The 134,152-nt window shown below is 37.6% G+C and overlaps 1 protein-coding gene across 2 annotated transcripts; it reads left to right on the forward strand.

Moving 5' to 3' along the window:
• The first annotated feature begins 43,276 nt into the window (after positions 1-43,276).
• LOC132151920 (serine/threonine-protein kinase N2-like) lies at positions 43,277-103,773 on the forward strand. Of its 2 annotated transcripts, none has more exons than XM_059560470.1 (22): positions 43,277-43,671; positions 69,344-69,644; positions 82,815-82,969; positions 85,329-85,452; positions 85,550-85,704; positions 86,664-86,877; positions 88,735-88,920; positions 89,542-89,651; positions 90,702-90,845; positions 90,947-91,022; positions 91,824-92,001; positions 92,291-92,417; positions 94,719-94,837; positions 94,940-95,015; positions 95,193-95,284; positions 99,393-99,569; positions 99,679-99,741; positions 99,831-99,907; positions 100,008-100,150; positions 102,092-102,199; positions 102,396-102,476; positions 102,560-103,773. In XM_059560470.1, exons 1-22 carry the CDS (start codon positions 43,651-43,653, stop codon positions 102,761-102,763), a joined length of 2,931 nt encoding a protein of 976 aa, XP_059416453.1. In that variant the 5' UTR covers positions 43,277-43,650; the 3' UTR covers positions 102,764-103,773. The 2 variants fall into 2 exon arrangements, with proteins under 2 accessions (XP_059416453.1, XP_059416454.1); XM_059560471.1 differs by having other exon boundaries at positions 92,291-92,411.
• The last annotated feature ends 30,379 nt before the right edge of the window (positions 103,774-134,152 follow it).

The raw sequence follows: 134,152 nt of genomic DNA on the forward strand, positions 1-134,152 counted from the left end.
ACCCTTCTGGCCTCACTAACACCTCTTCCAACAGCAACAGGTACTGACCAGGCTCAGCCCTGCTTAACTTCAATGAGCAACCAGTCTTGGGCTGCAGGGTGTTATGGTTGGTGATGAATTTGGGTGGAAATGTGGTCATTTTTTTTCCACAAATTATAGACTTTGGTGAAATAATAAACAGTTGGTGTGCTTCATGATGGTGCTTCATTGGACTTGATTAGGAAAGCCACACACCTGTCTATATAAGACCTTACAGCTCACAGTGCATGTCAGAGCAAATGAGAATCATGAGGTCAAAGGAACTGCCTGAAGAGCTCAGAGACATAATTGTGGCAAGGCACAGATCTGGCCAAGGTTACAAAAACATTTCTGCTGCACTTAAGGCTCCTAAGAGCACAGTGGCCTCCATAATCCTTAAATGGAAGACGTTTGGGATGACCAGAACCCTTCCTAGAGCTGGCCATTCGGCCAAACTGAGTTATCGGGGGAGAAGAGCCTTGGTGAGAGAGGTAAAGCTGAGCTCCACAGATGCAGTTGGGAGATTGGAGAAAGTTGTAGAAAGTCAACCATCACTGCGGCCTCCACCAGTCACGGCTTTATTGCAGAGTGGCCCGACGGAAGCCTCTCCTCAGTGCAAGACACATGAAAGCCCCCATGGAGTTTGCTAAAAAAACACCTGAAGGATTCTCTGGTCTGATGAGACCAAGATAGAACTTTTTGGCCTTGGTGTGTTGCAATCAAAGGAAATTGTACAGGGATATCCTGGACGAAAACCTTCTCCAGAGTGTTCAGGACCTCAGACTGGCCCAAAGGTTCACCTTCCAACAAGACAATGACCCTAAGCAGACAGCTAAAATAACGAAGGAGTGGCTTCACAACAACTCCGTTACTGTTCTTGAATGGCCCAGCCAGAGCCCTGACTTAAATCCAATTGAGCATCTCTGGAGAGACCTGAAAATGGCTGTCCACCAACGTTTACCATCCAACCTGACAGAACTGGAGAGGATCTGAAAGGAGGAATGGCAGAGCATCCCCAAATCCAGGTGTGAAAAAAAATGTTGCATCTTTCCCAAAAACACTCATGGCTGTATTAGATCAAAAGGATGCTTCTACTAAATAATGAGAAAGGGTCTGAATACTTAGGACCATGTCATATTTCAGTTTTTCTTTTTTAATAAATGTGCAAAAATGTCAACAATTCTGTGTTTTTCTGTCAATATGGGGTGCTGTGTGTTCATTAATGAGGAAAAAAAATGAACTTAAATGATTTTAGCAAATGGCTGCAATATAACAAAGAGTGAAAAATTTAAGGGGATCTGAATACTTTCTGAATACTTTCTGAATACTGAATACGTACCCACTGTATATAGATGTGTATGGACAACAATTTTATACATTTACTAAGGATACAGATTCCAAATGTTTGCATTAGGCCTATAAATTATGGGTAGCTGCTTAAAGGAACAGTCCACCTCAAAATAAAAACCATTTTGGTTCCCATTGATTTCAACTGTAATTTGGATGTCATTGGGAACCAAAATGGAATGGTTACCAACATTCTTAAAAATATTTTATTTTTATGTTTTAGGTTCTTTTAGGTTTGAAACAACAATAGGAGGAGAAAATTAAAGAATTGTAATTTTTTGTTGGACTATCCCTTCAAGACACTACACAGAAATGTAAAACTTGAAATCTAATCAATAACCAGTGGTGGACCGTCACGGCCAGCAGGGCTTTCTCTGCTTGCCCTATAAAAAAATACAATCATGTAAAAAATGTTTTTATTATTTAGGTATGATTTTCATTTGTGTAATGTCCACAAAATGGCCTATGATTAGTTTCGTTGAGGTTGAACTGGAATATCCTACATAAAAAAAGTCTGCAGCCAGCACATAGACTGTATAAAACTACAGATAGTGCTTCCCTTTTGTTCAAAGACATCGAATCTGATTTGTAATCAGCCAATCAAATTTTTACGTTCCACGACAGCACACCCTCTGGGACCAGCGACATGCCTAGTGCTTCCCCCAGCCAGGGTTGCAAGGTTTTCTTGACAAAACCCACCCAATCACGTTTTGAGGTGTCCCTTGTTAAAAATCGCGTTCCAGGAGTTAGCAAAGATGAAAAACAACCTGCTGCAACATTGTTAAAGGAGCCCAATTTGGCAACACTGTGTCCATCGTTTAGTTGGGAATTTCCAAGCCGCTGTTGCCAGCACCCCTTCACCCGGGGTCCATTTCTAAACATTGAGTACGCACAAAATATGCAAAGAAATTGTGTACGCAATTTTTAATGCACATATCAGGATTTATAAAAAATAAACTTGCCGTAAATATGTACGGACCGTACAGACATTATAAACCATGTGTACAAACTCTTTTTCATGGAGTGAGAAAATGTCGATATACACATTTAAATTAAATATTCCACTTGCATTTAAGGAGATTAACACTGAAATTACATAATTTGACAAATAACATAATTGCATAATTTCATTAACAATAAACATAATTTTCCTGTGACATGTTATTTTTGAATGACAGCGAGGAGTGCTATAGGTGCACAATAATTAATCTTTAAAATTTCAATTGAAAAAATTTACAATTTCAGGATGAAATCTACTGAGTGTTTTATAAATGAGACCCCAGATCTTGTTGCCGATCTGCCTTTTTCAAGGCACTCTTTTGCAGACAAACGAGGAATAACTGAAGGATAAACTACTTAAACTGAATTCGCTAATAACGTGTTTGTGCGCCATTTCAGAGATTGCATCTATGAGTACAGCTAGCACCAACCATAACAAGTTATTTGGCCATGTTTATTTTTTTTATACGAGTAAAGGGATATGGAATGACAGACGCACAGACTTTATTTACAAGTGACAGGTGAGTGCTTAATTATTTGAAGAGTATTGATTCATGCACATTGTTATGGAGGTGTACGTGTTGTTTGATAATAATGTAGTGTGTGGATTTCCAGCATTTGTACAGTTCTGCTGCTGTGGGTGCGTCGTCATTTTAGAGTGATGTGAATGTTCATAGTGAATTTTGTATTGGTGGATTACTTTTACTGATCCATGTTGGGAGGTTTACTCTGAATTTAACCCACCCCCATCTAGCCTACTGTTGAAATTGTTGATCAGCTGTCATTGTCACTGAGAGCCTGTGTGTGGCATAATATGCGAATTATATGCATATAGCTGTTACAGAGATGTGTATGATAGATGTGTAAGGGTATGTAGTTTACAGTTGCTTACTGAAGGCCCTGACTGAAACCCCATGGCACACTACTGTCAATAACTAAACCATATTTTAACATCACAAGATAATATTTTGTGTAATCACCCTGCCCACTTACTATGGATATAAAATCTGTAAATAATAATAACTTGTGCATTAAGGAAAGATAGATAGAGTATTGAGTATCCTTAACCACTCCCCTCCAACCGTTAATTTGCTGTGAGTGAAAGATGGTGAGGAGGAGCACTAAAATGAAACCCTGCCCTTCATTTAATATTCTGTTTCAGTTGGAAATATGTCATAATTGTCATGAACATGGACATTTGTTGTGTTTCTTTCATTTCCTGTCCTCCTGTTTAGTTTTGTTCCTTTGACCTAGTTTCTGTCTCGCCTTGTTTTATTTAGTTAGTTAACCTGTGTCTTGTTAATTATCCTCGTTTGTATTTAAGTTACTCCCTTTCTATTTATTGCAGTCAGATCGTAATAGACTTATTTTCTGATATACTGATTATTCCATCATCTTCTGAACTCTCTGCCTGTCCAGTTATGGCCAATAAGGCCATTTATGAACTGTCTGCTCTGAATCGTCTATCTGTCCTGTCACGACCATGGAGATCGGTAATGAACTTTTATCTGCCCTGAACTGTCTGCCTGCCCTGTCACAACCATGGAGGTTGTTCCCCTATCCGCTGCACTCCCTGTGTTAGGAGTGGCACTTTGGTGTGTGTGTGTGTGTGTGTGTGTCTCACAATCTCTGAACCTCCAGACTATCATGAACTCCAAACCAGCCTCCCTTTCCCCCCTCCTCTCAAGAGTAATCTGCTATCTTCTACACCACTACTGTTGCATTCTGCCAGCCCCTCAGCTCACCCTCAGCCCACAATTGGTGACGTGGGTTTGCAGCGGGTCTGCCAGTTTCTATCAATGTTGTGGCTTGAGGATCCCTTGTCATTGCCTCCAGCCTCTGAGCCTGCTCCCTCCCTTCACCTCCACCTTAGTCCTCTGTCGATCCAGGTCCAACATAGCCTTCGGGATCCCTGCCTATGCCTCGGTTGCCTAAGCCATCTGCACCGCCTTGGACCCCCTGGATCCTCCATCTCCGCCCCGGGCTCCCACCTGCTTCACCGCTGTCAGTAGGCCCCCTGGAGTTGTCAGTCTTTCCTCCACCATGGCTCCTCCTTTTTATGGCTCCACTGTGGACTGAATTTATGGCTGTGGTCTGGTTGCCGCCTGGATCCTACTGCTCCTGCTCCCTTCTGTCTCCATCTTGGTTCCTCCCTTCATTGTCACAGCCCTGGTCATCTGCCTGCCTAGCCATAACCTAGTTTCTGTCTCCCATTGATTTCATCAGTTAGTTCACCTGTCTCTTTCTAATTATCCTCATTTGGTTCATGTATTTAAGTTACTCCCTTTCTATTCATTGTTGTTGGGTCTTGAATGTCTATACCCAGTGTGTCACTACCTGCCATGTCTGGATTACCTTCCTGTGGATTATTAAAGCCTGTTTGTTGAATCTAGTCTTCGTGTCGATGCCTTCGACACAGTTGTGTGACAACAATACTAAAGTAAAGCAATTTAATGTTCATGCAGACTTAAAAATTTCACATTTATAACTTAGAAGCGGAGTTATAGCATACATTTGTTCAGGGTTAACTATGCATTGTGGTCACAGCCATGTGTGAATCAATGCGTTGTTAAATTGTTTCATCTAGATGCTTATTAACAGACAGTAATTCAAAAACCAAACAGAGCCTCGTATGACTTGATTTGTTTAGTCACATAAACACTGCATGTTGTAAAACAGCCAAGGCTTTGCATGGCAACATTTTATCATAAGACTAGCCATTATTTAAGACATAATTCAATTTTGAAATATAATTTATTCATGTGATGGCAAAGCTGAATTTTTAGCAACCATTACTCAAGACTTCAGTGTCACAAGCTCCTTTAGAACACATTCTAATATGCTGATTTGGTGCTTAAGTAACATTTCTTATCAATGTTGAACATATTTGTGCTGCTTAACATTTTGTGGGAACAAAATATTTTGTAAAATTATAATTATAATTGTACTATCACTTGCTGAATAAAAGTATGCAAGAAAGAAAAGAAAACTTTTGGACACAGAAAGCAAGTTTTTTTTCCCCTCTTAATTGATATTAATTTGTGCTTCATTATAAAAGATTCTAAATTTGAACAAAAACCTCACTTGGACCTAACATGAACCCTTCTGACTATAATACTAATAGTACCCTGCTACTGAACAGTATTTCTTTGCTCTGTGTACATGCTTTTAAAGAGGTGTTATCGAAGCCTTTCCTGATTAACAACTGTTTGATAGAGAGAAGTGGGGGTCCAAAATCATCAGTAAATAGAAATTGACCACCATCTGTGTCATATCATGTACCTCATTATGGAAGGCTGATGACCATTGATCAAACACACTCTGATCTACAGAAACAAGAGGGGAACAATCTCATTTCCTATCATAGGTCTGGGTCACAGTCAGATCATTTGGTAATGAAGAGAGCTAGAGTACGAAAAATAACATTACATTAAAAATCATCCTAAACCACCAAAAAAAAATAATAATAATAATAACTACTGCTAATATACATGTTTTAACATTTAAAAACATAATATTTGGGGATTTTTCGAATGAACCCCTTTTTCTGAATACCCTTTCATTTCATGATAATATAATGATGCCACACATTGTTTCTGTGGGATTAAAATTATCCATGGAAATAGGTCATCATTAGTGTGCTTGTGCAATTAGCAAAAAGGTATGAAATAGTGAAGAACAGCTGTGCCATGGCTTAGTGTGGGATGTGGCTGGCAAAAGATAAAGGATGTGTGATAAATAACCTCATTTCATAACACCCCATGTCAGCTGGGTTAATTTACAATCTACCATCCAATATGTCAGATATAGACTAGACATGCCTCTCTTTCATCAGAATGCATTATGCCAAAAACTATCTTATGATTCTAAGACTTCCTAGCACGCCACTGATTTGAATGGAAAGTAAGTTTGGTTTAATAAGACATTAATCGTCATGAGAATATGGCTTTGGAAATATTTGTGATTGCATCAGTCATTCATTTCATCACCTTTATTCCCAAAAAGGATTTGCTGTACATCTCCCTGTGTCCTTGATAACTGCAGCATCATTTATTTTCTATGATTCCGATTTTTCAAAAGTTCACCAAACCTATTCTGGAGTGCAGGGGATTTTAAAATAATTGACTGTACGGCACTCATTCTGGAGACAAAGAACTTCAAGCCAATTTATGTTGCCTAAAATAATGCACATTTTAAAAAGTTTAATTTTTTCTTGATATGGTACATAAGAAGCCCAATAATAAGATCGTTTGGGCCACATTTTCTTCAGACAGCATGAAAGACCTGCGTGTTTGCTTCTCACCCTCTCCACAGAGGCCTGTTGTTTAATTGTTGGCAATTTACCCTCAGGATCGTATTTTCAGCGAGAGACTTGAGTTTCACTGTGTCGATCATGTGTGGAGAGCATTTTCTTCACAGTAGACTGGAGTCCCAACATGTCGATCATGTTTGGAGACAAAGCAACTTGATATATTTGTGCAGAAAGTGAACATCCACAGGGTGCAGTTTGCTATTTCGCTTGTTCGGTCTCTCTCGCCTCCCAATTAGTAAGCATAACATACAAGAATAGTATTGGGGGATAAATAACTGCTCTGTAGATGGCAATAGTGCAGACAGATACCCAAACAGCCGATCACGCCGGCACCTTTCACGTCACATTTCCTCTCTCTGGGACCTTGGAAAGAAAAGAAGACACTGACAAATCTAAAATGAGAGTAAAAATTAGATTAGATAGATAAAAAATATGTGGCTGGTGTTTTGTTATTATGATGAGGTTGGCCAGTATCATATTTTCCACATTTGAAATAAGGCAGTCTTGTCTAGCGAATAGAAAGCTTAGAAAGAGTAGTCATTTGTCATTTTTTTTGTGCCACATAATTATTTTGGGTCGCTTCGATTGAATATCTGATTAATGAATTCGGAGGATTAATTTCACTGCAACAAGGCATCAATTGTTTCCAGTAAAGGGATGTTGAGTGCAGGAATGCCGCACAATGTTTTTTGTTCAGTAAACTGATCATATGCTGTGTGTACTAATGGTGTTTGCGGAGGGCTGCATTGATCTGCAGGCTCTAGACTTTGCATTGTCCAAACGATATCTGAGATGCCGATGAGTAATAGCAAAATACAATCCCGTCTCCCCACCACAACAATATGTTGTGGCCAGGTACTAATAATTCTGGATTTGCAAAGTAAGTTTTATGGGACACGGTTCCACTGTGGGTTGCTGGTCGGAAACCTCGGCGGTTGATGGTTGTGTTGTTTGTGTCACCTTCCATCACTAGCCTAGATGAGCGGCTTCATTGGCTATGACATAGCAGTTAAAAGGAAGGAGAGGAAAGTTCTCGACATTCACTGTGCAGAAGGAAGGTTACAGAAAGTACTGTATCCATCTGAATGAATAGTAAGTAAGCATCCAGGTTGCAACATACAATATTTAGCAAGAGCAGTTATTCAACTAAATACTAATATGCTTCAGCACAAGTTCATTGTTTATGTTATATATATACAAGGAAGTGGGGTAATATAATAAATGCAAAAGCTTATCCATGACTTTAATCGCATAAGTGTCACTGGTCATGTTTTTGCAATGAGATGAAATGAAAAGGCAAAGAGAGATAACACTTGATGTTGTGTATGAACTTAAGAAAATGTATCATTCATATACTTCGCAATAATTTTTGACTGGTCACTTGAACAGATGTGTGAAATTTGACATTGAAGCTTTAATTTCGAGTTGAAGTCAAACTAAACTTTTACAATCCATTATTTCATATTGCTCTTTAATGCTTTAATGCCAGGGTTTTAATGATTTGATGCCAAGGACCCCTTACTAAGATGACCTCCTTCCTAAAACACAATATAATTATTTAATTTAATAATAATATAATTCATTTTATTATAAAATATATTCATTATATTATATTGATATAAATGTATTAGATTTATTATGTATCATATATAATATTAAAATGTAAAATAATATTTTTATAACTGTATTTTATTTTTGGAACTATCATATTGCCATTTTACTAAAGCTAAAATAAATTACTTAATTAGAAAATATTCATTTCATTAAGTTAACAGCATTTGGTTTTAGCAGAATAAAATAAATGTGTTTAATCTCATGATTTCTGACAAGTCTTTAGAAAGCAGAAGTAATTAATATCGCACATTAACATATTAACTGACAAAATTTGTTCATTTGTTACCCATGTAGAACACACAAAAGTGTTCCCTTTTGGTTAGGAAAATTAGAAAAACACCTTTGCCTGGATTTCTTTTTTCATAATAATAAATAAATAAAGGCAAGAGCAAAAAGACAAATGAATAACAAAAGTGAACGTACTGGTTAACTTTTAGGGCCCTATTTTAATGATCTAAATTCAAAGTATAAAGCTCACAGCGCAGGTACACTCAGGGCATGTCCAAATCCACTTTTGCTATTTTAACGATGGAAAAACTGTCCGTGCGCCGTGGCACATTTTTGGAATGGGTTGTCCCTATTCTCTTAATAAGTAATGGGCGTAACGTTTAAAAAACCAATCAGAGTGTCATCTCCCATTCCCTTTAAGGGCCAGATGCGCGTGTACCATGGCGGATCGCTATTTACATGGCGGAATTTGTTGCCGGAAAAGCTGAACGCCTCTCAAGGGAAGAAACCGATCTGCTCGTGTGCGAAGTTAAAGTGCATGAGTAGATCATCTACGGCAGTGGTTTTCTTAGATATTTTTGCTGCATATGCTACAGAACAACAGCAGCCATGCAGTTATTTTCTGTTCATTGCCAGTTCATTCAATAAAGACAGTTAACAACTTTATCTAGCTTCTGAGTACTAAGTTATTAACCCAACAATAGCGGGGTCATTTCATTTTGTTGCAGTGGGCCAAGCAAACATATGTGTTTGGTTGTGTGGGCCAAGAGTTGAAAAAGGTTGGGAGCCACTGATCTGCGGGACAAGCAGGCATCCACCAAAGCTCCACGCCATGAGTCAGTTAATATATATGTATGTGTATTGACATGATTGTTCAATTATAATTAGCCAATTTCATTCATCATTATAAGTAGTAATAGGCTGAATTGCAAATAGGTAGCCTAATTCTAATACACGCAATGTATATCCATCATTAAATTTTTATATTTATGTAGCCTACACAATAATATTCTTTTACACTGTAATCCTTTTGTTTTTAATATTTGGCATGTTTGTGTGATGCGCATTCCTGTGTGTAATAAGCGAAGTGGACCCGCCCAGTGGTGCATTTTCTACCAACGCGCTCTTTAAATAACCAAAAAATATTCTGCCATTGACTTTAGACTTTAGACCAGATTTGAGTTGGTCTATGGCGCAGTCTTTTTTCAGCTCCTTAAAATAGCAATGTGCCAGCAATGCGCCTGAACACACCTCTTTTTTAGACCAGCTCGCCCATGGGTGCACAAATGGGCACAAATGCCTTTGCTAATTAAACAACGTGGCGCTGGACGGGAAAATGTGAAAGGCGCAGGACTGAAACTAGCATACACACTTGCGCTGCGCCTTGCATCGCATTGCGACAGGTAGGATAGACAGATAGGGCCCTTAAATTCAGTGCAATACATGTTTGCTTATATCTAGTTCTGTTCTATTTTGCAGTAAATTCAAATCAATATCTTTTAGAATTATCCCAGATATGCTGTATGCTCATATTTCCTGTATTAATTGATTAGCATTGCTATATTCAATAAACATTACAAACATCCTCAGTACTACTTCTGTGTGAATAGATCTTAATAAACAAGGGAACTAACAAAAACACTCAATTTTCGCTAAATTTTAAAGCTCTTTATGACCCTGAATGTGCATTCTCAGACAGACAGCCCACTGGGGAATCAGCTTCGCTGGTTAGAGTCCAGAATACAGGCCATATACACTCAAATATGGAGTGGAATCAGAGGAAGCCTGTTAGTAATGAGGAAAAGACTTGAATTCCTTTGGCATTGGCAAACTGATTCTACACTGGAAAAAAAAATTGAGGAAAGCAGAAAAAAATTACTATCCGTGTTTTGTTTTTTTGTTGTTTTTTTTTTTATCTACTGTATGTTGGATGTGGAAGATTAGATCTGGGTATATAGGTGATTAAAACCAGTGGAGTATCTGCAGATGTTCCTGTTAACTAAGGGATATTACACAAAAACAGTGGAAGCTCACTCGAGGGGCAACTCACCCTGTCTTCATTTAGCTTTGATTACAGTAAACAACTGTTATTCAGGTCAATAGTACAGTTAAGATTACTGACCATTAATGCCAATGGCAGATTCTAGATGCCAGAAGTATTATCTTTCCTAATTATGGCCAAAATAGGACTAAGTGCATGTTATGTCTGTGTCTTCATACTGGACACCAGATTGCACCCTCGCACAGAAACTCCAAATGTGCATTACAGAAGTTATAGAACACATGACGTTCCAGGAAATCCCTAATACGGACAAATGTGTCAAGCTATTGCTGTGAATGATTTAAAAGAAGCTAGAATTTATTGAACTGATTAAACATGAAGACAATAAACCTACAACGATACATGTTTTATCTGTGTTCTTCATGCCATCTTGGGTATTTTCATATAATAAACTATATGTATAATGCAATGCTATATAGAATATAGAATATAAATATATTTTATATAAATATATAAATATATATTATATTGTCATAAGAAGCCACATCAGATCAGAAAATGAAGTTATTTCAAAACACTCGACTGAAACTGAGTAAAATAATGTTTTTCAACAACAGGTTTATAAACGCTTATCATTAAGTTTGAGAGGATGTTTGGAGATGTGTTGCTTAATTACATGAACGGTTAGCCTTCTACACACTAAAAAATGTTTGGCTGTCCCAGATGAAATATTGACTTTGTGAAATAATTGTTGTGATTTCTGTGATTGTGGACCCTAAACGGTGGTCCTAGTTCATACAGTGTGAGAGGTTCAAAGACAGCTGTTGTCAAGGTATTGCGACCAAAGATTTTACTGACCAGCCAATAAAAATGCAACATGAAATCAACAAGACACGGTGCTAAAACTTAAAACTGCTTTCCTCAAGCTTTTATCCCTTCCTCCCCGCTTCCACACACACAACTGCCAAAGTATGATTCAGCATGCTCATTTTGTTTACCACTAGCGCATGCTGATGGCATTTTAATCTATAGTGATTTGTAGTAATGTAAGGCATAGCCTACGAGTCAAGCAGTGTTACCATTGTACAACAATAATAATATAAATTAATAATGCTTTATAAGTGACTCAAACACAGCACTTGCAGAACAGCATTTGCTACTGGTGCTGTGCATATATTTATTTAATAAAAAATCACAGTTTTTGTGATTCAATAATCGCATCAAGCCAAATCTCAATTTAGGTTTGATCTTGATTAATTGTTCAGCCCTAATGTACAACTAAACTATTGTAAATAATACTGTAAATAAATTGTTTATTTCCCACAGGGGTTTTCAGTCCTGATTAAACACAACTGAAAAAAATGATTAGCTAAAGGTCTTCGGTATTAATTGAAATGTCCATACTAGTTTGTTTTTGGCTGGCTGAAACCAAGATATGCAGGATGTTGGCTCCCCAAGAGCAGGATTGGACACCTCTGATCTGCTGTAAATAAAGGGAAAGGTGGAAGGGATTGGCCATGAAACTCAAGATAAACAAATGTCGGACGGAACATTATCGCAATTTCATACAAACTGTCCAGAAATAAAATGGTTTTAGATTTCAGATACTTAGCGTTTTTGCATTTTCATATCCTCCCGTCCCAATTTAGTTTATTGTCAACTGATTTCTACTTGTGGAGTTCATAAAATCCAAACAAGAATAAAGTTTTGGGCTTCCCATGAGAATACTGCATCAAATATTTCTTCAGAGCACTTACCAAAATTAGGCCAGCAAAGTGTAGAACTCGTAAAACGACATTGTTAAATCAATCATTAACATTCATGGCGACAGACTTGTTTACAGCCATCAACTCAACACTTTGGACGTTTCCCACTTGGTGATTCATCCTCTCGAAACAAGTAATATGATATTTCTAACTCACTTGCCACTTGTTTGAATCACTCCACTCTGTATTTGCATGTTCCAGGCCGGTGTTTTAGGTCATGTCTACATGTACACAAGTTTTTCCTTCTTTCATAAAAAAAAAAAATCACAGTCCACATGAAATTGAAAAAGCATGCTATGAAGCACTGTCAATATAAAAAACTGGATGACAAGTAATTTCTTACTGCTAAATTCTGAAAAAAACAGAGGTGTTAATTATATTACCTAAAAACTCTGCATGTAATAACCTAGAACACTGTCTAAGACTTGATGGCTGCTCTGTCGATTCTTCGTCATAAGTTAGGAACCCAGGTGTGCTATTTGATCGCAATCTTTCCTTAGAAAGCCACGTTTCTAGCATTTGTAAAACTGCATTTTTCCATCTCAAAAATATATCTAAATTACGGCCTATGCTCTCAATGTCAAATGCAGAAATGTTAATCCATGCATTTATGTCTTCAAGGTTAGATTACTGTAATGCTTTATTGGGTGGTTGTTCTGCACGCTTAGTAAACAAACTACAGCTAGTCCAAAATGCAGCAGCAAGAGTTCTTACTAGAACCAGGAAGTATGACCATATTAGCCCGGTCCTGTCAACACTACACTGGCTCCCTATCAAACATAGTATAGATTTTAAAATATTGCTTATTACTTATAAAGCCCTGAATGGTTTAGCACCTCAGTATTTGAACGAGCTACTTTTACATTATAATCCTCTTTGTCCGCTACGTTCTCAAAACTCAACTGCGGGCGGCAGATCCTTTTCCTATTTGGCGCCTAAATTCTGGAATAATCTACCTAACATTGTTCGGGAGGCAGACACACTCTTGCAGTTTAAATCTAGATTAAAGACCCATCTCTTTAACTTGGCTTACACATAGCATACTGATATGCTTTTAATATCCAAATCCGTTAAAGGATTTTTAGGCTGCATTAATTAGTTAAACCGGAACCGGGAACACTTCCCATAACAACCAATGTACTTGCTACATCATTAGAAGAATGGCATCTACGCTAATATTAGTCTATTTCTCTCTTATTCCGAGGTCACCGTAGCCACCAGATCCAGTCTGTATCCAGATCAGAGGGTCACTGCAGTCACCCGGATCCAGTACGTATCCAGACCAGATGGTGGATCAGCACCTAGAAAGGACCTCTACATCCCTGAAAGACAGCGGAGACCAGGACAACTAGAGCCCCAGATACAGATCCCCTGTAAAGACCTTTTCTCAGACGACCACCAGGACAAGACCACAAGAAACAGATGATTCCTCTGCACAATCTGACTTTGCTGCAGCCTGGAATTGACCTGCTGGTTTCGTCTGGTCAGAGGAGAACTGGCCCCCCAACTGAGCCTGGTTTCTCCCAAGGTCTTTTTTCTCCATTCTGTCACCGATGGAGTTTTGGTTCCTTGCCGCCGTCACCTCTGGCTTGCTTAGTTGGGGTCACTTCATCTACAGCGATATCATTGACTTGATTGTAAATAAATTCACAGACACAATTTAAACTGAACAGAGATGACATCACTGAATTCAATGATGAACTGCCATTTTGCATTATTGACACACTGTTTTCCTAATGAATGTTGTTCAGTTGCTTTGACGCAATGTATTTTGTTTAAAGCGCTATATAAATAAAGGTGACTTGACTTGACTTGTCAAGAGCATGCCAAACCAACAGATGGCGATATAATCCCAGCCGTAACGCCATGTTGGCCAATCAGAAGCCTGAAAAAGTTTCCAGTAGGCGGAGATAACAGACATGCTATCTTGTTTTTGAAGAACTTCACCCAGGCAGAAGTTTTAAAAAAAATTCGGTTTCAGGTCCTGTCCACACGATCGGGGTATTATTAAAACCGCAGCTTTTTCTACATGGTTTGGCCATTCGTCCACATGCAAGCATAGCACCAGTTCACTGAAACCAAACATTTTTAAAAAATCCCAGTTCAGTGAGTGGACTTATTCAGTCTGATTCACGAATGAATAGTTTAGACTAGGGGTCGGCAAGTAAGCTTGGCATCGAGCCAAAAAAAAACATTTAGTCAAAGGATAATTAAAAACATTAATTGCTGAAAAATGCAACTAGAATTGCCTGTGACAGACTGTGCTCTGACTTCGCTTCACATCTAAATTATTTCGGTTTGTTTGAAATATCACAGTTCTGTTCATAACATATTATATTTAAAAGAGTTTCAAAGTGGCTTTTTGGAACACTAGTGTGCAAACTTTTTTCCCACACCATGACAAGCTAATAACATGGTTGTTAGCATTAAAAGCTACTTTTTGCGGTGCAAATTTAGTTTGTGATGAAAATAACTACGTTTTCATCAGTTATTTTACCTACGGATTGATGCATTTCTTACAGATTTCTGTTCATTCGAAATCGGATACAGATGAAGTAGCACTGTAAGATTACATTTGTTTGAATGCATTGTTGGGAGAGCAATTGTATGTGAATAAGTAGTAGCTACTTGTTTAAATCATGCTTTCAGCTGAAAATATTCCGTATAGAAGGAACAAACTAATTCCTTGAGAACTATAACTTCCCGCTCATGTCCATTACCGTCATCATAGCTTTCACATTCTTTCTGATTCGAGTGATCCTTCTCTATCAACCTAACTAAATATGTTTAACGTGAATTTTTTCTAAATATGCAGTTATATTACAGGTTGTTGGCATGAATTGTAGACTGCTCGTGATGGAGCGGTGGTGGAGCGCTCTTGGAGCGAGTGAAAAACACGACGCTCTGACTTTTAAAAAATCTGCTCCTCACTCCTGTCAAAATCACACTGCTCCACTCCACGCTCCGCTCCAATGCTCTGATTGTGAGTAACTGTTGCTGTCATGACAGATCTATTTCAGAACCAGCCGCTATCAAAATAATCTGACTGCGGGCATAGGCCAGATATTATTGCTGGCAGCCAGTTTTGGCCCACGGGCCGCCTGTTGCCGACCACTGGTTTAGACGAATTCTTGAACAATTTAAATTTAACAATTAAAATATCTCCCTGTTAGTTTTATTATAACATGATCAGAGTGTAACAAGACATATTTAAATAAGAATGAATGGAATTGTGTGTCCATTCGAAAAACAACTGGCATACAGTATGATGCATTTTGACTTGCTCTCCCCTGTGAACCGTGCTTTAGTCTGCTGAGATGCATGAGCCACTGTGAGCATGGCAAACGTTATACCAAAACAAACAGCATTCAGGTTACAGGACAATCGATCTCCAGTCATTAGCCATGTGCGTGTGGCGCCACTGGATGACCAGCTGAGCTTAGGGGTAACCCAACCTGCCCCTAATGAGACAGCACCCCAGCAAGCCACAGATAACTGATTCTGGTCAAAAAGGCTTTGTGTCACAGGAAACGGGACAAAATCTGGGTGCCAAGATGGACACAAAGATTTAGAGCAAACTGATAAGAGCTCAGGACAGGACATTATCTGACATTCCTGGAATATTTTGCACAAAAATTCTTCTTTTTTATCTAAAATTACTGGACAGAAAACATTTTATGCATTGTGAAGTTGAAATACACTTCTCAGTAACAAAGGTAACACTTTAAATAGTCTTTCCGTATGACATACATCATTCATAAAGAAACTTGGCTAGTTCATATTGAATATATTCCCATTAGCGCTTTGCCTCACCCACACACAGACACACTGTCTACTATAAACCCCAAATGGCAATGAGGAGGCGAATAGAACAAACTGACAGACCAAATTGGAAATCGTAAAGTATTCTATAAATACAAGTTGTGTCTTGTCCTCACCTAGCCTAATTTATTCCATTTTCTTCATGGAGTGTGTTCTCCTCCACATTAGGGCAGTTCATTTACAGTAGGAGTCTAGTGAGGACTGGTACATTACCATGGTGCAGAAGCCGGGTCTCTAATAGATGGGAAGAGAACTGGAGGACAGTTCCCGCTTGTGGAATACTGATGATTAAGTCTGTCCTGGGTCCTGAGAGGAGAGAGTAAGTGCTGAACAGCCAGCCAGCGTTGGAGCACGCTTGTGCAAGCAGTCAATGCAGAAGACTCAGTGAGATAAGATAATGATGTACCTGTCCTCCACTATAACTCTAATCATGTCTCACCTCCAGATAAGGCCTTTATGAGGTCACAACTAATATACATCATGTATTGTTTAAATGAAGAGGGCTTTTTTTTTAAGAAAAAAGAAGAAGAAGATAAAAGGAGGAAGGAAAGTAACAAATTAGGCGGAGCACAATTATCTACCATAACATTTTTAATGTAAGCTAACAATACGGGAGGCAGTGACAAAGAAGAGTGACCATGATAAAGAAAAAAAAACTTTATAAATGCAGTGTTTTTAGAAATGTAGTCTTTGTTGTGTAACTAAGAAGTAAAATCAATATCAAATTTCCCATACACTTAATAAATTCTGATATTACAAACAGTGAAAAAATAGTAGGCCCATTCTGTCTGAATATGTTAGCCGATCCAATGTGGACAGGCCTTTTAATTACACTATTATTTTTTATTTTGGGGACGAGTAATGCTCTTTTCAAAATATGAGATCATTGGAGTCCTTACTCTATAAAAGCATTTGATGGATCCTCTAAGAGAAAATTTTTGGACATGACATCACCTTGCTCAGGTACTCCTAAAACTAAGCCTGATATACTTATGTATATGTATGCCTCAGACAACAGTATACAAGTGCTTCTCAATAAATTAGAATATCGAAGGAAAAGTTCATTTATTTCAGTAATTCAACTCAAATTGTGAAACTTGTGTATTAAATAAATTCAGTGCATAAGGACCGAAGTAGTTAAAGTCTATGGTTCTTTTAATTCTGATGAATTTGGCTCACATTTAACAAAAACCCACCAATTCACTATCTCAACAAATTAGAATACTTCATAAAATCAGTAAAAAAGGGAAAGTGTTCATTTACTGTACATTGACTCAGTACTTGGTAGGGGCTCCTTTTGCTTTATTTACTGCCTCAATTCAGCGTGGCATGGAGGTGATCAGTTTGTGGCACTGCTGAGGATGTATGGAAGGCCAGGTTTCATTGACAGTGGCCTTCAGCTCATCTGCATTTTCCGGTCTCTTGTTTCTCATTTTCCTCTTGACAATACCCCATAGATTCTCTTTAGCGTTCAGGTCTGGTCAGTTTGCTGGCCAGACAAGCACACCAACACCATAGTCATTTAACAAACTTTTGGAGCTTTTGGCAGTGTGGGCAGGTGCCAAATCCTGCTGGAAAATGAAATCAGCATCTTCAAAAAGCTGTTCAGCAGAAGGAAGCATGAAGTGCTCCAAAATATATTGGTAAATGGGTGCAGTGACTTTGGTTTTCAAAAAACACAATGGACCAACACCAGCAGATGACATTGCTCCCCAAATCATCACAGACTGTGGAAACTTAACACTGGACTTCAAGTAACTTGGGCTATGAACTTCTCCACCCTTCCTCTAGACTCGAGGAGCTTAGTTTCCAAATGAAATACAAAACTTGAAAAAAGGACTTTGGACCAATGGCAACAGTCCAGTTCTTCTCCTTAGCCCAGGGAAGATGCCTCTGACGTTGTCTGTGGTACAGGAGTGGCATAACAAGAGGAATACGACAACTGTAGCTAAATTCCTTGACACATCTGTGTGTGGTAGCTCTTGATGCCTTGATCCCAGCCTCAGTCCATTCCTTGTGAAGTTCACTAAAATTCTTGAATATTCTAAATATCTGAATTTTATTCTAAAATAAATCCAGTTTGCTTGACAATCCTCATAAGGCTGCAGTTATCTCGATTGGTTGTGCATCTTTTTCTTCCACACGTTTTCGTTCCACTCAACTTTCTGTTAACATGCTTGAATACAGCAATCTGTGAACAGCCAGCTTATTGGCAATTCATTTTTGTGACTTACGCTCCTTGTGAAGGATGTCTATGATTGTCAGAGACCATTTTGAAGGCTCAGGAAACCTTTGCAGGTGTTTTGAGTTGATTAGCTGATTGATCACATTCTAATTTGTTGAGATCATGAATTGGTGGGTTTTTGTTAAATGTGAGGCAAAATCATCACAATTAAAAGAACAAAAGACTTCAGTCTGTGTGCACTGGATTTATTTAATACATGAGTTTCACAGTTTGAGTTGATTTATTGAAATAAATGAACTTTTCCTTGACATTCTAATTTATTGAGAAGCTCCTGTAAATATAGTTGTACAGTGGTCAAACTGTCTGGGGCAAGTCTGTAGCAGAGCGACATCGTTCACATGTTTCAGCTACATTTGCATATATCTTGGACAACCTAACCTTGCTATGATAAGGTCTGTGGGGAACCTTGAATTGTATTAAACCTTAGTGACAGTGGTGTCAAAAGTATTGGCATTCATTACTCAAATAGAAGTATAGATACTAGGGTTTAAAAAGACTTTTGTAGAAGTTGAAGTATCAACTCAAGCTTTTTGCTCAAGTAAAAGTGTAAAAGTACTGGTTTAAAAACTACTTAAAGTATAAAAGTAAAAGTAATGTAAGGTAAAAAAATGCCATTAAGAACAAAAGCTTAGACCGCGCCACAGGATTGTGCACCACCCCACCTCCTCAAAAAAACATTTTTCTAAAGGCCATAGGCCATAATGACTATAATGTTATATTAAAATGTTCATGTTGAAAAATTTGGGATGCACTAGGCTACATGTTTCAGCCGCATATATGCCCATTGAAAATGAACGCACTTTAGTACAATGCAAATACATTAAAGAACTAGAGATATGATGAGAAGAAACAGTCGAGCTACAGAGAAGGACAGCAGCTTGTGAGTGTTTTGCCTTGTTTTCTCATCAGACTAGTGTGTGATCGTCATTGCTAGGAAAGTTTTTGGTTTAAATTGTGTGTGTCTTACCCTGGTTAATACATGCTGAAAGTGGCGCTTGGTTTTGCGTTTGCCTATCGCGGGACTGCCTGGTTTCGATCTGCTAAATAGTGAGGCGTGGCCAGCTGACTTCAATCACAGGTAATCAGGCTAATACAAAAGCGCTAAGTTTCACCGCGGCAGCGGTCGCGGCAGCCCTCGTGTGAAGACGGACGAGTGTAAAGACAATCGACTCTACCTGCGCGACTCCACCGAGCAAGGACACCAACAGGGCACTTGAGTATTGCTTTTCTCCTCTTTCGTTACTTTTTGTATACCTTGTTCTCAAATATCTTACACTTGTAGTCACTATGTGCTTTCAGATCTCTACTATCACTACTAACACTCGGAGAGCACGCTATGGACGTCGCAGGAAGGCCTGTCTGACAAACCTACGGCCTGTCCCTCTGACCTCTACTACTACGCTCTCTATTCCAGTTGGTCTCTGGAACTGCCAATCTGCAGTTAACAAAGCAGACTTCATTTCTTCTCTTGCTACTCATTCCGGTCTCAACCTCATGGCACTGACAGAGACTTGGATCAAACCTGAAGATACTGCCACCCCTGCAGCCCTCTCCACTAATTTCACTTGTTCCCACACTCCTCGTACCACTGGGAGGGGTGGAGGGACAGGTCTCCTTATATCAAAAGAATGGAAATTTGATCTTCAGCCATCACCTACAGGTACTGGTTCATTTGAATCACATGCCATTACTGTAACCCACCCTGTTAAAATCCACTTTGTGGTCATTTATCGTCCCCCAGGTCAATTGGGAAACTTCTTGGAGGAGTTGGATGTGCTGCTATCAAACTTTCCTGAAGATGGTACTCCTCTGGTACTGCTTGGTGACTTCAACATCCACCTAGATAAACCCCAGGCTGCTGACTTCAAAACTCTGCTCGCCTCATTTGATCTCAAGCTAGTGTCTACTACAGCGACTCACAAATCAGGCAACCAACTGGACCTCATCTACACGCGCTGTTGCTCTGTGGACAACTCTTCAGTTGCTCCACTGCACACCTCAGACCACTTCCTCATTACTGCTAACCTAGCACTTACTCCTGAAGTGCCTCACACTCCAACGCAGGTCACCTTTCGACGGAACCTATGCTCACTCTCTCCATCTCTCCTATCTTCTGTGGTTTCATCCTCGCTTCCTGCACTCTCTCAGTTCTCTGCTCTGGACACAAACAGCGCTACGGACACTCTTTGCTCCACTTTAACATCTTGCTTGGACAACTTTTGCCCACTGTTGTCTAGACCAGCACGCACCGCCCCATCTGCCCCCTGGCTGTCTGAGGTTCTCCGTGAACATCGCTCTAAACTCAGGGCTGCAGAGAGGAAATGGCAGAAATCAAGAAACTCTACAGACCTCAGTGTGTATCAGTCTCTCCTCTCTTCCTTCTCTGCAAATGTCTTCACGGCTAAAACATCCTACTACCACAACAAAATTAACAGCTGTTGTGACGCTCGGACACTCTTCAAGACTTTCTCTTCTTAATCCGCCGCCACCACCTCCTCCATTGACTCTTACAGCGGACGACTTTGCAGTTTTCTTCACAAATAAGACGAGATCCATCAGCGGCCAATTCTCCACACCGCAGACTGAGGACAACTTCACAATGACCGATGCACACTCTTTCTCCTCCTTCTCCCCACTCTCAGAGATGGACGTCTCCGAACTTCTCCTGTCCAATCATCCTACTACTTGTCCACTTGATCCGATCCCCACTCACCTCCTTCAAGCGATCTCTTCTTCAGTCATACCTTCGCTTACTCACGTTATCAACTCCTCTCTTCACTCTGGAACATTTCCCTCAGCATTCAAGCAGGCTCGGGTAAGCCCACTGCTCAAGAAACCATCTCTAAATCCAGCGCTTCTTGAAAACTACAGACCGGTATCCCTTCTTCCATTCATTGCAAAGACACTTGAGCAACCAGTTTTCTATGTTCTTTGTACAGAACAACCCTCCTGGACAGCAACCAATCTGGCTTCAAAAGTGGCCACTCAACTGAGACTGCTCTGCTCTCGGTTACTGAAGCCCTGCGACTAGCAAGAGCAGCTTCAAAATCCTCGGTACTCATCTTACTGGACCTTTCTGCTGCTTTTGACACTGTTAATCACCAGATTCTCCTGTCCACCCTCAGAAAGATGGGCATCTCTGGAACATCACTCCTGTGGGTTAAGTCCTAACTCTCTGACAGATCCTTCAGTGTGTCTTGGAGGGGTGATGTTTCAAAGTCACACAACCTTGCTACTGGGGTTCCTCAAGGCTCAGTACTTGGACCACTTCTCTTCTCAATCTACATGACATCATTAGGATCTGTCATTCAGAAGCATGGTTTGTCTTATCACTGCTACGCTGATGACACCCAACTCTACCTCTCATTCCAACCAGATGACCCGACGGTAGCTGCTCGCATTTCAGTCTGAGTGACATCTCTAGCTGGATGAATGACCATCACCTTCAGCTTAACCTTACGAAGACAGAACTCCTGGTGATTCCAGTTAACCCATTGCTTCATCACAACTTCTCTATACAGCTGGGCTCATCAACCATTACTCCTTCGAGGACAGCTAGAAACCTAGGAGTTGTGATGGATCATCAGTTAAGCTTCACAGACCACATTGCTACAACTACCCGGTCCTGCAGGTTTGCCTTATACAACATTAGGAAGATTAGACCCTTCCTGTCAGAGCAAGCAACCCAACTTCTTGTCCAAGCTCTTGTTCTCTCCAGACTGGACTATTGTAATGCTCTCCTGGCGGGCCTTCCTACATGTACTGTCAAGCCTCTGCAATTGATCCAGAATGCAGCAGCGAGGGTTGTCTTCAATGAGCCAAAAAAAGCTCACGTTACTCCGCTCCTCATCAGGTTACACTGGCTACCAGTAGCTGCTCGCATCAAATTCAAGGTACTGATGCTAGCCTACAAGACAACCACTGGCACGGCACCAACTTACCTAAACTCATTGGTTAAATCTTATGTGCCCTCCAGAAGTTTGCGCTCTGCAAGTGATCAACGCCTTGTGGTACCATCCCAAAGAAGTTCAAAATCACTCTCAAGGACCTTTTCCTGGACTGTGCCCAGCTGGTGGAATGACCTCCCAATCTCAATTCGTACAGCTGAGTCTTTACTCATTTTCAAGAAACAGCTAAAGACTCATCTTTTTCGCCTGCACTTAACCAACTAACACTAGCACTTTTCCTTTTCTTGTCTTTTTATTAAAAAAAAAAAAACCTACCTATGCATTCTATACTAGACTAACTGAGACTTGTCATGGCACTTGTACACTGTTGTTGTTCTCTTGTTGACCTAACTGCTTCTATTGTTCTCATTTGTAAGTCGCTTTGGATAAAAGCGTCTGCTAAATGATTAAATGTAAATGTAAATGACTAGTTGCCTATAAGTATTGTAATGGTGCAAAAAGTCAAACTTCAGAGGCATGTCATCAATAACCTTTAATGGAATGTAAATGTACATCCAAGCTTAGCTGAAGGAATCTGCGAGGGCAATGGACAAGAACATTGGTGCAGGCTTAGTAACAATTACTCTTGTATGGTTGTCTATATACAATAAACATTATAGTTCTGTCAAAATGAATGATTAATCCAAGTGAATAATCAAAAACTAAAAATGAAAAATAACTCATAATCCTGATACCTTCTTGATTGATAGCTTCCTGTATTCGCTACATATGTCTGCTATGTCCAGTGTTGGGGGGGTAAGGAGTTACAAAGTTGGTATAGCCTACTTATCACAGCATTGCAATCGCGTCATCAATCGCAAACGATAATTTATTAAAACGTCTCGCTACCGAACTACACAAACAAAAATGAGCATCACATCATTGACCCTTTTACAACCTAAACATTAGTCAAACAAACATTAGGCCTAAGAGATGGCACTGATGGGAATGGATGTCTATTTGTAATGAATGTGAAAGCCAGTCAGAGTGCAGAAGTAGGATTACACTGCCCAATACGGTCTGAAATTACAGCCTTTCCACTGTGCAAATTAATGAAATTGACAAACACTGGCCAAATGCATGTGACCAGCTTTAACGAACATCTGTGATGGTACAGGGCTCTGAGGAGAATTCCTCATAAAGGTGCTATATGACTAAATTTAATGTTTCTTCCTCCTATTACCAGACCTTTAAATAATAGAGTAAAATAAATAGCATCAATTAAACTGTTTGCATTGTGCTAATTCAAATTGTATTTATTATGCTAATGTTACATGAAATTAAGAAAAAGACCTTGATGTCAGGAGAGTTAATTAATGGAACTTCTGAGAAAGCGCCGAGATGTAATTCATTTCAGGGTAAGCGAGTCTCATTTGCAGTTGCATGGGTCCGAGCACTGCTGATTGCATGAGTTATTATTGCAGATGTGCCACTCACAGCAAATTCCCTTCATTAGAAATGAACACCTCATTATATAAAGCAGCTAATTAAACATAATATGCAATGACTCAATAATACACATGACTTTAGCATTTCAATGCATCTCTATATTTAGGCAAACAATGTTATTAAGGACACTAATAGGGAGCTCAACACCTTTTTCTCAATCCGTTTTATTGTTTTTTAAGCCACCTGCCATTTTTCTTCACCAGGTGCACCTGTTATGGTTTCAGTTCACATTCAGTGAATTTGTGCAGCCTTGGTTGTTAATGCACTACACATCTGTTCTTCAAGGGACTCATAATCAAATTCACTACATAGCATAGTTAGAATATTGTTATTATAATAATGTAGGACAAAACAGAAGAGATTGGATAACTGTCCAGGCCATGGTATTGAATCTCAATCACACAAGTTCCAATCTTCCCCTTCCTATACAAACGTGCACTTTATACCATCACTAAGCTCTAAGTGTTACACTTTATTCCAGTAGCTGTGTGTGTTTGTGAGCACAAGCATGTTGGAAAGACAGACAGTCATTATGCCACTAGATGACGACAAGTGTCTTTGTTAGTCACTGAACCATTGATTCAAACATATATACATATTGATTCATTATAAATGATGTGTTGCATGGAGATGCTGCCCAGTTCATGTTTTGAATTCATTTGCAATATTGTGTTACTCAATATTAAATTGTTTATAGTTGAAAAAAATTTATATCATACATGTCAGAAGTCAATATCATGCTTGTCTGAATACTTGTCTGATTCATGACTTTAAGTAAATACATATCACTTATTAAGACCCTATTGTTCATCAAAGGATTATTTTTTTGTTTTTGTTTTGTAATATCACCTATTCACATTGCACTGCAAAAATTACTTAATTACTTAATTTAGAAAGACAATTTTTTTAACTTTTACTTTTAAAATTAATAGTTTGCCCCCAAAAATCACACTTCTATCATAATTTACTGGCCCTTATGTCTTTTAATGACATTCATCAGACTTAAATTCATCTTTGAAAAGCAAATAAACATATATTTAATGACATCTGACACACTTTCTGTCTCTCCGTTTAAAGTCTACTTTGAACTTTTTTATGAAAAAGTTTGTAAAATTCAGTTAACCATGCTTCCGTTGACTAAATTAAATCTGTTTATCATATAAAGTGATCAACAAATATTGATTAGAAATACCTCCATTTGTGTTTTATGAGTTTGGAATGATATGAGGGTGAGTAATTGATGAACTTTTAAAAAAAAATAAAAAATGAGGAAAAATTGTTAGACATTTGTTGGATTGTTAGACTTTTTAACCATAAAACAAGACAAAAATACTAATGAAGAAAATGATTTAGCTGATGCTTCACATGCAACTGTCTTGTATACTACATTTATAGCAGTATAGTCTCCCTGGAGAAACCTTTTGTTCTCTTAATAACACTTGCCAACACCAACCGATGTAAGAGATATTACTGTGAAAACAGTAGTGAAATTCTCATTTTGCACTGCTGCGGTTTAACATACACATATACTTAACCTATGATTCATAGCTTTCATTACTCCTGCCACAATGCTAATTAAACAAATATAGCCAGTTTATAACAGCCTACAATGTACATGTCATATAATTAAAAATGTTCAATACACACTGTTCAAATAACACTTACTTCCAAGGCTATGTTATATGAGAAAACACTCATTGTCCTGCCTCAGTCAAGCAGGCAGTTCAAAAAAGGCCTTTCGGTGGAGGTTCAACTCTGTTTGCTTCTGTGTAATGGAAAACCTTCCTGAAAGTCTGGACATCTGACAGTCGCTTGATGCTGAGCTGTGTTAATTACTGTAATGGCACGCATTCTCATTAAGACATTGTTTACATGTCCCGGGGCCTTGTGGAGTCCAAGTGGCGGTCTTGCTCACTCATATTTTTCACGACAAAGATGGCCTTGTTAGTGTAGACAGCTGTTCCTCCCAGTCAAAGACAAGGCCGTGGCAGTGGGGGCAGGCTTCATTGGGTCAGGACAAGCAGTGGCACAACTCGGGAAAGGGGAGGGCATGAAAGCATGTGCACCCACTGCATCAGAAATAGCAGTGTGTCACAAGGCTGGAAGAGGAATAAGAAGAGGGTCCCCTAGGACACATCATTCGCACAACCCCCCACCCTTTTCCAGAGACACCCACTTCCTAAGTCCATGTGGCAGGCTCCCACAGACCCTTACCCTTTCCTAAAGCAAACATGCATGCAACCACAATTGAAAATTGATGCAAGAAGCATCATTGGTGGAATTTGTATCTCTCATGCAAATATGCATATACATTGCCTTCAGGTTTAGCCTGAAATATTGTATTCATAAGATCCGAGCACATGAATGATCCTGCAAAGTTTGCATTCTTAAAAATAAAGGTGCCAATCGGTGGTTTCCAGAGCAATGCCATAAAAGAACCATTTTGGGTTCCCCAAGAAATTTTTCTGTGACTTTCATAGACAATTCGTTTTCTTAGTGTGAACAACATTTTAAAATGCCCCTATTATGCCATTTCGTATATTGCCTTTCATGTATTATGGAATGTAGCTGTATTTCGATATGCAAATTTGTTAAGCCAAAAGTGCACACTAAATGAAGTTATTGTTTCCCAAAGGAAAGAATTGACTCTGAACAGCCTAAATGACTCGTCAGTTATTCGAGTATCCAGTTTATCTGAACCAGCTGACTCCACTGAATCACAACCTGTAAGTATGATAATAATAGATTTTTATATTTTCTATCGGAACTATTGCAATACAACTGCAGGCAGCAGTAACCCTAATCTTGAGCCTGATGAGGGAGAGACAGCAACAGTTGCTCCTGAGCCAATGGTTCTGGTGAGTCAGACATTGACAGTTGTAATATTGTGAGATAGTAGCATCTATGTAGTTGTGGTGGGGCCTATTTGGAGGAAAATCCAGGGCCGTTTTTTACTCCCAGTCTGTCCCTGGGCTCACAGAAAGGAGGAGTTTAGAGAGACTTAATTTTAGAGCTGCTTCGAATTAATTGTTTGAGAATCATTGTAAAATGAGGTATAAGATATTAGATATTAAATGCATATTTTGAGAAAACTAAAGTGTTTATTGTCCTTGCAAACATGTAAACCTATTGTAGGAGACTCCCAAAACAATATTAGGAATCTTAAAAATGTTATAATAGAGGTACTTTAACAGTCCGAAGAACCTTTTTTCCCCATATAAAATTGCAATGGAAAGGTTCCCTGGATGCTGACTATTCTTCATGGAACCATTAAGAACCTTTATTTTTAAGAGTGTGCATTTAATACTATTTAATACTTCCTAGATGATGCCTAACTAATGACTTGCAAAGTTGTTGTTTTTCTTCATGCTATATTTTAATAATATCAAGATGCTATGTTGATATGAGTTTACAGACAATACAATTAATAAAGTTAAAGGAATAGATCTGTCTAAACAGCTGATACAGTAAAAACATCACAATAATCCATGAGCAATCCACACGACTATTCCTTTAAACACTCAACTTTTTAAGCATGCACAAACAAGTAATAGAGAAATGACAATATTAATCTCTCTCTGTCGTGTGTGTGTGTGTGTGTGTGTGTGTGTGTGTGTGTGTGTGTGTGTGTGTGCGGGCATGTGCACGTGCATGTGTGTAAAATACAAAAATATAATTCAAATGATTGAAAAAAATGATTTAAACAATTACTTATTTTAATAGTAATATAGTTAACAACAACAAATGCCCATCTCGGAAGTAGCAGCTTCCTATGCACATACTCTTGATTAGCTCATGAGAGAAGTACCCTATGCCTACTCATTAACTTTTGCAATAACTTTAGGTGAGAACATACGTAGGTTTATCCTCTACTCCACTGCATACAGCAAAAGCATGGGATATTAGAAAGGAGTTGTTCCCTCGCCAAAATCCAACCAAATCTTGGAAGAACTCTCTTTCACTCCGTCTACTGCTCTGAATGCCAATCAGCTCATACCAACCTCCATTTATAGAAGCTGGTATAGTAATGAAACCAGATGATGGCATCTCTCTCTCTCTCTCTCTCTCTATCTCTCTCTCTCTCTCTCTCTCAGGAAGAACAGTAAGGGGGCAAAGCAACACCCCTCCCACAACCTTTGAATTGTACACACTTTTAAACTGTGAAATATAACGTTAGGTTCAATTAGGATTTTGTTCTTTTCTTAAAGGGTTAGTTCACCCAGATAGCAAATTTATGTAATTAATAACTTAGAGAGAACTGAAGATGAACACCTAGCCGAGCCAGATAGCGAACAATAGACTGACTCGTTCACAAGTGAAGAACCGGTTGCATCGGTTTTCGGATCACCAGTAGTTCTTTCGGACAGTTCGATTCAATAAACCGGTTGAAGAAAACGGTTCACCGGTTCTTTTGCGCTTGACGTATAATGGCGTCATTTGCGATGATTGCCCTTGATTCAAGCCTTCGGTTTACCCGCGCTCATAACACCAGCACAGAATCAGTTCAGAATCAATCACCAAAAGAATCAGTTCAGTTCAGACGCCCTGTGTGTCGGTCTGCTTCACACTGAATCACACATGCGCAGTATCATCAGCTCCTCGGTTCACGAATCGGATGCGTCTGACAGAAACGGTTCTTGACTCGTGAATGAGTCAATGTTTTGTTTGTTATCTGGCTCGGCTTGGTGTTAATCTTCAGTTATCTCTTCACAGCAGTTCAGTCAGTGTACTGTTTGAGTGCATGCTTTACTCCGGGATATTGGTTTGTTTGAACTCAGAGGGAGTGTCAGCCACATTAAAAAAGTTAACAGCTTAAGTCATTTGTGGATTAATGCGTATTAGAGATGCGAACCGTTTAAAACGATTCAGTTCGATTTGGTGAACTGAATGATTCGTTCGTGAACCGGATATCCAGACTGATTTGTTTTGAACTCTCTCTCACAACAGACACGGAAGAGAAGACAATGCTGAATAAAGTCGGCGTTTTTGCTATTTTTGGACCAAAATGTATTTTCGATGCTTCAAAAAATACTAACTGACCCTCTGATGTCACATGGACTACTTTGATGATGTTTTTCTTACCTTTCTGGACATGGACAGTATACCGTACAAACAGCTTCAATGGAGGGACTGAGAGCTCTCTGACTAAATCTAAAACATCTTAAACTGTGTTCCAAAGATAAAGGGAGGTCTTATGTGTTTGAAACAACATGAGGGTAAGTTATTAATTACATAAATTTGCTATCTGGGTGAACTAACCCTTTAATGTATTATCACTATCAGATGATGGTATTTCGATCAGTAGCTACAATTTGTCTGTGTCCATGGAAATGTGACAAAGGCACAAAAAACATGTCTGCTTATTTAATCGGAGCTAGCTCTAAAGCTTTAATTTCAATATCATCTAGCTGAAACTGATATTCTTTGTTGGGCACCCTTCTGTTGCTGCCACAGAAAGCCTTTTAAAAACAAATTTAAGTGAATTAAAGAGAAAAAGATTAATTTGTCATTAAGGCAGAGCCTAATTGCAGTCAATTCTGAGCAAACTTAAATTCAATTTATGCTCATTAAAATGAATATGCAGCGCGTTTCTCCCCATCATTGCTTTGAGCTCGCAGATGAGAACAAGGGAATAACTTCATCCTTATTAAATAGAGGGGAGTTTATTTGGACCTATTGTAAGCAAGCCACTTTGATTTTGGCACAGATCGAAGAGAAGAGCAGCTGGAGGAGAAATCAAGTTGAAACCAAGCCTCGGAAAATTGACGGAAACGTGAGCGTAATAATACTTAATAGTTAAATTCGCACATACAATGTCGAGTGAATAAAGTCATCTGCAAAGAAACATGCAAATGTAATTTGCATAATTGACACTGGTCCCCCTTCACCATACCGTTATCTCCATGCATCACGGCCTCCTCCCCCTCCCCTCATAAATGAATAATGAAGATAATAAAAGATGTTGCTAAAATTGGGCACAATAACAGCAAAATTTCATCAAGGCCCCCGCGCTCTGATTAATCTGCTCTTGCAAATCAGCACAGTGTGGAGAGAGAGGGCGGAAAGCGCGTGATTAACAACGCCGGGGACCGTTGCGCTGGGCACGCTGCCCTGCGCGCGGGCCGCCCCTCTGCGCGCAGCTGCTGCGCTCGCACTGTCTGGCGATGCCGCCGCCCGGAGGAACTCGACCAACTTTCCGCTGCCGTAATTTGTAATGTCGTTAACCCCTCGCGTACCGGTGCGTGGTTTAAAGCCTCATTAGGCTCTTTCCCGTTTCGTATTCCTCCTCGAGCGCACCTCTCGCTTAAATTAGCCTACCTTGGAAACAAATGAGAAAGCCCGAGGCTTTTTTTCTCTGTTTATGTGGGGGTTTGCGATAGATATTGTCCCCCAACTTAAGGCTGGTTCTTTAAATGATTCAGTGCGTGATGAAATGGAAACTAATTTAGTTTGTTAGAAACTTGATTACAGTTCTTATGATGTTTTGTTGGCATTAAAGATTATGTTATTACCGCGCTCTCGTTGATTTAAAGGTGCTTGCACAGGCTGGCGTGTCCTTTAAATCACGGAGACTATGTACACTGAGTGTAATAGAACATAATTGTACAATATCTCTGCCATTTAATATGATGAGTAAACACAGCATGAGGCCATAGGCTACACAGACCTCTGTGAATGCTTAAGAAAAATATGACTTAACAAGTGTTTCTCTCCGTCCCTCTCTTGGTCAAGAAGCTGACAGTACTGTCATCATTTAAATAATAACTGTGATCATTTAACATTGTTTACCAGGAATGAAAAGCAAGCAGAATCATATATTTTCCCTTTTCTAATTAAGTTTGTCTTTAATAGTCAAATAGCTTGCTTAAATTCATGACTGTGGACTATAGCTTAATGTCACTGAATTGAGACTCAACACGATTTCGCTTTATGTAAAGGTAGGAGCGTCATGTCCTTTTCTTAGTCATTGTCCATCATCTTTAAGACTTTTTGCATATTTCCCCATTTTTAATGTACAGTGGGTATAGAAAAGAATCACCCCCTTTAAAATAATCATATTTGGTTGCTTTGCAGCCTGAAATGAAGACAGACACAGTTTGTGTTTTATCCAACTCATTGCAACGTATACCATCCAAATGAAAGTTTCAAAGGCTTTATCAATGCCTAGAAGCACGGTGAAGCCTATTAATAAGAAGTGGAAGGTATTCGGTACAACACAGACCCTTCCTGGAGCAGGACGTTGTTCCAAAATTCTGCACAAATTTGGCTTTGTATGAAAGGGTTGCAAAAAGGGTTGCCACATGCAGTCAGGCCTGAGCTTTGCCAAAACGCACCTTGATGATTCTGAGGCTACATGGAAAAAGGTGTTATGGTCAGATGAATTATTTGGCCTCAACACAAACTATATGTCTGGCGGAAATCCAGTACAGCTCACTATCCAAATAACACCATTCCTACAGTAAAGCATGGAGCTGGTAATGTCCTGTTATGGGAGTGTTTCTATGCAGCATGGACTGGAGCACTTGTCGGGATAGAAGGAAAATCTAAAATTGCAGAACAATTCAAAACCTTCCAACATAACAATGACCAAAAGTACTCAGCAAAACTGACCAGACAGTGGTTGAAGGAGAAAAAGTGAATGTCCTTGCATGGCCTAAAGTCAAAGCCCAGGCTTAAACCCCATTGAAAATCTGTGGAGTAACTGCAGTCCACAAACGGTCAGCATCAAATTTAATTGAACTTGATCCATTCTGCAAAGAAGAGTGGGCAAATGTTGCAAAGTCTAGATGTGCAAAGTTAGCAGAGACAAATCCTAACAGGCTAAAGGCTGTAAATAAAGCAAAAGGTGCTTCAGCAAAATACTGACACAAGAGGGTGATCCTTTTTCCAACTCAGTGATTCTGTAATTTTGTTGTTTTTTTCCTGACATGGTGTTATATCTTGGATATTATAAGTTGCACTGAGTAAATACAGTTAGATAAAACAAAAACTGCATCTGTCTTCATTTCAGGCTGCAAAGCAGCAAAGTGTGATTATTTTAAAGGGGGGTGATTATTTTAAGTACGCACTGTATTTATTTTTAATTACCTCACTTTACAAGTACATTTTTATTCATCGTCATTTTAAATTAGTGGCATTTTTGTGATTAAGTGCTGAAATTACCGTTAATGGTTAGTTGGTAATTGCAGTAGCAATAAGGTTGAGTTATGCGTTTAGTATCAGATAGATACAAGCACCCCCCACCACACACACAACCCTCTACACCCCATAATCAAAAAGACAACAAATGAAAAAACAACAGATGGGAGAGAGAGCACTCTCAATGTGCGAGTTCTCAGTTGCCATTCGCCCAAGTGCTTAAACACATATTCTATGTGATGAACAGAGAACACACATTAAGAGCTCCTATATGAGTCAGATATGGGAATGAGACTTCAGAACAAAAATACAAAATAACTTTCACTGTTTCTCCCTCCCACTGATCGTCAGTCTGCGATTTGCTACGAAGCATTTCAGATGTTCAATAAGCCCACATCAGTTCCTTGAGATATTAATAAAGATATCGATGTAACAACTCACCTCTTTCTTTTGCACTTTAGAGATGAAATACTAATGGAAATGAATTGCTGAAATAGTTAAACAATCATTCAGTGCTAAATTCTGGAAAGATGAGTTATTCAGTTAACTTGATTGTGAACAGTCATGGTGTTAAGAAATATGAATTCCAACAAGTAAAAAGCTCTTGTCTGACAGAATTTATAGTCAGTTTTAAATCATTTGGACCATTTTATTCATTAAGAATGCATTAAATTAATCAAAGGTGACATTAACAATGTTACAAAATGTTTCAAATAAATGCTCTTCTTTTCATGATTCCTGAAAAATGTATCTCAGTTTTCACTTCTTTTTTTGAAAGCACAATTAGTACAAAATGTTTCTTGAGCAGCAAAAATCAGCTATTTTACATTGCAATAATATTTTATAATATTACTGTTTTTATTGTATCTTTTATCAATTAATGGAGCCTTGGTAAGCATAAAAGACATCTTTCAAAACCATTGATAACTCTTACCCCAAACGTTTGAACCGTAATGCATATTTACCAAATTATCTTTTTAATAATTACTACTTTAATATAAACGAATGCAAATGGACAGATTTTTTTAATGATATTTAAAAAAAAAAACATATGAACATACTGAAAGTAACTCATGAGCTGTGCAGGACAATCTCAGTGTCAGTAGCGGTTCGACCTCCGGGTGTTATTTCTGCAGGCGTAGCTGACCACGAGCCTGTCCATTGTGGCATTAACACCTTTGACATCATTAGCACTATAATCCCTTCACTCATTAGTGTATTAATAAAGGCTATGAACATCTGTGAGTTTCACCGGGACACAAAAAAGCACATGAATGAATGACACTTTCCCTTATTTAATGACAACAGTCTCCCTCAAGCACTCAGCAAAGATCACCCATGACTTAATATTCCCACAAGCCAGCCAGTCAGTGCCGTAGCCTTTCTTGTAAATTCTGTACAATTAGTGGCCTCTTGCATAGCCGGAGACTTAATTTTATTTTAACCTCCTCTGTCCAATTAACAAAATGTAGGTTGGGAAATAAATGGCAGACGCCGGGGCAAATTAATTATGTGTCCTGCAAGATGTTAGCCAGCGAGCACCATACCAAGCTGCCATTGGAGGCGAGGGTGTGTGTGTGTGTGTGTGTGTGTGTGTGTGTGTGTGTGTGTGCGCGCCATATGGCTTGTGTGAGAACGGACATCATTCGGGGTGCAACAGTGAACCCCCTGGATGTCTAGCAGATCTCACTTGGATTTCTCACTTTCGGTTGCACTACATGCAGAGTGACTTTGTCTCTTTAAAGAAGAACAACATTATATTTTGTTTGTTTGATGAGTCTGTGAAAGTTGCCAGCAATTATGAAAGCTTTTCAAAATCTGAGTACAATTATATTGTTTGCTCTCATATGTCCTTCCAAAATTCTCTCTCTGCAATATAAACATTTCAACAGAATCAGTTTGTGTGACTCATTGGGCAATATCGCCCTCTAGAGATTGAATTAAGAATTTTGCAAATCCGATTTCTTTGCAGCAGTGTGTGTGTGTGTGTGTGTGTGTGTGTGTGTGTGTGTGTGTGTGTGTGTGTGTGTGTGTGTGTGTGTGTGTGTGTGTGTGTGTGTGTGTGTGCTCTTGTTTTTGTGACATATCAGGACACAACTTTGTATAATGACATGGGTATGACACAGGTATTACAAGGAGAGGTTGACTTATGAGGACATAACCCATGTCCCCATTTTTCAAAACGCTTATAAGCCATACAGAATGAGTTTTTTTGAGAAAGTAAAAATGCACAAAGTTTCCTGTGAGGGTTAGGGTTAGGTGTAGGGTTGATGAAGGGCCATAGAATATACAGTTTGTACAGTATAAAAACCATTACGCCAATGGGATGAACCCACTTTTCACAAAAACAAATGTGTGAGTACGTTGAAAAACATTTGGCGCAGACACAATGTATTTTCACTCAGAAATTGCTAGTAAATTTCACGATTAATTACAAAGTAATCACAAGTAACACATTTAATTTAACAAGACATTTTGAAGTTGAAAAGTTAAAATAGAATTTTCTTGAAAAACACTCCAATAATCTCAACAATTCCAGTCATTTTGTTTAAACTTTAAAAAATAGCCAAGCCAAAGTTTGCATGAAAAGAAACTCTAAAGTATGAAACCATAAGGGTGGAGAGGGTGTTATATTTTTAATAATATAATCAATGTGCATCCACTGAGGCCAAATTAAACAGACCAAACATACATTTTTCAAGAGAGAAGGCCTTTCACGGATTTGCCTAAGCATGGAAAACATCAAAATACATTAATTCCCCTGGCAGCTGAATTCACTGAAACAGATCTGCTTTCGTCTAAATATTAGATGCAGTTTTTGGTGGTCTGAGTTGACTCGGTGTGTATAAACATGAGGTGTGTTCTGTGCGTCATGGCTTAGGTGGCGGATTTGTAAACTAGAACTCATGAATGTCACAACATCCTTGTTCGTACACTGGCCTGTACCGTGCTTGATAAACATAACTACTGCCATCTGTTTCAGACTGCAAAAAGAAACGGAAGAGAAATCTGTGATTACACATTGTGTTCTCGACCATTTAAAAATGTGACACATTCAAAACTGGAAAAAAGAGTTTTGAACAACAGAACAAAAGATCAGAACAACAATAGCTTAGTCAGCCCACCCAAGGAAATAATAATCCTGCCGAACAGCAGATGGGTCAGTGACAAACAAGAGTATGCACAAAACAGACAAGGAAAGGTCTTTTTAAACACATGTGGTAAGTAGAAATGTAATGTATTCATGTTGGGTTCATATGCTTTTGAACAAAACTTTGATTTTTCAAGAATCATTTAAACATTTAGGCTTGTTATGTTTATTTTTTTACAAATACCAAGCTTTTGGGAATTCACACCTCATAATATTTTACAACATGAACTAATCTTGACCTTTTTCCTATGTAATACTGTAAAGTGCTTTGACACAATCTGTATTGTTAAAAGCAATATATAAATAAAGGTGACCTGGCTTGACATGAGAGTGTCACGTACGGGAACACAGGAGACTGAAGATCCAAGTGCAGTGTAGGTTTAATAGGGTTATCCAAAATCAGAGTCAAAACAAGCTGGGGTCGTAATTAAACATCAGTCCAAAACAGAAAGAAACAAACCGACGGCAGGAATCCAGAGAGGAGCAAGGTGGAATTGGAGCCATGCGGTCGAGACAGAAGCCCCCCAGGGCGGCGCAGAAGACCACCGCATCCGTGCGGTGGAGACAGAAGCCCCCCAGGGCGGCGCAGAAGACCACCGCATCCGTGCGGTGGAGACAGAAGCCCACCAGGGCGGCGCAGAAGACCACCGCATCCGTGCGGTGGAGACAGAAGCCCCCCAGGGCGGCGCAGAAGACCACCGCATCCGTGCGGTCGAGACAGAAGCCCACCAGGGTGGCGCAGAAGACCACCACATCCGTGTGGTCGAGACAGAAGCCCACCAGGGCGGTGCAGAAGACCACCACATCCGTGTGGTCGAGACAGAAGCCCACCAGGGCGGTGCAGAAGACCACCACATCCGTGCGGTCAAGACAGAAGCCCACCAGGGCGGTGCAGAAGACCACCACATCCGTGCGGTCGAGACAGAAGCCCACCAGGGCGGTGCAGAAGACCACCACATCCGTGCGGTCGAGACAGAAGCCACCATATCCATGCGGTCGGAACAGAATCCCACCCGGTCGGTGCAGAAGACCACCACTTCCGTGCAGTCGAGACAGAAGCCAACCAGGGCGGCGCAGAAGACCACCATATCCATGCGGTCGAGGCAGAGGGCCACCCGGGCAGCGCAGAAGACCACCACAGTGGGATCGATGACACAGGAGAGTAAGTCTGGTTAGGTAAGTCTGAAACAGAGACCATGAAAAAGTTAAGGGTGGCCTCCGTGGCCACGACAGGATCATTCGAGCGCTCAGAGAGTTTGGCTGAGACGTGACGAGGCTCTGGAAGTTCCGCAGAGATGAGGATAGGCTCTGGTAGTTCAGCCGAGATGTGGAGAGGCTCTGGTAGTTCAGCCGAGATGTGGAGAGGCTCTGGTAGTTCAGCCGAGACGTGGAGAGGCTCTGGTAGTTCAGCAGAGACATGGAGAAGCTCCGGTAGTTCAGAAGAGACGTGGAGAGGCTCTGGTAGTTCAGCAGGGACGTGGAGAGACTCTGGTAGTTCTGCAGAGATGTGGAGAGACTCTGGTAAAACCGTGGTGTTTAAACTGGATTCATGAAGATCATTGGTGACTTGACTCTGCTCCTGAAGATCAATTGTGACTTGCATTTGTTCATGAAGATCAATGGTGACTTACAGTTTGCGCATGAAATGCATCGCCTTTGCCCATGAAAAACACTGGTGACTGGACTTTGCCCATGAAGATCAATGGTGACTTGCCTTTGCCCATGAAGAACACCGGTGACTTGACTTTGCCCATGAAGAACACCGGTGACTTGACTTTGCCCATGAAGAACACCGGTGACTTGACTTTGCCCATGAAGATCACCGGTGACTTGACTTTGCCCATGAAGATCACCGGTGACTTGACTTGACTCTGGAGTGTCAACGGTGACTTGACTTGACTCTGGAGAGTCAACTGTTACTAGCCCTGACTCTGGAGGGTCAACAGGAACCTGACCCGACTCTGGAGGGTCAACGGGAACCTGTCCCGACTCTGGAGGGTCAACGGGGACCTGGCTCAACTCTGGAGGGTCAACGGGGACCTGGCTCGACTCTGGAGGGTCAACGGGACCTGGCTCGACTCTGGAGGGTCAACGGGGACCTGGCTCGACTGTGGAGGGTCAACGGGAACCTGACTCGACTCTGGAGGGTCCACTGTGGCTGTCATCTTGTGCAGAGGCGCTGGGCCATCTTGTGCCATGACTCTGGGCCGGCGGCCATCTTGGGCAGTGGCGCCGGGCCGGCGGCCACCTTGTGCTGTGGCGCTGGGCCGGCGGCCACCTTGTGCTGTGGCGCTTGACTGGCGACCACCTTGTGCTGTGGCGCTGGGCTGGCGGCCATCTTGCACCGTGGCGCTGGGCTGGTGACCCTACTGTCTGTACACCCCGGTCTAGAGTCGGCCATCCCACCGAGAGAGACAGGTGTGGCTGAGTCATCCCACCGAGATCGATGCTGTAGGTAACTGGTGAACCCCCGAAAGTCCAGTATCTCCAGCCCCTTCATCTCCCTCCCAGGCAAAGGGTCATCCAGGCAGTCGTTGAATAGGTCCTTCAGGGCCTCATCATTACCCCATCCCCACTGCCATTGTCCTGAACATTTACGCCAAGCACCCCACCTCACTCCCCTTTTGACGGTTAGTGGTTAGGTTGGAAAGTCTCCCCATCCGCTCCTCTACGGTGGCTGGGGAACGTATACGAAATCCCACACCGCTGGATCTTGGCATGATGGATTCCTTCTGTCACGTACGGGAACACAGGAGACGGAAGATCCAAGTGCAGTGTAGGTTTAATAGGGTTATCCAAAATCAGAGTCAAAACAAGCTGGGGTCGTAATCAAACATCAGTCCAAAACAGAAACAAAAAAACAAACAAGAACAGGAACTCGAACTCGAACTCGAAGACTAGGAAAGTGAGGACTCCATGCAGACAAACAGAAAAGGACTGGTTAATATAGGGAGGATAATGACTAACAAGTGAAGACACCTGAGTGCAATTAACAGGAGTGCAATTACTGTGATGAAGGGACAAGGCTAGTGGGAATTGTAGTGCCTACGGTGAGGTGCCTATGGGGAAGTGAGACCACTAGTGGACACCCAGGGAAACAGAGACCAGACAGCGTGACAGAGAGTGAGTAAATCATAATAGAATTTTCATTTTTGGGGGGAATTATACATATTAGCCACAAAAAAATATACATATAAAATAAAATAAAGGAAAACAATACAGCAATAAACCTCTTTATTGTCTATTACATTAAATTGATTATTAAAACTAGCTTTAAGATAGTTGAGATAAATTATGTGTATAAAGATATAAATGTGAAAACATAAATATATAAATACAAATATGTATTTCTCTTAGTTTTTTTCTTTGTTAGTTTATAAACACATTGCAAAGTGACTGACAGATATTGCATGCTGTAATCATTTGTGGGATTTAATTAATGTTATTAACTCATTCAAATCAGAAATATCTCAACTTACAGGTAAAAAGCAACATGAACGGGGAGCTTTATCTGGTAAACCAGGGTTTGCTTACCTTATTTATAAGCATCCGAGGTGACACGGGTAATTATTTACATTTGTTATTTGCTCTGGTTAATATGGAGATTAAATTAGGTGCTGCTCCCTTTAACCCTGACATTGACAGCTGTGGTGTCTTAAAATTGATCTCTCACTCGCATTCAAAGGGGATTAAGGATTGAAAATGGAAACGTTTTTCATGTGTATAAAAAATTATATCTGGGATAAACTACGAATAAATGAGCTGGGGAAATGGTTATGAAAACCTCTGGATGAATGGTCAACACCTGCTGTGGTTTGAACTGCTTTTTGGTGGTTATTTTGCTTCAGCTCTTTGCCAGATGCAACATTAATCCGAATCGTATTAGAATCACTTTCATTTGCCACATGTAGAAGAATGTTAAAATAAACCTGAAAGGTATGCAAGGAGCTATTTTCAATAAAAGCTCAATTAAAACGGCATTTTGGATGTTTTATTAAATGACAGCCTTATATAACATGGTGTGAGTTCAAGTTTCAAAACATAAAAACAGATTGTACTTCATATGTGGTGTTTGCAGAAGGTCTGTCACATATGCAAAAAGCCTGCAAACTCTACAAAACAATGAAACATAACCAAATGTGATATATGATGTAACCCAAGAGACCAGAAATACATCTCATGCTCTTCTGTAATTGACCATGATGAATGCTTTTAATTGTTCGGTGCAGATAGTCATCATTCTATGCATACAGGCTGTGTTTACATCATTCGGGGCAGCTTTGTCTTAATTAAGTGTCTATGTGTGCATAGATTTCAAAAGGGGGAATGGAGTGGATTTTTCTCAGATTACATGTTTTTAAAGCAGAGTTTAGTAGAGTTGGTTCTTATATATCAGAAACATCTTACAGAGGAAATTATTTTATCCACTTATGATTATGCTTCTATTTTGTCCCTGCGAAGGCTATAATTTAATATTGTTACAATTTGGTTAATATAGTTTATTTTATTTCAAGTAAAGAAAATGTTTTGTAATGTGTATATATATATATATATATATATATATATATATATATATATACTTTTGGCTTTAGTTTAGGATAACCCTTGAAAACTGAATTTACAGTAGATAGAATCATCGTTGACATTAATATTATGAGAGAGGAGAAAAGGAGGAATCATCTAACCCTGAAGTCAGGTTGCCATTGCTTACAGGTAGAGCATCAAACACATTGTGTGCTTTATGTGTGATCTGCTCACAAATAGGTTTAAAGGAATATTTCACCCAACAGTGGAATTCCATTTAACAGAAGTCAAAGGTCGCTGAAAGAGTTTGTTTACCAACATTCTCTAAAAAAGTGAAAGTGACATTCAGCCAAGTATGGTGACCCATACTCAGAATTTGTGCTCTGCATTTAACCCATCCGAAGTGCACACACACAGAGCAGTGAACACACACCCGGAGCAGTGGGCAGCCATTTATGCTGCGGCGCCCGGGGAGCAGTTGGGGGTTCGATGCCTTGCTCAAGGGCACCTAAGTCGTGGTATTGAGGGTGGAGAGAGAACTGTACATGCACTCCCCCCACCACAATTCCTGCCGGCCCGAGACTCGAACTCACAACCCTTCGATTGTGAGTCCGATTCGCTAACCACTAGGCCACGACTTCCCCAAAGAATAGAATATAATCTATTGTGATCTATATAATCTATTGTGTTCTGTAGAAGAAAGAACGTCATACAGGTTTGGAACGGCATGAGGGGGACTATATGATGACAGAATTTTCATTTTTGGGTGAACTATGCCTGCTGCTTTAAATTTCACGGGCACAAACATGATAAATAATTTAACTATTAACGATTAAACAATTATATGTTGATAAATAATTCCACTCCTTATTGTTTGTCACATTCAACTGATTATTAATGTTAAACTAATAGTTTAATATTATAATTTAATAGAGTTCAATTTAATGTGCAACAGTATGAATACAAATTTGAGAATTATTGTTATTTTACACGCGTTCAAAACACTCGCGTTTCCACTTCCCCGTACCCTGAAAACTATTGCACTGGTTTCTTGAAACTTTGAAAGCTTTTTATACAATTGCTGTTTATATATCAAATAAATAATAATAAAATCAAATAATAATTTATATATCGAATAAATAATTTCACTCCTTATTGTTTGTTACATTCAACTGATTATTAATGCTAAATTAATACTTTAATATTATAATTTAATAGAGATCAATTTAATGTGTAACAGTATGAATACAAATTTGAGAATTATTGTTATTTTATTAATTTTATTATAAAAAAATTCTGTATATCATGTAATTTAAAACCATTTTAAAACTATAACCAACTAAATCTTAATTGTGATATTACAAATTACCACTAGATGGCGAAAAATACATAGTAATGGCCAAATACATGGCTTAGCTTTTGTTGTTGTTGTTGTTGTTGTTGTTTAGATGTTATAAGCAATAATAATAACTCGAATTATTCATTCTTAAGTATAAATTACTTGTGCCTTTTGTAATATGAATATGAAGGAAGAAATAAATGTAAAGAAAAAATACAAATAAATAATAATAAAATGTTTTGCAAAACTATTAATGTTTAAGGTTCCACTTCATTCATAATAATAATAATAATAATAAAAGTTTTTAATTCATAATGTCATTTAAAACAGCTAACATTATTACATAAAAAATGAATGTCTCAATGAAACAGCTTAAGTGTACAATTTACCACTAGATGGCGTAAAAGACATGGTAAAAGCCAGATGGAAGAATTTAGTCCTCCAATGTGAATGTTGTACCTGACAGCACTGTTATTCCCAACACTGAAATAAATATAGTATTCAGCATTGTTTATACTCAGTGCATGTGCTGCAGTGCAGTTTAATAAGAGTCTGATCATATTGTGTGTAAATGTGTGCATGATACAATGTTTCAATCAGTCACACAAACAACCATTGAGAATGACAGCTCTCAGGTCATTTTTATATCAGACTAAATTATGTCGTTCTTCATTGTGCCTTTATGCGAACTCAAGAAGCATGGAGGGCAAAATATGTCAAAACTGTACAAATCTAAAAGCACTGCTGTTAACCCTATTTGAGCCGGCATGTGTCTCTTTCAGGTATGACAGTACAGTTAGAGAATCCCTCCTTCATGCACAGTATGACGCATCTCTGAGCTTTCTTGATTACTCATGAGTCATGAATCATGACCAACCTGCTCACATTGCAAAAAAAAACAAAAAACAACAGAAACAAAACAAAACAAAAAAAACTCAAATTCTATTAATACCCCTGTTGCCCCAGAGACTGGTTTTACTGGTTTTCCCTTGTGAATGCACAAAGCTAATGTGGCATTTATGCTTTTATTGTAATACTCTTTTCTCCATAAAGCTGTTAAAAGCATCTTACAAAACGTTTATCTCAATGACAAATCCATCAGAACAGTAACACATGATTCCTCATACAGCAGAACAGCGAGTCTTAATTTTATTAACTGTGTAATAGAAATCTACAATACTCTGTCATTCTAAAAGAGGAACTCCTGGGATGATATATTGCCATTTCATGCTTTAGTCCAACATCTAAACCCCTGTACTGATCATATTGGTGTAACCTATTATAAAATCAACTGCAGATTATCATGGATGATAGAGAAACACATGGCCTTACACAGGAAGCCCAATTGTTACCACAGGAAGTGTCTAGCTCTTAGCTCTTTGGGAGCTGGGAAGTCAGAAAGCCAGTGGTGGTTTCAGAGGTTTCAAACAGGAGATGATTTCCCATGGTATCAACCAAATTCAAACCAAAGATTGACCAGAAAACAGAAGAAAAACAGAATGAACAGATTTATGAAAAATGTACTGAGATATCTAAATAATACATATATACTAACTAAACTAAAATATCATTCATCAAATAAAATATTCTTCATCAATAAAGAGGAGAGTAGAAAACATGACGAGATGAATAGATCAAGCTTACAGTCCTTACAATGGGTGCATTATTTTTTCTCTTATTTCATTATGTAACTGTCAAAAGTAAATGATTTACATACATACTATATTTGTGTCTTGGCTTGATAAAAAAAAAAAAAAAAAAGCTGAAAAACAGAAGTACTGTGTGTGTGTGTGTGTGTGTGTGTGTGTGTGTGTGTGTGTGTGTGTGTGTGTGTGTGTGTGTGTGTGTGTGTGTGTGTGTGTGTGTGATTTAAAAAAAAAGATAGGGTACAATAGGGTAATAAATATTTTATAATATAATATAATATAATATAACCCTATTACACAGGCCCCCTATAACACAGGCCTATTACTGTATATTATAGTTTAGTAATGGCCTATTTAATACAATATATAGCATTATTATTATTATTATTTATTATTATTATTATTATTAAGCACTACATATATATGTATTTTACATAAAGCTCTGTATAAATGTAATAAATAATCAATATAGCCTATAAAACATCTATTTCCACATTTTTGAAAGGCTGAAGCCTACAGAAAACACTGAGCACCAGCTAGTCTTGTGTAAAAATGTAATTCCACAAATGCAGAGAAAATACTCTCTGCTGTGTCTCTGTAACTGTCAAACATTAAAGCGCTGATGTAATCTGATACAAGGATCTAGTAAATATTCAAGAATGATCAAACTCTATATTTGGCAGCGTGGATGGACGCTCATGTGAAAACGCTAGCATAGAGTTTCTGATCACATGACTGGAAGTGTAGGATCTGACTCCAGCTGGGAGAGAGAGCAGAGGAACGGAGCAATACACGAGTTCAAAACACTCGCGTTTCCACGTCCCTCTACCCTGAAAACTATTGCACTGGTTTCTTGAAACTTTGAAAGCTTTTTATACAATTGCTGTTTATATATCTAACAAGGATATTTGGGCAGCGTCATGGGAATTGGGAAGTTTACCGGCTGCGCTGTGGAATAGCCCAAGTCGTGGATCCGATGTATCTTCTTCAGAATCAGGAAGAAATACGAGCTTACTTGGAGAGAAGTGAAGAGGTTTAACTTCTTACTGACATTCCTCCTTTTTGCTCTCTTGAGTTTGATTCAAAGTTATTAAGAGGCAAGATGGCTGCCGATCCCGTGCAGGTGAGAGAAGTATTAACTTAGATCTTTTATTTACCAACCGCGAGCTTTTATTTACTAACCCACTGTGATCGCGTTACCTTGGTTTTCATCTTCTTACTATATTAAAAATGCAACTCTTCTTAAGCATTATATAGTGACTTTTAACTGAATCTGAAAGGGTTAAATGTGGCCTAGAAATTTTGACACACAGACCAACTGTTACTTCAATCCCAGCCTGTAGTGATTAAACTATACATTTCTATTGCATATGAAATGTATTGTATGTATAATAGTATTGTCTTTACATAAATAGCTCCAGATGGCATAGTTACTCAATGTTTTGTACCTCTTTGTGCTTATTCGCATAATCTCTTTTACTAACTAATGAGACCTTAATGTTGTTTCTTCATCTCCATATTTACAATATAGCTATGTTTACTATTTGAAAATGAAATTAGATTCCTTTTTGTAAACTGCCTAAAATGCTAAATATGTCCTTTCGTTTTCTCAAAAACCCAGAGAGCTGTTTTCATGAAGGAAATATTAAATGATTAACAACGTCTGTCTAAACAGGAGTCTATTTGTGCACACGAAATAAATGTAGAAGCTGTGGAGCATAACCTCTTCTTTCGTGCCTGTGTCATGGGGGAAATCTGGAGTAAAATCTATTATTAGTAACATATCCTGAACGATTCCACCCTGGCAACTCCCTGAAACACTGCTGAATGCTGTATGGCAATGTCAGTGTTTGTTTGCTTGCTTTTATGAAACAAAACGTTTCTAAAAAAACTCATTATAATTTCAAGATATACAAAGCGCAATAGGCAAGTTTTGATTTTATTAAGAATTAATTTAGATAAGTATTAACTGGCTTTTTGCAAATTGAAGGTCATCTAAATGGATATTTTGCCTTATGTAAGGGTTTTAGTCCAGCTGTTGCCTAATTTGATGGTCTTCACATCATTGGTGATGCAACAAAATTTGATATCTGTTTATTTCTTAAAAGGCATGTTCCTTTAAATATAATGTTATATTTTGATCTTTTGGCTTTTAACTACCAGTAGTTAAAACCTTTGTTTACTCATTTAGTTGTGTGACAGTCTAGCCGTTGTACTGTAACTACTGTCATTCTAAGGACACAATGTTTCAAACAAAATGATTCAAGAGAAAACAATGCAAAGTAGTAAAGAAGCATTTTAAGTAGTATAGAAGGTGTAAATGGTTGTGAATCAGGCCTTTTGTGAACAGGATTATTTCTAAACTCGTGTCATTCTGTTGCTTTGAGAGGGAATTGTGTGATTGCTGTGTTTGGGTTGTGTCTCCTCCCCATCTAATTGCAGTGAGGCACAACTGAAACCCAGCAAGTTAACTGGTACTCTTAGTTTGTATGTTCAGAGGGACTCCGGCAGGTTGGTTTTGGCTGGAGTGTTGGATAGGTATCCTCTGGCTCTTATCTGGGGCCAAATCGCCTGTGTTACTGAAGAAGATAGAGGCATTAGCTTAGAAATGCCACAGTCTTTGTGTAGCTAGGGAAGATGCTGTACGGATAAGCAAATTTTTATTTTCTTTAAAGATTATTTTTAAAAGTTTGATGTCAAACACACTGGCATAAGCAGTACACAAAATATTTCAGTTTGTTTTGCCGAAGATGAGGGCATGTTTCATTGGAAAGGAATCCCACTGCAAGTTTTGGTTTTCTTCCTGTCTTGTTACTTTGAATGGTGCCTTTTTTCTTTTTCTTTTCTTTTCATAACTGCAATACATTTTTATTTTAAATAACCTACATTTAAAAGAAAATTATAAAGTTTTATTGATTGAGAACGACAAAAAACAAGCTGTGCACTAGGGCTGCAGGATTGTGACAAAAATCATAATTGTCGATTATTCCCTTGAAATTGTAATTGTGATTATTAATTATGATTATCAAAATTTACGTTGAGTGATGTTTGTTTGAAGCAAACATCAAACTGAAAAAAAATACTTTTATTGATTTTCTGTAGTATTAAGTCAGACGTCAACTGTACATTGGATTGTTTTTTTCTTTTAAATAAGAATAATAATAGTAAAAATATGCATTAGTGGACTTTGAATGATTTTGTAATTGTGGCATCCATAATTGTAATTGCAATTAGAAATTTGATTAATTGTGCAGCCCTACTGTGCGCTCACAAAACGTTATCCCTTTACTACCGATTTAACTGTGTTATGCATGTCTTTGGCTATCACGTGTAATTGTTTTGTAACATCTTCGGTTTTGGTTTCAATCCATTGTGCTCTATTTTTTTTTATATTTAAAATGAGTAAATTTAATGCTATTACAGTAAAATGAGAAATGTTACTACTAGTTGCCACCCAAGCATACATCCCATCCATCAATTAGCCACAGACCTGTCAAGAATCCCCCAGTCAAACAGAAAAGAGCAGCTTGACCAACATGTAGAATGATAAATCAGATTTTTAAGTCATTATTTTTAGTTTGTTTTTAAATGCGGCATTAAGGTGGCCTTTCTGTTAATCTTCATTTTTACATTGTCACATTACATATATTCCCATTTAATCTAGTTCTTTAAAGAACCCTGTGTAAGACGTTACCTGTGTGATCTGTGTCAGAGCAAAAGGTCTATTGGCTTATGTGTTTGCTGTGAGTGCTGCAGAGGTACTTAAGCTAGTGGGTTAGAGGAAAGTCTTTTCACTGGCGTGGGTACTGGGGTCATGGTAAAACCATAATAGGATGAACTCCTATGCTCAAACCCTCACTGGCTCTGAGCTCATTCATGACTCTTTTCAGTGGGTGGAGTCTCAGAGTACTGGCCAATCACCGATGTCATGGAGGACCAGCATAGTTTATACCATCCTCTACGGGCACATTGGCAATTGAATCGCCATTGGCTAGTACATTTTTTAGTTTACTCACCATACTGATATATGTGTGTGTGTGCGTGTGTGTGTGTGTGTGTGCGCGCGCGTTTAAAATGGCACAGCTTTTTAAATACCTGAAAGTACACTCTTAACTGTCAGTCAAGCATTATAATATGATATCTGGATAATCAAGTATTATTTAATGATAGAACTTTAGTAATTATAATTAAAGCTTGGTAACCATGTACGAATGCATCGACATTTTAACTGAATTTACTGGTGGTGGTGCTTTGTTGATCATTCAGTGTTTCTGTAAAATAAAGGGAAAAACGAACAATAATACTGATAAGATGATAATAATAATTATAATACGAATTCTATTAATAAGAACAGTAATGGATTCATGAATATTAATCAGGTTGTCTGCGTTCTGTCAAACTGATTTGCTCAGTAGTTGAGCACCAGCCAATGAGATTGCCGTTTGCGCATTAGTTCCGCCCACTACTAAGGAACTACGTTATTTTTACAGGAAAATACAACAAAGAATATCGTTTAGCGCGTATATTTAGCACGTCAATTCTGCATGTATGTAAGACTCTCACTCACTCTTGCTCTCTCTCACTTTGCGCGTGTGAGAGAAAGCGACGGAGAGTCGTTTGCCTTCATTCTACTGCTCATGGTACGTCAAACACAGTTGCACTGTGCATCCATTGAGATGAACTGAGAAATATCACAGATCACTTGACGAGAAAGAACTCTGAAGCTCAGTCAAAGTGTTCGGCGAGTGAAAATATATGTGCGCTAAAATTATACTTAGCCGTTAACTCACACAAAAAATTTGAGAATTTATTAGCCATTGGCTAATATTAGACATCATTTAGTGGCCAGAGTGAGGATTTAGTCACATTTGCGAGTGATTTACTTGCAATGTAGAGGGTTGTAATATAACAATAATAGTAATATAGAGAAATATTAACCTGCATTATAAGCAGTATTAACATAAGCATGTAATGCAAAATAATCAATAGATCTGATTTAAGCGTTTCAATTCACTTAAACAGAGTTTGAAAAATGAATCAACCTCTAAAGCCTTTTTTTTTTATAATGCAGTTTAAATCATAAATGTATCATTAAACGAGAAGAAATACTGAAACTAGTGACAAGCTAAAATGGTCTGGGAAACTTGATGCATTGTAGTTTTAATTAAAATAATAAATATTTATTTGAATACTAGTAATTTTAATACAATAAATGCCACTCAAATTGCTCCACAAAATATAATAGCGGCATTAAAAGAAAGATAGGTAATAAAATTGAATTAGTTTTTTCGCAGATGGGAACTCAGAATGTCAAGGGGAGAAAGTGAATCTGCAGTATCAGTTTCAGTTTTTCTCTGTCTGTTTGCTTCACTGTTGTCCAGTTTTGCATTTCATTGAACCAACTCTGACCGCACTGAGGAACACCAGTTTCAGAGATTTCCTCTTATTTAAATATATCTTGTACGCTTTCTAGCAGTTTGAAAATGAAATGTGCAGTTAAAAAAGTTCAGGACTAAAAGGTTTATGCGCTATCATATTTAAAAAATAATATACACTAAACTAGTGCTGGACGATTAATCGAAAATTAATCGAAACCGAAATTCAGAACCTCTAACCGACGTAATTTTCCCATGTCGGTTATTTCGGTTATTTCCTGTTAATACTTCCCCCTTAAAAGCGTGTGTAGCCACATGATTCTGCCAGTCAGTGGCATAAAAGCAAGACACGGAGGTGAACGCCGGTTCAACACATAGTGATGGCATGCGAGCGGTGAGCCTTGAGTCTTCACTAAACTTTGTCAGTTGTATTTGTTTTATGGTTTGGACGTTCAAGCGATTAGACGATCGGATGTGTATTATTATATCGAGCTACCATGTTCGCGCAGCTGTATTGTGGCACGAAAACTCATAGCTGTGAAGATCGCGCGTACAGAGGAACGCAGTTGTCAGTGCTGTCCTGTGATTTATCACTAAAGTATCTTAGAATCTCAAATCTTTTCATAGCATATTTTTCTACTTTTGAAGGAACTAGGCTATTTACAACCCCCAGCTTCACAATAATATAGAGACGGTATGACTAATTCACACACGCAATCACTCGTACTGGTACTGTTTACCTTTAATCTTTATTTATCTCTTACACCGAGCAATAATATGTAAGAAATGTTACGAACATAGATAAAATAACTGCTGATAGTGAGTATGATCGCTCTTTCAATAGGAAAAAACATCCCACCTTTAATAGTCGATCTCAACCGTCTGGCTGAGGCCAGTCTAAAAAGACGCTCAGGACAGTTGACAGAACGCTGCTGCATGTCGACACGAAAGCTTATAATTTTCACGTGTTATTAAGCCTTGCCACGTGCAAATGTAACCATTCAAAAGACTTTAAAGCATTCAAACACAAGATGCGGAGAAGCTGAACTGAGTAGCTGGTTACTCGCGCGCTGTGCGCACGCGGAGACAGAGCCGCGTCTCACAGACAGCAACACCGATCTGAGCTCTCGTTTGCAAAGTTCTCCTTTAAGTTCCTCCTGCACCTCAACGAACAAAAACAAATCGCAGTTTAATCAAACAGAAAAGGATGTGTAAGAGCCCACTTCAGCACCGCAGTGTTCTGGTGTTCAGGGCTCATGCAGAGAAAGGCGTCTCAAAACACTTGAACACCGAATTTGTCTGTTTTTGCTCTTGTACCGACAAATACATAAAAAATATGTGAAAATACCCGTCTTGGATAGTATGTTCGAAAAAACTGTTAGTTATGTCTTAAAGGCGCAATATGTAATTTTTCTGCTTTAAAAATAGCAGATATCACTATATCTATGTTATATATATTTTTTTGTTGTGTACTTACATTATCCCGACAGTTTCCACGAACTTTAAAATCCGGAGAAAATTATAGTTTAATTAGAAGACACGGCACGTTTCTTTATTTCCGTTTTGTCGCCCGTCTATGGCGTCATATAAACTTTGACCCCTCTAGTTTATCTAACTTCCTGTGGAACCGCCAAATTCAAAGGTGAACAGAAGCAGAGACGAAGAAGAAAAAGTAGTAGCTAGCCTTGATCGAGACTATTATATTTTATATTTATATTGTTTATATTCGTATTTATACCTCAATCAATAACTTAGTTATGGATCATGATTATGCTTTGCCTGCACGTTCTGTGAAGCGCAAACGTATGGGTGAAATAAATGACCTGAGAAGGTATTGGGACGATTTCCAAGATGGAGAGAGCTTCGTGACAAGCTGAAACTACAGAGAGATGCTTGCATTCTAATAAACAGGTATGCATCCATTCAGCTAACTATATCTATCCGTATATTTTGTGAAACGATGATGTCTTGTGTAAAACGCAGACGGACTAGCTCTCATGTAGAGTATAATGTAAATCTACATGTGTTCTATATCTAGCTGGATAAAGTAGCTTCAAATGCAGTTCACTATTTTGTTCGATATCATAGTATAAAATGTAGCCTAATTATAATTATTAACAAAAGGTGACCGTGTTTTTTAACATATATTACTACTAGCTAGATGGAATATTGATTTGATAGGGGTCTGATAATTCATATATCTCTCCGTTCGAAAATACGTGATTGTCAAAATACTAAGGCCGGTGACACACTGGCTGCGTGGCGTCTCTGCTGCGTGCCAGAAGCGTGGCGGCTGCTGCTGCTGTAGGTGACATAGAGGGAGACCGCCGACAGACCAGGCTCTTGTCTTCATGACAACAATATCTATACTTCATGTTGAACATAAATATAAAGCCTACTGATAAAGGACACCGTCAACAGTATTGACGGCAAAATAGACTTATGTTTGACAGGTACAATATTTGAAAATCGATAATTATTTATTTATTTTTTAAATTACATTTGTATCTGAATTTGTCAACCTATAGACTTTCAAACATCAAAATGTCATGAATTAATATGTATTTGTGTACAAAATTACATATAAACATTTTCCTATTATATTTTGCCTGGAAACGCTTCCAACACGCGTGCGTGTCGCGTGAAAAATAGGCGTCGGTTCTATTTCTAGCATGCACACGGTTTCAGCTCGGCTCGAGCCGCGCCTGAGACACGCGTCTCACGCAGGCAGTCTGCAAGCTCTAACCTATTAACATGGGAGCCGAATTAAAAACTGACACGCCACGCAGCTGAGACGCCGTCCTCAGTTAAAATGAGTGAGGAATGTGGGGAGCGACAGAGCGCGTGTTCCAATGAACAACAACTCCCATGAGCCTACGCTCTTTCCCGACGTCATCATAGTACGTCTCATGTTATTATTTTGATTGAGTGACCCCTGGTGGCCAAAAATTCCATACTGCACGTTTGTTTAAGTTAAAGTAAACAGTTGAGAAAAAAATCGTATCTGTATTATATTGGATGCATTCATTGTCTCTTAAAGTGACCGCGCCTAATAGGGCTTGGGCGCCGCGTTGCATTCTGGGACGTGGCGGGCATGTTGATGAACAAATAAACAGAACGAACATACAAATTAAACACTTTCAAACAGGGCCCACTGGTACAACCTGAACCGGGGCCCCCAAACCCCAACTATGGCCCTGTTTACAGTACAAACCGTGTAAGTGAACTATGAGGGCAAAAATATAATAATAAAAAATAATAATCTTCCAGCCCTACACTAAACCTAATCAATAGTTTGAACAAAAGCAAACATAATTAAAAGGCATTTAAAATTGGCTATTAAAAATACAATTTCAGTTTGCTTTTGTCAGGTGATGACACTGTTTTACAGAAATGCAGTGCTCTACCAGGTAAGCTACTGAGCAAGTTTGCTACCTCAAAAAAGCTATAAATAAGGATCTGGTTATGTGATGCAAACATTAAAATGTATTTATTTACTAATCATTCACAACTGTAGAAGTGTTTTGAGGTCAAAACATACTATTGTGCAAGAAACCACACTAAAAAAGGCTTTATTAATCTATGATCTGGCTTTGTAATCGCAGAAGTGTGAAAAGGAATTACAGTTGTTGTTTTAGTTCGTCTAGTGTTAATTTCAGCTGAAACTGCAGTGTATTCTTTGTAAAGGTACGTTTTTGAAGTTTTACAATGTGACTGGATTTAAACTATCCATTTAACTTTATCAGTAAATTAATCACAAAATGTCTCATGTCTAATATCTTGTACAGGTAAATGATCTGAAGGTCTTTCTAACCTATAGGGTGGCAGGTGGCCACCTGCTGTTCCTGTGTGGGAGTTACATTTACATTTATGCATTTAGCAGATACTTTTATCCATTTATGCTGCGGCGCCCGGGGAGCAGTTGGGGGTTCGGTGCCTTGCTCAAAGGCACCTCAGTCATAGTATTGAAGGTGGAGAGAGCACTGTACATTCACTCCCCTCATCTACAATTCCTGCCAGCCTGAGACTCGAACTCACAACCCTTGGATTGCAAGTCCAACACTCTAACCGTTAGGCCTTGACTTCCCCTAAGACCATGACTTCCCTGGGAATGTATGTGTGTTCCCTGGGAATCGAACCCACAACCTTCTGTGCTGCTTACACAATGCTCTATCACTGAGCCACAGGAACACGATTAGTTTTTTATAAAGGTTGACACGGGAGTAAATTTTCAAATCTCTCCCACTCCCACAAAAAAAAAAAAAATCCCATCCAAATCCCAGAAGAATGTCTCCCACTCCCGTGTTGTGTTGTTTTTCTGGCCAGAATCTGTCATTTACAGTAAAAAATACAGTACAAATCACAGCACGCCCACTTCAGTTGAATAAAAATCCAAAATGGCATTTCTCTAGGTTAACATTAGGTTGAGCAGCCATTTATGGCCAACTTTATGGTGATGCAGATTTCATTTTCTAACAGGACATGGCACCTGCACACAGTGCCAAAGCTACCAGTACCTTGTTTAAGGACCATGGTATCCCTGTTCTTAATTGGCCTGCAAACTCGCCTTACCTTAACCCCATAGAAATGTATGGGGTATTGTGAAGAAAATTTGATATGCCAGACCCAAGAATGCAGAAAGCTGAAGGCCACTATCAGAGCAAACTGTGCTCTCATAACACCTGAGCAGTGCCACAGACTGATTGACTCCATGCCACGCTGCATTGCTGCAGTAATTCAGGCAAAAGGAGCCCCAACTAAGTATTGAGTGCTGTACATGCTCATACTTTTCATTTTCATACTTTTCAGTTGGCCAAGATTTCTAAAAATTCTTTCTTTGTATTGGTCTTAAGTAATATTCAAATTTTCTGAGATACTGAATTTTGTATTTTCCTTAGTTGTCAGTTATAATCATCAACATTAAATAATATACAATAATATATAAATTTCACTTTTTGAATGGAATTAGTGAAATAAATCAACTTTTTGATGATATTCTAATTACATGACCAGCACCTGTAAATCTTTCAGATGAAAATCATATTTGAGGTGGATGAATGATAGGCAAGTGTTTGGATGTTAATAAGCCGTTAATGACCTGTCCGTCACGGACTGCATACGTCATTCATTTAACCAGCCACACCAGAGCAAACAGAAGTAGATCATAAAGAGACAGGGCAACTCGAATTGAGTTAAAAATTAAAATATACAGTTTATAGTTTATTTATATAAAGGGTATATTTGTGTACGAAGTTGGGTATCATTGTGTTATTATGAGGCCCTTTCCCACCCACTCCTGCTGACATTTTTTCCTGACCCGTCCCAGTCATGTGATTTAATAGTGATTTTATTTCCCATCCCTCGGGATTCCCGAAAAAAATGCCTCTAGTTTGTTATGCAGTGTGGCCTCTGTGTTCCCTGTGAATGGATTTGTTCAACAGGCAGGTACTTCTCACTGGGTGGAGCATTTATGGGAGAAAAACCCAACCAAGAGTGTTTTTGTTCTTTGTAGTGATGTCAAAAGTATCGGCGTACTGAAATTTTTAAATGTGAGGATGCCAGCATTTTAATTCGCATTTTAACAGTTGTTGAGTGGACTTACAAACAGCTCAGATTGGTCGTTGTGTTCATGAGTTTGGCAGATATGTCTGTGATTGGCTAAAATGCTAGCAGGAAATGCTGGTATCTTCACATTTTTCAAATTTCAGGACCGACATTGGTGACAACACTAGTTATTTTTGTATATGTTCACCTCCCTCCCCTCCCCCACCCCGTCTCAGACTCATGTTCTTGGCATTGTCTGTCTTCAGAGTAAACTCCTGCCTTTTCTTTTAGCTGCATTACTTTGTGTTTAGCCAGCCAAAGCTTTTACAGGACTCTCCAGAGACGGCACATAGAAGTTTCCCTGTCTCTCACTGCTATAATATATATAAGAAAGCTGAGAAGGTGAGGTTGTTCTCCAGTCACACTAGGTTCTTGGCTCTTAAAACAAGTTTACATCTTCTTCTCCATTAGGGCTGTGCGATATGGACAAAAAAAAAAAACTCGCACCAGTGATGCGCGGGTCAATGTATGAATAACCCGCACCCGACCGACGTTTTCAACTAACCCGCCCGTAACTCGGGCCGCAAAAAAATAAAAATAAAATATTGCACCCGACCCGCTTCCTGACCCGCATTTTTTAAAAGCAGTAAATGCTCATCGTAGCGTCATTGGCCCATAGGAACGTACGCAAAACTAACTAGGCAAAAAAAAAAAAACTTAATATATTATAATTTTGTCAAGAATTATAAAAAAAAATCGTCAGTAAGCTCATAATTTGTACTAAAATAGTCTATTCTGGCTATGTCTATTTGTATGTTTCTGCAAGGTCAGCAGACATTGAGGCTCGGGTTTGTTCCGATCAGAGCTCGTGAGCGGAGAGCGCATTTCTGAATATCCCGATCGGCTCACTCATTCCATGGGGTCTCGCTCAACACAGAACGGCCTGCTGGTTAGAAAATATGCAAGGAGTAATTTTATTGTTTAGTAATAAACTGTTGTTTTCTGTGTTGCTGCAAAGATGAAGTTGACGACGGAGACTCGCCATGAACGCCAGAGAGAAATGCACATTTCATATGGATTACATCATCAGAGAGTAGCCCGTTTATTTTGGTTTGAATATTTTCCTTTAAAAGAAGACACTTCAAGCTTTCTGTAATATATAGCCTATATTTCTCAAATCTATGAGACACACGCTGAGTTTAGTTCACATGCAATGCAAGTGATCGTGCCGGCGCCTTAATACATTGTCTGCTAGGCTATATATTTGCGTCTTATTTATTAAATACGGGCAACTGATTGATAAAACATTGATCAAAATTAAGATATAATTTATACAAAACGAAAATCTTTTAAAAAGAGTTTTCTATAAAACAAAACTTAATGAAGTCGTCAAAATCATGTTTTACCAAAAACAGCGACGTTGCTCCCCATGCAGTCTTCTTTGCCGCCTCCATCTCTACGTGCAGACTGAGCTCGTGCGTCATCTTCATGCCAGTTATTCAGCCAATAAAGTGTAGGCCTATGTATTTCAAAAATGTGTCTAGTACTAGGACCTGACCGACCGCGACCCGAATATCATTAAAAATATTTTTGAATGACTCATAACTGCGGGCCACCGCAGGCACCCGCTCATTTTGGATCAACCCACGCATCACTGACTCGCAGATTTCCTTTGCTCTGTTAACAAAACCAGATGCGCGTGCTCCGATCATAGACTGTATAAGGATCAGATGCTGCCTTACAACGTGTCTCCTCTCGCTCAACCTGTATCCTGTGCACTCACAACTCTCTCTGTGCTCAAGCGCAAGATATTAAATCTTTTCGCTCCTTTCTATTTATAACCTTTGCTGTTCTCATCTTTTTACTGCGTGCAGTGTGAACGTTCTGTTCCGTTAACATGGGCTCTAAAAAAAAGGCTACGCATCACAGACAGTGTGTGTGAACCTGGAGTTAGGCATATGCCCAGTCTGCTCTGTTCTTGCGCTCCACTTAGGTTCGCTGCATCCTGATTGGTTCAGATAACATACTTCGTGAGGTTGGGGCTGCAGAAAATCATGCTATAAAGCGATTTAGAAATCGCGCACACTCAAATCGCGATTTTATTTCGATTTCGATTAATCGCACAGCCCTAGTCTCCATCCTTGTGACCATTTAGGTATAGTTACATTTACCATTGTTTGTCAAAATCCAGTCAATTTAAATAGGAATCTCCTCAATAACAAATTTCAAAACATACAAAAATAATTCCCCAGGCAGATATCACAACAGGTTCACGTTGGTCACACAAATTAGCAATGTTGACCAGCAGAATTTGAAATCCTTCATACATTGCTATGCTATGTCAATGTAAAATGAAAATTTTTTGCCATCGAAATCTAAATTTAGCTAATGTGACAGCACCTTTATGCTAATGCATGGAGCCCAGACGTTTTTATATAGCACAGCAAACTTAATGAGGGATTGTTGATCTCTCTTGCTTTTTCTAGCATGATGTAACTGGATTTAAAATGAGTAATAATTGGATGTGTGGTTCTGATTGGTTGAATTTAAGCAAGTAGATGTTTGATGTCTTTGACCCTGGTTATTTTCGGACCACCATGACCTCAGTCTGAGTCGCCTTCATTCAACAGTAGATTAACAAATGCTTATCTGATATCAGGCTTACCTTGAATGGAGCTCTTCCCTGCCAAAACTAGCTTAAACGCTGGACCGATTTCCACACATTCACAGGCTCCTCTTGTTAGAAGAGCTTTGTGCTGCTTTATATTATTGCGTGGGAATGTATATTTGAGACAGTTCTGGACCCCTTAGATTGCTTCGAGGGTTTTGTGCTATTAAGAGAGAATGATGTTGGGGTCTGTGTGCGCAACTGGAATCGTCCATTTCTTTGTAAGAACCAGTGCTATATTGTTTAGTATAGGGCTGAAGCGATTCCTCGAGTAACTCGATTACAAAAAATGATCGAGTCAAATTCCTCTGCCTCGAAGCCTCTTTTAATTTATTTTAAATCTCACGTCAGGTTCTTTCGCAATGATTGTTTTGATTTGAGGGCGCGGGCAAATGTAAAGAGAACGTCGTAGCGTGTGTCAATTGCAAGATAGAGCTGGCATACCACAACTTGGGCCCTGTGATTTCCGCAATGCAGAAAATGCGGAGGGAATCGCGAAATCCAGTCATAAAAATGGAATTTACAGTTTAACGCGGAATGGCACGGAATTTGCCAAATTTTTAATGAATTAATCAAAAATAGGCCATTGCACTCACATCAAATCACGATATGGACTAATATCTGTAAATATTAAGCCGGAACAGTCTATTTAAATATGAATCCTGAATGTTCTTCTGCGTGTCTCTGTTAATGAATGGAGCAGAAGCGCGTCTTCCTTTTTATCACACACACACTGAAGCGCGCGTGACACTCACTGTGATTTCATCGTCTTCTGTCTCACTAAATAAGGACGTGAACACATGAACAACATCTCCAGAACTGCTCTGACAGTCACTTCATGAGCATTTGACCGTTTGATACGAGTAAAACTAGCATCACATACACAGAACTGTAAAGGTATGTCAACCCATCAAAATAAAAGTCTGGTTTACAGTTACATTTACATTTATTCATTTAACAGACGCTTTTATCCAAAGCGACTTACAGATGAGGACAGTGGAAGCAATTAAAAACATCAAAAAGAGCAATGATATATAAGTGCTATAACAAGTCTCAGTTAGGTTAACACAGTACACGTAGCATGGGATTTTAAATAATATAATACATAAAAAGAAAACAGATAGAATAAAAAAAAAGAATAGTGCAAGCTAGTGTTAGAGGTCTTTACACATATACACACACACATACAATTGCATAATAAATGAAAAGAAAATAGAATACAAAAAGATTAGAAAGGTAGTTAGTTTTTATTTTATTTATTTTTTAAGAATATAATTACAATAGTGAGTGTTAAAGTTAGAAGGTCAAATAAAGATGGAAGAGATGTGTTTTTAGCCGATTCTTGAAGATGGCTAAGGACTCAGCTGCTCAGATTGAGTTGGGGAGGTCATTCCACCAGGAGGGAACATTTAATCTAAAAGTCCGTAAAAGTGACTTTGTGCTTCTTTGGGATGGCACAATCAAGTGACGTTCACTTACAGAACGCAAGCTTCTAGAGGGCACATAAGTCTGAAGTAGAAGTCTGAAGGTTTAGTTATTGCGGTTTAGTACCAAAAAGTTAAGTTTGCTTAATTTTCAATAATTAAAAGATAAATTAAATTCATGTTTTGTGTGTTTAATGTTTAATGTGCATCTCAGAAAATGCTTTATTTAAAACCCCAACTGAATGGCACTTAAATGCACTTAATTCATCTGTCAACTTTATTGTCATTGTTCACAGTACAAGTACAGACCGAGAGACAATGGGTAATAATTAAATGTTTATTTTTGATGTATGCATTGCATTCTAAGCATTTAAAAAATAAAAATATTTTTTTTCTAAAAAAGGAAACTTAGTTGTTCATTTTAAAAGACCCAGGAGTCTTAATTTCTCTTGCATAATTCATATTGAACTTTAATTAAGCAAAAACACATTTTATCCGATTAATCGATGGAATTTTTGGTAGAATACTCGATTACTAAAATATTCGATAGCTACAGCCCTAGTTTGGTACGTAGTCATTACACACATTTTATTACCTTTTTGTCATGTTTATTAGAGGTTGGATTTGGGTACCTCATAAATTAATTCTGTTTTCATTCAAAGAGTCACAAGGAATCATACTTTTCTTTTTACAGACATTATGTTGAGGTGCAAATCGTCAGTGATATTCTTCATAAAATTCCAAAAAGAAGCCTAAAATACAAAGAAATAAATAAATTATAAAAAAAAATTACAAAATGAAAAAAGTATGTGCATGCATAACGTAGAATCAGACTTTGTTGTTGTTGATGAATGATGATTTATCCAGAATCATTTGAGAGAATCTAGGCCTACAACAACTGATTGACAAATAATCCATAATGACAAAAAAAAAAAAAATCATCAACCGTTAAGTTTTTTCATTTTGCAAAAAAGGCTTGTTTTCATTAAACTTCACAGACTTCACTAAATGAGCAAAATAAAAAAAAAACAGTTATTCTGAATAAATACATCTTTTGTTATATTAAATATGCATTTAGTTGTTTTTGAAAATTTAATTGTAGATTTAAAGATGTAACAAATCATTTTATTTTTATGAGAGTAGTTACTCTAAAGGATTTGTTGTAATGGGATATAGGCCTAAATGTAATCTAATTCATATATTCATAGTGAATGTGTGTTTAGTCTGTGCTTTTGTTTTTCTTTACTATGGTATGGTTTAAAATGTAATGTTTATATTTTAACCCATTGTGCACATAGCATATAGCATCCATAGAGACACCATCACTATTATCAGTATCATTTAGCAAAATAAATGTTAGTAGAAGTGTGATGCATCGGTCAATGTCTTATTTTTTTTTTTTTTTTTTTTGCCTTCACCGCTACTGAAGATGATATGATTTCTTCTGGATATAGACTAGCCTATAGCTTTATGATTTATGGTGTGTTGCACTTTAAAGCTTATGGTGACCTTGGCTTTCAGACGTTTATTCTTCCCTTTTTTCAGGAAGCCTCTAGTTTTAAATCACACCATTTGGTTTTTTTTTTCCTTTTTTTTTTTCTTCGCTCTGTGTGGTCACATCTAGTTGATTTGAAGCAGTTGGGCTCCTCAGTCAGTGATCTGTGTACTGACCCCACCCTGCTGATAACACGCGCTCTGAATGCCAAAGCCTGTGTTTGCTGTATGTCTATAAATCTTTCTCAGGAGGGGTCTTCTCAGTCTCCGTGCTGGTATGTTTGTGTGAACTTTTAGAACTTCAGGCCAGGCTGTAGTGAGAAGGTGGTTTAACCAACCTAAGGTGGAAAATGATTCTCAGTTGAACTTGCTTTAACCTCACAAAATGAACACTAGAATCGTCTTATGTATTAACAGGTTAATTGTGTTGGATGGATGAGGGCAAACTGGCCTAAAGGCTGTAAATATCTTATAAATGGTGAATTGGTGCAGAAGTGTCTTAAAGGGATAGTTCACCCAAAAACATTTATCATTTATCACCCTCAACGAGTTGATGAGTTTCTTTCTTCTGTTGAACATAAAAGAAGAAATTTTGAATAATGTTGGTAACCAAACAGTTACTGGTAGCCGTTGACTTGCAAAGTATGGAAAAAATAACATGGAAGACAATAGGTACCAACAACTGTTTGCTTCCCAACATTCTTCAAAATATATTCTTTCGTGTTCAGCAGAAGAAATAAATTAATACAGGTGTGGAACAAAATAAGGTTGAGTAAATGATGACAGGATCTTAATTTTTGGGTGAACTGTTCTTTTAATGTAATTCTGTAACACACAGCCTTTTTATGTGAACATTGAGATTTAATGTATCGGCATTGATTGACATTGTTTGACCACTCAGTATTTTGGGGGGGGTTAATTACATGATGCTCATTTTTAAATAATTTAATTTCAACAAATCAAGTCAATTCTTATTTATTACAGTGGTTCCCAAACTAGGGGGTGCCAGGGTCACCACCAGGGGTGCGTGAGAGAATGATTTTGATGATCTGTGTGCAAACATGCTGTGTTAGATATCGCACTTAATAGGGTTATAGTATCCTTAAATATAATTTTTTTATTTATGACTGAAATTTTGATGTTTTCTAATATAGAGTTAAATATAGGGCTTGACATTAACACCCACCAACTCGCCAAATGCGAGTAGATTTCAGCAGTAACATGTTTACTCCCACTTTGATGGGATGAAATTTATATACAATAACAGAGCTCAACATTAATGCTTGTCTGGATTAATTCTCTGGAAAGATAATTTTACTTGCCCCACAGGACAACGAGTCTGATTAAAACATCTAATTATTGGAGCGCAGAAATTTTTGTGATGATTTTATTACATTTGGTATAAACGGCAATTGATAATGTGACAGTATAACAAGGTTGTGCCAGTTGAGGCTGGTGCAGCCTGTGTTTAAGGGAATCTCGTGGATAAATCAAAACAAATAAAGATAACTGCACACAAAAGAAACAATGTGGTGAATGTAGTTTTTATATTTATTACATACACGACATGACAAAGAGAGTGCAGTTTTCCCTGAAAAGCATGGTGGAAAGATGATGATTTAACATGATTTTATACAAGACTTCAAACAAGTAGTTAAAGGGTTAGTTCACCCAAAAATGAAAATTATGTCATTAATGACTCACCCTCATGTCGTTCCAAACCCGTAAGACCTCCATTCATCTTCGGAACACAGTTTAAGATATTTTTGATTTAGTCTGAGATAGGGCTGGGTATTCAAAATCTTTCGATCCGGTGCCAATTTCGATACCTCAGTTTCGAAACCGGTTCCTAATGATACTTTTTTCAATACCATATGTTTTAACCCTCTGGAGTCGATTAACGTGGATACGCATTATGAGTCATTTTCTCCTCATAACCCCAAAAAGAACTTAAATTACATTTTCAGTTTTAATCATACAGATGAGAGCAATACATCAATCGAATCTGTAAAGGGTCTACTTTTTTTTGGATACAGACATAATAACAACAACACTTTGTGCACTTATAAAATAAAGATAACAAACAAGGTGTGCTGTCTGCAGCCTTTGTCTGCGCTGATCTTCTTTTACAAACACGTCATTAAAATGAACTGTAACTCCATAATCTATAGAAAGCTTGACATGTCTACTTTTAAACTAAACAAGTGGCGCCGAAAACATATATTCTGTGATAAAGTAATCCATATGAAAACAACGCGATGTCCGTTTTTCACGTCTCCCTTCATTATATATAATGTGACCACGCCCCCGCGCTGAACGCGCTATTCAGATTCAACCTGAGGCGCACGGCTTGATCTGTGCTATATCTTTTCAGACTGATCAGACTTAAAGTTTTTTTTTTTTATTAATTTTTTAACGTACAAATACATTACCCATAGACTTACATTGTCTGAGAAAAATTGGCCCCTACAGTTGCAATACCCAGGAGAGATTAAGGTGAGGAGTCAGGTTTCGTTTCACTTTTAAACCGGTTAAAAATACAAGTAAATAATACAATTTCCCTCAAACTGACAAGCTAAACCAACATATCTGATTATTACAGGGGTCAGGTATAGTGTTGTCAAAAGACCCGGTACTTCGGTACCAAGTCGGTACTAAATTTTTTTAAATGTGACTGTACCAGGTTTCTTTAAGTACCGGTAGTACAGAGGTCCCGTTCAAACCCGGTTCAGCGCTATGATTTCCGCGAAGCAGAAAACGAGGACGGAATCTCAAAATTCAAAAAAGTCATGAAAATTAAACTTACATTTTAATATGGACAGTAATGGGATTTGTCAGTTAGCATAAATTAATCAAATCTCCAGATGGACCAGTATCTGTAAATATTAAGCCGCAAATGTTGCTTGAAATATGAATCCGTGTTCTGCGTGTCTCTGTGTGAATTAATGAATGGCAGAGACGTGCGGGTTTGTTTACTACATAGACTGAAGCGCATGACGCTTGCATTAATTTCAGCATCTGAGCTTCAGAGTTCTCTCTCCATCAAGCGATCTTTTCAGTTTCTCACACATGCAAAAGAGAGAGAGAGCGAGAGTCTAACCACGCTGAATCGACACGCTATATGTAAACTATTCTTTATTGTCTTTTCCTGTAATGGAGTTCATTTAGATTTATTCATATTCATTTTTGAACAAGCAGAAGACATACCGGTTTCTCTGGTAGTGGGCGGAGCTAATGCGCAAATGGCAATTTCATTGGCTGGCGCTGATTTAGTACCGTCCCTGTTTTGATTTCAGCAAATCAGTTTGACCGAACGCAGACAACGTGATTAATATTCATGAACCCAGCAGCTCATCAATTCATAGTGCATTGGATATACATTAGTATGACCAAAAATATCTTAAGCATCACCACCAGTCTTAAGTTCAGTTAAAATGACAAATATGCATTCATTAGGCCTAAAAGTAAATTTTTACATAAAGGCATAGTGCTAGAAATATTACTATTATTATTTTTTTAAGAAATAAATCACAATATTTCCATGTTTTAATTTTAATAGAAAATCCCTTTACCAGAAATAAAATGTTTAAATTTTATAAATTAAAAGAAAAATTAAATTTGGGTGAAACTTGTTTACTGTTTTTCATAATTATATAACTTGTAGAAAAACTTTGAACACAATTGTAAATAAGTATAAAGAATGGCATTGGTTTTATTTTTAGTGCTAAAAAGTTTTTTTTTTATATTTTTGTGTTTTGCTTTGGTACCGAAATTGGTACCGAGAACCGTGGATTTTCACTGGTATCGGTACCGAATACTGAAATTTTGGTACCGTGACAACACTAGTCAGGTATCATTAATAATTGATTTCTGGGCAGAGAGCAGTCAGAAAGACGAGAGAAGAATCACTGCTGATCAGCTCAGGCAATGTCTCCACGGAACTCACAACGAGCGAATTTATTCTTATTTAAGACCTTTTTAAATTAAATTATATCAGCGATTGCACGCAATCTACCCGTTAGAACACACCAAGAGCTAAATTCAGATGTTTCTGAACTGTTTAAAGTAATAACATGATATATTCGCGGCAGCCAACTGGCCGTGAGCTCGCGATGTATTTCTCTGAACACTTGAAGTCCACATAGAGAATTTACAGCCTTTCACATTAAAACACTGCAGCGAAACGGCACAAAACAATTAGAAGAATATATTATACACATGAAAATGAGTGTTTATATGTGCTTGTGAGATTTTCTCTGTCAGACTGAAAGTCACATAGATTGATCCGGCGCTGCACAACATGGTAAAGTCATTTATATATTTTTTTAAGAGCTTCTTAAAATACAATATTACTCCGAATGCACACAAACCACCCATTAGAACACAACAAGAGCAAAATCCAGGGTTTTTTGAGCCGTGTATGTGTGCAAAATGCAATATTTGACATCGCGAATGAAAAAAAAAAAGTCACATGACAGCCGCGTTTCGGGGCGAGATCGGACAAATAAATACACATTTCATTCACACTGACAAGCTAAACCAACATATGTTATTATTACCGGGTCAGATCTCATTAATAAATTATGTCTCTGGCCAAAGAACTGAGAGAAAGACGAGAGAGAAATAGAGCTTCACTACGAGCTCAGAATAAAAGCATTTTTATATTTTTTAAGAGCTTCCAAAAATAATATCACAGCGAATGCACTAATCCACCCATTAGAACACAACACAAGCAGATTTCAGGTGTTTTTGAGCTGTTTATGTGAGCAAAATGAAGTATAATTTGACAGCGTGATACAGCTTATGAATACTGGAAGGAAAAAAAGTCACGACAGCCTTTTAAAACCCTCTGGAGTTGATTAACGCATATACGCGTTTTGAGTCATTTTCTCCTGATATACCCGAAAATTACTTAAATTACACCTTCAGTTTTAATCGTACAGATAAGGGCAATAAATCAATCGAATCTGTAAAGGGTCTACTTTTTTTTGGATACAAACATAATAACAACAAAACTTTGTGCACTTATAAAATAAAGATAACAAACAAGGTGTGCCGTTTGCAGCCTTTGTCTGCGCTGGTCTTCATTTACAAACACGTCATTAAAATGAACTGTAACTCCATGAATACTCAACGAAGAGACATGAGAGATATATCTATAGAAAGCTTGACATGTATACTTTTAAACTAAACAAGTGCTGCCGAACAAATATTCTGTGATAAAGTAATCCATATCAAAACAACGCGATGTCCTTTTTTCACGTCTCCCTTCATTATATCTAATGTGTATGGAAGGCCAAGAGGGTCAAATACACGTGAATTTTAACGCGTCAACAACATGTTAAATACACGTGAAGTACACGTTAAAAATCAGTTTGAACGGGTCAATGTCATTGGCTGCTGAGGACTTGGGTCAAACCATTTCTGTGAGCTTAGAGGGGTGTACCATTCATAGACAGGCAACCACCATTTAACATGCTATAGATCAGCTTATTCAGCCTTATTATTTAGTCTTTTTTCTTTTCTTTTTTTGTATAGCCTATAGAAATAATATATTTAATTTTCAGTTTTATGAAATATTTATTTTTTAATAAATATAAATAAAAATTTTGTGGTGATAGTATAAAGTTTATAAAAGGTACAGTATTTTGTCATGAAACAGGACTTTTTGTTTAGCTCTTGACTCGCAGAAGTATACTATATATAGTGTCCCTTCTTTAATTTTTCAGTACTGTGTGATAACTTAAATATGTTGTCACTACTATTAAAATAAGATCAAATTGAATGGTATTTACGAGATTATAGTTTTTGCATGACTTATTTCGCATTCAGCTAGACAACCCTGTCCTAGCTGTTATCATAGCCTAGGCTTTTTATTAAAAAGGAAAACAGCAAGGGACCATGGAAAACGACTGTTGCAGGTGTATTTTTTTATGGTATTATTTATTTTATTTTTTTTGCAGCGGGGCAACTCAAGAATGTTGGGCACACAAGTGCTGTGGCTCTTTTGCCCCATGGCCAAGATGGCCAAGCCAACATCAAAGTTCACTAACTTTTAATTCTAGTTTATTTTACTGTTTGCTTCGCGATGAGAGGAATAAGACATAATTCACCCCAAAAATATGTGATGTGGTTGTGGATTTGACAAATGGATTTCCTCAGAAAAAAATGAAGCACTTTATTCAGCAGAGATCATAAACATGAGTAAGTCTCTTTTTATTTATTTATATACTTGTACTAGTTTTCACATAACGTGTAAACATTTTACTAGTTAGACTTTTTCCAAAGACTTTTTCCAAACTATAATTCCTGACTAAATGTATAATCAAGTGAAACATTATGAAGTTTCAATAACAATATACAATACTATACCATTCAAAAGCTTGATGTAAATAATATAAATGTAACAAACAGATAACTGTAACAAATGTAAAAAACAATGCTTTTCTTTCAATTTATTCCCCCTAAAAAACCTTAAAAATATTCTCAGCTCTTTTCAACATTAATAATAATGATGATAATAATAACAATAAATTTTTTTTTTGTAGAAAATAAGATTTTTAAAAGGATTTCTGAAGGATTGTGTGACTGGAGTAATGATGCCAAAAGAAATTGTTTGAAAGTCAGCTTTGATTGTTCCTAATAAACTGTTTAACTGCTCCTCCTAGTGGATATTAAATTATGTTGTGGGATAATTAAATATATTCTTAATAAACTACAAACATACAATTATATACATTTATTTTGTCTTCACATTCTTTCTTGTAACTCCTTCCTCTCAGTGGCACAGATGACTGAGAGGCTCATTATGCAGCTCATTATGCGGGTCTTTGTCTTCTCAGGTGTAAATCACAATGATATTCATGATAGTTGACGCCTACTCGCATATGACTTTTACCAACAAAAGGTGTCTTAAAAAAAAGTAAATCAATATATTGTTTTCCGTAAGTGAGTAAACAAGATGATTTTCACATAATTTAGAAAGAAAAATTCTAGGCTACAAGCTCCAGTTCTCAAAAATCCCGGGAACCATTGTTCTTTATGTGTTTTTTTTGCCTTTTTCAAGTGTTTTAACATTTTTAGTTTTTCACTAACTACGCATAACATTTTTTTTCTCAAAAACACAATTATGTACATGCATTTCACATATTATTATAGCCCAGTTTGTGCTGATTACAGTGAGATTAGACTTTACCCATTTAGATATTTATAAGCAACTGAAAAAAGCACAAATGTCAGGGCATGACAAAACTTCTCCAGGCCCCAAAAATACCCTTATACCTCAGAGGGTTAAAATCCATTTCAACATCAACACAAATACATTAAACACAAAACTTTTATTTTTCACCTTAATTAAAACAAATTCTGGTAACACTTCACACTCAGGATAACATTATTAATACAACTGGTGGTGCTTTTTGGATAGGGGTGCGCCAGCAGACACTCAGGATTGGTATTAATCCTTACTTGGCCAAAATTAACATAAAGTGGTGGTCAACGTCATGGGGATGCATTCGGTTTAAGTAGTGAAATTCAGGGGCGGACTGGGACCAAAAAGTGGTCCTGGACTTTCTGGCCAACAGCAGCCCACCACATCATAACCTAAACGCCCCTGTTTTGATGTCATTTATTAATTTAATATTTAAGTATACAGTTTGGGGATTTTAACCAATAGGGCAACTGATCCTCCATTGAAAAGAAGGAAAAAAAATCATGCATGAAATAGAAGAAACTCAAACGACAGCTTTATGTGCTTTACAGATGAACTTGCAGTCTTTATTCATTCGAGATGTTCAATAATAGATAATCTTTGGCCCGGTAATACAAGTTCATGATCCGATTAGTGAACCAATGATTCTTTTGAGTCAATCTTTTAAAATAATAATTTATTTTGTTTAACCAAACCAGTGTGGAAACCAGTGTTTCACAAACTGGATAGATCTGAGGTCCAGGGCTCGCAAAATTGTTAGCCCAACGTCCCGGGGCTATTGTGTTTTCCAGTCCGACGGGCTATCGTGAATAGTGCTGTAAAATTCCTAACTTGATTCGCGTTGTTCACTCACTTGAAGGGGTGAAACGGATCGTAGTTGATCGTTTGCACTTATTTCTAAATCTTGCTGATTCAAGCGTTTTAAACAATTCACGTGCGTTCGGAGCTTGCGCGCACTCATTCAAAGCACACGCTGCGAACAGCATTTCAGACGATGCGCGTACAGAGAATGAATTCATCTTTCGCCTATCGTAACTTCTGAATGAACACTTACTCACACAATTATCTCAAAGAAATTGTCTCTGCAAGTATTCTCGTAAACACAGTCGGTTGCGTTTTAAGTGAACGTATACAGTGGCCTGCTGCTCAGAGAAATTCGCTGTACCGGATAAATCTGTCTCTTTCTCTCTGTTATTTAGACGATGTGAAAGGGGGCATGTTTCAAGATACGCAATGGAGTAGACCAAACTAAACAGGAGGGAGGGCAAAACACTCATCCAGACAAATGCTTCATTAAATTGGTGGTATTGCCGGCTTTGGTTGCAATACTCTTATCGCATATGTTGCACTTTGCTGACTCGGCATCCACTTTTATAAAGTGTAGCCACACTTTAGACCTCTTTGGCGTTGTAAAACTGAAACGTTTTGAGAAAAAACAACTACACTTGTGTTATGTGTCTGCGAGTATCTTCAGAAATCCTCCCCGTCACGTCACGTGGTGGTGGACTGCCAATCACGGCGAATTTAAGTCCTTACATGCACGTATGCTACAAGCTCACACAGACACAGCCCCTTGGAAAAAAAACAAACAAAAAAAACGTCCACTTGGCATTTGGCACCGAAAGATAAATAATTTATCGATACTCATAGTATCGAAGTTTTTCGTTCGATACCATAAAGGCATCGAAGTTCGGTACCCAGCCCTAGTCTGAGAGCTTTCTGTCCCTCCATTGAAAATGTATGTACGGTATACTGTCCATGTCCAGAAAGGTAATAAAAACATAATCAAAGTAGTCCATGTGACATCTGAGGGTCAGTTAGAATTTGTTGAAGCATCGAAAATACATTTTGTATTTGTATCCAAAAAAAAAAAACTATGACTTTATTCAGCATTGTCTTCTGTTCCGGGTCTGTTGTGAGTGCGTTCACAACACTGCAGTGATGCTGCTGACGTACGACACTGCTGACGTGTTATCTTTGTTATAGGGTGCACCAGAAAACACGTCAGCAGCGCCATACGTCAGCAGCATTGCGAACGCACACTACAAAATGAATCCCTTACTTGCATTGTACGTACATCTGTGCCTTGTTCTTAAGGATGAGAGCAATTGTGGATTTCAGTCATCGAACGTGCGCACATTCAACAAAGCTTGAATGTCTCTGATTTGCCATTGCATCCCTAAGCTCAACATCATCGTGCATGATGGTTATAATGCACAACACTGTAAAATGCCTAAAATGAAATACGATGCAACATAAGCTAATTTTATTTTAATGCTGCACTCAACACTGCAGTATTCATTTACAGTTTGTTAGCAACAGACGTAATAGTTTTATTCTGTTTTTGCAGGGGCATTTTTGTCCAATTTAGTGGCATTTTTGCCCCAAGACCCCGTGGTCAGGGGAAGGCTAAGCCTTACACATGCTCCGTCTATGTTTGTAGTTAATAGATTTGTCTGCTTTTAGCCTTACCCTGGAGTTGGTTTACCTTCTGCCTATGCACATGTATGCTTGCGTGTATTTAAGGTGAAAAGAAAATAAGTTATTTTTGGCTTGATGGTTATGCCACATGATATTTTTAGAGTCATTAAAAATAATACATTTATAAAACCTTGTATAAAAGTGCTTTCAAATAAAAACAATTCCTGGATTACAGAGTATATTTTTAATTAAACTGAAACTAAATTTTATTCAATTATTTTTTTTTTTTTTGTATTTATTAATTTTTTTATATTATAGTGCATATAATGTACACTCTTTGTCACAGCCACTTGCGCTTGTCTGAAGGTGTTGCATTGTTCTTGTGAGGATCAAGCTGATTAGCTGGTGCTTTATTCAGTTGCATAACAACCGTAACTGGATCATAAAAATGGTGCACTAGCATGTATGTGAAAGTGAATTTCCATCATTCTGCAGCAAAGAAGGATATTACACACACAATGCAGACCGCTTATTCTGAGAACTTGCTGTTACGTTGCATCTTGAGAACGATGCTACATTCCAGGATGCATTCCATGTCTCTGAATGCCTCGGATAATTGTAAACATTTCTGCTATCTCTTTCTCTCTCCTGCTCCTCAGGGTGATACTCGGGGTCAGATGGTCTCAGAACGTCTTGGTCTTGGCCAAAATCTGGACCTCTCGGATACCATGGTCCAACAAAAGCTGGATGAGATCAAGGACCAGATAAAACGAGAGATCCGCAAAGAGCTAAAGATCAAAGAAGGAGCTGAGAACTTGAGGAAGGTGACCACAGACAAGAAGAGTCTGGCTTATGTGGACAACATGCTTAAAAAGTCCAACAAGAAGTTGGAAGAACTGCACCAGGAGCTTCAGGAACTGAATGCACACATAGTGGTGAAGGACCCAGAGGAGGTTGTAGGTATGGCTGAATTCACTCCATCTGTGTCTTTAGCTTTTGTATTTATTGTAGCTTTTGTTTTTAACCGGTTAACCTGACCCCCATTATGGGACTCACAGCTGAGAGTGCTCTATCTAACTTAAAATTGTAACCGTTTCCTACTTCAGTATGTTACAAACATAATTTTGGTGTCTTTGGACAGAAGAGCCTTTGGGCTTTACTTTTTATCAACCAGATTTGATAATGCTCAAAAATATTAAAAGTTATAAACACTGAAGTGCGTTGAATTTTTTTTTTTTTTTTTACCACACCTAAATATTGTTTTATTTGATATAAAAATACATGAAATCAGTTCTGGAGCAATCTAGAAAAGTAATGGGTTGAAAGCCACATGTCTATTGAGATTCTATTTCAAATCTGAATAAGATATCATGAAAAATGAGACTCCTGCAAATATTTTTATGAGACTATGTCTAGACCCCTCACCCCCCAAATATATAAAAAATATTTACCAACAGTATTGAAGGCTTCTACAAACTATTAAGTCTTTAAACATACCAGTGCATAGTTTTTTTTTCAATTATAAAACACTAGACAGAATATAAGTGATTTATTTGAGCACTAGAAAAATACAATAAGAATATTTTGAGTGAGAATAATAAGAATAAGAAAAATAAAAAATATTTAACTTTGTATGCCAATTACAGAAAATCCTGAGATTGCTAGAAATGAAGCCTTTACAATGAATTACGATGCAAATAAGTGCTGATGTGCTGATGGCCACTTATACAGATGGTAATAACACAAATGCACCATAAAGTAAATAATCCACTCTCTCTATTCATATAGACGCGTTCACTTTGACAGCCGTGATCATACAGTAATAGCGAGCTGATTTGGGCTGATTTGCACTCGAACAGATGGTAATCATGCAGATACATTCACATTCAACATAAAACACACTCTCACATATATAAAAATTGTTGAAAAATAAAACAAAGAAAAAGGCGATCGCTATAAGTTCCGCCTCCATCAGCTGACAGGTGCGTCAGAGCGCGTCACGAGGGAGCGCCAGAATTCAAATACACTATCTTTCGCCTATCTTTCATTCACTTTTTTTTTTTGGTGGATCGTCTCATTCTGTTTGTGATGCTGTACGCTGCAAAACCATGCCGTGTTTTTACTACCAAGACGTGGTTTCTGACCATGGGTTATTCCATAACGGACGCAAACAATTCTGTCGCTGAAGAACTGAAATGAAACAAAGGAATTATGATCCATATTACAACGTTATTGCTTCGTTGGACTAAACGTGCTGCATGAGATGTCGTTCAGTGGACCCTTACCTTTCTAACTAAACCGGGATTTACAGCTGTGGATGTGTTTATGACTCGTTATTACGACGGATCTGGTATGTAGTGTTTCCATTATTCATGTTTTGAAGTGTACTGCTTACACAAATGTAGCAAATACAGTCTTTGTAAGCTTTCCATTGGAAAAACAGCGATCTGTCGTCGATGCTTGAGGCTTAGATCTTTATAATGATACATAGTTTGTCAATATTACATTTGTCCCGTTTCATTTAATCTATTCGTAAACACTGACACGTGCGAGTTGAGGGGTGTTGAGGACGCCCGCATCGGGGTGCAGGCTAACAGGTTAATCACTGACAAAATTGTACTGAAAAATTACCATACTTTTTTTTTTTTTTCTTTTTTTTTTTTTGTAGTAGTATTCGGGCGGAGCGATATAGCTTAAACAAAATTATATATTGACATTTTCCAGCTATTTAATTAGCAATGCTGATTTCTTTATTTGCACTGAAATTGCTTAAAAAATTAACTCATTTAATCTGACAAACCATAATTTATAAGAGTAAAACAAGTGAAAACAAATGTTTGAATCAGTTGACTTACCAACACTATTTTTATTAGTTTTATAAACTAATTTAGTTTATAAACTAATTTATTAGTCACTATTTAAAGTTTAAATCAGAAATGCTATTACAACTTGTGTGTAGCAAGGATGGATGGCAGATCTAATCTGACATGGGCTTCGAGAAATGAAGAATATCTATCTCAAGCCTGAAAGGGTCCCATAGTAATAAAATGGTTTAATGGGAATGCCATGTTTTGGACTGAGATAATACTAATACTTTGAACTATGTTGAGGTACCATGTAAATAACATGGTATGTAAATATTGTTATCATTATAATGGTACGCATTCAATTACCATGTTATTACCTTCTCATGATGTTACTGTACCTTCGTACAACCACAGCACTTTTTTTTGTTCTACTTTGGTTGTACAACCAAGGACTTTGTGTCCAAAACAGCAGTTATCCATGGATATTACCGTACCCTGTAATGTACTGCTGAAAAAAAATCACCACAACAAAGAACAATGATAATGATTTGTGGGGGTTTAAGGGATTATCCAAAATAGAAACTTTTGCATTTGAGCTTTTGGTTATACAAGAGGCTTGCTGTTGAATATTTATATTGTTGCTTTTTTTAACCTTCAGGTAGTTTGAGAAGGAAGAACACAGATTATTTATGTGGCTGTCTTTATTTCCCTGCGAACTTCATTGTCAATAACATTACAATAGTATAATGTGACTCAGATCCTGAAGTTAATCATCTATGAATGCAGATGCAGAAAATGCAATATGACAACAATGGATGAAAGTCTCACCTTTCAAATTACGTCATTTTTTTCCAGGAAATTCAAACAATAAATGCTGTTTTTGCGCTTTTTGATGTGGCACGACAGATCGCTGTGTAAACACCTTAGTTTAAACAGCAGCACAATCATTTTTTTTTCTCTTTACTACTAGTTTTAATGCAAAATAAATTAATGAACATTTCAAACATCATGTAATTGCTCAGTCAGTGTTTCAACTGCGGAAAGACGACAATAAAACATCTTGTAAACAAAATGTCACGTAGCATTTAATTTACCTTAAGTGTCCATAGCTCATCAGTCCTCTAGAGAAATTAAGTCTATTAAATTAAGACTATACACTCATATTTTACTTAGTTGTTTTCTTAATTGTTTAATGTTTAAATAAATCTTTTATGAAAAAGTTATGAGAGCCACTATGTAAATAATTATATTTCAACAGATAAAGATTTTATCATTTAGAAGTTAATTTGAAAACTGAGTTAATGTGCAATTTATATGTTTTGCATTTTATTTTGCATTTTTTTTTAGCATTGATTGTTATATTTAAAAATAAATACTACAATAGTTTACTATGAATTAAATGAAAATTAAATTAAATTAAATGCAATTAATTGTGTAAACAAAATACTAATAATACCCAGAAAAAAAAGTGTGAATTTTAGTTATAAACAAGCCCGAAATACACCGGGACTCTTATTTTGAAATGTCTATACTATTGTGATCTGATCCTTCAGATGAGAGAGAAAATATGCATTCTTACAACCGTCTCAAACATATTATATAAAGGTCATTAAGTAGACATTGTCATAATTCATCAACTTGAGTTCATAAGCAATCGCTTGCTTTAAATGTGTGATATTCATTGATTGAGAATCACTTTGAAGCAGTCTGAAGCACTGTTGAGCTTGTAGAACCATAGACTGTATAAAAACATGGACGTAGTGTCTGTGACAACACCCATAGGTTTCCGAAGAGAGTTTTTGAAACCAAAAGTGGGCGGAGCAGGCCGTCATCATCTTGGCAGCGCGTCACTCTGGGGTAATACAAAATAGGCAAAAAGGTCAACAAAATATTGGATATTAAGGCTACAATTAAACCATCATCTTATGAGACTCCTGTGAATGATTTCACAACTGATTTGCTAACTTTCACCGTGTCCTCAGTGGTGCTTGCTGATATTGTTGCTAATACTAAGTCCTCAAGCTGTCGGTTGTGATCCCGCTTCGCCTTTTTAAGGAAGTGTTTGCAACCTTACGTCCGGCTGTATTATCTATCATCAATAGCTCCTTAGCAAATGGAGTGATCCCATCCAGTTTTAAACTTGCAGTGGTCCACCCCCTGCTCAAGAAACCTAATCTTGACCCCTCTATTCTCAGCAATTACCGACCCATTTCAAAGCTGCCTTTTATCTCGCACTGTTGAAAGTCAGTAATGATCTGCTGCAACTTCTAGATTCTGGCTCACGTGAGATACTAGTCCTATTGGACTTAAGTGCTGCATTTGATACAATCGACCATAGCATTTTGTTACACAGGTTGGAAAAGGTGGTGGGTATACAAGGGGTTGTGTTGCAGTGGTTGTCCTCTTATTTGAAGGATAGAACCTTTTCAGTGAGCATTGGAAGTGTCTCTTCTCGGCCAGTTCACTTGTCTTGCGGTGTTCCCCAGGGGTCCATTATTAGGGGTTATCTTCCAGCTAAGATCGAAAATAAGGATTCATGGGACACACTCTGACTGTTTTGAAGAGATAAAATGTTGGATGGCTAGTAATTTTTTGCAATTAAATAAGGGCAAAAGTGAAATTCTGATTTTTAGGTCAGCCTAGTCCAATAGCTATCTCTCGTTTGGGCCATCTTTCTGCTTGTGTTCAAACTGTGCAGTGCACATGGGAACATCAGCGGAAGGAGACCATTCTCGCGCACACAGAACGAGCAGACACAGAACATGCAGGCCGAGGGGAGATTTAACATTAGTTAATCGATCATGGATGGTTTCATTATTTTGATTTGATTCAAAAATATATATATTAAACATTTGCATAAAGCATCCATATTTTTGTTTTTAAAACTATTTAAAAATATTAATTTAAGGTACACTATTTCTAAATTTCTAAAAAGAACCAACCCTACTTATGAAGATCTGTACACTGTAATATATGTTGCATTTTGACATTGCCAACCTTTAAATTAAGTTGACAGTAAGTAATAAAGAGTATTGAGCATTGAGTAGTTGAGTATTGTGCATTTTTCCTTACCACTATTTTTTAATAATTGTTTAATGATTTTAATGGAACTGGAATCAGAACCGGAACCGTTAGGTGGAACCGGGACCGGAAAATTTCTAAAGATTCCCAACCCTATATATAAAGCAATTTTATGTTTAGTTTTTTTTTCCCCTGCTGTATCGAACCGTGACATCAAGACCGAGGTACGTACCGAACCGTAATGTTTGTGTACTGTTACAGCCCTAGTGTGTAAATGTTGTATTATGCTCATGGCATTTTGGGTTATGACTTATAGTGTGACTCTTTGTGGACTTCGAGAACAATGAATGAAGACTCATGATTACAAGGCTGTATTTTTATTTATTTATTATTTTTTTTCTGTGAGTAGTGCTACAGGGGACTTCTGTTGTTTAAAATCATGCCTTTTGTTTTCTCTGAATGCTCAAGGCATTTGTTAGTGTTTCACCAACTGTATGCCTTTTCTTAGTTATATTAGCATTCACACCAATGGATGATGACATTAATTCTAAGCACGCACTTCAGTTATTTTCCATGAAGGATTTTGATTGGCTGTGAATGTATTTATCATTCATTACCTGGAGAGAAAAAAAAAAAAAAACCTTTAAAAGTGTTAAATCGTTTCTCTGTGTTGCTATCGTTGTGGTGTGCTTGCTCTCAAAATTAGAATATATATATATATATATATATACAGTACAAACCAAAAGTTCGGAAACATTACTATTTTTAATGTTTTTGAAAGAAGTTACTTCTGCTCATCAAGCCTGCATTTATTTGATCAAAAATACAGAAAAAATGTAATATTGTGATATATTATTACAATTTAAAATAATTGTTTTTAAATTTATTATACTTTAAATTATCATTTATTTCTGTGATGCAAAGCTGAATTTTTAGGATCATTATCACATGATCCTTTAGAAATCATTCTAATATGATGATTCATTATCAAAGTTGGAAACAGTTCTGCTGCTTAATATTTTTTCAGAACATGTGATGCTTTCTTAGGATACTTTGATGAATAAAAAGTACAAAAAAAAAGCTGCTATGTTTTTAAAATATAAATATTTTGTAATAACAATATACACTACTGGTCAGTAATTTGGGGTCAGTAATTTTCTTTTCTTTTTAAATAAAATCAATACTTTTATTCAGCAAGGATGTGTTAAATTGATAAAAAGTGATAGTAAAGAACATATATTATTAGAATATATATTATTAGAATTTTTTTTTATTTTGAATAAATGCAGTTCTTTTTGACATTTTATTCATCAAATATATTAGACAGCAGAACTGTTTCCAACACTCATAATAAATCTGAATATTAGCATGATTTCTAAATGATCATGTGATAGACTGGATGTTACATGTGACACTGAAGGCTGGAGTAATGATGCTGAAAATTCAGCTTTGCATCACAGGAATAAATTATTTTTTTAAAGTATATTCAAATAGAAAACTATTATTTTAAGTTGTAATAATATTTCACAATATTACTGTTTTTTCTGTAAATAAATGCAGGCTTGATGAGCAGAAGTAACTTCTTTCAAAAACATTAAAAATAGCATTACTATTGAGTGGATCAAGCCCAGATATTTGTAGTTTCTTTTTAATTTTTTTCTGTTCAAGGTATGTTTGCTGTATATGGTGCATTTAGACACATGTTTTATTGGTCAGGCAGAAGCAACCTGCCCATCTTCAAGAGAGAGAGTGTGATAGAGAGATTAGAGGAGAAGTGGGACAGGAAGCATGTCTTTCCTGGCACTAGGAAGTGGGGAAACCCATGGCTTGTGTGAGACTTTTCCTGGTTCGTTACACAAATGCTTCATTGAATCACTGTACTGTGTATTTATAAAAGCCATAATGTTATGTCATTTATTTGTGTATGTATTACTGCTATCCATTTTCAGTTTTTCACATATGTAGGAACTATTCAAATTGTATGTTGCAAACATGCAGTCGGTTGGTTTGCGCATTCCTTGATTCAGTGATTCGCTCAACAAACTTCAGGATGTTTTAAGTGTTTACAAATAGAAGTTTCTCTTCCAGATAAAGTTATAGGAATACCCTAAATCTCAGTATAATTAGCTGACAAATTCCCATCTACATTTCTTGATTTTTGTGTTTTGAAGTTGTAATGCTATTTCAGTTCAAAGTCAATCACTATAGTATCACTATTTCAGTTCAAAGTGAATACTGTTTACTTTATGCATTTATTTGAGAATTGAACCTATGACCTTTCATATTGTTAGTGCTGTTCTCTACCAGAAATACATCAGTTGTCAATCATACAGTAGTTCAGTGTGCATGAAATTCTTCAAATGTGCATTGTGTCAAGATATTACTATAAATGCAGTATTAATATCAAATACAGATTGAATGTTGTTGCAAGCAAAAATACATGTACAAGCTTTTTTTTTTTTCAAATCTGAAATATGGTCTTATAAACTGTGTCAAGATAAGGAACATTTAAATGTATTAATTCAGTGTATAAAACAGAAAGGAAAGCACTACAAACTTTTTTTTGTCATGCACTCAGTTGTTTTTGCATGCTTATATTTTAACAGGAAATTAATGAGAATTTTTGCTTTATTGTGCAGAATAAGTGAAATGGAATGTGTGAAGTATGTATAAATGGTACAAGTGAACATCTCCAGTATTTCCATAAGACAATAGCAAAATAAGCAAACATTTGTTTAGGAATATTCTGAATTCTGATACTCTTTATGTATGTGTTACTAAGAAATCTGAAATAATCACTTTGCAATCAAGTACAAAGAAGGAATACATGGGAATACCCAACATGTGAATCATGCAGGGAGTTGTGCTGTCCTTGGAGGAATTAATTGCATTCTTGTTTAGTCCATTTCCAACAAGGTCAAATTATTCATCAAATTATTCATCTCATATTCATTATTTTTCATCTGTCAAATTTAAATTACAGGCCTGCTTAATAGTCAAACTACAGCAGTATTATCTAATTAGTCTTCATGCAGTAATGACTGCCAGTCATTTAAATAGTTTTATTTATATAATAGCAAAGATATATACATTTGGATGTGTGGGTAGTTGATGCAGCCTATTAATTTAACTTAAAAAAAAAATAAGCTCAATATAAGTAACAGTTCATTTTACGTGTATTTTAGTTATTGTAACTAAAGTCGTCATCAAGTTTTTAGAAATTGTCCATGTTTTTAATACATTTTAAATAGTGCTGTGTGGTGTGACAAATCCATCATTAAACTGTCTGTATTATTAAAAATAGTACATAGTCCATTGATATCAGGTAATATAAGATCAGCATGTCTAATAATTAGTAACATGATATTTTAAACAGTAGATTTAGTATTGCATGTCACATTTCACCTGCCATTTTGCTGTTGTCACTAGGTATTGTTTTCTTAAAGGGTACATAACATACACCGTTTCACCTAATCTCATGTTAATCTTGAGTACCTATAGAGTAGTACTGCATCCTTCATATATCCAAAAAGTTTCCACTTTAGTTTTATCATATTTATAAAAGAAAAATACAGCTTTCCGATTCTTTCCGGAAAAAGCCGAGCTCCTGGAGGCGTGCCATGAGCGGAGCTATAATACTGCTATAATACACTGTTCCAGAACAGTTCAAACCAAATAGTCGTGTGTGTGCAACGCATTTTATGGAGGACTGTTTCCTGAACCTGGGAGAGTAGCCTTCAATGCCGGCTTTTCTAACTCACAGCCTGTATGTTTTCATGTTTAAAGAATTTGCCACTGACGATTCAAATGCGAGTTTTGAACAGAGTGAGAGTAGTGCTTGTCGTTTCTCTGATCACAAATGCAGACATGGTTTTATGTTTACGCGATGCAATGCAACACAACATGTAAAAGCACTAAGTGATTATAATCAGTAATTATGTCGTACCCACTGGATGCAACAAATGCCTCGTTTGTAATGGGATTTTTATTGGATTTGTCTCATCGCGCAGGGACACGGCATCACATATGTTAAGGTACATTTATGTCACACACACGAGGCATTCGGCCAATCACAACGCACTGGAACAATGAGCTTTGTAAAAATCGATACATTTCAGAAGGCCGGGACATAGAGGACAAACAATAATGTACAGTATGAGGAAAAAAATGTTTTTTGTTTTTTTTAATTTAAACTGCATAAACAAATTTCATTACACCAAATACACAAAATAATGTTCTTTTTTACAATTTCATATGATCCTTTTAATGTTTTGCCTTTCTCCTCTATATGTTATGACAGAGTCGTCAGAAACAGGGCTTCCACTTTTATCTTTGCAGGTGTATAACTTCTTGTCAGGACATGAGTGGATGATTTCATCGTTCTAAACCTAAGATAATCATAAAACAAGCCTGAAGTTCATGGCATGTTTGTGTGTGTGTGTGTGTGTGTGTGTGTGTGTGTGTGTGTGTGTGTGTGTGTGTGTGCCTGTGTCTGTAAGTTTCAGAGAGCAAAATTACAAAATTAGCCATAGGCCATTTGTGTTAACAAGTTCTAAATTGCATGCATATTTTAGTAGTTTTAGTATTACTTGTTTGGGTACAGATTAAGCAACTTTAATACTGGCAATCCAATTTTGCTCCCATCTTTCAAATTTTCTCATGAGGTGTTTTCTGCTCATTTTTGTGTTTGCTCAATCTTGTGCAAGTCTTTCCATGATGGCCAAGTTGTTCTCACAGAGAGTCTTTGAGAAACTGGCTCACTGTCACCAGAGAGAACATTTGCATTTTTCCAGCCTGCTTCAAGTCCTTCACTGAGTTTTAATATATCTGTGACGAGTGGGGCGGGGCCGAGGGACATGGGAGCGAGGCCGGGGGAGTGATTGTAGATGAACTACACCTGTTCGTCCCACCGGTCTCGAGGCCCATGGAGGAGATGGAAGGATATAAAACTGGAGCGACGACAGTGAAGGACGAGAGAGGACCAGGCCTGGGCTTTTAGTTGTGTTTTGGTTTTTATTTGTGCGCACCAGTCGTCCGTGAGGGGCTGGTGCGCTGTTTTGTGTTTGTTTTGTTATTAAAATGTTTTTGATTGTCCGCCGGTTCCCGCCTCCTTCTTCCGGATGAATATGAAGGTTGATATCGTTACAGTGGTGCCGAAACCCGGGAGAAGGAGGGACGCGCTGCTGAAGATCCCTCGCCGCTGTGGTGAATCCGCGGTGCCAACGAGCTGGCGAGGAGTGTGCCGCCATGGACGCTCGAGGCGGTGGGCTGGAGCGAGTTGCCGGGGACGGGCGAGCTCGCTACCGGCCGCCCACGATGTGGAGAGACGGCTGCCGTCCGTGAGGGAGCGGAGGAGTCGGCGCCGTTCGCCAGGTGGCCGGAGCCTGCTGCCATCCGCCGGAACGGGGAGGAGCAGGGAACGGGGGACTCCTGCCGGCTGCCCAAAACCGGAGGAGCCGTCGCCGTCCACCGGGCGGCGGAGGAGTGTCGTGCCGAGGGCCGTCCAGTGCCACCGCCAGGCACCGCGGAGGAGATCACCCAGCTGGTGGAGGGCCGAGCAGCGGTGCGTCTGGGAACCGGAATTTTTTTTTTTTTTTTTTTCCTCTCTCCCCTCTCTCGTCTCTGTCGCTCCTCCTTCCATCTCCTTTTCTCTCGCCTCGCCTGTCCTACCCCCAGGTTCCCGCAGGTCCCCGGGAGCGGCCCCCCCGGAGGGAGGGGGGGGGAGTAGAGCGCAGTCTCGGGAGTACCCCCCGGCCTGCGAGGGGCGATGGGGGTATGTGACGAGTGGGGCGGGGCCGAGGGACATGGGAGCGAGGCCGGGGGAGTGATTGGAGATGAACTACACCTGTTCGTCCCACCGGTCTCGAGGCCCATGGAGGAGATGGAAGGATATAAAACTGGAGCGACGACAGTGAAGGACGAGAGAGGACCAGGCCTGGGCTTTTAGTTGTGTTTTGGTTTTTATTTGTGCGCACCAGTCGTCCGTGAGGGGCTGGTGCGCTGTTTTGTGTTTGTTTTGTTATTAAAATGTTTTTGATTGTCCGCCGGTTCCCGCCTCCTTCTTCCGGATGAATATGAAGGTTGATATCGTTACAATATCATTGTCATTTCTCTTTATTACACAACTCGTCATTCAAACACTCATCCAAAAAAAAAAAAAAAAAAGTTATTTGGCTACACATTGCTACACAAGTTCTGATTTCTTAAGGTTTTTAATATTTCCAATATGTGTTGAATATACCGTAAATTTGTTTTAATAGTATTTTTTCTGTTATCACAACTCTTCATATATCATTAGGGTTTTTTTCACCCTCTGTGTAAACACTACCCCATTGTTTAAAAAAAGAAAGAAAGAAAAAAAATCATCACTTTTCTCTGGTAGGGATAAAGGGTTTTACTTTTTTTTTTTTTCTTCACTTAGTCTCAACCTCAGACATCACAGACCATTCACTGACTGTCTCTTTCATATGCAACCTAGAAAATACTTTCTTGATCTAGCAAGCTCTAATCTCACTGGCTGATTTAACAAAAAACGTTTTAATCTGAGGTGCTTAGCTTAATGGTAATTAAACAAAATATTAATTAACTGTATATTTGAAGTATTAGTTCAATTCCAGAATAAAGATTTCCTGATAATTTACTCACTCCTATGTAAACCAAGATGTTCATGTCTTTTTTTCTTCAGTCGTAAAGAAATTAAGGTTTTTGAGGAAAACATTCCAGGATTGTTCTCCATATAATGGACTACAATGGTGACCAACAGGCTGAAGGTCCAAATTGCAGTTTAAATGCAGCTTCAATGTGCTTTACACGATCCAGCCAAGGAATAATGGTCTTATCTAGCAAAACAATTGGTAATTATCTAAATATATATATATATATATATATATATATATATATAAATATAAAATGTGCTTTGCTTAATTAAAATGCAATATTAATTATGCAAGAGAAAATAAGACTCCTGGGTCTCTTAAAATGAACAACTAAGTTTCCTTTTTTAGAAAAAAAATATTTGTATTTTTTTTTTAATGCATAGAATGCAATGCATACATCAAAATAAACATTTAATTATTACCAATTGTTTCTCTGTCTGTACTTGTACTGTGAACAATGACAATAAAGTTGACAGATGAATTAAGTGCATTTAAGCGCCATTCAGTTGGGGTTTTAAAGAAACTTTTTGGTAAACAAATGGGATTTACTATTAAAAATAAAACATGGAAGAAATGTTGTGTGATTAAACCTTAAAAAAAATAATGTTTTTTATTTTTTTTATTTTTTTTAGTAGTAGGCTATGTACATTCTGCTGAACAATAGTCTTTAACCGGACTTTTATTTTGACGGGTTGGCATTTTTACAATTCTGTGTATGTGATGTGACTCTATTTTTACTCAAATCAAACGGTCAAATGCTCATGAAGTGACTGTCAGAGCAGTTCTGGAGATGTTGTTCATGTGTTCACGTCCTTATTTAGTGAGACGGCAGACGCTGAAATCACCGGAGCGTCACGCGCGCTTAGGTTTAGTTAGGCAAATTCCGTGCCATTCCGCGTTAAACTGTAAATTCCGTTTTTATGACTGGATTCCGCGATTCCTTCCGCGTTTTCTGCCTCGCGGAAATCATAGGGCCCTAGTTGTGGTATGCCAGCTCTATCTTGCAATGGACACACGCCACGACGATCTCTTTACGTTTGCCCGCGCCCTCAGATCAAAACACTGCTGACTCCTTGCAGTATGCGATTTCGGACGCAGTGCTTGTGTCTCCTTCCGCTTTGTGGGTGACGTAAACGCGTTGTGTCACATAAAAAAAATCATTGCGAAAGAACCTGACGTGAGATTTAAAATAAATTAAAAGAGGCTTCGAGGCAGAAGAATTTGCCTCGATCATTTTTTGTAATCGAGTTACTCGAGGAATCGTTTCAGCCCTAAAATTACTTTTATTTTATTATATTACTTTTATTACTTTTATTTCTGCTTGAAAGTAAGTAGTTCAAGTGGCTAGAAGACCTTTATTTAAAGGTTTTCAAACAAAAACAAAGCTTTTAGTATCATCTGCCACATTTTATTTTTCAGTGTAGTTGTTTGTGGTTTACTTTCATAAAAATGACAGCGTGCTAATGCTAGCTGTCCTGCATTTAGCATTTTATACCTGCATTAAAGGACCAAGTGTGGGTTTAGTCACATTTCTCCCATATCTCCCATATGTTTAGTCACATTTCTCCAACATTCCCAACATGCTGTATTGTTGTTTTAGTGTTTTGTTAACTCTTTGATGTCAATTTGTGTTTGTTCAATGTCAGAGTACCCACTAACCCCAGACACCCCCAAGAGTGAAGCTCGGACATTCACCAACAGTAGCAGACTGGCTGCTCTGAAGAAACAAGCCGACATCGAGCTCAAAGTGAAACAGGGAGCAGAAAATATGATTCAGATGTATTCCAACGGCTCTTCCAAGGTAGTAGTCTGCCTTTTAAAGGATCTGTGGTGTGTGGTTTGTCTAGACTAATGCTTTTGCTTGTGGTACAAACAGTTATTTACATGGACATGGAATCTGTTTTTTATTGTCGTGTTACAAAGCAAAATTGCAAAAATAATAAGGTCCATTTCCAAACATTTCCAAAATCATTCCCACATTTTGCCATTAAGTAGTCCTGCCCCAGACTCACACCACTCGTTGAGCCAATGCAGTGTTGGGCTGTATAGAATGTTTTGATGGCACCATGCTGCCACTGCATTTACATTTTTCAGTTAAATCAACATTAAAGTGAAAAACGTATAACCTCTGCATATTAAGCTGGAATAGGAAAAGTATTTCAAAATACACTTCATCTTTATGTTACACTAAATACTGCTTTGCCTTTACTCCCAGAGAGGATAAGCCGTTTGATCTCTTAGATTCATCCCTAGAAATGAAAACAGATGTTAGCAAACATGTCCTCTAAAATTTAGTGAAATATCCTCTCCTATTTTCAAAAGAGGTAAAGGAAGCCAAACTAGACTCATTAATACACATATGCCAATGTCATGGTTGTAACCCCCAGGGTGCAGCTGACATTAAGGAGAACTGGAATAGAACAGTTCAGTTATGTTTCTCCACCCTCTCCCTCAGGAAATCAGGCTTTGGTGCTCTACATGCAGTGTGTTTCAAAACATACATGTAGTATCAGTAGAATGTTCTCATGGTTTGGCTTGGCTTTGGTCTAGAGTGTCTGACCCTCCTTTTCTCTCTTTTATCAAGAATGCCGCTGTCAATTAAAGAGGCTCTGTGGTTAAAATTAGCATTGAAGACTCACAAAGGAGTTTTGTTAAATCAGCACAGTCTTATTGGTGATTTAACAGAAAAACATACTTAGCACTACGGCACAGGACTTCATTTGACTCGAACTGATTAAGCGATACTCCTTCATTTCTGTTGGCCAACGACTGCTCTGTTCAAGAACTTCAAAGATGCCTTTTTTGCTCCACTTGTGGCGCCAAATGAAATTGCTAACTCTGTGTCTTCCCATGCTAGGCCAGACTGGTAGTCCCTTGCAAAACTCGCACCATTGGTTGGACTGTTAAAAAAAAACAACAACTGTTATTTATTTATTTATTAAAGTGGTGAGTCCTGTATGCAGCTTCACAGCTGCTTTAGATATCCGGAGGAAAGGCCTCTGAGGTAACGTCAACCTCTAATGGCTGCTTACAGGAAGTTTAGTCCATAGAGGTTCCTGACTCGCAGTCACTAGATTTAAATACTTGGTGTGACAAGGAAACATCTATTTACACTTCAAACACATTATGTATGGATTTGTTTTTAATTTGTGGGTTTCACTTAAAAAAAAAATTAGAGAAATGTTAAGAATATGAATTAAGATCAAGGTATGAGAGGACATGCTATAATCTATTGTGAATGTAGTTACAACTAAAGTGTGTTTGGTGCTACAGGCAGCCCCTTAAAGTGTGACTCTGTTTACAATCCAGTAAGGCCTCAAGGACCATTTTTTATAAACTGTACATTTAAAAAAAAAAAATAATAATCCGAACATTTTTATTAAATCAATTTTTAGGGTTGTCAAAAGTGACAGGTGTTTAAGGATATGTTTTAAAGGAGTTTTTAGGTTGCCTCAAAAGGGAACTTAATGTGTTAAATAAAAGATTATTTGATTTAATGTAAAATATTTAGGGCTGTATATCATTGACATCCTTCTGCTTGCTTAAGCTTGTAGTATCTTACATGCAAACAGCATGACCATGAGTGCTGCACAGTAATTTGTTGTGAAATATTGAATATATAAAGTAATCATTACTTTATGTACATTTAAATAGAAATGAAATGAAATCTTGATTCATGCACTACTGTTCCAAAGTTTGGAGTCTAAAAGGTAATTTTAATCTTTTTTAAGAGTATCTAATGCTCACAAAGGCTGCATTTATTTGATTAAAAATATAGTTCTATTGTGAAATGTTATTACAGATTAAAACAAGTTTTATAATCTATTCCTGGGATGGCAGAGCTAACCACCCATTGCTTCAGTCCTCAGTGTCACAGGATCCTTCAGAAATCATTTTAATATTGGTACTCAAGAATCATTTCTTATAATTATCAGTGTTGTTCAGTCTCTTTTCACAAAAATATTTTTTAGGATTGTTTGATGAATAAAGGTCAAAAGAACATTTATTTGAAGGCGTAGATCTCCTTTTCTTTTTATATTTGTATATTTTATTTAATGAACTGTGGATCTGCATTAAGAAATACTTGTCAATATAATGTGCTGTTTGTGCATATTTTATTCCTCTGTTCATTTCTGAACCTCCAATGTCTTCATCTGTAGGACCGCAAACTGCTCGCAGCAGCTCAACAGATGCTTCAAGACAGCAAGACAAAGATAGAGTTCATTCGAATGCAGATTCTCAAAGCCAGCCAGACCAGCGAGATGAACTATGAGGACAATGACGGTATGTGGTCAAGCTGATTGCCTCTGTAATTATATCTGTGTTTTGCAATTTAAATGGGGATGAGTGTGGTATTAAAACATAAATCTGATGTTTGCAGTGACTTCAAGCAAGCCTATAATCAGTCCTCTGGACCTGAGGATAGAAGAGCTCCGACATCACTTCCGGATAGAGTCTGCTGTGGCAGAAGGTGCTAAGAATGTGATGAAACTGCTGGGAACAGGGAAGGTGACGGAGAAGAAAGCTCATTCAGAGGTCGGCTCCATTTCTAAATTGTAATGATATTTATAGTCGCTTCTCATCATTTTTCTGTATGTCATATAAACTCTTTCATGTCTATATCTATATTATCCAGGTATTCATTTAACTATGTACTTTTAATTGCCTAAAGAGCCAAATGTTTACAGCTTTTCTCACTTTACACCATAATTGTGATATGACTCGGGATGGTTAAATGGTCTTTAAAATGATGTAATTGTATTATGCCTGTGGAAGTAATACTCTGTCAGTTTCCTGTCTGTTGGAATTCTTTTTTTTAATTTAAAATGGGATACAACACAAACGTTTCAGACCTGCAAACTGACAGTAAGCAGCTTTCTTAGACAACAATAGACTAGCAGGGAAAAATATTCAAGCTAGTTTCACATGATAGCAGCCAATCAGAATACAAGCCACTGAAAGAAATTTGTGTACTTCTGAATCAGTATTTGAAGATGTTCCTGTTTGCTCTCCTGGTAAAGCAAGGTTAAAACAAAATCAAAAAATATATTGGTTAAGGCTGCACGATATTGGAGGAAAGTGATATTGCAAAGTGTTGTTTTTCTGTGATATTGCGAATAGAAAAAGGATAATTTTCACCACATGATTTGAATAACTCTATTTTGAAAGAATTAATCAATCTAGTAATTAATGGAATGACCATGTAGGGAAGTGCATCGGGATTAGAAAAGCTAAATAATTATATGAAAGCTGGAAAACTAAGTAGTTTAAAACATTAAACACAGTATTTTACAGTAATAATTATTATTTTAAATTTTTTTTGTGGTTTTCCTATAATTATAATAGTAATAAAAACATCATCTTTAGTAGTTTTTGGTGTAAGACCATTTTTCACAGAAAATTGAATCCTTGTTCTCTGAGGCAGCACTGTCACATTGAAAAAATATGTATTTATGTCTGTATGCAGTTGTAAACACTGTCTGACTTTCTTGCAGGCTCAAGCCCGCTTGAACGAATCCAGTCAGAAGCTAGACCTGCTGAAGTTCTCTCTGAAGCAGAGACTCAGTGAGCTGCCCAAAAATCACCCGAAGAGCAACCTGATTATGGAGGAGTTAGCAATGGTGTCTTCCCCACCTTTCAGTCCCCGCCAAAGCATCATGTCCACCAGCAACAAGTACAGCACTGTGGCCAAACCCGCTGCTCTGACCGGTAACAAAGCTGAATCCGTAGTATTTACTGTCCCCATTTTAGATTGGTTTTAGAAATGACAGCTTGTAACGGAGTTAAAACCTATTTGTTCTTGGAGCAAAGTGCAGAAATGAAGTGAATCACAAAACAAAACCATTTTTCGCCAAATATTTGTCCATTTGAAAAATGTCCATTGAAAGTCCATTGTGCCAAAACTGTCATGCTTCAAAAAGTTCATTAAGCGCTTGTAAAAGTAATCCTTATGAATTGAGGATTCATAGCTTTTATTCAGATAAAATACTGACCAATTCACATCAGATATGGTCAATGGAAGCTCAAAGGTGCTTGCTTGTTGCACAAGAACCAATGGTGTTTGTTGTTGCATGTTAAGCAAGTGTGTTTGAACGGCCATTGACCATTTTTGATGTGTTCAATGTATATGCATTGATAGACTACACTGCGATTCACATGAATAACTTTTATGATTTCTTAATATACTTTTGAAGCTGTAAAGTTTTGGGGGTATTTCAGGAGCTGGACAGAATTCTTTCGGTTTTATTAAAAATATCTTCATTTTTGTTTTCAACAAAAGCTATGGGTTTCAGATAACATGAGGGCGAGTAAATGATGATAGAACTTTCATTTTTTGGGGAACTATCCATTTAAAGTTTGGTTAATCAACCAAGAAAAAAAAGAAAGCAAAAGGATTCCACTAGAAGTCTTCTTTTATTGTTCGGCGCTAGTTGATAAAATAGCACCCCCAATTGTACTGGAGTATATAGGACAAAATCCATATGCGTAAATTTTATTGATAGGTGAGTGTTAGATGGCATTGGATGAATAAAAAATTTACCTATACATGGGAGAAAATTCTGCCAGATGAGAATTCATTGTTTCAGTTTATAGTCTTGTTCACTGCCAATATTCACTCCCAGTGTGAATAGGCTCTTTAGGCTTTTTTCACAACACATGGTACTGTACATTCAGCCCTGTTTGAGAGGTGCAACAGCTGGCTGAGTTTAGGCATGTAAGAACTACATTCAAATTTTACACTGTGTCAACACCGAGCGCCAACCTCCCGCTCTCTCTCGTGAGGCCAATAAGGAAGTGACTAAAACTGTAATTCATCGACTGGCCGCTTGAGGCTGGCTGCAAAAGGGAGTCAGTCCCATAGACTCCCCATGTTAAAATGCCCAACTTTACAGCAGGAAAAAACATGTTTACAGCCTGGTTCAAAAAATGATTTTGGTCTAAATAGATAATTTTGCCCTTCATGACAACTGTGAGGGGGGTGAATTTTTTTATAACTCATCCATTTAAATTATATTAAGACTTAAAGTTCTGCATAATTAAGGGCGTGGCCACTTGAGTGACAGGGAGATTGCCGCTGCTGACACTGCCGTCGCGCTAGGTGGGCGTGGCTACAGCAACTAGCTCCCGCCTTTTTGCCCATTTTTGATTGTCCGGGAGAGTCGCGCGGTGACGCACTGCCAAGATGGCGACGGCCCGCTCTACACACTTTAGGCTTCAAAAACTCTCTTCAGTAGTCTACGGGTGACGTCACGGACACTACGTCCATGTTTTTATACAGTCTATGGTCAACACACAAGGTCCCAGTGGTCCCTTCCCCCACCCTTGGCTTTATCACACACAACTTTGATCTTCACTCTGAAGGAGAATGAGAGCGCTTTCTTTATCATTATAGACTCGTAGTGCATTCCATATATGGCTCTATAACCACTGTCTCTTGAAATAGACATTTACAATTGCTTGCACACTTATTATCTTGTGTTAATCAGAATAGATGTGTTTGGTGATTTACATCTCAGATCACACAGCACTTTGACTCTGAGTTGGGTTTCTGTTGTAAATCCACAGGCACATTAGACGTGAGGCTCATGGGCTGTCAGGACCTCCTGGAGAACGTCCCAGGTCGCTCTAAAACAGCATCTGTTTCTCTGCCCGGCTGGAGCCCCAGTGAGGCACGCTCCTCATTTATGAGCCGAGGAAACAAGAACAAATCTGGCAGCAGCCGAACCCTCTCCAAGTCAGATGATCTATCCAGTTGAGTGGCTTTATATTTGTTTTAAATGCGTATTGAAAATCCAAGTTAATATCATTCCTTAAAATCTTGAATGGTTTCATTGTGAAGCAGAACAAATAGTTACCAAAAAAACTAAATTCAAAAACAATAGACTGCATTTACAAAGTGAACCTTTTTCCATCCTCACTCATTGTCTCTGCCATGGAATTGATTATACTTTTATTCTATACAGTGTTATTTTATATGGAATATAATAATAATAAAAAATAATAGTGAATACAATACCATTCAAGTTTGTCCGTATGATGTTTTTTATTTCTATATTTCAATTGCTATTGATTCATTGCATGATTAATAACTAAATTAATCACAATTAATTGCATATATCAACATTTGCTTAAATAATCTCCCTGTAATTTCAAAGACATGGAATCAAAGAAACTATATTTGTTTTTAGAGTGTTCTTTTTTTATTTTTAATCATTTGCTGACTAATGTCTTTGGGTATATTTTAATTTTCATCACAGCATTTTTAAATAATAAAAAAATGCATGAAATCAATGTATAAAATACGAATTTCCCTAACAATCATGTTTCTGTTCTAAAGTAATAGTAAAAAGTTGTTTTGTACTGTTATGACAGATGAAATCAGTGCCGTTCTGAAGCTGGACAACACAGTTGTGGGACAGACCCATTGGAAGCCAGTTAGCAACCAATCTTGGGACCAGAAGTTCACGCTGGAACTTGACAGGGTAATGCATGAGAAATTGCATAAAACACGCTTGTCAAACCACAGTCTTATCCGATAATCCTCTTGACACATGAGTAAATGAGCACACATATACACACATGCTCTCCATTCCAGCCTCTCTCAATTAATTTAGGATATGTTAATCCCAAATTTGACCCAGTTCTTATGGAAACTCAGACAAGGCAGATCAGAAGTCATCGTTCATAATCTCTTCACTCTCACATATATAGTTTATAATGTATCTCCATTCCTCCACATTACGAAATTTGCTGATTTTGTGTTTGCTTTGTATTCTATTTATTTTTTGAGGTTGATTATTGGATGAATTTACACACGTCTGATGGTTTGGGCTTGCTTTTGGCTATGTGACGACGTAAGCGTTTAATCTCATTGAAAGCAATGTCCCAGAGTTCTAATCAGCAGTTGTGCAATGGCAGACAGACTCTGAATAGAGCTATAAAAGGCCTGTAAATATCAAACCATTGGCTGTGAACTAGTAATACTCCTAAGTGGTAACTGTTGATCAATAATTTAAGAAAGAAAAGCACATGAGTCAGTGCATTCTTAAATACAATTATAAACTGGCATATTAAAATTATAGTTATAAATATGTTGATCTATTTATCTATAATTTTAAGTTTTAATTGAGTTGAACACATTTTTAAAAGTCTTTTGTCAATTTATTAATATTTTTTATTCATTCATTCACTCATTTTAAACTAATATATTGATTAATGAGGTCGGTGTTTTTGTATATATATATATACTGGCACTACTAGTACTCATTATACATTATTTGGTGATCGGAAGTACAGTTTTTCCAAGCAACTACCCATCGCTTTCTAGTAACCATATAGCAAAGCCCTGGCAACCACTCAATACAACAATGTAATGACACTATACAGAATTTTTCATTTTTAATGTTTTTGAAAGAAGTCAATTATGCTCACCAAGGCTGTATTTATCCACTTTAACGTAGTGTGTGTGTGTGTGTGTGTGTGTGTTGTATACTTAATATCAGATACTAAATGCTGTTTTGGTTGACCTGTAGTCTCGTGAGCTGGAGATAGCTGTGTACTGGAGAGACTGGCGCTCGCTGTGTGCTGTTAAGTTTTTGCGGCTGGAGGACTTCCTGGACAACCAGCGTCATGGCATGTGCCTTTACCTGGAACCGCAAGGAACACTGTTTGCTGAGGTAATTTGATTTTGTCATCACACACAGGCATGCCGTATACAAGTTTTATAGCCCTGTAGAGGATATTTTTATTGTGATTAGCTCTACCTCTTTGTATACAGGTTACATTTTTTAACCCAGTTATTGAGAGGCGACCTAAACTACAAAGGCAAAAGAAAATCTTCTCCAAACAGCAAGGTATGGTTATGAAGTGGCAAATATGCTTCAGTGTTGACAAGGCTTGACATGTCCACTCAAACAGATTAGATTAAGCAGCCTACTCTTGACACAATTCTGTGGTTCAATGTTGCACTGCTGTGGGGCCAGTGTTTACACAGTGAAGTCAGAATTAATTTTAACCTTCTTATTTGAACTTTTTTGAACCATTAATAACAAAGAAGGTGAATAGCTGGTTGAGAGGCTTAAGCTTTGTTTCAAAATTGTTGCCAAAGTCTCACATGGGAGACTCAAGTCAAAAGTTTTCTGTTAGCATTTTGCTAAGCTAACAGAGCAATAATGTTTTGGGCAATCTCCAACAAATGTTTTGCCACGTAAATTTGGTCTGGTTTTTGCATGTGATTTGTCTGTTCAGAGCAATGTGTGGGGGAAAAAAGCTACAAACGGGCTGAATGAACATGTAAATTCAGTTTCTGTCAGTTGGTGGTGAATAGAAAAGTAGTAATATGTTTATCACACTGTGCTTTCCCACATAATATTCATCCTGGTGTGAACAGTCTTTCACAAATATACAGCCATTCTGGATTTGCTTTCTCATTGAGCTTGACAAAAAGCATTCTGGGATTGCATTGTACATGAAGGATAAATGCTATGTTGTCTCAGAATTTTGCTAAAATAGGGCATCTAATACCTTTATCAGCTGTGTCTACAGTGCATTAAAAGAGCGCCTACATAAATAGCATATTGGGAACTAATATTATCTATTGTTCAGAAGTTTGCTTCTGTTTTCTTCATCTCATACATAAACCTTGTTCCTCTCAGGTAAAACATTCCTGCGTGCCCCTCAGATGAACATCAACATCGCCACCTGGGGCAGGTTGGTGAGAAGAGCCATTCCGTCAGTCAATTCCTCATTCAGTCCTCAGGCGGCTGATCTGGGCTCAGCATTGAGCCCTGAAACAGTACCCATCGGCCACCCAGACGCCCACTTCCTACCCAGGTACATATGTGTAACAATTCATTCTTATTCCAGCTCATTATTCCACACAGAATCATCTCCTAAAAGAGCATCTGGTAGCAGAAAGCCCTCGCATTATTCTGCAGTCTTTGATAAACAATGACTAATCTGTCTTGAAACATAATTGGTGCTCTATATTAGATAATTCAATGACTTAACATTCCTGCTCCGTATCCCAGTGTATGCATTCCATAATGTAGCTAATTTGTACATTTCCAGACCTCCAGCTGTTTGAAAAGGAAATTTTTATTATTTATCTTCTCTCCTTCAGCGACCCCACTGTGACTAAATTAGACTTTGACAAACCAGCAACCCCTCCCTCAAAACGGCACTCCATCGAAGTGGAGATAGAGGAACCTTCATTACCAGATAAGATCGCAGATGGAAAAGAGGTGCAGGTAATGGGGTGGTTGCATTAAAGGAATAGTTCACCCAGAACTGAAAGATATCATCGTTCACTCATGTTGATCCAGACCCATCAGATTTTTTTATTTTTTTTTTCCTGTGGAACGCAAAAGGAAAACTTTAGCTAAATATTGATACCATTCTTTTCTATACAATGAAAGGGGATGGGATGGAAATGGGGTGGAAAGCTTTGGTTAAGGAAAATATCTTAATCGTTATTCAATGATAATCTTGGCAGCAGATTATTTAAATATACATCAAGGTGTAAGAGATTTGAGAAATGTATTTAAATATGCCATGCCAAGTTGTTTCATATGAAGTTTGATGTCAGTTATTTTAAGTGTTGTTGGTTCTTTATTTTAACAGATAATGTGTGAATGTTCAAGTACTGAGAACCACTAGGGGCCTTGGCAAACTTACAAGGGTGCCTCAAAATGAGTTGAAACCATTTAAAATTAGAAAAAACAAGCTTTAAAAAAGCAACTGAACAACTTTTGGATATTTCTACAGATCTCATCTGTAATGAGCAATTTATTTGCCTGAAGGAGTCACAGAAATTATTAAAATTACTAAAACTTATATATGCACTATTGGGAAGAAATGGTGTGAAAAGATCTAGAAAACTATTATGGACACTCCTGGTACCTGTAAATAAAGAAAGGTTGAGAACCACTGGCATATTCAATAATATTATCCCATTACATTTACATTATATTATATTTAGTCATTTAGCAGACACTTTTATCCAAAGCTACTTACAAATGAGGACAATAGAAGCAATCAAAGCCAACATAAGGGCAATAATATGTAAGCGCTGGGAACTCAAATGTTAGAGGGTCTTTTAGAAAAATGCTATATATGTGTGTTTAAGTAATCACATGAATAAGATTATAAACAAATGCTTGTGTTTCCCCCCCCCATCTATTCATCCCACAAAGCAATCATATGGCTTATGACTTGGAATTTTTGGTCTCTTGTTTCTCATTTTCCTCTTAACAATACCCCATAGATTCTCTATGGGGTTCAGGTCTGGTCAGTTTGCTGGCTAATCGAGCACACCAACACCACAGTCATTTAACTTTTGCTGCTTTTGGCAGTGTGGGCAGGTACCAAATCCTGCTGGAAAATGAAATCAGAATTTTCAAAAAGCTGGTCAGCAGAAGGAAGCATGAAGTGCTCTAAAATTTCTTGGTTAATGGGTGCAGTGACTTTGGTTTTCAAAAAAACACAATGGACCAACACCAGCAGATGACATTGCACCCCAAATCATCACAGACTGTGGAAACTTAACACTGGACTTCAAGCAACTTGGGCTATGAGCCTCCCCACCCTTCCTCCAGACTTTAGGATCTTGGTTTCCAAATGAAATACAAAACTTGCTGTCATCTGAAAAGTGGACTTTGGTCCACTGGGCAACATTCCAGTTCTTCTCCTTAGCCCCAGATAAGATGCCTCTGACCTTGTCTGTGGTTCAGCAAATCCCTTGACATGTCTGTGTGTGGTGGCTCTTGATGCCTTGACCCCAGCCTCAGTCTATTCCTTGTGAAGTTCACTCAAATTCTTGAATTGATTTTGCTTGACAATCCTCATAAGGCTGCGGTTCTCTCGGTTGGTTGTGCAACTTTTCCTTCCACAATTTTTCCTTCTACTCAACTTTCTGTTAACATGCTTAGATACAGCACTCTGTAAACAGCCAGCTTCTTTGGCAATGAATGTTTGTGGCTTACCCTCCTTGTGAAGGGTGTCAATAATTGTCTTCTGGACAACTGTCAGATCAGCAGTCTTCCCCATGATTGTGTAGCCTAGTGAACCAAACTGAGAGACCATTTTGAAGGCTCAGGAAACCTTTGCAGGTGTTTTGAGTTGATTAGCTGATTGGAATGTCACCATATTCTAATTTGTTGAGATAATGAGATTGGTGGGTTTTTGTTAAATTTGAGCCAAAATAATCACAATTAAAAGAACCAAAGACTTAAACTACTTCAGTCTGTGTGCACTGAATTTATTTAATACATTAGTTTCACAATTTGAGTTAAATTACTGAAATAAATTAACTTTTCCACAACATTCTAATTTATTGAGATGCACCTGTAGATCGTATGTTAAAGAACAGCTTGAACATCCTGCCCTACATGTCTTTCTTTGAGGGGCAACAATCATTCTTATGGGTTTGAAACAGTATGATGACAGAATCTTCATTTTTGTCTGAACTGTCCTTTTAAGGCAAGTATTAATAATAAGGGGAGTTCTCTTACAGTACTTCAGAGTGACTCTATAATGCCTCTCGCCTACAGGATGCCCTAGCGACCTTTGACTTCCTGAACAACACAGTAGCTAAACCAGATAATGACAGTCTGGTTGAAAATGAGCAGCATGACCTGGAACTGACCAAAGTTCAACGAAAAACTGAAAGGTAGTTTGTTCCAAGTTTTTGGATGATTGACATCATGGCTACATATAAATATGCATACGTTAATGGTAGTCAAATGCTCAAAGTGTGCGGTCATGCCTTTAGGGAAGAAGAGGAAGTTCAATTCAGTGTGACAGACTTCAAATGTGTAGCTGTTCTGGGGCGTGGCCACTTTGGAAAGGTAAACTGAAACTTGCTTCCACATATGCAATATGGCGAGCGCTGTAAAATTTGCAATTGCGCCATAAATGTACAGTACATTAACCATTTGTGTAATAATATTGCAGATTATCTCTGCATTCTGCCACTTTGTGATGTGATTCCTGCCTACAGTTTCGTCTCTTTAATTATTCAACAGGTTTTACTTGCTGACTACAAGACCACTGGAGAAATGTTTGCCATTAAAGCTTTGAAGAAAGGTGACATTGTTGCAAGGGATGAAGTGGACAGGTAAAGGCTATCTATGTGTGGTTAAATAAAATAAATGAACAACTTAAGATGATGCTTGAAGCATTTGTAGATGCATCAGTAATCATATACAGTGGGGACTGTTCTGCTCCTGTTTAATTTCCTGTTATTATTAAGGCCAAAGTGTCAGAGTAGTACTCTAGACATGTTCCTTTGTCCAGATCCTTGAGAAAGTTGTATTGACTCAATTTACAATCAAGTTACAATCTTATTTGACTGTTAATTCTGTTCATGAGATGTTTCGGTCTGGCTTCAAAGCTTTACACAGTAGTGAATCCTCCCTTTTAAGAGCCTCATGTGATATATTTGCAGAAACTGATTCTGGGAAATCCATGGCTTTAGTTTTATTAGATCTGAGTGCTGCTTTTGATTTGGTTAATCATGAGGTTCTGTTGACACATTTGGAGACATCTGTAGGCCTGTGTGGCACAGTCTTACAGTGGTTCCATTCCTACCTGTCCAACATGTTTTCGTGTTTGTATTGGTCATCAGTCCTCCTCTAGTATACCTCCTAACTGTGGAGTGCCACAGGGATTTTTAACAAATATAAAGTAACATTTTCATCTGTATGCTGATGATACTCAGATCTTTTTTCCTTTAAAGCACAATGATAAAATGGCTTACAACTGCTGTTGGCCTGTCTAGAAGAATTTAAGCTTTGTAGTAAATAACTTTCTACATTTAAATGAAAATAAAAAAGAAATAATTATATTTGGGCATAAGGAAAATTGTGTGTTAGATGTTGACTGTGGCTCTCTTGCCCCATATGAAATTCAGTGTGCTAGAAATCTGGGCATTCTGTTTGACAAACAGATCAGTGCTGTTGTAAAATCATGTTTTTATAATCTCCGTCAACTTTCTGAAGTAAAACCCTTGTTATACATAATTTCAAACGGTGATCCATGTTTTAGTAACAACTCACTTAGATTATTGTAATTCACTTTATTGCAGTGTTTCTCAGTTTTGTCTCTCTTATCTTAAGCTAGTACAAAATGCAGCTGCTTTCTTGTACCTGCAAGTATGAGCCAGTAACTCCTATGTTATCGGCATTGCACTGATGGTTACCCATCAAATATAGAATTGATTTAAAAATTATTCTATTTGTGTATAAAGCCCTAAACAATTTGGCCCCTCAGTACCTGACAGACCTGCTTCATCCATACACCCCTTCTAGAACATTGAGATCTTGTGATCTCTGTCTACTCATCGTGCCTACATGTAGACTTAAAAAAATTAAGTGATCGCGCTTTTGCGAATGCAGATCCGAAACTCTGGAATAGGCTACCTCTTCATATCAGATTTGCCCCCTCTATTTCTGCTTTTAAAGGGGTCATATGATGCAATTTCAAGTTTTCCTTCCACTTTGGAGTGTCACAAGCTGTTGGTGCTTGTAACTTCCATCCAGCACAATCAAAATTCCATCAAGCACAATCACACCTCTACAAATCATTCAGAATGCAGCGGCATTACTGGTCTTCAGCGAACCCAAAAGAGCCCATGTTACACCTCTCTTAGTCTCCTTGCACTGGCAACCGTTTTCATAGATGAAACACAATAATGTACACTATGTTCAAAATAATGTGGGTTTTTTTTTACCTTAAACCACATGAACACATTTCATTACACCAAATACACAAAATAATGTTCTTTTTAGCAACGTCATTTGACCTCTTTAAGTCTGCTTTAAAGACGTATTTCTTCTTCTCTAGCTTTCAATACCCCTTGATTATTGGTTCAATTGTTGTTTTGTAAGTGCTGTGTTTTAAATTTGATAGTCTTGTTTTATCCATCTTATTTTGAGGTTTTGTATTCTATTCTGTGCAGCACTTTGGTCGACGTTGGTTGTTTTTAAATGTCCTCTACAAATAAATATTGTATTGTTTTTATAATTTTTCTCTTTTTAAAAAGTGTAGTGAGTATTTTAGCATGTCACATTCATTTATTTTTAGTCCATTTTACTTTGACTAAAATGCCATTCAAATTAGGGCTGGACGATTATGGCCTAAAGTCAAAACCTCGATTAATTGAACATTTTACCTCGATTACGAATAATTAACGATTAGTTTGTTTCCGGTTTTTTTTTTTTTTTTGCCCTCATAGTTCACTTACACGGTTTGTACTGTAAACAGGGCCATAGTTGGGGTTTGGGGGCCCCGGTTCAGTTTGTACCAGTGGGCCCTGTTTGAAAGTGTTTAATTTGTATGTTCGTTCTGTTTATTTGTTCATCAACATGCCTGCCACGTCCCAGAATGCAACGTGGCGCCCAAGCCCTATTAGGCGCGGTCACTTTAAGAGACAATGAATGCATCCAGTATAATACAGATACGATTTTTTCTCAACTGTTTACTTTAACTTAAGACATAACTGACAGTTTTTTCGAACATACTATCCAAGACGGGTATTTTCACATATATTTTTATGTATTTGTCGGTACAAGAGCAAAAACAGACAAATTCAGTGTTCAAGTGTTTTGAGACTCCTCTCTCTGCATGAGCCCTTAACACCAGAACACCACGGTGCTGAAGTTGGCTCTTACACATCCTTTTCTGTTTGTTTAAACTGCGATTTGTTTTTGTTCGTTGAGGTGCAGGAGGAACTTAAAGGAGAACTTTGCAAACGAGAGCTCAGATCGGTGTTGCTGTCTGTGAGACGCGGCTCTGTCTCCGCGTGCGCACAGCGCGCGAGTAACCAGCTACTCAGTTCAGCTTCTCCGCATCTTGTGTTTGAATGCTTTAAAGTCTATTGAATGGTTACATTTGCACGTGGCAAGGCTTAATAACACGTGAAAATGATAAGCTTTCGTGTCGACATGCAGCAGCGTTCTGTCAACTGTCCTGAGCGTCTTTTTAGACTGGCCTCAGCCAGACGGTTGAGATCGACTATTAATGGTGGGATGTTTTTTCCTATTGAAAGAGCGATCATACTCACTATCAGCAGTTATTTTATCTATGTTCGTAACATTTCTTACATATTATTGCTCGGTGTAAGAGATAAATAAAGATTAAAGGTAAACAGTACCAGTACGAGTGATTGCGTGTGTGAATTAGTCATACCGTCTCTATATTATTGTGAAGCTGGGGGTTGTAAATAGCCTAGTTCCTTCAAAAGTAGAAAAATATGCTATGATAAGTTTTGAGATTCTAAGATACTTTAGTGATAAATCACAGGACAGCGCTGACAACTGCGTTCCTCTGTACGCGCGATCTTCACAGCTATGAGTTTTCGTGCCACAATACAGCTGCGCGAACATGGTAGCTCGATATAATAATACACATCCGATCGTCTAATCGCTTGAACGTCCAAACCATAAAACAAATACAACTGACAAAGTTTAGTGAAGACTCAAGGCTCACCGCTCGCATGCCATCACTATGTGTTGAACTGGCGTTCACCTCCGTGTTTTGCTTTTATGCCACTGACTGGCAGAATCATGTGGCTACACACGCTTTTAAGGGGGAAGTATTAACATGAAATAACCAAAATAACCGACATGGGAAAATTACGTCGGTTAGAGGTTCTGAATTTCAGTTTCGATTACTTTTCGATTAATCGTCCAGCCCTAATTCAAATAACATTTTAGTTGAACATTTCTCAAACTTTAAGATGATTTTATTTATTAATGTTAATGTATATGTATATTTGTTGTCAGTAGTTGATTTTAGATTCACTTAATTAATTTAGACTGACACTTCTCATGCTAACAGCTTTCTAACTTGCTGTAACTTGTAATTTACTGATTTCCAGTGTTCTATTTTCTCCTCTGTGATTTTCTCTAATGACTTATCTTTCTAATAAAGAGGCTAAAATAAAAAATATATATTATATATATATATATATATATATATATATATATATATATATATATAATATAAGTGCATACATTATCAGTAATCATTGTTAACATTTATAAATAAATTAAAAAAAAAAGAAAAACATTTGTCTCACTGCATGACAATATGATGTAGAAAATCTTATATATAGCAACTTAAGTATGCCTCATCTAAATTTTAACCAAAAAGAAAGAAATTTTTGTTAATTGACATGTTTTGTCAACTTTCCATTTACGCTTCATATTAATATCTATCCACAGCCTCATGTGTGAGAAGAGGATCTTTGAGACAGTGAATAGTGTTCGGCATCCGTTCCTGGTGAACCTCTTCGCTTGTTTCCAAACCAAGGAGCATGTGTGTTTTGTCATGGAATACGCAGCAGGAGGAGACCTGATGATGCACATTCATGCAGACGTGTTCTCTGAACCACGCTCCATGTGAGTGACAGAATTTACTACTGCTGCTGTCACTTTGATATGATCGTTTCCCATTTAAAAAGCTAAAAATTGGATTTCCATCTGAAATTACTTGTTTTTATGTCCTCAGTTTTTATGCTGCTTGTGTAGTCTTGGGGCTGCAATTTCTGCATGACCATAAAATAGTTTACAGGTAAGTGTCAGTCCTCGGTGTAAAAACAGAAGGCTTCATGAATGTTTTATGAAGTACATCATGTGACTGTCATGAACTTTATTCTGCAGGGATTTAAAGCTAGATAACCTTTTGCTGGATACTGAGGGATATGTTAAGATTGCAGATTTTGGTCTCTGCAAAGAAGGTAGATATAGTGTAATTTTATTACTAATGTTACTAATGTTTGAGTGATTTGTGTGTTGTCAGTAATGTGGGTGTAACTCATTGCATCTCCCATCATGTAGGAATGGGCTTCAGAGATCGCACTAGTACATTCTGTGGAACTCCTGAGTTCTTAGCTCCAGAAGTTTTAACCGAGACTTCGTACACAAGAGCGGTGGACTGGTGGGGTCTGGGAGTTCTCATCTTTGAGATGTTGGTTGGAGAGGTATGATTGATGGATGGATACTTGATTGATCCTCAAGACTAAAATTAAAACAATTTCTATTACATTATTACTTCGGATGAGTAAATCTTTAAGAAGTCATAAAATGTGACTTAAGAATTTTTGTGACTTGAGAGCTCTTCGTATTTATGTATAATTTAACCGAAGGCTGTCACTGGTTCACAGTCCACAGAAGTTTGTCAGCCTGCCTGATGTAGAGCAGTGGACCGTTGGCACAGTACTTTAGACATTCCATCTGTGCTATTTAATGTCTTACTAGCCGGGTTTCCATCCAAAGTTGTGATTTTAACTTGTGTGCAAAATTGGAATATCGAACAAAACATTTGCAAACAAGCACCGTTCTCATCCAACGAGTTAAAGAAACCAAAATTATCAGTTCCTGATAAACTGGCACTATACATCACTAAGAAAAGTAGGAGAAGCTACTGAATATAATGATGTTGCTATATAATTACTTGCACCTTAGAACAAGCAGACGAAACAATGAATGCAGTTATTGCTTTCGGAGGTGAATGTTGCTGTTTGGGAACGCAGTAATTTAACAATTCTGGGAGGTAATTGTACAGAAATACTTTGACAGATTTTGCTCTGGCATTTTACCAAATGACACAATATAACAACATTTCAGATGCTGTGGAACAAGAATGGTCCGCTGATTTGTCAGCATTTGTCATCCCATAGCGCAAAGTCACATTACTTTTTTGATGCGCTTGGAGGAATTTATATGCAAAATGCATTTCCATCTCCCATTATTTACATTAACCCTTTTTCGCAGAAGTCAGAAACCACCTCAAGCAAGCGTAAAAACATTGTTGCGAATTAAGGCATTTTTATTGGAAATAGTGTTTCCATCACTTGATTCTAATGTGTGCACATAAAAACAGGGTGATGGGAAACCCAGCTACTACTGTTTTGTGAACAGTTTTTGACTGGTTTAAATGCTGTAATGTTAAGTTGATCATTTTATAAACATTTTAGATTTTGTGAAAACTTATGTTTTATTTAAAAGCATGACATATTTCTTGAATAGCTTTAGATTATTAATTACCTATTAGTGTTCATTAGCTACCCATGATCATCAGTGAAAACATTAATGCCCACTAACAACAAACTTTTACAAGCACAGTTATAATGATGATGAACTGCTTCTCTAATGATTATCTGTTACACTTTGGAGCAGACAGATTCACACACACACACACACACACACACACACACACACACTATCTTTACAACCCAGGTGGAATGAAAGTCTGTATCATGGAATGGACTGCTGATTGCACAGAGAAAGAAAAAAAAACAGAGATATGAGAGAAACAAAAATAATTGACCAGTATCTCAGTAGCGTGTTGTGTACCAGTCGTTGTCAGTCATCTGCACCAGTTCATTTACCACATCCAGCAGGTTGCAGTTGTGTTTCTGTAGCAGACGTTGATTTAGCGCCTGGTCACCAAAGCCCATCTCTACCAGCACGGCCATCATGGCGTCATGAGAAGCTGCATCTTCTGGGAGCTTCTCAGACCCAGTCTGTCCAGTGAAAAGAGCTTTATAGGCAGATGCTGCCACGGACAGAGCACCCTTCACCAATCCACCTGTAATGCTATTAGCCCTGAGCTCTTCTGTTTCAGACTTTACAGATGCTAGTGAACAGTTCTCAGTGTGGTTTGGTTAGGCGTGTTGCTTGTGGCAGTTGCAAACTAAAAAAAAAAAAAAAAAAATTCCTTGAACGTTCTGTCTTAAATTGTGAATATACATACAGGTCAATGGGGCATATAGAATTGTGTGAATTTTTTTAATTGCATAATTTAGTTTAACACTAATTGCACATTAAATAATTATTAACTACAATATTTATAATTTGAATAGACTTTTTTCCCCCCAGTACTTCATTCTTAAATATTCTTAATATTATTTTAACTACAGTCCCCGTTCCCTGGTGATGATGAAGAGGAGGTGTTTGACAGTATTGTTAACGATGAAGTTCGCTATCCGAAGTTCCTCTCCACAGAAGCCATTTCCATAATGAGAAGGGTATGTTTGGATGTTTCTTGCTACCAGTTAAACCAATTTTCCTAGACTACAGCTCATTTTATTTTTTAAGGCAATCCTTAAAATCACAACATGACTTTATTAGAAAAGACTGTTTCTTTTTGGCACTTTTATATTCTCTATTTAATTTACCAAATAACGATGTTTAGAAGCTTTAAAGTTTCTCTTCCTTATCCAGTTATTAAGGAGAAATCCAGAGCGGCGTCTTGGCGCTGGGGAACGAGATGCAGAGGAAGTAAAGAGCCATCCGTTTTTCAGAGTAGGCCATCTGTTTAACCTCTTTTTTAATTTTCAAATGTCACTGAAAATCTCCTTACCACGCATTTGTTTATTCTTCCTCAGAATATGGATTGGGCTGCACTGCTGGCAAAGAAGATCCCGCCTCCATTTTTGCCAACTATCAAAGGCCGTGAAGACGTTAGTAACTTTGACGATGAATTCACCTCAGAGGCACCTATATTGACTCCACCTCATGAGCCGAGGGTTCTGACAGTCAGCGAGCAGGAGATGTTTGTAGACTTTGACTACATTGCTGACTGGTGTTAACCCAGATCCTCATGAACTCTGTTCAAACATGCTCAACACTGAACCAACTGAACAACTCCCTCTCTGTAGGACATATTGGAAAAGAAACTGCTTTCTGTCTATGCTCTTATTGTGCCATTTAAGGGATTGGCAATAACCTGTTTTAAGAAACAAGAATTTTGGGGGATTTTCGACACACAACTGAAGAACTGAACCCGACCAAGACATAAAATTACAAATTCTTCACTCCATAAAAGGAGCATCTTACAAGACGAGTAAGCTCGAGAAGAGTTCCCTTCAATGCCTTAAATTCTTTACATGGCTTCCAAACAATAACTATCAGATACAGAAAACCTACCAAAGCATTCCTGCCAAATGTTGTTAAAAAAGACCTTAACCAAGAGCACAGATAAATAAACTTGAATTTTATCAAGGAAAAATTAGAGAAAGCTGCGATTTAATCGATCTTTTGAGAATTTCACTTTTATAAAAGTATCATTCCACTCTAATCATCAAAAGAAATGTAATTTATAGTTTTATACTGTATTTTTAGAATTTTAGCCATTTGAATCTGCTGTTGTACACATACATATCAATTGTAAGATTATCATTTTGGAGAGGGCAGCTCAAAGTTGAGAACAATTCTGAACTTTTCAAATGGAATGTAAAAATGTATATTCATCAAAACAAAAACAAAAAATATATATTTTTTGGCATGTGGTTATGCCAAAGCTGGCTGTATGTTTTATTAGTTTACATTTTCTAAAGATATTTGTAGTCCGTTCCAGATCTTTGTAATTTTGCAACGATTTCTCACAATTTAGCCAATTTGTGGTTGTATGTCAACATTAAACCACCTTTAATAGAAATGGTTTCATATATGTCTGTGATGACCATTCCTATTTGTTCAACACATTTGATCCTACAGTGAACTTATCCCTCTCTGAGCAAACTTATGATGGACTCCTGCCAACGATTCCATTCAAGTGTATCATGAAACCTTCCTCAAATACATTCTGTACACCAACTGACAGCTGGTTTCTGTCTATTCATCTTGTTAAGAGCTTCAAAGAAGAATGTGTGTGCTCCAAGCAAATTAATTAAGACACTAGCCTCTCTGAAATCACCTACCCTAAAAATTTGTGCTGTCAAGCGACAACCGTGATTAATCGCATCCGAAATAAAAGTTTTTGTTAACATATTAACATACAGGCAGCTGACTTGTAGCCCTATCAGGCAATAACTTTGCAGACAGCATTTTTGCACAGAGGCACCTTCTGAAACTGATTTCGGACAGGCTTCTGAGGCAGGTAATTGTTTAATAATCTACAACAAAATAGAATTTTGGTGATAACTAAACAAATATTTAATTACTATAATACTGTTTTCTCTATAGAATTAGCATCAAACGTGCAAAATGTTAGTCAGAAATATACATTTACAAACAAACTGACTGCCAACACAACTTTCAAACACCATCTTTATTTTTTAACTCAACCATCATGGAATGGAATGCATGGGATTGTGGGATATCAAAGGCAACGAAGGATACATGTATGCTGCTCTCAAATGCTGCCTTTTCAAATGTTGTCTTTTATTTTGGATGCAATTAATCGTTTGACAGCACTACTAAAAATACAGTTTGTCAGACAAAATGTTGTACTAACATGTTTAACATCACTAATACCATTTTAAACGATGCCAAATACAGCTTTTTGGATGTAAACGCGATTCATCTTTGGCATAATTCTGACCCTGTTGACTTGCCACAAAGGGAGAAAAAAAAAAACATGTTACTGAATGTTACGCGTTATTGCGTGAAAATAACTGCACATAACTGCAACTTGTTCACTGGCTGTAGGCTGTATGAAGAAATAAGATTTGATGGATTTGCTACGTGGCGAAAATGTGATGTAGGTCATGTAAACCTTCTTACAGGTGGAAGACGTTACCTGTCTAGTCAAACCTGACAGTCAAGTTTTAGTACTTGCTGTAACCCTGTTCTTGTATCAGTTGTAGATTATAGAAAACCGGCTGAAGAATTTACTAAGAAGCTATTTTTTTTTACCGTTTCCTGCTGTGGGTGGCGTTCGAGAAATAATAAATAAATACAAATGTTAGTCACGTCACCTGAATACTGAGTGGAAGAAGAAAAGTTAGCGTTCTACGGGTCTAACTGGTCCTTTCTGGGTGTGTATGCGAGTCACTACATGAGTAATAAGAGTTTCCAATAGAAAACGTTTATTTTGCTTCATCCACTCTGTGAACTTTCATAACTCCCTCCTCTCTGTGTTCAAGATTAAGGTAATAACGTTATGTGTTTAAACAGCCTCCTCCGCCCAGAATCATAAACATGAAATACTCCCACTGTGCTAGTTCTTAAAGGAATCCAATTATTTGGTGCAAAATGGTGCATGAAGCAGCACTGTGTTATCCAGCATGATTTGAGAACGTCCCAAAGAGCATCGCGCTTCAGTGCTCATGTAGCTTCCATGGAAGCTAGAACGTCTGACCATTTGAATGAAAGAGCTCACATGATTTGTCAATATGTCAATTACTGACACAGAAATGTCTTAAATATTAAATGTTCTTATAAATAATGGTTTAAAATAATAAAAAGGACATGTCATGACTCATTTAAAATTGGTTTCCAGGTTTAAATTCGATTTAAACCAGATTTTAAAACTGGACTCGGACTTTTGAACAGCATCGTTAATCAGATTTTTCTGTCTGATAGTCAGTGACCAGACGTTATCTTGGAAAATTGTCAATGAAGTAGTGGGGTACATGCTCTCTGGGGGATAGTCAGGACATGGAACATATTTACAGACAGGAAGAGGAAAGGCAGGCTGGGAAATGGGTTGAATAGGAGAGGCTCCGTCCTTCACTTGCAGGTGCTTCAGAGAACCTTTTATCTACAGAAAGGAAGTGAACAAAAATATAGGAGGGAATTCGGGTGTCACTGATTGGTGGGTTTTGGGTCCCCCTCAGTTCTGTTCACCGAGGGGCCCACTCAAGCGCAGGGTTGCACCAGTTACACCACCCTAAAGATGGCCCTCCATTTCAACATCAATCTACTCTCTTCGCACTTGCCTGACCTTTGCTGCTAACAGAAGAGGTCAAATTCAATTCATAGTTCAATAAAATATATGATGATATTTTATGTCTCACGCCTATCCTGAATATTTTCAGGTTGAATGATGCCATCTTGAGGTTGACCAATGATATTGCACTATCAAAAATAAAATTGTTTGTTTTTGGCAAGACATTAAAGAGTGACAGGTTTTTGGAGAAGTGAAATGGAATGCAGGTCAGACTCAAACCTGTGTCACCCACATAAGCAATACAGTTATGCCAGCAGTATATTGCACCAAAGCACTGATATGAGTTGTACTTTCTGGGTAAATGTTATTTACTGTGAAGTTGTGAACATTGAATAAATGCCCTGAAAAACACTGGGACTGAATAATTTCTCACTTTTGTATAAATGGTCACAGATGGTGTAATCTATGAGCACTTTTACACATTTTTATCTAAATTGCCATTTAATTGTTTGGGGTTGATATGATTTTTATCAGGTTTTTACAGTCTGTTGTGCTCACCTAGGCAGAATTTATTTGATAAAAAATATGCATTTATTAGATTTTTTTATTGCAATTTTAATATATCCTGAAGTGTTATTCATTCATGTGATGAATTTTCAGCAGTCATGTTACTCCAGTCTTCAGTATCACAAGATCCTTCAGAAATCATTTTGATTCACTGATTTGGGACTTGAGAAACATTATCATTATTATCATCAATATAATAGTGCTGCTTAATACTCTTGTGTAAACAATGATAGCTTTTCAGGATTCTTTCGTGAATACATTTTTTTTTAAGTTTAACTATTGAAATCTTAATCCCACATTAATTCCTTTACTGCCACTTTTGGTCAATTTAATGTGTCCTCAATGAATAAAAGTACTATTTAAAAAAAAGGAAAGAAAATTAAAAAAAAAAATTAAAAGAAAGAAAAATTAAAAAAAGGAAAGAAACCTTACTGAACCCAAGCTTTTATTTACACACAGTTAACTGCTGCTTGATAGAGTACACAACGTATCTTTAAAAAGCCAGACAAAAATTGTAATTTCCCCACGTTTTGTTTTATATACAAGCATTAAATTCAGCAAATTTAATACAACTAGTAGCCTGTGACAAAACATCAAAATCCCAACAGGTTTCCCAAAATGGCTGATTCGACAAACTGTAAATACAAACTCTATAAACACTTGAGCTGTGGTTTAGGTCATTATAAGAGGATTTAACTATATAAAATTCAAGTTAAATATGTTATTAATCTAACCCATTACTGCATAAACAGGCTTTAAGAAATCAGTCTTTGTTCCAGAACAATCTGCTGCATCCAAACTGCTGTCTTGCTGTGGTAAAAAAAAAATTAAAAAAATAAACCTTAAATAACATCAGCACTAGTAAGGCATCCGATTTCATTGGTTATTTGAAAATCATCTTTGCTATGGAGCCAAAAGAGTCTCAATAAAGATAAATGCACACACTATATTCACATATGCACACACAGGATTCATACATGCACACAGATAATTCATAAATACAAACACAGGATACACAAATGCGCACAAAATTTACAAATGCACACACAAAATTTAAAAAGCACAGAAGATTCACAAATGCATACAAAATTCAGAAATGCACCAAAAATTCAGAAATACACACACAATTCAGAAATGCAAACAACATTTACAAATGCACTCAAGATTCACAAATGCACAGGACAAGATTCAGAAATGTATTTCTGATGCACACACACATATATCTTGATTTACAAACTGCTTGCGGTCTGTGAACTTCACTGCATTTGTGTGTGAATTTTGAGACTCCCCTGACTTGGCTCGACACACAAATGCCTTTTTTAAACAAGGAATGATCTGCAACCAATCAGATATCTCCCTTCTTTTAGCCAATCACAAGAACGCACTCCACGTGGGGGATTGTTTACTTATAAGCCAATCACATGAACGCGTTCACAAAGCGCAATATGCCTGTGGTGCAGCATATTATAGCCTATGAAATTGTATGAAAATACAGATGTTTAGATTACAATTCAGGTTTGTTTTTTATTATTTTTTACAAAATATAAATTTAAAAATGTCTCAATACATATAGCCCAGTGAAAAAAGTAAACCATGGATTCATAAATTTGCAATAGGCAATTATTTCATTTTATTGAAATATTTTAATGAAAGTAAAAAAAAATTTTTTACACCTTTTTGAATATTTAAATATATCTAAATATTATTTTGGATGCAATATAGAAGTCACTTTAATTATAATATTCGGTCCCTACATGAAGAGAGAGTCAGTGGTCCACTGCCAGAGGGTCTCTCTGACTGCGAAAAGTGGGTCTCCGGCTGCGTGAGGAAAGTGAGTCGTTCGCTTAGGAAAGTGAGTTGATCGCTGCGTGAGGAAAGTGAACCGTTTGCTGAGGAAAGTGAGTTGCTCTCTGCGTGAGGAAAGTGAGTCGTTCGCTGCGTGACTCGTGAGGAAAGTGAATCGTTCGCTGCGTGAGGAAAATGAGTCGTTCGCTGCATGACTCGTGAGGAAAATGAGTCGTTCGATGCGAGAGGAAAGTGAGTCGTTCGCTGCATGACTCGTGAGGAAAGTGAATCGTTCGCTGCATGACTCGTGAGGAAAGTGAATCGTTCGCTGCGTGAGGTAAGTGAGTCGTTCGCTGCATGACTCGTGAGGAAAGTGAATCGTTCGCTGCTTGAGGAAAGTGAGTCGTTCGCTGCGAGAGGAAAGTGAGTCGATCGCTGCGAGAGGAAAGTGAGTCGTTCGCTGCATGACTCGTGAGGAAAGTGAATCGTTCGCTGCGAGAGGAAAGTGACTCTCCGGCTGCGGAAAGTGAGTATCCTGCTGCGCAAAGTGGGTGTCCGGCTGCGCAAAGTGGGTCGTCGGCTGCGTGAGGTAAGTGAGTCGTTCGCTGAGGAAAGTGAGTCGTTCGCTGCGTGAGGAAAGTGAATCGTTCGCTGAGGAAAGTGAGTTGTTCGCTGAGGAAAGTGAGTCGTTCGCTGATTGGCTTATAAGTAAACAATCCCCCATGTGGGGTGCATTCTTGTGATTGGATAAAACAAGGGAGATATCTGATTGGTTGCAGATCATTCCTTGTTTAAAAAAGGGCATTTGTGTGTCGAGCCAAGTCAGGGGAGTCTCACAATTCACACTCAAATGCAGTGAAGTTCACAGACCGCAAGCAGTTTGTAAATCAAGATATATGTGTGTGTGCATCAGAAATACATTTCTGAATCTTGTCCTGTGCATTTGTGAATCTTGAGCGCATTTGTAAATGTTGTTTGCATTTCTGAATTGTGTGTGTATTTCTGAATTGTGTGTGCATTTCTGAATTTTGTATGCATTTCTGAATCTTCTGTGCTTTTTAAATTTTGTGTGTGCATTTGTGAATTTTGCAGAGGTGGAAAGTAACGAATTACATTTACTCGCGTTACTGTAATTGAGTAGCTTTTCTGTGTACCAATACTTTTTAAAGTAATTTTTTAAATCTGTAATTTTACTTTTACTTAAGTATATTTTGTTTGAAGTATTGTACTTCGCTACATTTTAAAACACATTAATTACTGAGTAAAAAAAAATAAAAATAAAAAAATAAATCGCTCCCTGGAAACTACGGCATAATGGGCAGGAGGGCAAACTGGCGCTAAAATCACAAGAAAGATGCAGACGGACAAAACAGGCGTTAGTGGTGCAGACACCGCTGAAAACGAAACCCCGTCATATTCTGAAGTTTAACTCGAAGGAAATGAAGTGAACCCCTGGCCATATGTATGCTCTATTATGCAGTGTAAGCTGTACTTGCCTAGGAAGACCAAACTAGCAGCTTATAAAATCTCGACAAGACATCAACCCTTCGCAAGAATGTAGAGGTAAGCTAAATAATTGCATCGTTGCATTGGTGGTTAAAATGAAGCTTTGACATTTTAGCAAGAGGTTTTGCACAAATTAGCTAAAAAGACCGTGGTGAGGAGTGTGCTATTTTTGTTTTAATGACGTGCGCGCGCATTTATAGTGCGTTCTTTCACTGTGTGATTCAGTCTCCTAAAATGCATTTAGAATGATCACAAAATTGAAGATATAGGGGCAGAAATACATACATATATATAACAGTTCAGTAAACAAGTTAATTAAGAGACTTGCGTTTTAGACACCATATTGCCTTTTTTAGCTCTATTTCTACAACAGAAAATAATTCCAAACACAGCCACCAAAGCACAGTTTTGCGTCTCTGAGCAACGTGACAGTGTTTCGTTCCTGAATGAATCAACCGTTTAAATGATTCGGTTCAGTCGCAATGAATCACTTATTAACAGTGACTTGCTGACACATACTGGCCATTTTAATTTCACATTTAAAGTATCTTTTGATTTTTTTTTTAATAATTAATTTCTTATCATTTCAAATGAGTATTCAACATTTTATGTCTTGTATATCAAAGCATTATTCATGCATTTGTAACTGCAGGTTAAATGCATTCTTGTCCTGCACTAAACAGTGTAATACATCTAAATGCCACTTCCAATGAATCTTCTGCATTTCCTCTGCATTAAAAGATGAGTTTGTTGATACTGATTTGCCTGGTAACAGCCCAAATGTTTTATTATTCTAAATAACTGATTCCTTTAATTAAAAACAACTAGTTTGAGATTAATAGGCCTATCCCAGGGGTGTCAAACTCAGTTCCTGGAGGGCCGTAGCCCTGCAGAGTTTAGTTCTAACCCTGCTCCAGCACACATATCATGTAGTTTTCAAATAAACCTAAATGATTAGATTAGCTGGATCAGGTGTGTTTAATTAGGGTTATATCTAAACTGTGCAGGACTGTGGCCCTCCAGGAACTGAGTTTGACACCCTTGGCCTGTCCCATTTTGACTCCCTCCCACTGTTAAAATGTAACTAAGTAATTTTTACTCTGAGTAAAGTTTAAATGAGCTACTTTTTACTTTTACTTGAGTAGATTTTTAGACTGGTACTTTTACTTGTACTTAAGTAAAATTTCATTAATGTAATGGTACTTTTACTTGAGTAGAATATTTTTGTACTCTTTCCACCTCTGGAATTTTGTGCGCATTTGTGTATCCTGTGTGTGTATTTATGAATTATGTGTGTGCATGTATGAATCCTATGTGTGCATATGTGAATATAGTGTGTGCATTTATCTTTATTGAGACTCTTTTGGCTCCATACTTTGCAACTTCCAGACAGTTTCAGAAAGGAAATACAGCTAATCTATATTTAGCTGTCTTTAGATTGCTGAATGATCTTCTGCATTTTCTGTAAAAGCCTAAAATAATGTTACAGGAATCACACCCAGTTTCTAACAAACAATCAAAAAATTTTTTGAAGACAATCCTGTACATTTTACTGTGCTTTGTCCTTTTATTTATTCCTAAAGAAAATACTTTTTCTTCTCTCAACAAACTTGTAATCACAGGTTCATCATCTCCCATATGTGACAAATCCTGATCTATATTCAACAGACAAGACAGAACAACACTAATCAGATTAAACTTCCCACACTCAGTGTCACCTATATATTGACTTTCTGTTTTCAAAATCAGTTTAGTTTTAATTCGTTTTTAAAGTGGGTTTGCTAGTTTAGTTTAGTTTTTATTTTTTGAAAATGCTTAGTTTTAGTTTAGTTTTTAATAGTTTTAGTGTTAGTTTTGGTCTTTTTATGTAATTTGGGTTATTTGTCAGGGGCAAGATTCAAAAAGGTAGGATAAAGTATTGTGTAATAATAACTGAACAAAAACATCATACAATTTTAGAAAATTTTCATTCAAAAATAAAACCAGTACATAAAATGTACACATGGGCACAAATATGTAAACAATCTCAACACTCCGCAGTAAGTGCAAAATGTGTAAGTGACGTGTGCCAGTAAAAAACCTAAAGAGCCAACAGACTAAAGAAGACATACATGAACCACATGTATTCAACCCATTTTTGAGCCACAACAAGACATTTCTGTCAGATTGTCAGGGAGCTCAATCTGAGAAAAGAACATGACAAATAACAAATAATAATAATAAAAAAAACTTTAAATACAGCTTTTTAATTTTTTTTGTTTGTGTGTGCGCGCCGTGGGTGTGTGCATGAGTGAGTGTGCATGGGTGAGAAAGAGAGAGATGGTTTTACTTCAGTCAAGCAATAATTTTCTATACAGAATTCACACCCTATACAAATACCACAGCTTAGGGGCAATATGGAAAAAAATATCATATCACGGTTTCTTTTAGAAATATCACGATTCACGATTTTTATCACGATTCTTTGTCATGTTGGTTTTACTATTGTGCAAGTTGTCTGAGCAACTAATTAGCCAAACAAATTTCCCTATTACAAAGACAAAGCCTTTCAAGGTTTAAAAAAAAAAAAAAAAAAAAGAATGGCATATATTTAGGCCAAAGAGGGTGAAGATAAAAATCTTTGTTCTCATTTTTTAATAACAAAGATTAAAGAATGACAAAGATACACATTCCAACTACACATAATATACAAATAAAACAAACAGTGCTTAATAGGTGTATTTAGCAGAAGCATTTAAGAAATTGAATGAACAAATATTAAAATAAAACACTATATAAACTGATTCCTAAAGTAACTGTATTAAATTTCTTCAGTCAAGAGCAGTGAGTGATTTTTCTCTTTTTGTTTTGTTGTTTTATTAACGTTAAAGGAATAGTTCACCCAAAAATAAAAATTCTGTCAGCTGTCTGTCAATTATGTCATAGTGTTTTGTTTTTATTCCACCATTTACTCACTCAAAAGTGGTTTTAAACCTGAATGAGTTTCTTTCTTCTTCTGAACATAAATGCTATTTTGAGGAATGTGGAAAACCAAACAGTCGCTGGTCCACAGTCACTTGCAGAGTATTTTTTGCTACTATCAAATTCAATGTGGACCAGCAACTGATTGGTTACCCACTTTCTTCAAAATAGCTTATTTTGTGTTCAGCATGAGAAAGAAATTAATACAGGTATGGGAAAATGTGACAGTGAGTAAATAATGTCAGAAATGAAATTTTAGGGTGATCTATCCCTTTAAAGAGAGTCGCATGTTTACACGCAATGCGTGTGCGCGCGCTCTGCGTGTATGTGTGAGAGAGAAACGCAGGGAAAGGAAATGCAGCTGAACGTTATTTGCTCTATGAAAGACATTGACAAAGACGAAAACTAAGGACATTTCATCTATAATTTTATTTTATTTTACTAAGTTTTGCCAAACACACATTACAGTTTTAGTTAGTTGTCGTTTTTTGTTTGTTTTTGTAATGACTCGTTTTTATTTTCATTTGATTGGTGGTGAACACATTTAGAAATTACTAACTGCAAGTGTTTTTGTCAGGTGTAATGATGATCGTGAGGTGCAGAGATGTAACGTTAAGTCACAGAAGCGTTAAAGTGTTAAAGTCATTTATGCTTTACGCTTCTTTCATTTTTGTTCGTCGACACGTCCTCTCTCCTCTGTTCCCGCTGAGGCCTGGGTTTACTGGAGTCTGGCGCTGAAGACTGAAGCAGCTAACTTTACATTCGGTAGGTTTTCTACTCAAATGAGAGAATTCATCAAATGGTAAATGTATTAGTTTTTGAAAGCATTGAGCGCGGCATTTCATTACGCGCTAATAACAACTTAGTTTTTGTGACTCATAACACCGTGTTGAAGTGTCTGTGTCGCCGCTGCAGATGTGCAGTTTTTCTGCAGCCAGAGTTGATATAACGCGGAACGGAACATTTACCAGTCATTTGATGGACGTTATCTAATACAAAACACTGAGACTAGAGCACGTTTAAAAACTTTTATTCATTACTGTCTTGCGTTGCTTGTTCTCAGCGCTGAATGTCATGTCTATCATTTCGTATCTGTGTCAAGACACAAACGCGCTATCAAGTTTTTAATTAACGTTACGTTTATGCAAGTATCGTGAAAGTACGCGCAGCCCGGCACGTCACCTGTAGGAGAAATAAATACAGTCCGTGGCGACGGTTTGCAATCCATCAAAAGTTGTAAAAATACAAATGTATTTAATAATCAGATTATATAAATACTTAAATTGTTTAAGGCTTCCATGTGAATATTGCACAATGTTTTATTTAATTGACCCTAGAATGAAGGCTATGTAAAAAAAAATAAAAAAAAATAAAGTTTATGATTTGACACCCGTTTTATAGACGGTTCTCATTAGGGTACAATTGTTACACCACATTTACTTCATGATTTATTAATGAAATAAGTGGGGGTTTTTTTTACCCTTTTTAAATAGAATTGTCCCAGACTTCTGCAGTGTCAAGTGAAGGAAGCTCCTGTAAGTCTGATGACTCTGAGTGTGAGTCACCTTTATTTATTTATATAGCGCTTTAAACAAAATACATTGCGTCAAAGCAACTGAACAACATTCATTAGGAAAACAGTGTCAATAATACAAAGATGATAGTTAAAGGCAGTTCATCATTGGATTCAGTTATGTCATCTCTGTTCAGTTAAATAGTGTCTGTCCATTTATTTGCAATCAAGTCAACGATATCGCTGTAGATGAAGTGTCCCCAACTAAGCAAGCCAGAGGCGACAGCGGCAAGGAACCGAAACTCCATCGGTGACAGAATGGAGAAAAAAACCTTGGGAGAAACCAGGCTCAGTTGGGGGGCCAGTTCTCCTCTGACCAGACGAAACCAGTAGTTCAATTCCAGGCTGCAGCAAAGTCAGATTGTGCAGAAGAATCATCTGTTTCCTGTGGTCTTGTCCTGGTGCTCCTCTGAGACAAGGTCTTTACAGGGGATCTGTATCTGGGGCTCTAGTTGTCCTGGTCTCCGCTGTCTTTCAGGGATGTAGAGGTCCTTTCTAGGTGCTGATCCAGCATCTGGTCTGGATACGTACTGGATCCGGGTGACTGCAGTGACCCTCTGATCTGGACACAGACTGGATCTGGTGGCCACGGTGACCTCGGAACAAGAGAGAAACAGACAAATATTAGCGTAGATGCCATTCTTCTAATGATGTAGCAAGTACATAGGTTGTTATGGGAAGTGTTTCCGGTTCCGGTTTACCTAATTAATGCAGCCTAAAAATCCTTTAACGGATTTGGATAATAAAAGCATATTAGTATGTTATGTGTATGCCAGGTTAAAGAGATGGGTCTTTAATCTAGATTTAAACTGCAAGAGTGTGTCTGCCTCCCGAACAATGTTAGGTAGGTTATTCCAGAGTTTGGGCGCCAAATAGGAAAAGGATCTGCCGCCCGCAGTTGATTTTGATATTCTAGGTCTAGGTGAGTGATGGAAGACCTTCAAGAACGGAGCAGATTGCTGAAGATGATGCCAGAATTGTGAGTCTATCTCATTTATATGTTATTCTGTGTGCAGTAGAAATTTAAAATGCACAAATGAAAAATTAAAGTTTAACTGGGCAGGCACACAATTTTAGTTTGTTCACACCTGGAATTTACTAATTACTAATTTAAGATATCAAACTTCAAAAAGATAAATGCTAATTTGACCCAAAAATGGAAAAATTGTCAATTTCTCACTCTCTGTGATTCCAAACCTGCAAGGCGTGCATTCATTTTCAAAACACAAATTAAGATATTTTGAATGAGACAATTTCCTTCCATCGACAGTCTACACAACTACCACTAAAAAGATCATAAAACTAATCCAAATGAATTGAGCGGTTTAGACCAAATTTTCTGAAGAGACTCGATCACTTTACAATGAACAGAATTACTTTTTTTTTTAAACATTGATCAGGGAACATAAACAGAAAATTTGGACTAAACCACATGATGCATATAAATTACTTCTCTTTAAGGATTAGATCTTTTTATGAAGTATTAAAGTGGTAGTTAAGGGACCGAAATCTTATATTCTATCAAAATATCTTCAGTTGTGTTACAAAAGGCTGAGTAAACTGATGAAATGTTCATTTTTTAATGAACCCTGTAATAAAAGTATATGGCCATATGTGTCACCCAAGATGCGTGCTAATGCCAGGTTGTGAACAGAGCCATAGTGTGTCTACACAATCAACTTAGCAGAATGGTTCCTGAGAGAGATGTTGTCATTAATTGTTGTTTTGTTGTTGTCTTTTTCTTTCTTTTCAAGAAGCCAAGTTCCTGCTTCTCCCAAGACCTTCAAGGACCCAATTGAAATCTGAATCAGCTGAAGGAGGATGAAACCAATTGTCTAAGGTTAGACTATTTCAGAATAAGAATATCTATATTTTTGCTGTATTTTGCTGTAACTAGCCTGTGTTCATGCTTTTATATTATTTTGTTTGCTGATTTTGTCATATCTGTTATTTAGAATGGACAGCGATATTGCATCCATTGGTCTCCTACTTTTTTTTTCATTTGATTCCACCATCATCACAAGGCTGCAAGGGACCTGGGAAAATGTCATCCCGTCAAGCTGAAAAACATCTTCAAAAAGGTACATTTGGACATTTCTGTCACTACCTATTGTCTGCCTCAAAATATTGCCAGATGGGTTGTATATGAAAAACACACTTAATGTAAATAAAATCAGTTGGAGAGCTGACCGTGACTGTTACTTTTGTCTTTTATCTACAGGCATTAACAAGAACAGCTTGATGCAGAGAAAACACCACACAGTCATACCTGCTCGCTGATAGGACAATGAGGAACATCATTCATGGATGCTACACAACTCAAATCTACACATCATATTTGTTCATGTCTAGGTCAATTTGATGATTTTGTGTTTTATTAACTATTTTATGTTTCTGTGCAACATTAATGAATGTGACCGACTAATTAACCTCTACACATCTGGTATATTCTTTAAAGTTGCCAGTTTGCCCATTTGTTCAATAAATGTTGAAATTTATACATCTGTCTGAAGACTCTTGATTTTATGCCTAATCTTGTACATTAACTTTATTTTTAACATAATAATTAAAAATTTTTTTTTGTTTGCACTGAAAAGAGAACTTAATTAATTACACTTAAAACAACCCCAGGGGTGTTAAATACTCTTACTCAGTAGATGATCGTTTATATGTCACAGTTAGACATTGTTTAAAATGAAATGTAAAATGTGAAAATGAAAAGGATTGAATAAATTTTAATTCAGCCCGTGTGTGTGTAAATTATATATATTATATATATATATATATACACATATATGTCATATCAAGGATTTTACCCTGTCAAAGCCAATTTTGTACCCTTTTTGTAGGGTCCATTTTTGTACTGTTAAATAAAGGTACAAAATTGCCACCACAGGTACAAAACTGGTCTCTTAAGGTACAAATCGCAAGGGTACAAAAACTACCCTTGAGGGTACAGCCCCAGTGACAAGCCATTGTACCCCTAAAGGTACAATTATTTACTTTCTTTTCTGAGAGTGTTGAATCCTGAGACCCGAGACCCTCTTTCACATAGGAAGGAGGAGGAATCAGTAAGAAAAATATAAATAGTATATAATTTTGCAATGTCGAGCCAAATTATAAATTAATCATGGGCTGACTTTGTCCCGTGGGTCCTGGTTTAGACATCTGTGATCTATGAGCTTTTTACATCATTTGTCGACATGCATTTTAACACAGCAGATGGCGCGGTAATCACAGATACATGATAAATAGTAGCCTAATACTTTTTCAAGCAGGTAATGCGTCTCAAGATTTAGATCCCACGATTGTCAGAACAAAAGTTTTTGTATTGATCATCTTGTATATTTTACTTAGACTTGGAATATAGTTTCATGTCATTTTAGTATATATTTACAGGTTCACTGAACTAGAGGTCTATCCTGCTAACCAGTAATAAAATGATTTTTTTTTAATTACATTTCTGATTTTTAAATAAACTTAAAACTAAACAAAATAAATAAAATAAAAACTAAAATTACATAATTCTTATCAGTCCATTAATCAGAAATCTAAATAGACAAACATTTCATGGGCGTACAAATCTCCCTATTCTTCCTATGCAATACCTTTACAGACCCCTAGGGGTCCATAAAACCCTTACATTAAATAATAGATGATATCAAGTTGTTTGTGCCTTTTGGGGCAAATTATTCTAGATTAAATGGAATTCATATTGCCTATATTACATTTTTCTCTTAGGCATTTATTATTTAATTGGATTCTAGTCAGCACTGAATATTTTCAGTGAAAAACTGAATAGAGATCACTTGCGTTTTTTTATGTTATTGTTTTTAAAAATAAACCCATGATAAATAATATATATAATACAACAACAAGGAATAACACAAGCTACACCATTACTACACAATTGTCATGTAGAAATTGTGTTTATTTTTTTAAAAATACATATTTATTAAAACAGTTGTCGTAAACCTTTTATATTTGATCTTCAAAAAAAGCTTGTCCCTAGACATAACTAAGATTACTTTTTTTTCATATATGTTGTAAGGAACTTGAATTGTTTGTGAACCTCTTTTTAATATATTGTCATGACCGGCTTTGCCGTGCTGCTGGGCAGCGTGTTGTTTGTCTGTGTTTGATGGTTGCCGTCTGTTTGTCTGTTTGAGTCCTACAGGCGGAGCTGTAGGCGGGCCGTAAAGGTTAATGGATGACCGGTTAAAAGAGGCCTTCCGGGGTCTCGTTCTCTCTCTCCTCTTCGTGCGGCGGTGCGGGCGCCTGGTGGCTCCTCGCTTGTCGCACTTACCTTCTCTCAGCACCTGTTTCATTCTACTGACGAACATTACACTTTTGGTTAAGCCTTACACTTACTGATACCTTTTTATTCTTTTTGTTAAACACTTTTGGTTAAATATAGCGATCGGTGTGGTCTCCCCTTTCATGTTGTGATCACTGTTTGAGCCAAGTGGTCTTAACAATATGGACCAAAAAATGGGTAAACCCTATCTACGTATTAGCACAAATTTAAAATAGTAAAATGCTTTGTAATATAAAATCTGAAGTCTTTAAGCTGTTCAACAATTTGAACTTTGCAATAACTTATAAATACTGTAAAAAAAAAAAAAAAAATATATATATATATATATATATATATATATATATATTAATATATATATATATATATATATATATAGGCCTATATATATATGTGTGTGTGTGTGTGTGTATTTTATATATACAGGTGCATATCAATAAATTTTCTATGTTGTTGAAAACTTAATTTATTTCAGTAATTCAACTCAAACTGTAAAACTCATGTATTAAATAAATTCAGTGCACACAGACTGAAGTAGTTTAAGTCTTTTGTTTTTTTAATTGTGATGATCTTCACATTTAACAAAAACCCACCAATTTACTATCTTAACAAATAATATAAATCAAAAATATAAAATATTATAAATAAATAAAATACTTCATAAAAAAAGAGAAGAAAAACATTTTAGTGAACTGTTGGCCTTTTGGAAAGTATGTTCATTTACTGTACATGTACTCAATACTTGGTAGGGGCTCCTTTTGCTTTAATTACTGCCTCAATTCGGCATGGCATGGAGGTGATCAGTTTGTGGCACTGCTGAGGATGTATGGAAGCCCAGGTTTCTTTGACAGTGGCTTCATCTTATCTACATTTTTTGGTCTCTTGTTTCTTACCCCATAGATTCTCTATGGGGTTCAGGTCTGATCAGTTTCCTGGCTTTTGGTGCTTTTGGCAGTGTGGGCAGGTGATCAATCCTGCTAGAAAATGAAATCAGCATCTTCAAGAAGCTGGTCAGCAGAAGGAAACATGAAGTGCTCTAAAATTTCTTGGTAAATGGGTGCAGTGACTTTAGTTTTCAAAAAACACAATGGACCAACACCAGCAGATGACATTGCATCCAAAATCATCACAGACTGTAAAAACTTAACACTGGACTTCAAGCAACTTGGGCTTTGAACTTCTCCACCCTTCCTCCAGACTCTAGGGCCTTGGTTTCCAAATGAAATACAAAACTTGCTCTCATCTGAAAAGAAGACTTTGGACCACTGGGCAACAGTTCAGTCTTTCTTCTCCTTAGCCCTGCAGGTAAGATGCCTCTGACGTTGTCTGTGGTTCAGCTAATTCCTTGACGCATATGTGTGTGCGTGGTGGCTCTTGATGCCTTGACCCCAGTCTCAGTCCATTCCTTGTGAAGTTCATTCAAATTCTTGAATCGATTTTGCTTGACAAAAAGGTTGTTTAGATGTTGCTTGGATTGACATGAAGGTAAGTAAATAATGACCAAATTTTCGTTTTGGGGTAAACTATAACTTTAAAAAGTGTAAACCTTTAATATGGCCCTTAATTACCCAAATATAATGTAGAGAGAGAGAGAGAGAGAATATTTGGACATTCCCACCTCCAGGAAATAAATCACTGGGAAACAACTATTTGGTGGCTCATGAATTATATCCTTGACATGATACTTTGAAATGTCTGTGAAATTACAAAATTGAGCTGTGCAGCTCAACAACACAATGGCAATTTTAACACACACACACACACACACACACACTTGGTTAAAACTAATTTGAGTCTGTACTGTGAATATTTTTCTATTTAGAATTCTGTGCTTTAAATTGGTTATGGCAAGAAATGTATTTGATCTTGGATCACAAAAGTTTCCAGAAAAGCAAAGAGTTCCACCACACATCAGTGTTCTGACTTATTTCCAAGGGAACCAGCTGTGGAGTCTTTCAACAGAGCTGAAAGTGCCAAAGCCTTACAGTGAATAGACTTTTAATTGAGGAAGACCTTCTAAAGTCTCTGCCGCCCAATGTCAAAGAGGGTTTCCGGAGAACAAAGAGGGAGCGTGCAAGCAAGTTTGAGGCAGATGGTGCAGCCAATCAGACACACTGTAAACATATGATCTAGTACAGAGGCTATGGAGACAGTGGGCTGACATACTCAAGTTAATGTCTGCTATGGCTGGTGTGGAGGAGGATGGCAGTAATGAACAGCTTGTGTACACTGTCATGGATCATTGGCATTAGTTTCCATTTCTGATATCTTTTGAAAATAAATACTAAAAATAAACATTATTCATCTTTTAGAACTTTTAATACATTTCTTGAATTGTTGTTCAATAGTTCCACTCTCTTTTTGTCATTTAACAATAATATTATATAGTCAGGAACCCTGTGTGAATTACAGTGTTTAACAATAAACCACTGCCTCGCTTGATACATTATCTCTGTCATTATGCCATCTTTTTTTAAGGTTAAGCAAGGACTGCAAACAGTTAAAACCATAATTAACTTTAGCATGACGCATAGGAAATGGCTTCATGTTACTAGTTAAAATGCTGGGGATGTGGAGGATATGCCCCTGAGATTTTCTGTAACATTTGAGGTGCTTATGGGCAGGGGCGTCGGACTGGGGGGTAAAGGGTACCGAGTACCCAGGGCCCGATTAGTTTTCTATAGATATACATGCACTAACATTTGTATAGCATTTATGTACAATAAATAAATTCCTGTGCAAAACTAAACTTGTAGTTAGGCACTGGTTTGGTAGAAAAAAAGTCATTTTCATGCTGTGCAGGGCCCCACCACCCCTCTCGAATCAATGTAAATAGTACGACCCGCAGTTCAGGTGCTTCTGCTGCGGACCTGCAATGAATCAGTTAATAATGAGACGGGAGCGGAGTTAACAGTGATATGAACTAGGAAGACAGGGGAAGAGTCATGTGGAAGAGGGACTCAAAAAAGAAAAGAAGATTAAAGAGAGAAAAGCAAATAAGGGGAAAGAAGTTGCTCCTTCAGTTTAAAAAAAAAAAGTTTACATGAAAACACTTATATTTCCCTCCATTATCAAAATCTAACACCCGCGAAAACACAGATCGTTAGCGCATATTTTAACCGCAGTGTTATGCAAATTAGCTCGCGCACGCTCTTACATTAAGTACAGGATTGTTCTCAGTTAATGCACATCTTAATGATTGAAAATGACTTATTTTAAAACGTAATTCAAAGACTGAATGTCTAGTTTGGCGGTTAGTGTACCCTGTGATTCTATAGACTGCATTTATTTTAAACAGACGAATAATCAGCAATTAACTTGTACTTAGCCTTCACTTTAAAAAAGGTATTGTGACAATAAAGGATATTTTAGCAGCCATTTGAAGCCATAGCCTATATTTCAGTTTCAGACCCTGCAGCAGCAGGCCCCTCATCATGGCCAGGTGAAAGCAGTGACAGTGAGGTGGATGTGACAGTGAGACAAGGTGAGCTTTTAGTGGAATAGCCTGTTTTAACACTTAGTAATTAGTAATTAAGTGTTAAGAGGTAATAAGCAAAATGGGTACATTGTTATTGTTCACATTTAAACTTTAAAGGGATAGTTCACCCAAAAATGAAAATTCTGTCTCTCCTTCAAGTTGTTCCAAACCTGTATGATTTCCTTTCTTCTGCTAAACACAAAAGAAGATATTTTAAAGAAGGTTGGTAATTAAACAGTTGCTGGTCCCCATTGACTTCCATAGTATTTTTTTTCCTACTATGGAAGTCAATGTGGTCCATCAGTCGTTTGGTTACCAACTTTCTTCAAAATATCCCTATTGGTATCACTATGGTATTTGGTACGGGTGCCCAGCAAGATGGTTTGTACCCAGGGCACAAAATTTGGTGCTATGCCCCTGCTTATGGGCAGGCCCGTCGTTACAAGGCGGGCAAACCAAGCAATTGCTTGCAGGGCCGTTTGAAGGAATTTGGGGGCCCCAAGCAAAATGGACATAGAGGCCCCCCGACCCCCCGCATGCACGCAAAGCCTACAGGAACCACAGCATAGCCATACAGTTTAAGTTGTAAAAAAGCTCTACTTGTCAGTCTTGTACAAATGGTGTAATTTTGCAGCAGGTAGGCTAGCAAAAATATGTTTATGTTAGCTACCTGCCTGACGGCAAATGCTGCTTGTAACGAACAGTTAGTGCAACTTTTTTTTTCGAACGGAAGGAATATGGTTACTGTAATATGTTTTTTAACGGGATAAGGAAGACGCAGATCTGTTCCAGAATCACTGTTTATCGTATTTAATGACATGATATTGCTGTAGCTTTGTAATAGGTCTTGATGAAAGTGGCATAGCAAATAGCATGCTATACTATTCCACCGTGATAATCTATTTACCAAATGGGGGTTAGGAAAACCACACAATAAATTCCGTGCATCAAACATTAGCTTGGGATGTTTTTAAGCATTGGTAGTGAAAGCTGCTGCCTGCATCCCTTCCCTTCTAATATCAAAATATGGAAATGCTAACATATCTTTAAGTTTTCGGTAAACTTTATAATAAGTAAAAATACTGTGCTAACAGTTAAATGACAATTAACTAAAGATTAATTAACTATCAATTTACCATCTATTAATGATTGTTATTATAAAGTGTTACCATCTTTTCTTTCTCCCTCAAGGTGCTTTGCTTAAATTTCTCAGCCCTCAGGCTTTTCCTAAGAATACCTCCACTGATGAAGGTAGAGTGAATTTCTTTCACTGAGCAGGGGTGCGTTCCCCAAAACCATAGTTGCTAACCTGTTAGCAACTTAGTTGGTTGGCAATGGGAAATTGCATTGCAACCAACAAAGTTGCTAACTTAGTTAGCAACTATGGTTTTGGGAAACGCACCCCTGAGCTGTTAATAGTGACCTCTTTCAATATGCTAACAGTGAAATTGTAAAACGTACTTCACAGGTAATTTCAGATTTTTTTTTTTAAATTATTTTCCCAGCTACACCATCAATTTCATCCTCAACATCAACAGATGCATCAATTCTCAGTGCTGATGTTTCCTCTATATAGCACAAGGTACCACAAGCTCTATAATTATAGCTGATATCCTGCACAGCCCAGAGTTTAAACTGATGTGTGTGCTGTCATATTATTAGTGCAAATCACTATTGAATTCCCACCAAACTATTATTTCAAGCAGTATTTGCACTGTAAACCTTTTTTATTTATATAAAGTGTGGGTGAACTTAAACTGTATGGCTATGCTGTGGTTCCTGTAGGCTTTGCGTGCGTGCGGGGGGGTCGGGGGGCCTCTATGTCCATTTTGCTTGGGGCCCCCAAATTCCTTCAAACGGCCCTGCTTATGGGTCAGATGTAGGCTATGTAACACACGAAAGAGTAATCTACACATCTACACGCACAAATCTAAACAGAAAGTGAGAAAGGCGGTTCTGGCAATGCTTTCGTCATGAACTGAAGTCCCGCCCACTGACGGCAGCTGGAGGACAGAAGTGACTGAGCAGCGGCCACAAGGACATGCCACAGTGCCTGCTAGAATCTTCAGCTGTAGACGCAGAACGCGCCTTCAGTCCATTTAAAGGTGAGTCAAAACCGGGACCGTTTCCTTCGAGTTGTCGGCTATTGCGACCAAACGTTAACATTGCAGATGTTTATGTTGAATAATTTCATCTTCATGACGTAATTGTGGGATAGTCGTTGAAATATTGAAACTCGCTCGTTGCAGCGTTTAACTTTTCAAACCCCCTCAGGGAGAAAAACGTGGTAACGTTACAGTTATTGTTTTAATACGTGATAGCGGAACGAATTTGTTAATGATTGGGACGAAAGAAAATCGAGGACCGCGGGGAAAGTGTCGATATTGTTCATAGAATATAACGTTAAATTAAAAATTTTGCGTCACTAAATGATTTTATGTTTTTTTTTTTTTGGATTATACCTATGTTATATTATTTACTTTATATCCATAGGGATTAGACAGAGGGGCGTCTATTTATAATACTTAACTTAATGTACTACGAGACATTCAAAACAAATGTGCAGACTTAAAATGAAATAAGAATCGCGAGAAAGCATGCGTTGTCTTGTCCTGTGAGAGGCAATGATGTTTATCTCAATTTCCGTTATTAGTAGTAGAGGCAATCGTTTTCACGTAAGATTACAAAACGGCTGTCGAATGTTTTTACCGATCCTTCTGGAAGCGAGCCTTCATCCTTTGTGACTCAGACGTGCAGGTTTTTTTTTTTTTTTTTTTACGACTATATTTGAGAATCACACCATTTCCTGGCAGGAAGAGCTGCTCCAGGAGATGATAGATCTTTTCTAAACTGAGTTTAGTTGGATACTAAAGCTATAAGATTAAATAGCAAGTCTGCTGCAACATGCATAGATCCCCCATCCAATTCTGCACTGCTTATTTCTTGTCTATAAGAACTCTTTGGATTTTTCCATTCAGTCTGCCAACATTTTATTATTTTACGTCTCGTAGCATCTGAACATTGGATATAGTGCAGTATTTATCTAAAATGTCATGAAATTGAATTTTTTTAACAATTATTCTTATATATATAGCTATATATACTTAATTTTGTTGTGCTCCTGGAGGTGTAAAGGGATTTATGTGCATTTTTAGAAGTTTCAAACCTACGTGAGGAATATATCTTGTTGCAAAATCAGCCGGGAATCAGGTCCAGACACTTGAACTGCTGCAGCTGTTCATGAATGTCCAGATATTTTGCACTGCCTGAAGAAGGCTGCCTGTTCATATACAGCTAAGTTCTTTTATCCCGGTTTTCTTTTTTATAACGGTTATTGTGGCTACTTATTCTGTGCATTGAATACAAGCAGATTGCATCTAAATATGCAAGCTTTGATATTGTCTTTTTTTCTTGAAAAAAATTAATAAAATCTTATTTATAAAAGTACAAACTGCATCTGGATACTGGAGTATATTTTAATCTGAATAAGACTAATTGTGTTTACTCTGGTGTAAGCACCATTGAACTGTTAACATTTCCAGCAAGTACACAACTTGAAGATTTATGATCAGCTGAGGTCAGGTTTGCCTAATTCATTTCCAAGTTTGTGATGATTAAGCTACTAGTATTAATTGTGTGTGAACAGGTTTGTTATAAACCATACTGTATTTTTTTAGCATTCATTTATTTTCGTGCATTTACATTTTGACTTGTTTTTTACAGGCTGTGAAGTCTTATTTCTTTGGTTGATCTTGCATGTAAAGTATATGGGGGATGTTTACGCTTATCTGATGTTTTGATCAGATAGAGTCATTTAGGCTGTTTGACTTAAAATGGATTTCAGGTGTGTTGCATTAGGTGCAGGACTACAACTGGGTACTTGTCTGCATTTTGAAAGGTGCCTTAAGCCTATACTCATTAGTAGTGGTTTAAATTATGTGCAGTAGTTCTAGTACTACTCTACCCTTCCTCATGGGATTCTCTTTAACTACTTTGTTGTGTCAATGCTCTCTATTTGTGCAGGCCTTTTATAGGTGTATATAGTCAAAAATAGGTTTATATACACACATACACACACTAGGGGTTGCACCGACTAGCAGCGCTTATTTGATTACAGCCGTTAAAGGAGAAACCTCTCTCACGCGCTCTACAAGCTCCTCCTGCTGGCAGAGAATAAATTGGCATATATGCCGACACAAATAGAGTGCAAGGCATTTTTTTAATAAGTGTGTTTTGCTTTGGTACTGAAACTGGTACCAAGAACTGTGCATTTTCACTGGTATTGGTACCGAGTACTGGAATTTTGGTACCATGACAACACTACTCTGCCATGGTGCTTTAAGCTTGATTTCAACTAGTCGCTGGTCCTATAGAGGGCGCAACAGGATAAGAAATCTTTGAAGGACTTCCACATTTATGCTCCAAACAGTTAAAATTACAAATAAATACATACTCCGAAATCGCTTCACAAGTCATGTGTCTTATATGACTGGATGCTCGAAATTGAACGGAAGAAAGCATGTTTAAACCGCTTATTGTACAGGTAAGTTAATCGCCGTTCTAATCTAATGCGCTGCTGCACTGTAACGCACACATATAAGCTACAGACAGTAATGCCTGAGCAGCGTTTGTGAGCGCAGGCTCAGCGCTTATTTGATTACAGCCATTACAGGAGAAAACTCTCACCGCTCTACAAGCTCCTCCTGCTGGCAGAGAATGTGAATTTGCATATATGCCAACGCGCATATCGTGTAGACGCTGAATCAATTAATCCAAGAATCAATAACTGAATCCCACAGCATCACTACTAGTAGAGAGACGCTGCCAGGTAGAATTAATTCACACACGCAATCGATTTCACCAATGCATTCATATGAATGTAATCTTTACTGTGCTACTTTATCTGTAACATTATCTGATTTAGAACGAGTAGAAATCTTTGAGAAATATAATGACCCAAAGACTAAAGAACTGATAAAAAATGAGCTGTTATAAGAGCAATAACCATGTGGGCAGCGCTGTGTCATATGCCATAGCTGTGCATAGCTTTTTACAGCTACAGGCTTATGTTCATTAATGACGTCATCAGTGACCAGTCGACTTCAACTAAAATTTCATCACATAAAAGTCGACTTTAAAAAATCAGAATTCAAACCCTAAGAGAGAGAGACACACACACACACACACACACACACACACACACACACACATATATATATATACAGTACAGACCAAAAGTTTGGACACACCTTTTCATTCAAAGAGTTTTCTTTATTTTCATGACTATGAAATTTGTAGAGTCACACTGAAGGCATCAAGGGCTATTTGACCAAGAAGGAGAGTGATGGGGTGCTGCGCCAGATGACCTGGCCTCCACAGTCACCGGACCTGAACCCAATGGAGATGGTTTAGGGGTGAGCTGGACCGCAGAGTGAAGGCAAAAGGGCCAACAAGTGCTAAGCATCTCGGGGAACTCCTTTAAGACTGTTGGAAGACCATTTCAGATGACTACCTCTTGAAGCTCATCAAGAGAATGCCAAGAGTGTGCAAAGCAGTAATCAAAGCAAAAGGTGGCTACTTTGAAGAACCTAGAATATGACATATTTTCAGTTGTTTCACACTTTTTTGTTGTGTATATAATTCCATATATAATTCCAATGTGTTAATTCATAGTTTTGATGCCTTCAGTGTGACTCTACAATTTTCATAGTCATGAAAATAAAGAAAACTCTTTGAATGAGAAGGTGTGTCCAAACTTTTGGTCTGTACTGTATATAATACTTTTTTAATACCGTGTATAATACCGGCTGACTGCTACAAAGTGAAGCATATGCAGCAGTAATCTCAATAATTAATAAGACCAGTGGAATATGCTTTGTGTATTATGTGATGCAAAAAGTGCAGCACAATAGACGTTAGAGGAAGCCTGGCAGACTGCCTACATTAGGAATGTAAGAGCATATTATGCTTGTCTTCACGAGTGTTGTCCTGAATACTTAAGTTGATCTAAATTCTTATTCGGTGTCTTTCAGGATTCACAGGTCTTTCATTATTGCACCTCAACACATTTATTTATTTATTTATTCCAATAATAATAATACAAATGCAAGAAATATTTTTGTTTTTTTACAATTATATTATATTAATTATATTACCTGGATATTTGCCAAATAAATAGATGCATGGATTTAAATTTACATTTATTTCATTAGTTAACTTGTGGAGAATGTGAGGGAAATAATATATAGCTAATGTATGAGCAGTCCCAGCCAGTTATAAAGTGTTTAGCTCGAAAATGGTCATGAATGAATGAACATTTAAATATTCAAATACAAATGTGTTGTTCCTGTGTAAGCAAATGTTCCTTATTGAGGTTATAATTCTTTGACTATAAAAAAATTATTAGAGCATTAAATACATTTGTGTTTATGGATTTGCCAGAGGCTTTTAATCCAGAGAATTTTGGATCAGCTATACATTTGATCACACCAAGCATTCCCTGGGAATTGAGCCCATGTCCTTTCCATCATGCTCTTCAAGTTTGGCTATAAGAACCAACTTATTTTATACAGAACAAGAGGATAATATAATAAAAAATAAAATTCAACCTTCTGCATACTACACTGAAAAGAGTTTTTCAAGCAGTACTTCATCCAATAAATAATTTGTCTTTCAGTTTAATTTACAATTATTAGTTTTATTTTTCAAGTAATATTTTTTTAGTTCAAAACATTGATAAATATAAATATTTGTCATTTAAGAGCTCAACCAAGACATATTTGGTTACACTTTATTTCGATAGTCCACTTTAGACATTCTACTGCCTATAAGTAACTTTGTAACTACATGTCAACTAAATCTCAGAAATTTGCAACTACATGTCTACTAACTCTCAGAGTAGACTGTTAGGGTAGGTTTAGGGTTAGGGGTAGGTTTAGGCTTAGTATAAGTTGACAAAGTGTTAGAAGATATTAAGCAGACAGTCTACTAATACTCTACTAACTGCTAGTTGACATGTAGTTGCAAAGTTACTTACTGCTAGTAGAATGTCTCAAGTGGACTATAAAAAAATAAAGTGTTACCACATATTTTTGACGAATGTAAAATATCAGGTTAGATTAACTCCTATTATTTAGTTTATATCATGACCACGCCTCCTCACAGTAATGTGATTGTGTGTGAATTCAACAAGCTGTGGATGAGAAGGTGGAAACTTTGTTTTAGATAAGTTAATAAGTGTATGGACGTTATCTTCTGTCATTTACCTTTTTTCGCTGTTTCTTTTCCACGAGAGACTGTTTGTGATCAGCGAAAATTGTTGTTTGTCTAAACGGCGGGACATCAGTTAGTTAACTAGTTTTCTCACGTGCCTTTAGCAGACATAACCGCGCTTGAACCCCAGACCAGCAAGGTCGACTTAATTATTTTCATCTTTACGTTTTCTTTTTCACTTGATGTTGTTCATGAGGATTGTAAGTTAATTTTAATCATACAGCAGCTGCGATTACAGCGGAGGAGAGACAATGGTGGTGCTAATATGGTGAGTGCAATAATTTAACGACAACGTTTAATAGACATGGCTGTTTGAAAGATTAAGTTTAAAGTAATTAATGGTATAACGTTAAATACAAAAACGGATTAATATATTTTTGTTCTATCTAGGTTCAGAGACCTCTTAACGACTATCTTGTTTTTGAAGGAAGAAGAAATGGAAGAGATGCCTTGGAAGTGTAAGAATGGCCCTCATAATTGTGCAATGAGAGCACAGCTAACGTTATATAAACATTATCCCACGGATTCTCAGACAAGTTTCAGACTAAAATGCATGTTCAAGCGGTCTTAACTAGGGGAGTAACGGTATGCAAAAATCACAGTTCACATGACACAGAAAACGTGAAGCAGCCGTCACGCAACTGACACACAGCAAAAACGCCACGCTCACGCCACGCAGCCAGTGTGTCACCAGCCTTAGAGTCAGCTGCAGGGCGGGATTTGCGCTGAACGCGGAGACTTTCGCCACTTAATATGTTAGTTTGGAAATACAAAAAAGTAGTTCTGTTCCGCACACAAAATATTGCATTCGGTCATTCGGTACACACGTGCACCGTACCGAAAGCCCTGTACCGAAAGGTCCGGTACGAATACACGTACCGTTACACCCCTAGTCTTAACTGAAAATATCATGTACTGGCACATCTTAAAATATGTCAGTGCCATTGTCATGTCTCAAGATGCACACCAGTAAAGTTCTTAAGGAATTTTTTATAGAAGTTATTTATTTAAATCCTGTCTCACAGCAAACAATGTTGTTCACATCAAGCATGTACATACATTTAAATTACTTTATGCACTAAAATGTATACTTATGCCACCTCACAGCGGAACTCCAGATCAGCTGTATGTCATGTGGGTTAACTGAGACCTGAACTGAGGAGGATCACTTTATTGACAGGTATACTGCACAATTAACTGTAAACCCAAATCATATGCCCTTATAAAGACTGTAACTTTAATGTTTGATCTTCACAGAAAAATTGTCAATGTCAAGCCTGACATCATCACCAATTTTTACAGTAAACCAGGTATGTATAAGTGCATTCATCCCATGTTATATTTGCCATAATTACATTCCAACTTGGAAAAATAATTCATGTCCTTGTGGAACTCATAATTACCATCTGTAATCTGGGAATTTTCTGAGAGCTTCTACTTCTATCACGTGACTGTACCTGACTGCTGCAGATTAATTTAGGCATCGATAGTGTTGCCATAGAAATGCACAGTTCCCGGTCCAAGGACATGAACAGCTCTAAGTAGAACATGGTGTGAACCACTGATCTATATATGACTGGATCGCTCATCGGAAGTGTTTGATCTGCCATCTTACTAATCACTAATGGCAAAGAGCACCATTGAGTCACATTCAAACCGCTGACTTAAAATTACCCAATTTGAACCAAATCAGTCAAACGGGACTCATTTTTATGTTATGTGTATGTAAATTAATGTTTACTTCAGATGTTATCCAAAGTGTTTACAGTCTTTTGGGGCAGGAAAAGCTATGTATTTAAACTGTTTAGGTGGGTGTGTCTGCTGTGCACTGACGACACAGGTGACTGAACCAACACAAAATATAGGCTATTTCTTTATGAACATAATTATTCAGGAATTATTAAACGTGAACATATTAGTATCAGAAATGGATTTGAATATATTACAATGAATAATATAATTATTTTGTTAATATTGCTTTATAATGAAACGAAAAGCTTAACCTACTATCTTGGAAATAAAGCTTTATGTCTTTAAATCCGTATATAGTTATTTCTCTGAAGATATTCAGATTAAAGAATAAGCACTTTGTCATTTGTCTTATATGTTGAAGTCGTGTCCATAAAAGTTTATCATGTTAATAATGTTGGCGACTGTAATGAACGTAGGTTTTAATAAGTAGGGGAAATTCCTGACATGTAAAAAAGTAACCGTTTACATTCCTAGGGTGTTTGCATTGTAAGAATGTACGGGATACTTCAGATTTATAAACGCTGACTTGTTAGGTGATGTTTTCTCATTAAAATCATAATGCTTCCTATTAATTCAATAGAGCGTTTATGCACACTAGGGATTACCAATTGGCGGCGCGGCGGCTTCACTTTCATGACGTCATAAGCAATCCAGTTCTATATTATAGATCAGTGGTATGAACACAGCATATGATCTTGAGTATTTGACAACAGCATTATCTAACTGACTTTATCAAGCTGTTTCTTCCTCTGTTAGGATGTAGCTGACAAGACCGACTCCAGTAAGAATCTTCAGAGTTGATCAAACAAGTCCACAACTAAACCCATCTAGAGTGGGAATCATCTTGGAAGAAACATTTGAAATGGATGAACCGACCGACCTCAGGCCTTCTATGTCCATTTTTTTCAGACTGAATTATGCCCTGTACCTGGACTAAGTGTTTAAAAAGCACTTTATATTTTATTCAGCAGGTAATGCTCAACCTCGGAAAAGGCACCTAAATTTCAGTACTGCCAATAAAACCATATACCGGTTAGTTTTGATGCCGTTTGTTGTGATTCTGAGGTAAACTGTTATGTTAGTTTGTTAAACTAGATTTTTCATGTTTTATGGGGAAATGTTTGCAGATAAAGATTCATGTTTTGTTGTGTTTTTAAATTAACATTTGGAATTGAATTAAAATAAAACTGAAAATTGCACGAATGTTCCTTTTATTTGTTTGCTTTTTTCTTAATTTTCTAGTTTAACCAAATTGGAAAAATAAATCAACTGATATAGATTTAAACTTGAAAAATAGTTAACTTGCCCTAAACAATATTTCAAGTCAAGTCTGCTTTATTTTTGTTAATTCTTGTACAGTACATATATACAGAGAATTGAAATTGCATTTCTCTTAGACCCTTGGTGCATACAGATAAAACTAGCAGTAGAACAATAGCAGTAGTAGTAGAATGGGGGGGGGGTTCTGAAGTTCAGAGTTCAGTGGTGCCATGGGGAAAAAGAAGGGGGGGGGACAAGGTCGGGAGGGAGTTCAGCTTCCTGACACCCTCATGAATGAAGCTGTCCTTCAGTCTGCTGGTCCTGACCTGGAGACTTCGCAGTCTCCTCCCTGATGGCAGCAGACTGAAGAAGCTGTGTGACGGGTGGGATCACCTGCGATGCAGAGGGCTTTGCGGGTGAGTCGGGTTCCATAAATGTCTTGGAGGGAGGGGAGAGAGAAACCAACGATCTACTCAGCTGATTTCACTATGCGTTAAAGAGTCTTCCAGCAGGATGCGTTGCAGGCACCATACCACACAGTGATGCAGCTAGTCAGGGTGCTGTCGATGGTGCCTCTGTAGAAGGTGTACATGATGGGGGCGGGGCTCTGGCTCTTCTCAGTTTATGGAGGAAGTAGAGATGCTCCTGTGCTATCTTGGCCAGTTCTGCGGTGTTGTCGGTCCAGGAGAGGTCCTCTGTGATGTGCACACCCAGGAACTTGGTGCTGCTCACTCTCTCCACAGTCGCACCATCGATGGTCAGAGGAGCATGCTGAGTGTGCACTCTCCTGAAGTCAACAACTATCTCCTTTGACTTCTCCATGTTCAGAGAGATTGTTGTTACTGCACCACCCGGCCAGGTGGCCCACCTTGCTCCTGTAGTTGGTCTCATCTCTGTTGCTAATGAGACCCACCACAGTCGTGTCATCTCCAAACTTAATAAAAAGGTTGGAGTTGTGTGATGGTGTGCAGTCGTGGGTCAGCAGAGTGAAGAGGAGGGGGCTCAGCACACATCCTTGGGGGGCCCCAGTGTTCAGTGTGATGGTGCTGGATGTGTTGCTGCCGACCCGTACTGCCTGAGGTCTTCCAGTCAGAAAGTCCAACAGCCAGTTGCACAGCGAAGTGTTGAGCCCCAGTTGGACCAGTTTGTGGATGAGCTGTTGAGGAATGATTGTGTTGAATGCTGAACTAAAATCTATGAACAGCATTCTGACGTATGAGTCTTTTTTTCTCTAGATGTGTGAGTGCTGAGTGGAGGGTAGTGGCGATGGCATCATTGGTCGAGTGGTTGGACCGATATGCAAACTGGAAGGGGTCCAGGGAGGGGAGGGGGGGGGGACTTGATGTGGTGCAAGACTAGCCGTTCAAAGCACTTAATGAGAATGGGGGTAAGTGCAAGTGGACAGTAGTCATTGAAGCAGGATGGAGATGACGTCTTCGGGACTGGAATGATGGTGGTAGCTTTGAAGCATGTGGGGACAACAGCCTGATATAGACTATAAAAATAAATTTCTTAAATGAGAATTTTTGTTTTGATTTAAATCTATATTTTTTAGTTTGGATCAAAAATAGAATTTAAATTAGTTGACTTTCTTCAACAATAAAAATATACTTTGTCCCAAGTTTTATACAATAGTTTTCACAGACATAGAAAATATTGTTTAGGGCAAGTTATTTATTTTTCATTGACTCAAGTTATAAAAAATGTAAATGTGAATCATTACCCTAATTTTTTTTTAATTGGATGAATGATTTTTTTCAGTGTAAAATGCTGGTTGACTGTCATACCATAGCTTATTCATTTTAAACTCCCATCAATTAATATTTAGTCTAGCACGGTGTTGTAAAAAGTACAATAAAATACCATGGCTTTCAAATGCTTCCATGCACACAGCAGG

The sequence above is a fragment of the Carassius carassius genome, chromosome 10 (assembly GCF_963082965.1).
Source record: "Carassius carassius chromosome 10, fCarCar2.1, whole genome shotgun sequence".
Lineage (NCBI taxonomy): Eukaryota > Metazoa > Chordata > Actinopteri > Cypriniformes > Cyprinidae > Carassius > Carassius carassius.

Bases quoted from the DNA above. Each gene is read 5' to 3' on its own strand.
- LOC132151920 (XM_059560470.1), top strand. From the start codon at position 43,651: ATGGCTGCCGATCCCGTGCAG. The intron at 95,285-99,392 runs GTAAAGGCTATC...ATCTATCCACAG, and splicing joins GCAAGGGATGAAGTGGACAG to CCTCATGTGTGAGAAGAGGA. The intron at 99,570-99,678 runs GTGAGTGACAGA...TTATGTCCTCAG, and splicing joins TTCTCTGAACCACGCTCCAT to TTTTTATGCTGCTTGTGTAG.